We start from the raw sequence: 121896 nt of genomic DNA on the forward strand, positions 1-121896 counted from the left end.
ACAACAGGACCAGCTTCTTACCTATCACTCAGAGGAATAACATTCTGTATACAGTAGTTTCTGCAATGAAGAAATAAAGGATAATAATCAAAGGGGTGTCATTCCTTTGAAGAACGTGATGTGTAAAGCATTTTCTATATGAATTTACAACTGAACAATACTGCTTACTCTTACCAACAGCTACAAAACACTTGAGTTATTAGACAAAGCATAAACAAAGAGGAGCAGTTATTATATGCAATCTGGCCTAAATAGCTAGTCTTACCTGCAACAGATTCACAACAGCTGAGACCCTGAGCAATATTTAAGGAATGGTAGCATTTTGCATGGTGCAAACTATCCAGAAAATGAATAACATGACAATTTAAAGTAAGTACGAAGGCTTAGGATAATGTTTCAAGATGTATGTCCTATCTCCATGGGTATGCATGTTTTCACAAATTTAAAATACTAATTACGGAAAATACAGTCACACAAGCTACGAATTCAAAGTGTTCTCAAGCAGGGCTCTCCCCTGAGCAAAGTGAGCGTGCCTTCACATACGTGACTCCACATTATACAGTACTATTCAAACCATACCTTTTATATTCTGCTTTGCTCAGTGTGAGTGTACATAACTCAGATCAGAGGATTCTTAAAGTCTGTCATAGATACTTGTCACAGGTGCAACGTTGTGTTGTTTGCTGGCAAGGTTTCCAGTTGCTTAAGGGATTTGAGTGGAGTACTTCACAATTGAAAAAGGTGTGCTGCTTTCTTTGATTTGGTATGCAAAGTCAGTCTTGTCTCGTCGCAGTTCTGTTAATGTGCAGCACCACAAAACAATGTCTGTCATCGCTTGAGGCGGACTCTGAAGTTATGTTCTCGGCACTTCTTTCTTTTTTGTGGTATCAGGTACAGTACAGTATATGATCTCTTTGAAACAAAGCTCTCTAACTGTTTTTGTATTTGATGCAAGGGTTCCATAGGACAACTAAAGATTATCAAGTTAGGAACTCATTTCATTTGAGATTTGTCAAATGCACCAGATAACGGCAAAACAGACTTTAATGGTTTAATTGAGCGTACAGCTATGGCCAGAAGTTTTGTATCACTTAGAATTTTAGGATTGAGATGTAATAAAAAAAAATAAACTATATGAACATAATTTATATCTTTTATTTAACATCATGTAATCAACGAAATTACAAAATGATATTGCAAAAATAATAGTAGTACAGTATTTCATGTTAGATTTCGAAATGTCACATTTTTCAAAATGTCAGTATATGGAAAACTACAAAGTTACGTTAACATACTGTAATGCAACACAGTATGTTAATGGAACATTATCCGCAGGCTTCATTTGACTTTATGTTAGTTAAGTGATGCAAAACTTTTGGCCACAGATGTGGTTCATCAACTCATAAGGTCCTGGTTGGAACAAAGGCTTGGATTAGAATGGTATAATACTCTATTCACACAACCTAAATACTGCACGATCATTATGTGTTGAAAACGTGTCTATGAATGACGAGAATGACAATGGCAGGGTTTAACATGTGATGGTCATGCATTATATAAGTAGTGTGGACAAGTGAGTAGCACTGAGTTAAAGACATTGATAAAGATGAATCATCAAAATTCCTGTTTCATTGTATTACTGAAATTAATTTTAATATATGATAGAGTGTTATTTGTAGTCATGGTATTATTTGGAATATAATATAAATCAATTATATAATTTCTAGGGTTTATTTTTGTACTTATTTCTGTGATTAATTTGTCATTTCCTGGCCAGAAATGTACAAATGTCCATAGTGAACACACACAACAAATCATTTCAAAATAGTTATTACAGAAGCCATGATTAAGGAAACCAGAAACATGTTTGTTACCTTTCAAATAGTCAAGCTTGTACTGACCATTAAACCATTCCCAAAATCTCCACCACCATTGAAAGCCTGCACAGTTTTCATGGTCAGTTATAAAATCAGCAGAACTGTGGCAGTGCATATTGTACATCAAACATTCTTGCCCATATCTGTTTTAAATGCATGGACTATCACCATAGCAACATGTCATCTCTCAAGGAGACAAGGCATTTCCCATATGTATGAAATGGCAGGATATTATAATTTTTTCTGTACTTACAAAATATAACGTGGGTATTCTGAACCACTAAGACAGACGTATTTATTAAGCAGTGATTTGTCCAATGATGCCACCATTGTAATAGAACTGAAAATGGAAACCCAGACTGGAAAAAAAAAATCTTCAGGCAGCAGTTTTGACTTGGCAATGTCAAACTGTGAGGACTTTTTCAGTAAACTGATAATGCAGCTGGGTAATTTAAAAAACAAATACCTGGCAAACTGTCATGATTTAAGCAAAATAAGGAATCTACACTTCTTTAAGACCTTTTTTTTTATAATTTACTCAGGATAGTCCAGCTGAGATGGTGCATCTACTGTGCACAGTCATACCTGCCTATAAAGACCAGTCAACGGAGCACACAAAAAAGGTCTTCTGATTTAACATTGATCAAACTCATTTCTTTAGGCAACTAGCAAAGGACTTAGGGGTTGGTTTGATCAAACCATGTCCCACCAAGATTAGACACATCTGTATGTTAATAGAGCCCCAGGGAATCCTCTCGGATTGAAACAACCATCTATCTATGGAGGGAGATTCTCCGGTGCAGTAGAATGCTGTAATAAAATCCAGGGGTGATCTAAGCAGCCCCTTAGATATAAAATATGAAAATGATCAATTTTTACACAGAAACATCTTTCTCCTGAGCCAGGCTCTATCAAGACTACTCTGCTCTCACTGTTAGGCAACTCTGTCACAAGCCATATGTAAAATATTGTCTGTCAAAAGTGATTCTAAATTAAAACCAATTGCACTAAAGATGTTTATTATTTTGCCCTAATCTCCATTAGACACCCATCACATAACTCTGTCTTTTTTTTTCTCAAACATAATAAACCCTGGAAACTGATTACCATTCACCATAAAGTTACTCCCTTAGCTATTTAACATTTCAAGGTTAGACTGTCTGTCTTTTATGTGTAGTTCGCATTTCTAGATTGTGAGTACCTTTATAGTCTTTCAAGTTTGTTACGTGTCATGCCAAGCTTGCAGTAAAGAGCTTTTACTAAATCTTTACTAACAGAAACTTACACGAAGGTACTGCTGGTACCACTATGTTTAAAGTCATTCACAACTTCGTCACCTTTTAATAAGCCCTCATCTACAAGTTTCACAGGAAGTCACAGTGTCCAGTCTCTACCGTGACTCTAACTGACAAAAAGGTTTATTTACAGTGACCGAGAAGTGCAAAGTGTTAGCAAATCTACACAGAGATGGGGCTGCAGCCAGGTGACTGAAATGGGGAGGTGATATCAGAGAAAGAGGTGGTGACATCTAAAAAACTGCAGCCGCATCATAAAAAAGGCAGGCACACCGTTTTAGTGCCGGAAGTTAAATTCCTTTTTTCCTGGTGAATGTCGCTATATTTACATGTCAGTGACACTTACAATATTACCATTGCAGCAATATTTCTGTTTTATCTTAGTATTGTACCGATCTGTACTAAATGTTATGTGTTGTATCTTTTTGTCTATGTCCTGATTACCTCTGCATGTGAGTGAGTGAGTGCACCTGTGGGGTGGGGGGGAGCGTGATTGAGTCGTGACCACAGTGTGTTTGTGAATGTTGTCCAATCGTTTTGTGTTTGTGCCTTGTTCGGTTTGTGGGGTCCAATAACGTGTCTTGTTATGTCTCCATTGTATGTCTAAATGATGCATGTTTTCACAGGTCTTTGCTGTATAAAGGCGCAGTTTGCACGCTGCTGTGGGCTGTGTTGTTGTGTGCTGACTTTGCTGAATAAAGTGTGCTGTTTAGCAAACGAGATCTGGCTGCGGTTTTCTGGCTCCTTTGATGTTCTCTCAACTTTACATTGGTGATCAGAAGCGGGATAGGACTAAAGCGTTGAGTACGAAGAGAGGGAACCAGGGGAGACCTAACCGGAGCCAGCATGCCATTACTGCTTGAGTGGATGCTGGCAAAGGAACAGAGCATCTCCAGAGTGGTTGCGGGACTGGGTCACCTCGCTGAATGGAGAAGAGTAGCAGAGCTGGAGGAAGCACGGCGCCCCAAGGCAGAAAGGCAGGGCTCGTCCGGGCAGGGCAGTGGAGCCGGAGGGAGCGCGGCGCCCCAAGGCAGAATGGCAGGGTTCATCCAGGCAGGGCAGTGGAGCTGGAGGGAGCGCGGTGCCCCGAGGCAGAATGTCAGGGCTCGTCCCGGCAGGGCAGCGGAGCAGAAGGGAACACAGCATGCCAACGCAGAATGGCAGGGCCCATCTAGCCAGTGGGAGACAGCAGAGATGCACGGCACCTATCAAACTGACAGACAGTCGCAGTTACTTGTACTAAGTGTTATGTGTTGTATCATTTTGTGTCACTGTTTCGTGTTTTGTCTATGTCCTGAGTGAGTTAGTGAGTGAGTGCACCTGTGGGGAGAGGGGAGCGTGATTGAGTCGTGATCACAGTGTGTTTTGTGCCTTGTTCGATTTGTGGGGTCCAATAATGTGTCTTGTTATGTCTACATTGTATGTCTAAATGTTGCATAATTTCGCTGGGCTTTGCTTGTATTAAGATGCAGCTTGCACACTGCTGTGGGCTGAGTTGCTGTGTGCTGACCTTGCTGAATAAAGTGTGCTGTTTAGCGAATGAGATCTGACTGCGGTCATCTGGTTCCTTTGATTTTCACTCAACATTACAGTATAACTAATGAATATGGCCAGCGACCCGTTTAATGAAATAATAAAAGAGTTTGAGTAACACTGCAGTATAAAACAGAAATGTCTTTGTGTCTATTTTTAATATTTTCTTTGCAATTGGGTTTCGCTGGTATAAAACGTAATTTCCAGCAGACACTTTCTAAACGATGCGCCTGCTGTTTTCTAAATGATACGCCTGGCTTTTCCTCTGATGTGGCAGTAGTTTTTTAGATGTCACCACCCCTTTCTCTGATGTTACCACCCCATTTCAGTCCCCAGGTTGCAGCCACGTCTTTGTGTAGATTTGCTATCTCTTAGCTCTTCTCAGCCACCGTATTTATTTGTTAGATTTCTCTTAAATTGAGTTAGCATTCTTACGGAAGTGTTGGTTTCAAACAAGATATCAAGTCTCCTCCAGCAATCACAAGTCGGAATTGTGCTCATTAATGTTGTACATTTACTTTGGTGATGCCTTATTCACTCATAACTCAGTAGTTATATATTGTCCTCTTAATGTTCTTTTTCCCTCAAGATGTATTTTTCTTTTCCTAAAAGGAGCAAAGGAGGTGTTTAAAAACTCTGTTAGGTAGCTTTGAAGTACAGCAATTAAAGAACGCATGACTGTATTGCACTGTATATTTAGCTGCATTCTCACTCATTTGGCAGAAACTGATCTATTTCTTACCTCGCTTAGCATTTAATATGACCCCCCATTCTATTGTCATTCAGTGGCTTTTTGTCTTTTAACCATTGCTTGAAAGCCAGAGAGCTGCTCCAGGAGGCTAAGCTTGTTGTAGATTATACCATGTTAAGTCCCAGCAATGTCTCTTTATTACAGCTGAGGAAAAAAAAAAAAAGTTTCATGAGTTTAACCATTTGTTTGGTTACGTAGAGTAACCAAGCATGATTTTTCCTTTTGAAAACCTTCTGTCAAAGAGATAAAAACAAAAGAAGAAATAGTCCTCATATTTATTTTTAAATCAGTTCTCTTTTTGAGAATAGAGTTTTTCTAAGAACTTGAGACTCGATTTGTCTTCATGTTGAAATCCCCAGGATTTACTCATTTTCTCCCTTGATACCACTGTAGCAATAGAGGCTCAACCCTGCCTAACATCAAACAGCTGTCTGTGGGTTACTGTGTAGAGCTGAGAGAAAATTAGGATGTGTCATAGTGTGATGTTAACAAATGTAATTCCCACAGCTAGCGAGAGTCAATGTCTTTGCTAGAAACCTGGATTTAGGGGTCAGTTGGATGAACTTATACACACAGCTGGAATGTATTTGAGCATTTACGATCATTAGGGAATAGAGGGATTATTTATAAAATATAGAAATGCAAGGTAATTCCCCAGCATTGTAAAATGCTCCAATAAAAATCAATCTGGGGTTTAGCAGTGTGGAGTAGTGGTTAGGGCTCTGGACTCTTGACCGGAGGGTCGTGGGTTCAATCCCTGGTGGGGACACTGCTGCTGTACCCTTGAGCAAGGTACTTTACCTAGATTGCTCCAGTAAAAACCCAACTGTATAAATGGGTAATTGTATGTAAAAATAATGTGATATCTTGTAACAATTGTAAGTCGCCCTGGATAAGGGCGTCAGCTAAGAAATAAATAATAATAATAATAATAATAATAATAATATCCTTGCAGGTATACTGTAGGTTGAACTCCTTGGACTCAGGTAGCAGACTCCCAAAAGTTTTGAAAGACTGGTTATTATTTTTACTGCAATATATTAGAAAACAAACTATCCCTTTTAAAATAAATCTTTTTCAAAGCTATGTTACACAGAAATTGAATTAAAAAAAGCTTGATTCATCAGTTAACTTTCTTATAATAAAGATAAAACATTGATTGAACTTGTGTTTTTCAGAAACTTTCAAACTAAACACTTTCACACAGATACGTATTCTTAGCCATGGCACACAAAGAGATCAATTTTAATGATCTATTTAGATCAATTGCCTAGGCCTTGTTGTGTCTCATTGTTGGCCTCTTTTGCTTAAGGCTTTGCTAGGTTCTGTCAAAATGTTGTTCTCTCCGTGTTAAACAGGCTCCATCGGCCTGCAGATTTTCACCTGGTCTGTGGCTGCAGGACTAGCCTAAAAATAATTTGTCTTTCTTGCAGATGCTGTTCTATTCTACAACTTCTTACAGTTAACAAGCACAATTTTTGTGGTTTTGGTGGTGGCCTGAATCTATCAGAACAGATGAAACTGGCTTACAGCCTGTGCCAACCTTACCTTTGGGCAGTGATGTACAGCTGAATGGCTTCATACGTCTTTGCTAATCCACTGAGCCACCCCAGCTCCAATCAATAGCCTTAAGAGGAACATTTTCAGGGAAAGAGAATTGTGAACACATTACTGCAGTAATACTGCTCTTTAACATACATCAGGCTTTGGCCATGAAGGTTTATGATAAGAAGCTGAGGCAGTTTTCTTTCTTTTTTTTTTTTTTTTTACTTCCCAGCTGTGCAACATTTTAAAGATATGCTGTAAACAAACACGTTTCTCAGTCTAACATTTTGTATACTACTGTACGTCATTGCATGTAAAATTCCTACTTTTTCTATATGTTTTTTTTTTTTTTTTTTATCTAGGGCAGGCAGGTGTAATTTGTTTTACTACAAAGGATTCACTACTGTTAAAACAAAGACACCCTTACACTTCTGAAGGTTGTGGAGATCTTAAAGTAAATTGGATATAAGTGAATTAATTGAAAGCAAACAGCTTTGAAACAGTTTATGCAGACCTACAGCTAAAGTAATTGAGGTCTGTGGACCGGCAATGCTGGCACAGATAAATAGGTCACTTAAGTTGTTTACTGCACTATCAGACATGATGCATGATAAAGCTAGCAGAAAAGGTCCTGCTCAAGCTTTATCTCCATAACAACCAAGAGAAGAACAACTATGTTGCACCTCTACAAAACAGGCTTGAACCACAGAGCAGTTGGAAGTAGAACAGCTAAATTAAACTGATGTCCAAATAACAAAGAGCTGAAAATGAGAGTGTGGTCTCTGACACTACAATTTAAAGGGAGAGGAAGTTTTACACACCCAAACCATCCAATAGGATCTGTGATAGTGATAGTATGAACAAGAATAAAGGCTAGCAAAGCTATTTGATAGGCCTAGATCTGTGTTCTGTGATACTGACACTCCAGAACATTATTTGGTGTATACAGTAGCTGTACTGATGAGGCTTATTGGTCCCTGCTTTTCTTAAATGAGGAAAGGATCAAAGGCCCTGATATACATTTACAAAAAAATCTGGCTATTTAATTAAACACTTAAGTGTCTCTAATTACACCGTAATTAAATAGTATTTTTACATGTTGTTACATTGTAATAATTGTGTTTACAGTGTTAGCAACTGCCTAAAATGTTAATTTTGTAATTAAACATCATTGTACTTTATCTAGAAAACAATAAGTATAATTACCATGTTAATATAGTATAATAAGTGTAATTTAGAGACATGTTACTCAAAAGCATTTTGATTCATTGAAAGCAAATGCATGTGATTCCCCTCAAAGCTGTATTACAAAACATATTTGCAAACACAATACTTGTTTGTCATTTCATTAAGAATGCAGTCTTTCTGATAAATGAGGCACAAACAAAACCACTCATATTCACAGTACAATTAGAGCTGTAGGTACACATAAACTTACACAGGCAAACACATATACACACTTACATTAAGGTCGTACAACTGATGAAATAGAAACTATGGAACCAAAAGGACTGTTGCAGGCAAGTAATAATCATTTTGGATCATTTCAATATGACAAAATAATACAAAAACATAAACTTATCAAGGAAATAATTAAATGTTACCTTAATGCAATTAGTTTGTCTGAATTCCAGGTCTGACTGTATTTATTATGAAAGCCAAGATTAGGATTAGTGGCCTAAGCGTGATTAGAAGGAGACTGTTATTGATTATTTTTGATCAGATGACTGGCAGGCAAAACAAATGCTTTGTCATGCCTCATTTGGTCTGTCAGTAGGCCTCAATGAGGACCACTGGTTTACAAATCTAGAAGCTGTGTAAGGCAAAGGGCTGCTAATTACAATAAAATGCAGGATGATTTATTAAATGGAATAGCCAGTCCATTTTAATCCTGGACTACAATTCTGACTCCACAGATGAACGGGAATTGACTTAAACCTTTTGTGCTCTATCTAAAGTTGTAGTCCCTGCTTTTAAATCTATTTCCAAATATTGTATTAGGTTGGCAAGTCTCTGAAGGTATACAGCACACCTCACTTTTATGGTGATCTATACTTAAGCGTCCACCAAAGATAAGGAATCAATGAAAACTAATCAAAACAAAAATAACATACATTTCCTGACATTGCTGTAAATTCAAAATTAGAGATATCTGCATGATCAAAACATTGACGCCATATATCAACAGTATGTACAGAATAGTACAGCAAAATAATTGGGAAAGAATAGTTTATTGAAAATGAGATTCGTGTTATTTAAGACTTAAATGTCATTAGGTTAGCAAAACTAGTGTTAGGATCTTGGTAAAGTATACTGTATTAAAATTACTGATTTACTGTATGTGGAATAACTTTTTGTATTCTCAAGATACATGAATGCAACTGTGACATAAGACGGGCGGATGTACAGACAGACGAAAAACCTTCCCACATTCTGGGACTCCCAATAACCTATGCTAAATAATGTTAATACCAAATTCTATCACAATTTATTTTAATAAACGTTTTTCCAGATATATGGAAACATGTAAAGTGTGACATCTGTATGTTTGTACAAATGTACGACTGCCTCCACTATATTCCTGTTGCAAGAGATTCCACACCCTGCGGGGGTACTGGCACTGAATAAGGAAAAGAAAATGTCTCTAACATTATATTACTAAATCTTAATCGTGGTGCTGTTAGTAATCATTTTTCAATATTAACTCTGTACTTCTTGCATATCGAGCACATTGTCATTTTGGTATTTATTTGGATTGCAACAGTTAAACAGCTCAGCAGGAACATATCACTGTTGGAATTTGTCTATATATGAAATGAAAGGTCAATTATAGCCTGAAGTCTTACAGAAATCAATGTGTCATCAACAATTAAAGGTTACATTACCACAGTGGAATGGCAATATAATAAATTTAGAGCCAATAAAGGAGACTTAAGGAGTGCTTAGGATAATCCACTCCGATACTTCTACAAATGCTTCATAAAGTCTTATTATTAAATGAAAGGTTGAGAACAAATTTGCATAATACTTTGCTCCTTTTTTTAATTACCCACAGCATTTTTATGGCCAAGGTTACAGGCATAGGTGGTCCTCCAAAGTGAATGACAATACCCAGCATTCAAAGTATATCCCACAACATTAAAGTCCTCATATACTGAGCATCAAAAGAAACTTATCACTATTATAACGTATTTATTTTCGAAAAAAAGGTATATACATGATGGACAATGACAAAATGTTTTTGGTTTCTTTTTAATCACTCGATCATTCATCCCTGACCATGACACGCATGAGTGACTATGACTGAAGCATATGCACTTAATCACCTAATTAGTGAGACAGTTGATTGGACACTGGATATGGAGTGATTTCAGCTGTTGAATTGCAAGCTTGAATAAAAGCAATAAAGAAAATCACAGAAAAAAAAACAATATGCCACATCTGTCAAGAGAGCAGCGCCTTCGTGCAATCGGCATGTTGGAGGCTGGACTAGGGCAGCATACTGTGGCTCGTCGTCTTGGGTGCTCACAGACAGCAATTTCAAACCTGGCGAGACAGTATAACCAGACACACTCTGTCAATGACAGGCCACAAACTGGACGACCAAGAGTCACAACACATGCCAGATCGACAGTTCATTTTGCAGCATCTTCGTGATATCAATTGTTAATCAGCACAATAAAAAGTCACTGCACCTGCTCAAAAACAGAGCTTGTCATTTTTCGATCACATCTAGTGAATTTTATCCAAATATAAGTGATATGTTTCTTTTGATGCTCAAATATAAGTGATATGTTTCTTTTGATGCTCAGTATATGTATACTCCATATGAAGAGGTGAACAAAGGATAACACTGACTGCACCTTTTGAAGCCCCTTTGTCTCACATGTGTCTCACATTACTCAAGAGCATGGCAGCCAAGATGGAACCCTTAGGCACACCTAGGGAGACATTCATTACAAAGGACCAGACACTCAGCATTACAAAGAGGAATATGTGGGACAAGTAAAAACCAAACCAAGCAGTCCCAGAAAGGTCAATGTAGGTTTTGAGGCATTCCACAAGGGTACAATCGTCAATGTTATGAAAGCTGACAGATGTAATGCACTGTGACACATCAGATGTAGAAACGTGGGCAAAAAAATTCCATCCTGGGTCGTATAGGAACAGAGATCATTCTAAATGGATTTTTAAAAAGATTTAGTAAATTGTATTAAACAGGGATTCATTCCTGGTAAAGCCTTTAAACAGTGGCCATTTTTCTTGCAACCATTTCAGACCTGTTTTACAGAGGTTGGTTAATATTTAAGCCATTTAAAACATTCCTGATTATAATCACCAGGCCCTGAAGATTTTTTATTTTTTTTTCTAATGCGACCTATCCAATTTTGACATGCTAAAGCCATTACAAAATATAATGGGTTTAACAACAAGAAAACATATTATGCCAAATGTAAATGAAAACAGGATTTCAAGGCAACAAAAGACATACTTTTTTCAGATATTGTGCTTTTGAGAAATAGGCTTCACAATTTATATATATATATATATATATATATATATATATATATATATATATATATATATATAATGTTTTTCGTTATGTGTCAGATAAAGAGCAATTTCTTTTTGTGATAGTGATATGAAACAAAGCAAGCATTTCCACAACATTTCAAAACAAAAAAGCTGTGATAGGCCGTGATAACTTAAAATAGAAAGCCACTCCACCCTGCTATTTCAGTCAATCAATCAATCAAATATATTTTGTATAGCGCCTTTCATTTATGCCAAGGCATCCCAAAGCACTTCAAATTACAAATAAACACACTGTGCAATAATGCAATATAATATCAAAAACATCAAAGTGAGAAGAAAAAATACTTATAAATAAATATTTGTCTGCCCTTTTGTATAAATAGTGTGGAGTAGTGGTTAGGGCTCTGGACTTTTGACCGGAGGGTCGTGGGTTCAATCCCCAGCGGGGGACACTGCTGTTGTACCCTTGAGCAAGGTACTTTACCTAGATTGCTCCAGTAAAAACCCAACTGTATAAATGGGTAATTGTATGTAAAAATAATGTGATATCTGTATAATGTAAAATAATGTATAATGTGATACCTTGTAACAATTGTAAGTCGCCCTGGATAAGGGCGTCTGCTAAGAAATAAATAATAAATAATATATATATATATATATGTATACACACAAATATGTGTGTGTGTGTGGCTCTCAAACACAATAAGAAATATACAGCTTTATGCCTTATTCTTTCCTTAAATAGCTGCAATGGAATTAAGAATAATTAGGAATATCTTCAGTGAAATAAGTTGAGCAAAAACAAATAACCACCTTGAATCATGATTGGCCTTTTAGCTACAGGAATAGCCCATGAGCATGTGGTGAAATTGTAAATGACATAATATGACCTTGCACGCTTGGGTGACAATGCATCTTCCGCATCTGCCTAGCTCTGAAATCCTCAAAGAAAACAGTTTATGCCTCACTGAAATGATGCTTCCATTCATTTCAGCAATGCAGTATATGCAATAGAATTTCAGATGAGAAAGTTGCATCCCAAAAAATACAAGGGCAGGACTTATTAAAACAGACTTTGGGAGTGCTTTTCAATTGTGGAGTTACACAGGCACAGCTGTCTCTGTATATGATTTAAACCATGCGATATTTATTCAACAAGAAGACAAATGTACAACAGATTTTCAGTAATTAAAAACAAACTTCCCAACAAGGGTATTATACAATGAAATGCCCTATAGCTGTGAAAATGAAGCATGACGTCTGTGCTCTAGAGAGCTGCCCTTTCATCTCATGTCCAGGGAGATTAAGTTGTGATCCTGTACACATGGATTGGCTGGTTCAGCACCCCGGAGAGCGGCTATAAGGAACACTTGCTTGTGCAGTTTCAGCATCACTGGCTAGAAATCCTAGTGAATAGACTAAATAGAGCGCTCTTAAAAAGATATGCCTGTGCCACATGCAGCTTGCATGTGGAATGTGAAAAAAACAACAGAAACAACCTCCACATTAAACAGACCAGAGGAAGGGCCATCCTGTCATAGTACTGAATATATAGAGAGAGAATGCATAGTGGCGCCCAGTGATATATCAGGTTTTCCTCCACAACTGAAGGAAAACTGAAGGAAATCTGTGGAAGAGCAACAAGAGCAAAGCTTATTTTTTATGAATCCTCATCACATCCCCAAGATGGAATGACAACATTAAACACTTCCGGGTCATTTGTTTTTATCATTTACTTTTGTTTGTGTGACGGATTGCTTTCATTTTTATTGCCCACAGTGAAGTTAAATTCACAGAAATTCAGGCACGGGTTTAAATCTTGTCAGGGGATGTCAGCTTGTCAGGACTAGGCAAAACATTCCGGTTCAGCAGGCATCTCAATGCACACCACATACACTAACCAGATAAAAAAAATACCTGTGGAAAAAAAGAAAAAGTGATTCATGCTGTTTTACAAAATAGCAGTAATCAATATAAATGGCAGCAATAATACATTAATACATTTTTTCAAATAGAACCCTGCATTTTGCTTGTGGACCAAATGAATTAGTAACACAGGACAGTAATGTGGGCAGTAACCCTTCAGGCTTTTGTGAGCCATGAAGCAGTATGTTCTTCTCTCGCACTCAGAGCTTCCAGATACAAACAAGAAATTACAGCACTACAGCATAACATTTCATGCAACATGTCCAGCTTTTGCAACGAATGAAAAAGGTACTGTTTTCTAGGAGGCTCACTATTGAACTGGTAATAAGTTATAAAAATATTAATATTTGTTATTGCACCATTAATGTGTAAGACTTTTATGTCATTTGATCAGGATTAAATCTGCATAAACAAAAGTATACTGTAACAAAAAGGTAAATTTTTCCATTGTCTGGATACTGTAATGATCCTTTACTAATTGGTTATTGTACCTTAAAGTAACGTATATAGTTTTTTTGTGCCCGTAACTGGGTTGTACTTTGTGGAATAGCCCTCAGTTGCGAGGAGGGTGGAGAGCTGTTTTGACATGCCTTGGATGTATCTGGAGTAACGTGGGTTAACGAGGGCTTAATAACAGAAGTGCTTGACTCTGTCTCATGTATGTTATGAAATTGAGCTGTGGAACTAGGCTATGAATGGTCTGAAGCAATTGACTACTACAAAAAGTGCTCTATGCTTGTACCCACATGGCTGGACTCTCTATACTGCCTTCTGGCCGAGATTAATATCAAACCAGCTGCCTAGCATTACAATAGCCTGCAAAAGAATAGGAAATGTTTCCCTTTACCTGGGTAACATGCACTTTTCTGTTGCCTTGGTAACATGTCCCATTAATTATTTGAGATAGATGTACCTTTTAAAAATGTATCTCAGGTCTGCCACCTTGTTCCCTTTGCATGATGATGTTTTAAGTAGGCTGAATCAAAAAACAGCGTTTTCTTAGAAGCTTTATAATGACTATCAATTTGCATCAGAGAATGCATGTAAACTTAATAAATACGTTTGTATTGTGACAAATCCTGGAATGCAGTACATTACTAAAAACAACTTAAAACTGCTAGCTCACAAACTTTCCTGTGCTATCTGTAAAATGATCGCGCAGTGTTCATTATACTCTGTTTATATGTATGAATGCTACTCTTCTACTATTCTCTGTTACATTGGGGCCGTCACCTGGATCTCATAGACCGGCTGCAGTCGATCGCCCAGGTTAAACGGTGGAATAGTGTAACGGCAGTGTTGTGTGATACACTGCCATTACGGGTGGGGTTCCCTGTTGGTGAGATAAGATACTCTTTTTTTGTGGTTAAGACGCTGGCTTGCAGTGCGTCGTCGGTTTATGCTACATAAGTATTAAACTTAGTACTTCTCTTTTACTGAACAATTCTCAAATGCACAGACCTTAAACGTAAAAAAATATATAGGGAAATATAGGTTTCTGATTACAATTACCATTCTTACAACCTTTCAGACAACTTGAGAAGTTTGAGAATAACTGCAAACAAATATACTGTGTCTGCAAATGCTGGAATATATTATTTTGTATTTCACATAAAAATAATATTGTTACGGGTCGAAGAAATATCACTACAAAACTTAGCTTTTAAACTAAACCATTTATCCTAGTCTATGTATTTAATTCAAGATCTGAATGTTATAAACAAGCTGTGGTGGATTAGCTCTTATTCAGCACTATCAGTTCGCAGCATTGTGGAAAGTACATACTTGTTATCAATAAAGACAGCTTTCTACTAGTTGAAGCTCTTTGACACAGGAGCAGATAAGAACTAATTCCCTCAGTTATCTGATAAACGTAATATATGTATATTGTGTAGGAATTCCAATCTGAATTCATCTGCTCCAACAGACCAATTGCACATCCTACTGATAAATGTATCCAAACCTCTGAGTTATTAAGAACATAAGAACATAAGAACATAAGAAAGGTTACAAACAAGAGGAGGCCATTCGGCCCATCTTGCTTGTTTGGTTGTTAGTAGCTTATTGATCCCAGAATCTCATCAAGCAGCTTCTTGAACATTCCTGGGGAGTTGGTTCCAGACTCTCACAATTCTCTGTGTAAAAAAGTGCCTCCTATTTTCTGTTTTGAATGCCCCTTTATCTAATCTCCATTTGTGACCCCTGGTCCTTGTTTCTTTTTTCAGGTCGAAAAAGTTGCCTGGGTCAAAATTGTCAATGCCTTTTAGAATTTTGAATGGTTGAATCAGATTGCTGCGTACTTCTTTCTTTCAAGACTGAATACATTAAATTCTTTTAGCCTGTCTGCATATGACATGCCTTTTAAACCTGGAATAATTCTGGTTGCTCTTCTTTGCACTCTTTCTAGTGCAGCAATATCCTTTTTGTAGCCAGGTGACCAGAACTGAACACGATATTCTAGATGAGGTCTTACTAATGCATTGTAAAGTTTTAACATCACTTCCCTTGACTTAAATTCAACACTTTTTACTATATATCCAAGCATTTTGTGGACCTTTTTTATAGCTTCCCCACATTGTCTAGATGAAGACATTTCTAAGTTAACATAAACTCCTAGATCGTTTTCATAGATTCCTTCTGCAATTTCAGTGTCTCCCACATTATATTTATAACAGACATTTTTATTGTCTGCGTGCAGTACCTTACACTTTTCTATATTAAATGTCATTTGCCATGTGTCTGCCCAGTTATGAATGCTGTCTAGATTATTTTGAATGACCTTTTTTGCTGCAACGATGTTTGCCACTCCTCTTATTTTTGTGTTGTCTGCAAATTTAACAAGTTTGCTTACTATAACAGAATCTAATGTAGATTAGGAAGATCAGAGGACCTAATACTGATTCCTGTGGTACACCACTGGTTACCTTGCTCCATTTTGAGGTTTCTTTCTGTTTTCTACATGTTAACCACTCCTGAATCCATGTGCATGCATGTACTTTGTTCAGTTTGAGATTTAATCTTTTATGCGGGACTTTGTCAAAAGCTTTCTGGAAATATAAATAAACCATGTCACATGCTTTACAATTATCCACTGTCGATGTTGCGTCCTCAAAAAAATCAAGCAGGTTAGTTAGACACAACCTCCCTTTCCTAAAACCATGCTGACTGTCTCCCAGGATACTGTTACCATATAGGTAATTTTCCATTTTCAATCTTAATTCCATAAGCTTACTTATATTAGAAGTCAGGCTTATTGGTCTGTAGTTACCTGGTTCGGTAACTACAGACCAATAAGCCATGAAAGCCAAAGCAGGGTCAATTTATCATGTCAAGCAGCATGACATCATTATAGATGTTTCAGAGATTTGCAACCTTTTTTTTTCTTTTTCTGAGAAACCAATTTCAGCATACAATAAATCTTTAACAACAATTATATGGTGCTATTTAGTGGAAGTTTAAGGTACTGTCAGTATAATTACTGGAGATAATTGGTTTCCTTTGCTGGTCACTGAGATAGGGACAGCAAAATTAGTTAATATCTGAAGACAAATCCTAGCCTTATCCTGAAAAAATACACCTGGAACACAAAGGACCAGGGCACTTGTGACTCGACATGTTTTCTTTCCTTTTCTCAAATCCTTTCCTCTACACTGTTGTACTGTATGTCCTCTCTGTTGGGGCTGGCTAAACTATGTTACCTTTGCTCTTTATTTGGGAAATGTCATTGGTATAAAAAATGTAGGTTTAGAACTAAAAGAATATGTAATTTATTTCACCATAGTACAGTTGCCTTGTGATATGGCATTTATTCAGGGTAAGATTCTTGATGGAGTCAGTGATGGGTGCTTTAACCTACTTATTGAACTCAGAATAAAATATATCTTCACATTCAAATAGAAGTACGCTATATACCTGAACTGCTGTTCTAGAAATCAATTACAGATTATACAATAATTAAAAGAAAGCTTTGATGTCATCAGGGCAGAACAAGATGAGGAGCTTATCTGCTTTCAACACAAAACACCACTGTGATGGTGCAGACAAATCTTCTGGAATGTTGCACAAAGCCGTACATAATGCCTTCTATGTTAACATATGAAGAAGCCTATGATTTCCTATTACATTTAAAATAATAATAATAATAATTAACAATAATCATGAATAAGCACACATTATAAAATATCGCCAATATGAGTAAGCATTGAGTGTATCCCGGATTTATAGTTTAGCTATTAATTCAAAAGTGAGGAACTGTGTTAGTTGTTATATAATTATATTGTGATTATTGGTACGCATTCTAAAGTGTGGTTATTATTTTCCCTTTTAGAAGCTGTTTTGAAGGGTAAGGAAATCCATGTTATATCTGTATCTAAACAACAGCCTCCACAGCTATCATCCTGGCACCTTTCATCAACTGTTCTGAAATTCTTCACAAAAAGAGGCATTTCTGAAATTCAGCAGTAAAAGAAACAAGGCAGTTTAAGACCACTGCTTTGCTTAAATAAAGCTCCAGATTTCAAGATTTAAAACCTGCAAGATCTGTCTCACTACATAGCAGCATCATATACTGTATGAATGTAAAATAACATAACTATCCCAGTAAATCAGCTCATCACTACTAACAAGGGAATGTTATAAACACTAAATACAAAGTGTAAATAAGACACACACACACACACGCATGCACACGTGCACACACACGTGTACACACGCACATGCACACGCACCTTTGTACACGAACTGTCCCAATACTTGAAGTGTTCATTCTTGCTTGGTTTTTGTTTTCAGCGTTTGTTCTTTTATAACATGACCCTTGTGACACAACACTGCAGCATATTTTGTGAAATGTGGTGGTGCATTTGTGATACAAAATCTTGGATCTTAAGTAAACTGGGCACTTTTTTAATATACCAGTAGCTGGAGAAGGCCATCAGTGACAAATTGTATTTGAAAACTCTCCTTGGACAAATTGGATCCCCCAGTGCCAAAGGTGATGTGCTTCTGCCCTTACCAGAGCAAAAACGCACTGCAACAGCCAGCACCCAGCTGGAGGTCCTGCTTTTTCAACCTAGTGAAGCAACGGCAGTCTGCCAGACAGGTCTTGATCTCATTACAAAGGGATCACCTCATACTCAAAGAAAGGACACTAAGCTGCATTCTGATGCTGGGCTTCTTCTTTTCTGTGCTCTTTGTAATCGATCAGCATGTGGACGGGTGAATTAAGCAATGAGGATGTTTGTGTAACAGGTCAGGGCAGTGCAGGGCAGTGTCATTAATTTCCCCGAACACACCCCAGCATTGTAATGGGCTTTTCTGCATGAAGCATCTACAGATGACTTTATTTTAGCACGCACCGTGAGGAGGTCAGGTAACGGTGTGCCCGGCCGCCACTAACAGAATATAACAGCACCATGCATTGTTGCATGAAAAGATATAAAGCGTCTTATGTTCAGAATGTGCATCACATTAGATACATAAAGCAGGAAATCATAACAACAATTGTTAATTGAGAAAGCATGATAAAACTACAAGAAACTATGTTTTTAATGAAGAAGAAAGAAGATGAAGATTGACCCAATTAATCAGTGTTGGACAGTATTGATATGGTGACCTGGCTCTGTAAGGGTTCACAATAGGACACATGCACAGTTACATTTTATTGAAGAGGTATGGAAGCTTGTAATAATAATAATAATAATAAGCTTGTAAGGAGCATCCTGTATTAGCTATTCATGCTGTGCACTGATTATTGGCTTGCAAAGCTAACTGCTCTATGGTTGGCTTATGTCATTGCTTAAAGGGATTACTTTAGTATAATATATAATTAAGCCCTATAAGTCCTAGCCCATACATAAATAAATACAAATGTTACATCAGAAAGTCATGAGTACTAGTTGTTCTATTACACTGAGCAATGATGACTTTCACAGTGCATTTTCTTAGAATTCTGAGTGTGTCCATTTTGAAATCCCTCCACTTACCAGCAAACAAAAACAAAAAACAACATAGAACCTTGGATATATACTTCCTGATACCAAAACCAGGTAAGAGTAGATACAGTGATAACAATTATTATTATTAGAAACGATTTAGGGGGCCTAGGCCCTTCATGAGGACCGGTGTAGATAATGCAGGTTGTAACATATGATTGACATTTAACTTGCTTGTTTGCCTCTGCTCAGAAATTGATCAGAAATGAAGAATACATTTCTCACAAAAGGTATAATATTAAGTGGAAATCCTCTGAAAATTGTTGCACAATTAGCAGGTTTCATGATGTTTCAGTGAGGACCCCGGGTTTACTCAATACAAATACCTCCTAAAAAAGGTTAGTGTGTTACATAAAAAAAAACACTGGCAAGTTCAAGACCTACTTGTCATTCACTACAGACCTTGTTGAGCTAATAGGCATCCTCCCTGTTGATAATTTAAAAAAAGGGAAAAACAGGATTGAAAAACATAAAGCGTCATAAAGTTGTGGCAATATCATACTCGACACTATATAGTGTTCAGGTAATGCTTGAAAGTCAGCCTTTTTCTGGAAAGAATAATGATGTTGGGCTTACAAAGGATACAGTTTTACAGCTTTCTGGAGCACATGTGGGTCTGAGAGATTGTGGTGTTGTCTGTCCTCTGTTCCTTGGTAACAGAACAATACTGAATGAACAGAAGTATTATTGTTTTGTTTTAAATTCCCATAAAACCATATCACATGGACATACATTAAACTCAAATTAAAAGCATAATTGTATTGGGTGCGGCTATGAAAAGCTGTACCAACAATCAAAGACAAATTAAGAATCTGCAGAATGTACCTGCATTTCACTATTAAGGTCAGAAGCATTATCTACATGTGATTAGGTTGCATTAAATTAAGAGGCTTTATTCAGGACTACTACTGACATATAGCCACTTCTAATATATAATAAGACTGTTGTTAAGGTAGTTCCAAATTACAGGGCAATCTCTTATGGTCTGCAATAACTCATAAGTAGCAGTGGAACCTACCAGTAGTTTTTTTTTTTTTTAAATCAAACAGTTTATATCTAATTAATTAATTAAAAAGATATATTATCAGTCATCTACTACCATTTACTACTGTATGTAAGTCTCATTTGTGCAGTTTTGAAAGAAACTTGTTAAACCAAACATTATGTTATGTGTGTATATATATATATATATATATATATATATATATATATATATATATATATATATATATATATATATATATATATATACACTATGTTATAGAGAGCTCTATTTGCATGTTTTACTTTCAGGTAGTCTTCTACCCCATGCCTTTAATAATGTATTTACGGTCAGTAACCAACCAACCAAATTTTCACCTTACGGAACCTCACACACCATAGGATGTATTCAGTTAATATAAATGGAGGATCTATTATCTATGATCTATTATCTACCACCATCCTTAAATCACTAAAGACCGTCCCCATTGATTTCAATATTTTTGAAATGCCAAAAATGCACTAAAGAGAGACACATGCACTGTTAGATGTTTGATTTTCATAACTGTAGTACAAATTGAAATTGTGTCAGTATTTCGATCTGCCACTGTTCAGATCAATTGAATAAACTCTCCTAAATTCATGTAATCTCATTTGTGATATGAAGTGCATCAACTAAATAATGTTCTCTGTTAATGGCATATTAGATAAGCTTCTCTGTGCCAAGTACCAACCAGAAATGCAGACTACTAAAACATATCAATTTACTGGGTGCATAGAACTCTCCAATTTCCTTCTTTTACCTCTGACGTTTATAGCAGCAAAACACTTCAGTGGTTAACAGTATTGTCAATACGTCCACAACAAACAACCTAAATAAAGGGTCCATCCTAAATAAAGGGTCCATCCAATTTAAGTCCGAACTGTATCACTCATTTTGTGCTTTGCCACGTCGTCATTGTTAAATATGTTCAACATACAGTAACTGCAAATATTAAAACACAATTAACATGCAACCTGCATCACAACATGTAATGACTTTTCTCATCATTAATCCATCAGGCCAGCTAGTTATAGTTGCCATCCTTCAGACCGAAAAACTTGATATTGTGACACAAGTGATTTTGCCGGGTGCTGTCTCAGCAGTTCTAGTGCTGCTTGTTTTAATTATGCGTTATAGTGGCATGCTGTCAGGCTCTAAGTATTGGTCCCCAATAAAAAACAAAGCATTTGTTAGGTGCAGCAACAATGAACATGTGCATTAAGTGCACAGATCTCCCTCTATACTTAAAGCTTGAATGTCTTGAATATCCTTTTGTTTTTTCATAGAATTTTATTTACTTTAATTTTGGGTATGCACCAGAATAATAAAGGAACCAATGATAATGTTGCAAATTCTAACACCAGTTTTGGATTTAAAAGCATTGGTTATTATCCCTTTAAGTACAAAAAATAAATAAATAAAGTAAGCCAGACTGCATATTGCCTTCAGAAGCATAGGCACGGTTGAATACATTAACATGCAAAGCCTTAGTACAGAGCCCTTTGTGACAAGGAGCTTATTTTTATGAAAAAAGCTTTATTATATTTAATCTGGAAATAAAAAATTATATAACCACTTTAATGGGCATAAAAAAGTAATAATAAAAAAGTAACAAAAACGTTATCTTTATTAAAACATTTTAATTTGATTATTTTAAGTGAGGCAACCCATTCTTATGCTTTAAATACTGTTCATTTTTGTAAGTTGTCTTAAGGAAGGAAATTGTGCTTGTTTTTGTTTTGTATGGTGGACATCTGTCACTTTGTATATGCTTCCTTCACATGTTGTATTGTGTAATTGTATGGTTTATGTATTCAATAAAAAAGCAGGCATTCACACTATGCAACTTCTGTTTTAACCCACAATGCTGTGTTATGAAATTTGCTCAATTCATTTAAAGAGTAGATACGTTGGCTAGTCTGACCCACACTGTAAGTTGGCAAACTTTTTTTTTTAATTATTAAATTAAATTAAATTAAATTAAATTAAATTAAATTAAATTAAATTAAATTGATATTAGCCATAATTTCCAATGCACTTTCACGTAAGCAGGAAATGCACCCTAATCATCAGACCGTCACTCTGATCACCTGATCAACTCGTGGGCAACATGGCTTCTATATCAGACTTCTTTGGGAGTTCCCTGATTCTTGGCTTCATTATGCTTTCTTTGCTACCCACGGCTGAAGCTTTTGATGGCGGGGACGCGGTTGCTCTCCTTCTCGGAATGACAATTTCCATCGTTGGATTTTGTGCCTGTCTGGGTTGGTATGCGCGGACAAGAAACGGACAGCTGTAAGAACTGATGTCTGCACTTGCAGCAGTACAGGCCTGTGTACCCGGAAATTAAGAATCTGTATTTTTCATGGAGATTCTGAAACATGTTTAAGAATTTGTATGTAAACGGCTTACATTTTAAAATCACAGTTACACTAAAGATGTAAACAAATTGAACATAACAATTACTACTAGTGAAGAGCTGCGTGAAACAAGACGACCGCGCAGTGGTGGTATGCAGCAAACTCGAAATCTGTGTTGCTTGATACTAGTGGAAAACTGTTCAACATCGCAGAGTTTGATTTGTAAAAGAAAAGGAAAAAATCAACTTTTCATTATGTTCGGACGTTTGCGGGACTATTGAGGTTCTTTCCTGAAGACCTGTCTCCAGTATCTGCGCAGAATGCACCATTCCATCGAGACTATGCGCAACCATTCCCTTTCACTCCAGCTTTGAAACGCTTTCTACATGTTGTTACTGAACTGTATTCCCAAATTGCAGTGTGAGCTGGTCTACGTTGTACTTGTTTGGGAGAATACAGTAACCTTAATTATTGTCAATAAGTCTGCCATAGGGAAAAAATAAAACCGTTTTGTGTACTGTATATTTTGCATAATGTAATGTGTCGTGCCTGTGTGGGGCACTGAAACTTATCCTGGTATTTATCACCTTTGTTCACACAGTAAACACATTATGTCCCTGTTGCAGACATTCAGCTGCTCTTTTAGTACTTTTTTTTTTTTTTTTAATTGTCATTTTTGCATAAACCCAAAAAGTTATGAAAGTACAATAATTGATGACCACATTCTTTAACTGTTTTGTGATCCAGCTGTAAAAATACAGTAATGAATATCGTCATATTTCTGAAAAATGATCCTAAACCTCCAAATACCAACCATGAGCAATACTGTTGCATACTAAATATACATTAAAAATAATTGTACATATTCATAAAAAACATCAGAAATTAAAAAAAAGTATGAAGAGGATTATTTAGATTTTCCTGGTTGCTATTTTTTTTTTTTTTTTTGTAGAGGTGTGGCCCAACTTTATACACCATTTGCTGTAAAAGCTGTCTCATATATATATATATATATATATATATATATATATATATATATATATAATTAAAGAAATCCTGGGATTGAAGCCCAATATGTTTTTCAAAGAATACCTTTTTATTTTTCAATTCCATTCAATTTGTACATTTAAATCCAATATACAATACTATAAATTTCTTCACATTAAACATAATTTGCCTCTCTTTATAGAACCAGCAATACAAATTATTTACCGACTCAGTCATTTAGCCTATTTTATAAGTCTCTCTTATAAAACTATGCCATATTATAAATGCAGTCAAGTCAACACTGTACTGTTGTACTGCATAAGGTTGTACTACTGTAGTTTCTGTGTCCGAAATATAAAATATTTAGTTGTACAGTAGTAGTTTTTTTGTACGAGTTCAGTGGACAACGTTGTGCAGGTGCAGCAAAACTGTTCATAATGCTATTATTGTTACAGCAACATGTATATGCTAGTTTTCTTTTCTTTCTGTGTAATTTGGGGGGGGGGGGGATTGCAATCAAATGGATGTATTCAAGGTTCATGTTGCTTCTTGCTCTCAGAAAGTAACAGATGTACTGTAATAAAATATTTTTCTTGCTGTCCAAGTTTGTTTTTTTATTGTCTGTTTGCTTTGCCCAATTTTAAATCAGGATATTCCCAGGAAACATAATTGCAAAATTACAATGCAGTACAGTGCATCTGCACCAACATTAAAATGTATGTAAAAGTAGGGCAGATTAATGTATTTCCACATTACCAGACAGTAATATACTCCTAATTATTATACTCCCTACCTGTGCACATTGGAAACTGACCTATTTGACGTGATTTGTTTTATTATTATTTAGCTCTCTTCCTCATCTTCCACGTTAAAATAAACAACTGGCATTTTAATTGGAATCCCATCAGGATATCAACATGGGAGAATTATGAAGCTCTGATATTCTCTTGTCTGGTGTAAAGAATAAAACAAAAACGTTTCTACATTTTTAGGGTCAATAGGTCAATATTAATATCAGTAGGCCAGTTTTTAAGTTGTTACTGTACAGTATTACTATTGTTGTTTATATCATGCAACTATAATGATGATAATACTATTGTACACTAATCGAAAACAAAGGAATAAACAATTACCTTGCAATTATTATTATTATTATTATTATTATTATTATTATTATTATTATTATTATTGCAATTATTATTATTATTGTTGTTATTATTATTAATGTTGTTTATGGTAAACATTCTTATCATTTTTAATGACAAAAAATAGATAATTTGGATGTGTAAGTGATAAAGATGTGCAAAAGAGAAACAACAAACAACCTGTAGGGTTTTTTTTCAGCATACATCGTGTCAGCAGGAATATTTATGTTTGGCAATTATTTAGAAAGCATACATTACAAATACGTAAATAAATACATACGAATATGTATGGACCTGCCAGCACATCAGAAGAAAGAACCGCGAGGATGTAGCACGTGCCTGGGTGTATAATTGATGAAGAAAATGTATTTATTGATGCTGCTCCCAGCGAGCAGATGTTGCCGGGAGAGACTGTGCTGCTGCAACAAGAGACAGGACGCGGCTTGGATCACCAATAGGATCAGTGCGCATGCTCTCGCTGTGCCACTTATAGTCACTGTGAAAAAAGAGAACAGGCAACAAAACCAAGCATTTTACAGCAAAGTGGCTCCTGCAATACAAATAACATCTGGGGAAACAAAGACAAAATCAACAGGTATGCTTTTAGTTTATTTCTTATCAATCGTATTTATTTTGTACGTTGTTACAATTTAGTATAGCTAGCAGTAAATATAATACTTGCAAAATGTACTGCTTTAATGGACGTTCTGGTAACAGTGTGAATGCAGTCCAACATTTACTGTCAGAAATATAAGAAACAGTCTGCATTATGACCCTATCTATCTATCTATCTATCTATCTATCTATCTATCTATCTATATATATATATATATATAATCAATTTGATTTGTATTCAAATGTAATTGTCAAAAAAAATACAGGTTACAAATTTGAAATTCTTCTATGTTTAAAATGTACAGTTTAAATTCGATGTAAAAATGTATATTAATTGTACCACTGGCAGCGTAATTAGCCTTTCCATACCATATTTTTTTAAATGTGGTTGATTACTCTTTTCTTTATGCTTCCATACCTCTGGGTGTGATACATCACTTTAAAAAAAATTTACGAAAATAAATAACAAAGGCTGTATTTAAGCATTGTTCAGTTTTATTTTTTTAAATTATCTGCAATTGTAAATATAAACAATTAACTAACAAAGCATGTTATATTACAAATCATGTATTAACGTACAGTAAGTAATTCAAGTCAACAGTTTAATCGACAAAAAATATTGATACTTAATGCTGTATGTATCCTCCATTAATTTTAAACAATGCATGAGCTCCGAGGCAGCTGCTGGCTTGATACATACATTCTGCAGGGTCTTTGGGTGTGATCAACAGCTATCTGCTGCATTTCAATAAAACATACTTCAAACGTATAATGTGGAGTGTAATTCTTCACCTAAGTCGTTTTGGCTTCATAAGAAATTAGCCTATTTTATATACAAATTCGTTCAATACTTCTTTTATGTAAAAATGAACACCATTCTTGTTAATGTAAGTGCTCAATCCAAAAATGTCTGTAGTTAATAAAATGCTTATCAAATTTGTAAAAAAAATCAAAAGAAAATGTAAAAAGATGAACAAAGGAGTTTTTTTTTCATTTTGTATTTTGGTGTATGTTTGTAATATTTGCAATCTGATATAAAACAATACCATTTTACCTACACATACTGTATACAGAACGATAAAGCAACTCGTTTAATACCTTAAAAGAAAACCTGATTGGTGGATAATATTTTTCAGGGGTTTGGTTGTGATGAAACAAAAGAACAAAGGATGGCTTAGAAGAACGACAGCTTCCAGTCCTGGATTGTATTTTAAAGCACATATGTGGATCTATCTCCTCCCTGTGAATCTAGATCATGATACTTGACTGAGGCTATCTTATTATCCATCCATCTATGGCGAACTATAGTCATGCGGGTGACCACAACATCTTGCAGAATCTTTCTCCTCTTACGACTTTTCTCAAACTGACTTCCCTTGGTTTCATCATTGGGGTTGGCATGGTTGGTAACCTCCTGATATCCATCTTATTGGTCAAAGACAAGACCTTGCACCGAGCTCCCTACTACTTTTTACTTGATCTTTGTGGTTCAGATATACTCAGATCCGCAATTTGTTTCCCGTTTGTGTTCACGTCAGTTAAAAATGGTTCGTCGTGGACATATGGAACACTTACATGTAAAGTGATTGCCTTCCTAGGAGTTTTATCTTGCTTTCATACTGCCTTTATGCTGTTTTGCATCAGTGTGACTCGATACCTGGCCATAGCCCATCACCGTTTCTATACGAAAAGGCTGACGTTTTGGACCTGCTTGGCTGTCATTTGTATGGTGTGGACTCTTTCCGTGGCTATGGCTTTTCCACCAGTCTTGGACGTGGGTACCTACTCCTTTATCAGGGAGGAAGACCAGTGCACTTTCCAACATCGCTCCTTCAGAGCCAACGACTCACTAGGATTTATGCTGCTTCTAGCCCTAATAATTCTCGCCACCCAGCTTGTCTACCTCAAGCTTATTTTTTTTGTCCATGATCGCAGGAAGATGAAACCAGTCCAGTTTGTACCAGCCATTAGCCAGAACTGGACTTTTCATGGTCCAGGGGCCAGTGGCCAGGCGGCTGCAAACTGGTTAGCTGGCTTTGGAAGAGGCCCTACTCCACCGACCCTGCTGGGAATAAGGCAAAACACCAATACAACAGGGAGAAGACGGCTCCTCATTTTGGATGAATTTAAAACTGAAAAAAGGATTAGCAGGATGTTCTATATTATGACGTTTTTTTTTCTTACCTTGTGGGGCCCCTATCTTGTAGCATGCTATTGGAGAGTGTTTGCCAGGGGGCCCGTGGTGCCAGGGGGGTACCTGACAGCCGCAGTCTGGATGAGTTTTGCCCAGGCTGGAGTCAATCCATTTATCTGCATTTTCTCCAACAGAGAGTTGAGGCGCTGTTTCAGCACAACACTCCTTTACTGCAGAAAATCCAGGTTACCTAGGGAACCCTACTGTGTCATATGAGGGCTTTGTTGATTGAGCTCTGGTTTGCCCTGTATTTGACAGCGTTCCCCCTCAACAGCCAAAAGTGTACTGTCGATCACTCACTTCAAAATATGATAGAAGGAGGGTGCAGTAAATGCGAGAATTCGCTGAACTGCACAAAATGAAGCGCCCTGGAGAAGGACAGTGTTTATGTTAACTTGTAAGTAAGCCACCAATGTGGAAGCTTGTTTAATAAAAAAAAGGCTTGAACATCTTTTTGTTGGATCTGTGAAGATAAAGTTTGAGGAGTTTGGAGTAAAAGCAGCAAATGGTTGCCTCCAGCAAGTCAATGAATATTGTTTGTTTTACATCTTAAAAAAAAAAAAAAAAAAAAGTTGCACTGAAAAAAAAGAAGATATCAAGACAAATATATGTTTAATAATTGCATTGTAAGGATATCTTTGGTTTACCTAAACAAAACAATATTTTATTTTACAACAGAGCTTTTGTTTCATTTGCTGTATTATTATAGTAAAGCCAGTGTTGGACTGCACCAACACAAGAGGCATTTGAATTAAATGTAAGTGTGTTCTTTTTATGGGGGGGTGGGGGGGGGGATATTGTGCTTTAAAGTTGTATTCAGACTTGTTGATTGGCATTTATTACTCATATTAATATCTCCCTACTGACTGACATGAAAAATGCAGAACTATGGGTTACAACTTAGCAAATCCCTTTTTTTCTGAGCAAGCCACCAGATAACAGTTGATAAGACACTCATCACTCTCAGTAGGCACAAATGTAAATTTTATCATTGTCTGATTCTTGTGGAGGCATTGTTTTCTTACAGTAAATGGATACTATCTGTTATCTAGTTAGGTTTAATTCTGAAAGGTGTGAAACATGTCCCTGGTGTATCTGAACCGACATAGTCAGTACACACAAATCGATGACCTCATTTTTGTAAAAGTCTCCCCACCTAAAACCATAAGGAGCTTATGTGAGTGTATTATATACTTTGGACATTTGTCACGTTGAGACCAGAGCCGCCTTATGAAATCTTGCACAATTTGTAAAATATGTATTGTATCAAAGGCACACTGTCTTGTTTATACTTTCTGCACATTTTCTCTACTAGTTGTTTTGAATTATTTATATTTTAACTTGTGAGAAATAAATATTTAGCATTATCATTTTTAGTATTTTAGAGGTACTATAGAAACAGTATAAGTCTGTGAGTTTCATTCTCAGAGATTCAGATATGTGCGTATATTTAAGTTTATGATTGCATTTGCCAAAAGTTACCTGTGTAATCTGTTGCTTAAATTTTGGAAATAAAATTTTACATTTTGCAAATATGTTTTTCATTTTTCTTCCTGCTCCAAAACACAATCTATGAAGCCTGTAAATACACAGATTTGAAAGATGTGTTATTTCCTGTCAGTCAGTGCCAGAAGTTTAAATGAATGACCGATGCAAAGTAAGATTGATAAATTGTATCATCTCCAGCACAAAGTTACGTAGTTCATCATAATTACCTGTCTGGTGGCATAGATCTGTTGTAATACATGTAAGTCACTTCCGTTTAAGGATACAGACATTGTAACAAAGGGATATGTGGATTATAGAATAAAACTGTTACTGTTTTGGACTTGTATTTTTTATGAAGGTAGGTGGTGTAGCAGTTTGCAGTTTACTTGCCTTTATACTTTTCCTCTCTGCATTGCTGTAATACTGAATTTCATTCATAATTTGGCGCTATCAGAAATAGTTAAGAAACAAAAATGCTACAGAGAATTAATAATTTGGATGAAAATGACAATGTAATTTTACAGTAACTAACTAAAGCTGACTTGTCCATAGAAGCAAGGAAACTGAAAGAAAGTTTTTTTTCCAGATTGAACGAAGACATGATCCTGTATTTCTTTGCTAACCATGGTAGTTTTGCTACATGTTGACTGTACATTGTACCTTTTTTTTCTTTTCAAACCCATTAAGAGCCTTAATGGGATACTTTACTTTTCCTCTAAATCAAAGCGCTGCACTAGGGAGCTGAATGAAAGATATGATCAGTTGGTAAGCCCTGTAGTGCAGTATATAGATTCCTGATTAGAAGTGTCTTAGTGACTTATTACATTGGCTTATTAATGAGAATGTATACAAATAGTTCCCTTAGTAAAGCTGCTTGAACAGCCAACTCACTGTTGACAAATTATTGCCAATGCATTCTTTGTATAGTTCTACTGGCAGGTGAAACATCAATCCAGCCTTGGTACCCCCTTCCAGCAATGCAGACCATTTCTTTCTTTTAGTTATTCATATGATACACCCTACATTTCTGTAGGCCAATCAACATCAACAAACCCAATAAAGGTGCCCCATCTTTTCCATAGAATGGTTTATTATGATATAACCTGAAAACCACCAATGTCCCTTAAAGGTTGTGTGTCAGCATGAAAATAGATATACATAAAAAGTGAATTGAAAAATTAAGTATTTAACTTCCCCTTTAAGTGAAGTGTACTGATTAACACTAGATGGCAGTGTGCTCTATATAGAAACAAAATTATTCAAATTAAAGCTAAACAATAACACTTTAAACTAAAACATTTTGATCAATATTGATCAACACGACAGCAAGCCCCCAAACAGTGCAATTTAGAACTTGGGATAAACACCTGCATGTGTATGAAATGGATCTCAGATATAAAATAGGGATATTTCTATATTCTTCTTTGTGGAGATGCTTTGCACCAAGCACTCATTTTTCAATTGAGAAAATTGCAATTGCATCTTTAAAATGGTTTTTAATGTTGTATAGAGTTGCTTTAACTATCTGAATACAGCTGGGAGCCTCCTCTGAATTTGATTAATGCTCTGCCCCTGTGCTCTGTGGAATAAACAGGGATAACATACATAATAATTGTGATTATTTATATAACAACATCCAAGGACATCATTGATCAAATAGCTGGGTCATAATGTACCAGAAATTGCATAAAGGGGAATTACCTGGTACAGGTTAATTATCGGAGACAGACTTTTTAATTATCACAACAAAGTCACTGCCACCTTGCTCCAGTAGCAAAGCCTGTACATTCTTTGCAGGTGCTTATATTGTGAGATATAAGATATATTGTAGCTTCCCTTTATAGTCCGTAGCCTGTTATGGAAAAAAAAAAAATACAGAAAATTCCTATTGTGTGGTAAGTACTGTACTGTGAGTACTGAAATGTTTTATTACATACAGGCATGTCCTTACATACATATGGATACACAATACGATACACAATAATAGTTATGTTAAGATGTACTGCTTGACAAATCTTACAAAAAGCTTTTTTTAAATGTATCACGTATATTGTACCACAGCTGAATATACATTTATTACATCTTAATAGGCATACTAAAATATGCAAAAATTATAGAGGTCGTAGTGAAACTCATAAAATAAGATAATGATCTGTCCCTTGAGGTCTGCATTAACAAAGTTTTACTTTAAGTATCATTGGTCTGGTTTATCTTTATTATAGATGACTAAACCTTGAATTATAAATTGATGAATAGAGGCCACTGGTCTACTGTAATGTAATAATGGACTGTGTGGCTATATATGAAAAACAATGACTATAGGTACTAAACTAGTTTAAAACTACTTTTCAACATTGCACAAGATTAATATATATATATATATATATATATATATATATATATATATATATATATATATATATATATATATATACAGAATGATTGGATCAGCCTATACTCCGGAGGGATAAGCCACAGCTGGATTTTCTTGGAGTATTTTACAGCACTGTGGAATCACCCTGAATCGATCAGATCAACCCCATAGGATCAGATCACAGAGCCCAGAAAGTAACGTGTTTTGTTTTACTAATGAGCAACAAGTGTCTGAAATATTTATGAGCTTTTAGGCATGTGTTATTTGACTAATTGTGTTTATGCTATATGTAAAGTTTACAACTTCATACAACTAATTTTAATGAATACATTTTTATTAGATTGCATTAAAAAAAAGTCTTATGTCTTGAACTTGTGTCTTGGGGATCTTTTTTTAATTATCAGACCCACTTTATTTATTTTTGTATTACATGACTGAAAATAAATAAAATCACCCCTGCTGAAATAACGTAAGCTAGATTGATACAGGTTTCAATATGTAGTTCCCCCACTATTCATATCATTAAAACATACCGCAATGGCAACAGAGCTGTTACTAATATTTTGGAAGAAAAGGTAATAAATCACAATCTCAATGTGCATAATGAATTAATAACCCTCATACTACATACTGACAGTATGTAGTACAAATAAATGTGTCTTTATACACACACACATACATTTTTTTATTTTATTTTAGTATTACTACATCTTCACAGTAGCTGTAAAACCCACTGCAATGCAGGTTTCCTGACGCAAAATTTTCCTTTTAGTTTTTATTCTGTTAGGTCACTTAATTGTCGCAACAGTAAAGTATCTGGCTGCTCTTGCTATTGCGGAGGGTACTGTAAAGAAAACGCATTTTACATTCTTCTGAAACTTGACTTCATTCTTTTAGCGTCCTCTGTACAGCGGTATGTTCCTTCTTTCCATTTCATGCATGAGTGTTTTGGTAAGCATGGACAAACAGTGTTGTAGTGCCATTTTCTAAGACAAAGCATCTGCAGGGTAAAAATAAAGTAGTAAACAATTTTACAGTATCAATTTATATATGTAAATCTACTTAAGCAATCCATGTAGGTATACATTGCCTTAGGACTTTATTAAGTCAATTATTCTGCTTTCAGTTGACCTTTTAATGGGATGTTTTTAAACTATTCGAGTTACTTTACTGTAAGGTAAGTAAGTGTACCAGTAGTACCCAAACTGGACAAACTACATACATATGTAGCATGTGTTCCTAACAACAGAGAACGTTATTCTTAAAATATCTTCAACAACTGTATATTCAATAGAAATGACCATATACACACAGATAACTATTTCAAATGATCTGCAATTTGTTATTCAAATGCATCCCTGGTATATGTTCTGCCATTCAGTCTCAGTCACAATGGGTAATACCCGACCTGACTTTGATACAGGACTGATAGCAGCTGCTTCCGTACCCAACACCATGCACATTCTCAAAAGTGAAGACTCTCTGGACCTTTTCTGGTGAAAAGACTTTGCTGAAATTTGCCATCCCCAATTTATAGACAATTCTTTGTGGTTTGGTCACATAACAGTTTATGGTGGCCCTCCACATTACAAATGGCAGGTGATTGTAATACTTTTTACCACATCTTTTTGAGAATAGTTAAGCAGTATAAAAATATTTCGGAAGCAATTTGCTATGTATGCTGGAAGGCCGCTTGGTGTTCATTATAAAATGGTAACAATGATATTAGAAAATGGGCCATGCCTTATATCATTATATTTAGCTCATGTCAGAGACAGAAGCATATGGATTACATTTTTCAAATTCATTAGTATTTTGGCATTGTTCCATATTTGGCTTTTGCTACCCACATTTGATCCTAACAAATTTCCTCTGCACAACTGTGCAAATCCTCTCTGGGTGAAAAAAAGGATGCCAGTCTGAATTAAATTACAAAATTGCTTCTCTTTACAGCTACATATTTCTTTATTTTTTCACTCTATTTTATATCAGATATAAAGTTAAACAAATGTTTATTACAGTGACTGTTTAAAAAGCATACCACAATCATAGTATGGATTTTGGTGTAATGTATAAACATGTGCATTTGTCAGAGCTACTACTGCTAAGGTTTATTATTTTGAACCCTTTACTTTTTTAAAGCCGTCACAAATGTTTCTGTTTTTTACAGGATTTGTAATTGTGGGATCAGTAATAAATTGTCACAATACTTACCTACACAGTCATGTGGGGAGGGAAAAAGGATCTCGGCCTACCACTAGTAAACAAAACTTGAATTTGACTGAAAACAATATATGCCTCAGTCAATAGTGCATTTTAGCTTGTTCCTCATAGGCCATGTTTACACTTGTCAAATGTAAACTGTGTTCATATCAATGATTTATCCCGTTGCTATAATTGTAAATGAATTCCTTTAATCTAGGTGATTCAACTCTTGCTCTTCAGGCACATCAGTGCCATTTCCGAAACAGATTGTGACAAGATGATCTGATCATGCACACATTTGGAAGCCTGTGTGTGGATGTTGCAGCATACTTTGTCATTTGTTTGGCAATGAGCCAGACCATTTTTTGAAAGCACAATAACATTTATCTAGGAAAGGGATAGAACTTTTTTTTCCTGTTTGTTTAAGTTTTTTAGTATCTGTGTCTCAGGTACTGTGTGAAGACTGATAATTAGGCAAACCATTTTATAGACAATTTAATTTGAAGCATTTTTTGTAATGGAAAACATCTTTAGAAGGGAAACATTTAATTCTCCTCCTTTTTAATTATTTTGTGTTCTTTATTTTGTTCTGTCTTTATAATCCAAAATCCAATTGTATTACTGTATGGCTCAGAAGCCATGTGTGCATTTCATTAATAATGGAATAAGCATCACTTGACGGTTATTTGCTAAAACATGGATGTCTTGTCTACATGTTAATTAATTAATAATAGTAGCTGTGTATGCTATTCTGGTATAAGAAAAGTCTTGCTTGTACTTTTAGTTATTGTAGCAAGTATTCTAAAATACAATCTGCAATACAAAACAAAATATGAAACAACGAAAATAGCTCCCAAACCCTTTGTCGTTAGATAAATAAAAATGAAAATGTATTTTATTTAATTTAAAAAAGGTATTAGATTGTTTACCTCTACATCACACAAGGGAATGCTGTGCACTTTTAGAACCTACCTTGGGGGAGTATGGGTGACACTCATCTCCATGTTGACCAAATGGGGTGCAGAGCCGGAGACCACGAATCCACAGGCTTCCAGCACAGCACCAGCCTCTAGAGCACTGAGCATCTTCTTCACACACCTTGAATGAAAGTGGTGCAGAGGCATAACAATCAATGGTACAATAAGCCTTGGCAGGAAATTAGTGGTGTGTTACTTAAGGGAATTTACCAGAGATTATGAACTACTTTGGTCAGTAATTATTGTCAAGGGCCTATTGTACTTACATAATTCAGTTTGTCATTCTGGTAACTCCCTGGTGCAGAGGGTGTTATCGGTATAATGAAATGTGTCAATTAATCTAGCAATTATATTTCCATAGCTTGGTATAAATAATTATGTACTGAGGTTACACAGGCTAAGGGGTGGTTTAATTTTTGTATTTTATATCATCAACTGAGTTCCATCTCTTCCTATGCTTAAATTATTGTGTGTGAGGATCTCATGATGAGAACTCTAAAAAGCTACCAGGAACTAAAGAAACAATAACCAAGTACTGTATTTTACAGAAATTAAGGTTGATAAAATTGTCCAGACTTTATTTCTCACTTTGGAAACTAGGTATCTTGCAAAAACACCATTAATCATCTCATGTGCAGTACCTGGTTGTTAAGTGTAATGGTTTTTAAATCTAATTATTCTTTTATACAGAGCACACAAGTTAACAAAGAAGTTAAGCACTGTGTACCTTATCCAGTTCAATCAATAAGGAACAAGGCTGCATATAGTTATAAAAACGTGTACTTATCTCAGTGAATGAATTGCCAAGGACATGATGTTCATATTACTTAATGGCATCGACTTTGGGACTACATACAGCAGTCCCACAATGCCTGTATGTGCATTAGCATCATTGAAGATATGTTGGGTCATGATTATTAACATCTTTGTGCAAAAATGCAGTTTGCAGTATGTATTGTTAAAGGAAAAACAACATTTGAATGTCACAAAACGAGTTACAATCAATTCAGGTTGATTTAACTATTCAATAGTTCATGACGTTTTATTTATTATACCATTCTTATATTTTGCATTGTAATTTAGTGTTATTATGTGTAATCATGGTAACACTTTAAAATAATAACTGCATAAAGAAATTACGGCCGAGTGCCACAGGAATAACACCTGAATATCTTATGCATGTCCTCTGAGTTCTAAAGTAACCCTGTTAGTTCAGCATGATTTAAAAATATTTAGGATCCCCTTTCCCTTCCATCCATTCCTTATGAATTCACTGTTTATTCTTCACTAATTCATACCCTCTTACTCACCCACCAGGGAATTGTGAGAAGTGTTAATTCATACATTAATGTATTCCTTATCAACATCATTTGGAATGAATACGGGTAATTTAATCCACATGAATGAACAGGGCGGAATTCAAAATGAATTACTTCAGAACTCAGAGGATGTGCATGATATTTAGGTGTTCTTCCTGTGGTGTTCAGTCAGAATTCATTATGAATCTGTGGCCATTACTTTAAAGTGTTACCGTAATCATAATGTTTTAAGCAATAGAACCCTGATTAGAAGTCATTACTGTCTGGTACACTGGGAAGACGCTACAGTACAGTAATACCTAATAATTAGGGTTTTATTCAGGACTAGAAACTAGTAAGCATCGCCTTTATTGTTATTTTAAACAAGCTTGCTTTTTAAAGATGTATTGACCTTTTCAATGTTACCCCAAGAAATGTAATATAATTATTTCCAAATGTGTAGTTTTAAACAAATTGAAATATTTGTTTTCTTTACCACCATTGTTATTATTTTAAAGAAACAGAAGTTTACAAGCATTTAATTAGTGCATGCAGATATCATAAAACAAGATTTAAAAAAAAGAAAGATTTGGTTTTGTAAGTTCATTTTCTGAAAACAAAACTAAAACTGGAAGTGTTATTTCTTTTCAAACCAGAAACCCAAACACCCCTTAATCCTGTAGAAAACCAAAGTCAACACAATCTGATTGGTATTTACTTACCCCAGTTATGACAGCCGTTCTTGCAACATAAACTGAAACTAGAATGCAGAAGACCAGGAGCTTTCTCATAATGCCGAAGATACAAACAAACCACTGCCTTTCAGAGGCATGAGAGACACCCCTCTGTCGCTTTATCTTTCTTGTTTAAAGATGGAAAGTGTGATAATCCATGACGCTGGTTCATATCTGTTGCATTGTCGTTAAAAATATTATTGTTGTACCATTGATCGACCACAGAGACTCTGATATGACAGATAAACACAGAGACAGTCATTTTATCAATAAATTTATCAGGGTTGAATGATTTTTTTCACTTATTTAATACAATTGATAACACAGCGGACTTTCAGCACAAGTTCCTTTTATCTGTACAAAGATTTCTTGTCATCCTTCTTGGACATTGCTGCTTTGCTCTGGCAGGCCTTACAGACATCACAAAGAACTGCAGCCCACCTTCATTCAGTCCTCCGCATTGGCTAATTTGGAATAGCCACTAACTGTACAACAGTTAAGTTTAGGATTGATTTACTGGTTTTGCTACAGGAAAACTAGCATGTGCCAACAAATCTTACCATGGTCTATGATTTATAGCACTTCTCAGTGAAGAAATCAACCCAAATCGCATACCATGTTTGCAACAACATTCTACATAAAACTGAAGCCTGCTGTACTGGCCTGCATTGATAGGGAGGTATAACAGGGATGGTTTTCCTCTTTGTGATTCTATGACACGCCCAGCAAGTCCAGACTTTTGCTTCGGTTCTGAGGGCAAAAAGAGACGACTGGCTTGACAGCAGGAATGGAGGTTGCCCATTGATCTTCTGTCATCCAGATTGGTAAATAGGTGATCTTGCAGCCATCGAATTAAGTAAAAAAACTTTTTAAATTTTTTTTTTTATAATAATAAAAGCTGCTTTAAAATGTGTTCTTTATGTGGCCACAGATAATTTGGAGATGAAAAAAGCTGCTTAAGTTTCTCAATGCGGCACAGCAAGCCACGTGTCGGGGGATACTGAAAAAGTAACACATCACAAGAAATAACTTGCTGAGATGATTGAGCTGCTACTGGGGGAAGTTTTGGCAAGCTGCTTGCTCTGATTTATAATGTAAGACTTACTAGCATACAGGAGTCTAATATGGTACCTAGCAGAGGCCATACTCAGTGGGTATCAAACACCACAACATGCACGTTGATGGCATGAACACGAGTCCTGTTGAGCAAATCAATTCCATGCATGGCGGGTGGGTTTAATGCCACATGTGTACACTGTTGCACCACTATAAAATGGGAAGTCCGCCAACTCAAAGAATTAGTGCTTCACCTCATTTTCTTCATGTTGTTCCCCAGTTCATTTGTGCCAGTTACATCACTCACAGATACTTGATAACTCATTGCTGATATGTAGCCAACACTCATTAGCAAATGCCTCGCAGAACAGAGATATAATCCTCACATACTGCATGTAATGGTTAGTCTTTTGGGTCACAATCTTGATGTTTTCTTTATGATATGGAATTGTATGAACAGTACATTAAAATGAGTCGCTAACATAACACAATTAAGGATACTTTTTTCTGTAATTATTGCAGTAATAATGATTCTTTAACCGCATTAGCCAATAAATGCATACATTGATTTTATTCATAAAACAGATTTTGAAAAATCATTATGTAATACTTTGTAAATAGGACCCCCTTTTTCACATTAATATAGAGTAGTTCTAAACCTTAAAGGAAAATGAAAATTCTTTGTAAATGTGTTTATGAAATGTACCTATATGCATACCCATGTCATTAATGCTTAGTGGCTGTGGCAAAGTGGTAATGACGTGCAGGTGAGTGCAGTGCAGAAGAATCACACAGACAGACGTTGGTACAGGTGCAAGGGTGTTTATTTATTTTTGTAAATGTCCAGAGCCTCAAGGCAAAACCTGTAAATGATAATAGTGCTGGAAGTGATACAGCGGCGTGTATCACTTCTAATTTATAATCCCGCGGGTTTGACCCGCAACCCCAAAGTCCCGTTCCGACACCCACACTAAACACGAACACAAAAGACAGTGCGTGATTCAAGTGCTAAAAGGTGCAAACACAAAGACAGTTGGTAGTGAAAGGTGAGTGGTGAAGTCCGGGTTTTTCGCTGGCCTGCGGCTGCAGCTCCGGATCGTGCTCAGTAATCCTCTGTGACAAATAACACACAAGACACACAGTGTTAATACACAGACACAGAACACTCACGGTTTCCTCACAGTACGGGCTCCTTCTCGGTTATTAAACTTAACCATATGCAAAGGAACCGATCACTCAAGCCATGCCCCCTATTTATACCCTCGCCCATGACCCCGAGGTTAACGAGCGCATCCGCTCCTCCAGTCCTCGGATGCCACGCCGCTTACCGTCTGGGTCACTGAGCTCGGGTGCCATGGCTCCGCCCCCTTCCGAACTGACCGACTTCCATCTACCCTACGGAATAAATTGTCGTGCCATTTCATTAAGGGTACTCTGTTCCTCGTATACCGTGCTCTCACAGGTCGAGAGGGAGATCTAACACTAAGACTCATTCGATCTCTGTCACATATCCCACCGCTCAGAGTGGAGCCGAAGGAACACTCGGCTAAACCTACCTTTCCCATTACTCCCCCCTCCCGGGAAAAATAATCCGCATTTTGGTGGTCTTTCCCTGCACGGTGTACCATATGGTACATGAAGGGCTGCAATGCCAGATACCACCGAGTTATCCGGGCATTGCTGTCCTTCATTGTGCTTAACCACTTGAGTGGGGCATGGTCAGTGACAAGATCAAATGAGTGTCCCAGCAGGTAGTATCTTAAAGAGTGAGTAGCCCATTTCATGGCCAAACACTCTTTTTCGACGACGGAGTAGTTGCGCTCCCGAGGGAGCATTTTTTTACTTATGTACAGAACAGGGTGTTCTACTCCGCCTACCATTTGAGACAGGACTGCACCCAAACCGACATCCGAAGCATCGGTGTGGAGGATGAATCTCTTAGTGAAGTCTGGAGTGATGAGAGCAGGGGCCTGGCAAAGTCTCTGCTTAACAGTATTAAACGCCCCCTGACATTCTTCTGACCATTTAATTAAATTTGGTGCGCTCTTTTTGGTGAGGTCAACTAAGGGATTAACCACTGTGGCATACTCGGGGATAAAGCGGCGGTAATAACCGGCTAACCCCAGTAGCGACCGCACCTGAGCCTTGGTTTTGGGGATTGCCGCGTCTACCAAGGCCTGGACCTTGGAGACAACGGGTTTCACCCTGCCATTCCCCATTACAAATCCCAAATATTGTGTTTCTCTTTTGGCAAACGCACATTTTCGCAAGTTAGCTGTCAGCCGGGCTGCCCTTAGAGACTGAAGGACGGCTGTGATCCTAGCCAAATGCTCTCGCCAGGTGGAGCTGTAAATGACCACATCATCAATATACGCTGCCGCATATTCACGATGTGGGTGTAAAACCTGGTCCATCAGTCTCTGGAAGGCAGCAGGCGCACCATGTAACCCAAACGGCATGGTTGTAAAATGAAACAGCCCCTCTGGTGTTGAAAATGCGGTTTTCTCTCTAGACCTACGAGTTAACGGGATCTGCCAATATCCTTTCGTCAGATCCAGAGTGGAGATGAACCTCGCCGTCCCCAGTCTATCTAGGAGTTCGTCGACCCGAGGCATGGGATACGCATCAAACTTGGCAATAGCGTTTACCTTGCGGAAATCAACGCAGAAGCGGTTGGTGCCGTCCTTTTTGGCCACTATCACAATTGGACTGCACCACTCGCTCCTGGAAGGCTCAATCACCCCAAGTTCGAGCATGTCCCATACCTCTTTGCGAACGCCACTCCGTCGACTTTCCGGGACCCGGTAAGGTCTCTCTCGCACTGTGACACCTGGGGGAGAGATAATGTCATATTCAGCGAGGTTAGTTCTACCGGGCGTGTTAGAAAAAACATCGCTAAATTCCTCAATTAACCTACGTAGTTCACGTTGCTGATCAGGAAGTAACTGTTCCCCCATCGAAATGTTCTTTGTGCTAGAGGGTTCTAGCTCGGGCCCTAAATCATCCTCTATATTGCCTGGGGCTATAAATAACACCTCTCTTGCCTGCCAGGGCTTTAATAAATTTATGTGATAAATTTCTTTTTTGTTACGGCGATCGGGCTGTTTAATTTCGTAATTCACCTTTCCTATAGCCCGAATCACCTCATATGGCCCTTGCCATTTAGCACATAGTTTGGATTCCGCTGAGGGAAGTAGCAGCATTACCTTGTCTCCAGGTCGAAAGGTTCGGATTAATGCATTTTGATTGTAATGCTGCTGTTGTCGATGCTGAGCCGATCTGAGATTGTCTTGGGCCAAACGACCGACCAAATCTAGGCGATCTCTCAGTAGGAGCACATGCTGCACTACATTTTTGGACGAGCCTTTGTGCTCCTCCCACCCCTCTCTCAACAGATCGAGGATGCCGCGAGGCTGTCGGCCGTACAAGAGCTCGAAGGGGGAGAACCCTGTCGAACTCTGCGGCACCTCTCTCACTGCAAAAAGGAGGTAGGGGAGAAGCGATGCCCAATGTTTTTGCTCCTGATTCACAAATCGTCTCAGCATCGCCTTTAGAGTCTGATTAAAACGTTCCACCAAACCGTCCGTCTGTGGATGGTAAACCGACGTTCTGATGGGACGTATTTTTAGTAATTTATATACCTGCTGTAGCGTGTTTGACAAGAAATTAGTTCCATGATCAGTCAATATCTCGTTGGGGATCCCTACTCTTGCCATAATCTGCACTAGTTCTTTGGCTATCGCAGCAGCACTAGTGGACCTCAATGGAACTGCCTCTGGGTATCGCGTTGCGTAATCTACCACCACTAATATATGCGTATACCCGGAGTCAGAAGGTAGCAAAGGGCCGACTATGTCCACTGCGATGCGTTCAAAGGGGGTGGAAATAATCGGCAGTGGGACCAAAGGGGCGGGGCGCACTCGACCCGGCGCTACTCTCTGGCAGTCTGGGCATGTGGCTACATATTTCGACACTTCTTTATAAACACCTGGCCAAAAGAATCGAGCCAATATCCGTTCCCTTGTCTTGTCAACTCCGAGGTGCCCCGCAAAAGGGATATCATGCGCCAGCCTCATGACCTCCAGCCGACAAGACGGGGGAACCAATAATTGTGTTACAGGATGTCCTGTGCCCGCGGCCAGGTTTACCCTATATAGTAATTGCCCCTTGATAATGAAGTGTGGAAATACTAGTGCCCCAGCGCCTTCAACATCCTTACCTTCAATGGACCGGACCTGTCCCCGAATGTGCACCAGTGATGGGTCATTGTCCTGCTCCCACACTAGGTTCACATTCGAGTGCCACATGTCCGGTATATTGAGCGGGGCGGGAGTAACATCTGCCCTTGATGGCCCAGTAACCTCGCCCTCTCGGTCACACTGCGTTCCGACCCCCTTTGACTGACGTTTTTCACCGTTATAACAGGCTCCCACCAGCCCCCAGCCTTGTCTCATTAACGCTCCCTCCCATTTCCGCAGCCTTCTCTCTTTGTTTGTTTTTTTCGGCCCGGAACAGGGAAGAGAACATTTCCGCTTGAAAGGGAAAAACATTACCAATTATTTCCCCTTCTACTTTTTCTGCCACATTTGCGTGTATGGCCGGGACTGCCCTTAATTTCAATAAATCTTTATAGTTGGGCCAGTCCCGACCCAGAATAATGGGATGTGGTAACCTTTCCGCTACCCCAACTACCAGGGAACGTTTCATCGGACCGACCGATAAATATGCTTTTACTGTGGGGTATGTTGCCGTGTCTCCATGGATACAGGAGATCGCCACCTGACCTTGTGGCTGCCACACCATACCGCCCAAGAGAGATGCTCTAATTAAGGTCTGACCACACCCTGTGTCCACTAATGCATGGGTCTTCACATTTCCAAAAATCACCTTAACAATACAAGGCCCCTCCCGACCATTTTTCCCTCGCTTACCCGCTTCAGATGCCAGATTACAGACGGCCACGTCACACTCCATCGCAGATGGGCATGACCTAGCCTGATGTCCCGGCTGGCGGCACCTAAAACAGGTAGGGGGAAAGGAGGGCACAGTATTAAATGGTCTGTCCCGCTGCTGGTATGGCAACGGGGCAGGGGCAGCACCTCTACCCCCGCTGGGGGCCAACCTTGGTCTCCATGAAGAGGAGGCAAGGTCGCCCATTGGGGTTGGTGCTCTTGGAGGTCGTTGAACCGGTCCTGGTGGTGGGGCTGATGGAGCAGAGAGAGGAGGTGGGGCTCGGCCGCTCCGTTGAGGTGGGGTGAGTAGCCCGGTCTGGGCGGATACCAGGGAGTCCTCGAAGTCCTCAGCGAGCTTGACTGCCTGTTCCAGGGTGTCGGGGTTGTGGCGCCGTATCCATCCTTGGGTCTCGGCGCCGACCACATGACAAAACTGCTCAATAACGATGGCCTCCCCCATCTGGGCAGTTGTTTTTAGCGCCGGGGTGAGCCAGTGTATCATGTGGTCACAGAGCTTCTGCGCGACCACCCTGGGGCGTACGTTCGGGGACCTCCTGTACTCCCTGAACCTCACTCGGTGCGTTTCCTGCGTAATATTCAGACGGCGGAGAATAGCCAGCTTTACCAGGTCATATTGAGCGGCGTCGTCATCCCCCATTGCCTGGTATGCTGCCTGCGCTTCCCCAATCAGGCAGGGTCCCAGCTGGCTTGCCCAGAACTGTCGGGGCCATGACGCGGTGGTAGCCAGCCGCTCAAATGCCACCAGGTATGCCTCTGGATCATCATCCGCCGTCATTTTATGCGTCCTGGCTTTGGGCGCTATGAAGCCGCGCTCCGCTGATGCTGTGGGAGGTATTGCCAGCCCGACCCTCTCGATCAGCGCGGTGTACCTCTCCTCTCTCCGTCTTTCCTCCCCCTCCCGTCTGCTGTCCAGCTGCTCCAGCAGCGCCGACAGTGTGGCGTAGTCCATCTCTTACTTCTGACGACCACGTGTGGCAAAGTGGTAATGACGTGCAGGTGAGTGCAGTGCAGAAGAATCACACAGACAGACGTTGGTACAGGTGCAAGGGTGTTTATTTATTTTTGTAAATGTCCAGAGCCTCAAGGCAAAACCTGTAAATGATAATAGTGCTGGAAGTGATACAGCGGCGTGTATCACTTCTAATTTATAATCCCGCGGGTTTGACCCGCAACCCCAAAGTCCCGTTCCGACACCCACACTAAACACGAACACAAAAGACAGTGCGTGATTCAAGTGCTAAAAGGTGCAAACACAAAGACAGTTGGTAGTGAAAGGTGAGTGGTGAAGTCCGGGTTTTTCGCTGGCCTGCGGCTGCAGCTCCGGATCGTGCTCAGTAATCCTCTGTGACAAATAACACACAAGACACACAGTGTTAATACACAGACACAGAACACTCACGGTTTCCTCACAGTACGGGCTCCTTCTCGGTTATTAAACTTAACCATATGCAAAGGAACCGATCACTCAAGCCATGCCCCCTATTTATACCCTCGCCCATGACCCCGAGGTTAACGAGCGCATCCGCTCCTCCAGTCCTCGGATGCCACGCCGCTTACCGTCTGGGTCACTGAGCTCGGGTGCCATGGCTCCGCCCCCTTCCGAACTGACCGACTTCCATCTACCCTACGGAATAAATTGTCGTGCCATTTCATTAAGGGTACTCTGTTCCTCGTATACCGTGCTCTCACAGGTCGAGAGGGAGATCTAACACTAAGACTCATTCGATCTCTGTCACAGTGGCTTACACATCCTCTAAAACTGTCCTAATAGTCTCAATCAGGAGAGGCCTTGGAAGAGATTGTGAAAACTACAGTAGTCATCCTATTTATTTAAATCTGTTAATATTGTCATTAATTGAAAATATTAACACATTGGCCTCTGCTACCACATATTTACATTTTTGATGAACAAAACCTGTACCAAGGTGATTGTGTTACAACGCAAGCTTCTCTGATATGAATAAAAGCTTTTTTTAAAGTAGCCAGCATGAGCAATTTATAGTATTCAGCACATTATCTCTTAATTTTCATATATAGAAATTACTTTATATACAAATAGTGGGGCACCTTGAAACTGAAAATTAACTTGACAAAAAATTCTGTTGTATTTCTTAAATTATGGATATCTCTAGACAGAAAAAGAGCATACTGCAATACAAACCTTTTTTTTCCAAGTCTAGTTACTCACTCAGACATGGCCTGGCTGCTGTCATTGGAAACAAATCTTCCAGAAACACAACTGTTAGCTGGCACTTCTCTGCCTTACTGTCATGGCTGGGTTTCAAAAAAGCAAAGAAAATATTAGCTCACTCTGCAACATAAACATACAGCTGGGATTCCTCTATCCAATATTATAAAACATGCCCATAAACAAATGAGTTAATAACAACAAAAAAGAAATCACAACTTTTAACATTAAAGGTTATTTTCCTTTTGCTTGTTTAAGATTCTCATTGAACTCAAGCAGCTGTTTTGGTTTGCTGAAGGTGAGAACTAAAGTGCTTTTGTGTCGTGTATCCATCCTAACTGTTTATTATAACTCCAATGGATAACTCCTACGGAACCCTTCAACTACAAGATGGTGCCTGTGAAGGCTCTGCCCAGCCAGGACTGTCATAAAGACCCAGAGTCCCTGGGGGGCCGGGACTTCGGGAGCAACAGCAGTAGGTTAGTTTAGGGGATGTTGATCCCAGCCAGTATAGAGGGTTTCGTAGTATAGTAGGTTCCTGGAGCAGGACGTCTCTTTTAGTGAGACTAGCGCTCACCTTGTGTGGCAAACTTATATTTTTAGCTTTGTTTTGTAGTGTTTTCTTATTTGCTGGTACCCTAGTGGCAGCACCTGTGTGTTATTAAATCTCCAACACCCAATGCTCTGTGTCTGACTCATTATTATTCACGACCCACGTATGTAACACTTGCCCCGTTACACCTACTCATAAAACAGGCTGTGTAAATAAGTTTAGTAAATAGGCCTCAACGTTAGACACTGTTGAAAAGCCAGTCCAATGATAATTTAATCTGACCTAAACTACAAGACGACCGAATAAATTGGAGCCTTAATAAAAAGGGAACAAAAATACAACCAGCATCTTATACCATTCTGCACACATATTTATTTGCTTATATAACATATTTAAACAGGAGAAAGTCATTGAGTTGAAGCCGTCTCATTTCCAAAAGTCCTTTGAGACTTTACAGCTTGAAGCATTAGAACAGAATCTAATGGGTACATTACACGCATTTCCACATCAATTAATAACACTAACAGAAGGCTCAAAAAGGTTTAAAAAAGAGATACAAGAGTGAAGTGCACGAGGCAGGTGGAACTCATAACCATTAAGAGGCATCATCTATTTGAAGTTAAACCGTGTCACTACACAGTGTGTTAGACATCCAGCCTCTTATTGCACTAAAACTGAATCATGTACAGTATCTACCAAGGGTAGTCATGGATTTCTTGGTTGAAATTTGGAAATTTATGGGACACATTTTGCGTGAAAACCTATTAAAAAACTACCGTTAGTTTTTTGTAAAACCTGGAAACAATTTGTACCCACAGTATGGAAACACTGAAAATAAATGGCCTTGCTCATGTGCAAGTCCTTGTAACAACTGTACACTTGCAAGGCAGACATCATCCCAGTAGAATAATGAGTTACTCTCCCTCAGCCTTGGTTGGCCAACCATGTCTAAAATAGGTGGGGAGAGTGACTCTTGCATGTGTACACTGCCAGCCAGCAGTGAACCAAGGTGAATTTGCACTCGAAATCTGCCTGCCGAGGCAGCCGCAATGGTTTGTTACCTGATCGTCTGAAGTGTGCTGGAATAGATGTGTTGAAGTTTAATGGTTCAAACTGCTTCCTGAGAAGTTTGCTGTCCCGTCCCAGGGTATGTGAGCAGGTGGTGTAGCAGAGCAGTCATGATCCGTACTGTACACAATGCATCACACAAAGCATACAATATTCAAGTCAAGATAAACAGTCCAGAGGATAACAAAAGCAACATAACCTCATATTAATAATTTAAAGAAACGTTACAAAAACAATAGACGTAAGTAGATGGATTGTATGTATAAACAATTGTGTTGGAGGCAGTGTGGTTAAAGTCCAGGGCTTGTAAGCAGAAGGTCACCAGTTCAAATCCCACATCTGCCACTGACTAACTGACTCACTGTGTGACCATCCTGCAGATGAGATGTTAAATCAATGTCCTATTGTAAATGACTGCATATAATGCATAGTTCACAGCCTACCTCTGTAAAGCGCTTTGGTCCACTACGAAATGTGCTATATAAAAATACATATATTATTATACTAATTAGAAAGCAGTAAAAAAACAAAACAAAAAAACAAATCCCAATCCACGTGTTAATACTTCCTGCTAAACATTATCATCTATAAAATGCACTTTTGAAAAGAACAAACAAATCTACTCTTTGCTGAAGCCTTAAACTTAATACTGGTGAAGTGGGGGAAAAAACAACTTAGAAACAACTTAATTTTAAATACACTGCGTGATGACTGCAACGTGTATAATGTGTGTGTGTGTGTGTGTACAGCAATAGGACGGAGGCACGAGCCTTGCATCAGACCTTTATGGTTTGTTAGTCAATTACGTGCTAAAGTCAAAACCCAATAACCCCTATAGTTCCACTTCCCTTAGATTGGTTATTTCCTCTGTCAGTCCTGCCCACGTCTCAGGGACAGGCAATCAGATTGCGTTTTGTTGGTTTGCTACCTTGTTTGCCGGAGACTAGGGGAGGAGCGGTTTCGAGTACTATGATGGATATTTGGGTTAGGGAGAGAGTTACCGAACCGGGACAGGGCCAAAATAAGAAACTGGAACAGGAAAAATTATCCGGAGTGGTGAAGAGTGTGCACAGGAAACTCCGCAAGAAATACAGAGAAGGTAATAGGGGAGTTTAAAATGGGGACTCGGCTTTGATTGAATGCAGGCCTCATCTAAGTAATTGCATGGTGTGTTTTGTTGTTAGCCGACCGGTTCTGCATTAACAAGATTGCAATTCCAATGAAATAGTATTGTCGATCTCTAAAGAGCAAAGGGAATTGGCACCTAGTAGTACTTTTTACTGTCACTTGCTCTGTTCTAGACCATTTGGACGCAGTGGTGTTTACTGCTACTCTATGAAATTCCCATACAGAAAATGATCAACAAAAACATTCTGTTGTGTGTTTGCAAACCTATCGTAATGTAATTGAAATGTATAGTAATTCATTTTTAAAAGCAGGAAAAAAAATCCCTGCATACAATCAGAAATTATTGTAATATTACACGATTCTGATCTATTTTAAATAATTTACACTGGACTACCTGATCAATTTTCTTCTAATCACACGAGTTTGATCTGAGAATACGTGAAGTGGAATCAGCCCCCTTGAATGATTGCACCGCTTAGTAATATTTATTGTGGCTTAGCTGTTGTCATTTCCAGAAACATACCGGCGGTTTTCTTCTGTAATGTGAAAACCAATTGAGTGTTGAATCATCTTGCAACAATACGTGCGAGGTCCACATAGTTTAATTAAAGTGGTAAAGAGACGCATTGTTGAAGTGGACAGACAGACAATGAGAACTTGCATTAACATTTTGAGAGGTTCAGATTGTCACATATGCTTTCAAAATTATGTAGATTGAAAAGAACACCCAACCTCCTAAGAGGGTTTCTGACCAGAATATCAAAATGCTGCTGCTCTAATCTAACAGTACAGGGAAATGTGAGTTTACCAGATGTTAATTTGCCATGAAGGTGGAGGTTCTGGATATAACCAGAATGTCTAAATTGGTGTATTTCAATTTGTTGAATTAACATGATATAAGTGTGCCCTCTGACAAGTATTGAAGTAATTGTGGTCAGACAGAAAGTGCTACAATATTTAGGCCTGTATGGGTCATGAGGCTAACAACATTTGTAGTCTACAAAAAATGTTGTAACATAAGTATTCAAAACTGAAGAGGTAAACAAATCCACAAGCAATAATAATTTGATATGGGACATTAAGCACCAGAATAACAAGTAGGCCTACCCGGTAACTGGAGTTTAGAGCCGAGGGAAGATATTTTTGAAGATCAGAAACATTTCCGCCTTCCATTTATTTTCAGTATGTTTTAGGATCACACTTCCACTGTAGAACCTCTACGTGACAGCAGTCATAGAGTATGCATTATTTATCACAAATTCCATGAGCGGAAATGCTTCGTGATCACATGAAACTATCAGCCAAAACTCATAACCTTCTGTATACAGCAAGACCACAACAATGTTTAGAAAGTTTAAGCAGCAGCAAGAGAAAATGGGAGGATAGAATAAGAGGCAAAGAAAGACAGCTTCAACATAAAAATACAAACTGACGCAAGCTAAAGAGGAAAACAGATTAGAACATAAAGCTAAAGAAATAACGAGGCATAGAGCAACTCTGTTTAAAGATTGTTCATAGACAGGAAAGTACAATTAAAACCCAGATGAATGGAAAGAAAAGACAACAAAGGGAAGGTAAGTTCATTCCATATTTAACTTAAGTAGGCCTTTGCTTGTATCTTTGGGTCGGATAGTTTCAGCTACATTGATCCACAGTGCTAGACTTGAAACATAACCTGTGTTTTTCACTTAAAGAACACAAACTGGTTCAAACACAGCACTGGAGAAATGATTAGTGGATCTTGCCTTGTGTATTCCACTTTGTGTTATTGAACACTGCATAATTTTACATCCTTGCATACACAAATTAATATAAATACTTTAAAACAGTACTATGCCCAAGTATAGTTCAGGAGAATTAAACAGCCTGTAGATTTAAAGTATTTTTGATTTGTGTTAATTTATTTACTTGATATTAGTGACAGTTAAAATGATCTTCCCATTTTTTTATGTAATCATTAGTCATTTTCAACAAAGAAAGTTGTTTTGTATTGTACTTTATATAAATTATTAAGCACATTTCTTTTGAGAATGCACATATCATGTACTGATAATTGCACTCTGGTTAACTGCATATAACTGTCAGGCTATAGTAACAAACTGTTTGCATCAATCTACAGTAGGGTGACCAGATACTGTACTGTCTGAAGGGTTAACACATTGTTGCTTTCAAAACTTTAAAACAAGATAAATACTGAAGTCTTAGTGGACAAAGATTTATCTTTTATAAAAGGAAAATCTGAAAATGGGGAACCGAATTCAAGAGCAACAACAAGCTGGCGCCACTGTGGTTGTGTAAACAGCTTGCTGGTAAATCATGTGGCTGTTTATCGAAAAACTTAATCTCTACATTCTACAGAAGGTCTTCCAACAGAATAGAACTATGTCCTGTCACATGATTCCAATGGGTCGACTTGCTATTTTATCTTGCCCCTAGTCCATTACAAGTTTTTATAACAAGCTGTGAGTGCTAACACATTAACACCATAATAAATTCAAAATGCCATCTTAAGTTAAATGGGTTTAGAGTGAGCCTATTTGAGACTTCGGCATTTTAATCAGGGGGGTGGGGGGACTACAGTTTTGCAAAGGACAGAGCAATCGGTTGACTCTTTGCATTTGATATTCCAGTATGTGTTTTGTAATTGGAACTTATTGGTAGTTTGCTATTTTATTCGGTCGAGAATAGCTGATAACTAGGGTCCTGTGAAATTCACGGGAGAATTAAAACAACAGAACTAACCTGCAGTTCAGTCCTAAACCTCCAGATGTCCGTATAGCCACTCCAGCTAAACTGATCGAAAGAATAATTAAGGAATCAACACATTAAATTCTGGATAATTAGAAAATACCCCCTAATTACAAGGGACAATTAGTGCCATTCTAGAAATGGATGTTTTTAAAAAAAAAAAAAAAAAAAAAAAAAAGCTTACCTCGAACCTTGCTACTTGCTGGTCTGTTCAACCCATTAAGTACCAAATTAATTTACATTCAACCTCGGTTAACTCGAGTGGTGGATAACTCGACACCTTCGCTTAATTCGACAGACAGTCTTGGTCCCGGATTTTCTCCATATAAAATATGTGCATCGTGCCTTCATTTTTTACCACGCTTTACTCGTAACTCAACATTTATTACCGGTACCGAAGGGATAAAAACTATTAGAAAGACTAGTGGATAACTCAACACTGTTGTTTCGCGTGACTGAACTCTACGTGACTGACCTCTGACTGGTAACAGATCGTTCATTCATTCATTCGTAACTACCAAGTGCAGCTTGTTACAGTGTCAGTTCATAATGAATGAGAAGCGAAAAATTAATTCTCGTTCAATTGGCTTTAAAGCTCAGGTTATTTGGGGTAACAAGTTTGTCAGCAGAACTTTTAAAGCGCATGTTTTTGCATGTAAACCAATCAACAATTTCTGTGTGAAACTAAGTTTTATTGTTTTTGTTCAGTGAGTTAATTCTGTAGAATGTACGTTTGTTAAACTTTTGCTGTTTAAGCTGTCAAATTAGACAGTACAAGCCAATGACTAAAATATAGTCAACAGTCTGTGCATAGTTTGTGGTTGGATTGTTTTAGTAAAAATAACGCAGTTATTTTATTAATTCTTATTTGAATCTAACTATACGAGTTGTACAGAGTTTGTACAATACTGTATACTGAAATTATAAAACAGATTGTTAGAATGCTGCATGCTGATTGGTCCATCAGTATTCCAAGCCGTCACAATATCCAGCTCAATGTCACGATTAGGAACTACTTAAGAACAAAGGCAAATCACTGCATCTGTGCTAACCACGTATCATTGCGCCACCAAAATCAAAGAAAACACCTGTCAAAATACCTCCTGTCATCAAGGTGTCTTTTCATATCTTGCAGTTTATATTAATTTGCACTACGAATCAGTTTGCTGTTTTAAACAAGACGTTGTTTTGGTATTTTATTTGTAGTACCAACCAGACAAAAATGTAACATTGACGTACTAGAAAAAAAAATCGAAATGAAATTAATACCACAAAACAAACACACTGGTCTGTTAACGCTTACGTGACTGGCTTTAAGAAAAACAAATACAATTTGACTTTAAATTACTTACTTAATAATCTTCATTCCAAGTTTGAGCTCTTGTGCTGTTTGGTATGCAACAACGTTACCTAGACTATGCAGGAAGACAAACACATCACAGATGTATAACTAAGCAAGGTTTTTTTGAATTATTTTAAGTCGGAAGAATGAACTGAAACACATCTAAGCAAGGTTTGTATAGTTATTTAAAGTCTTTATTAAGAAAAAAAAAAAATATATATATATATATATATATATGTTCATAGGGACTATTTTCTGTTGTGGAAGGTTATACCTCAAAATGTTAATAAATCTTTAGAAACTATACAGATTTCTCCTTTCTTTTTTTATAAAACATTTATAAATCTTTTATAAAAGCAATAAGGCTCGATTGCGTCTCGTGCTTAACAGTGCACCAAGAAGTGACAATATCCAGCACAACCCATGCCCTCTCGTGCCTTATTCACTGCAGTTCTTTCAACCGTTTTCATAAGGACATTTACCTAAAATTAAACTTGTAATACTGTAAACGTGTGAGTCCTGTTACTTATAATTATATGCATGTTAATGCCATGGCTCATGTGCACCCATGGTTAACTCGACACCTTGGATAAGTCAATACTAAATGGCATCCCCGTGGGGTGTCGTGTTAACTGAGGTTGGCTGTATTTGAAAAAATCAAAACACAAGCTGTATTTACGTAACATGACACATTCTAAATCAACGTTTCTTCACGGAAAATGAAATCCTGCATTTTGGCTACAGACTGCTGCATCCTATTTTGAGGAAAGTCAGGTTAGACATGCATGTAATTAGACCAGTAAAATTTCAAGCCAGCTACTGTATGAAGCTCAACACATAGAAAACTGAGCTTTATCATCACTGTGGGTTTGCATTTAGACTTGACACCTGCGGTTAACACAATTAGAGTAAGTTAAGTTTCATAAAAATATAGTTAAAGAGAGAATTAAAATAACAAGTAGATGCCAGTTAAAAATGCTTAAACAAATTACAAAGTAGCCTGTCTTCAAATGAGGACAATGGCACTTAATGGGTTATTACATGCATGAACCTGAACTGAGGCCAACCTGAAGAATTCTCCAGATGGGAGTTAAATTTGATGTCCTGCCATGAAAAGTGTTCAATGTTATTTACAAGTAGAAATGGCAATAATTGTATTTGTGATAACGACCAGATACATAGTACGCTTTAGATTAAATCTTAAAATAATATGTTGATCTCTTGATTACTCTTGAGCAGCCCTGCTGCTTCTGGTTTCTGTTGTAACTGTATGAGTCTAGATTACATGGATATTCTGAATAAATGTGCAGTGGTTCATTGAACAATCATTGTTGTGAAGAAAGGAAATTACATGTTGGTCATGCGGCCTCTATGCTCCCTTACCTGATTTCTTTTTGTTTGTAAAAAGAGGGATAAAAAAAAAATCTGTTAGGTTGAATAAGCGATGATTAAGAATTGAATGTTCGTCATGCACAAAATGAGGCTAACACAATGTGATAAGCCAGTCAAGTGCTTATTGTAGGGGGGATTTATTGCTGTTTTGCACATATTAAATAGCTTCTCCAGTATTGTGTGCAACTTTGAAGGTGTTAACATTCTGCAGAGTTCTCCTTCTGTCCTTTTAACCCTTAGTCTGTTTTATACGTCAGTCGTTTGACCATCACTCAGAGCAATTTCTAGTCTGTCTAATTGTGAGATTGTCGGGTGACCCAAGGGAGAGTGACTGCCAGAGTGGAATGCTTCTCAACTGTAGCTGTTCACATGGCTACTGTAGAAAGTCTCCCAGCAGTTGCAAGGCTAAAGTATGAACCAGCCTTTACAGTAAAACACTAGTTAAGAATGGAAATTAACAATTAGGCTGTCTGTGTAGTTATATAGTAAAACTGTGTTCTATAGGAAACATTCTTCAAGATTTCTTTTTTAAATCAAGAAACTACCAATCTCTTTTCTATGCATGTCCATTATGGTATGCATGCATTTAGATTTTTACCAAATGGTTTTTCAAAGCATTTCATTGTATAAGTATTGTATGTAAAATAATGTAATATCTGTATAATGTGAAATAATGTACAATGTGATATCTTGTAACAATTGTAAGTCGCCCTGGATAAGGGCGTCTGCTAAGAAATAAATAATAATAATAATAATAATAATAATAATAATAAGGTAAACAAAAATTCAAGCAGACTTTTTTAACCTTTTGTCCTTTAGACTTTAACATGACACTATTTAATTTCCTTACTTGGTTGCAAATCTCATATACAACATAGAAACGGACATTTTAATAAAATAAGAAAAAAGTTACCTTTTTTAATAATTATTTGCATTGAATTCTACAAATGCTGCAAATCTAAATGTCAAATTTAATGTGTTTTTGAAAAGGTCAGAGCTTATCTTGTAAAATTGTTCAGAACATTGTTTTTGTTAAGATTAAACATAAACCATAAAGAAATGGCTGGTATTGAGAAATTACCTTTTAAATTAACTGCAAATGCACTGTCTGCTTTATTATACTTGAAAGATACATTACGACGACTTTTTATTAGTATGTGAAGAAAGTGTGTTCATGCGTTTCTCTAGTCAAGGGTTATGAGCAAACGATGAGAAGACACACATTTTGACAAATGCCCACACTGATGGATGTTTGTTTACTTGACTTGAAATAAGTGATATTTCTGACACACTAAGTAACGGCTTGAATTAGACACTGAGTGACTGGCTGAATGCCATTCTAATGTGAATTCAGTGCCCGTTCTTTCTATTTATTGGTCATTGCAATTGCATCACCTACTGCAGGTAGCAGTAAGTGTGCAGTCTTGTTTTCTGTCTAGAGCTGAATCGGTCAGCCTTTGTTCTTTATTGAGCCCATAATGCTGCAAAATTAAATATAAAAATGAAGTTGCACTATTCTGGTATTCCCTCCTTTCCTCAAGTGCAGGGATGGAATGGAACAGTTTTATGTTTTACTGCGAGACATTTATGCAATGGGAATTCCCAACCACCCCCCCACCCCTGAAATATGACTTCTGAAAAATCGATTCTGGGGGAGTCTCCATTGGAGTTGCTGTTTTCTAAAAATGATTTGCAGTTCGTTGCCAACGGTAACACAAGTCCTTTGATCTTGTATCTCGAATTAGGCACCTATTAGACCAAAGAGATGGAACAACAACAAATTAAACCTCAACTCAGTGTTATCTAGGTCACAGAAAATGTTTAGATTACCACCGCCAGTAATAGTTTGATAATAATTTGTCTATTCAGCATGGCTGCCAAGATAAAAGAAAACAGACTTTGTATTGTCGGTGTAAGAGAGCTTTAAATCGTTTAAAGTAATTGACACTGACAAAATAATTCCAGAAATCTCGCTTATTTTTCACTTCCATTGACTATACAGGTCTCATGTACAGTTTTTAAAGAAACACATTTTATAGCATTTTTTTTTAAAAGGTGCTACTGTCCATTAGCTGAAAAAGTTTTCAATTGCCTTGCTTTGCCTTCCAGGAAGTCTGTCTTGGTAATTTCTCCCCAGCAGTGTCTTCTGGGTCAAAGTATGTCGAAGCAACTGGTTGGTTGACAGGAAAGAAGCCATTGTAAGGGTCGGGTTAAGTGCAGGAAGTGCAAGACAGTCTGAAAGTATGGCTTGCGAATAGAGATTTTTTTAATCTAGTGTAGTACCAGATGTCGTTTTAAAATTACAATAAATGTTTGCTAAATCATGTGTTTCTTTTAAAACTTCACATCTGAGGATGTGTGATTGTATAGATCTCCTAGTGCTTTCAGGAAGTAACCCTGGAACAGCACAGATGAATGCTGAAAACATTTGGCAAAGAGCCGTTCACACAAAAAAAAACAAAAAAAAAAAAACACTTGGGCTACACCCGCTGCTCATCTGCCAACAGATGCCATTTTGGAGTTGAATAAAATTAAGGCCCTGTGAAAATCGCAGAAATCTTCTTTAAAATTCACGGCAGTGTCACGGGTAAAGTATCGTATTTCGCTTAATGTGCACGGAAATATGTTATAAATTACATCTACAGATTATTATTATTATTATTATTTTTTTTAAATAGCAAATATACATATAAATGCACCGACATCAAATATAACATCAAAGTTTTTCAAGCACTTTACAATAGCTTGTGAAACGGTGTTGTAATTAACAGCCTGTAGGTAAAGTGTATCTGCAGGACAGCATTCAGTTCTAGTACGTCAGGTGCATGTTCACCATTTAGGTCTTGCAAAACAAATGCAATCTGTAACCCATACTGATCTTGGGCATCAGTCGACTCATCAGTGACCACTGACAAGCAACCAGACTGTTTTACCAGTTCCATAATCTCCTGCTGGTGATACTCTGCAATTTTAGGTAAGTATTTACGTCTCAGCTGGACTGATGAAGGAATCGCTCCATTATTTGTTACATTCTGTCTGAAGAATTTCCGTAACTTTTGTCCAGTTTTTCAAAAGGGATATTTGCGCAAACAAACGCCTCTGTCAAGTCAAAAGTCAATAAGTGCACTTTTGGAATATGGAAGTCGCCGTTTTTTGTTTCTTTGCAAGTAAAACAGTCGCAGTACTGCTCTGGATTTCCACCTTTCTCTTTCAATGAATATTTGCTGTCAACAGACTAGTTTCAGTAGTGATGTACATTAACGTTGCAGGACGTACAGAACAGCTTACCTCAATTGTTGTGTAAACTCCTGCTGGATACTGCTTTATGTGATCTGCTGCAGACACATTTTTAGCCTTTTTAGAGACATCCATTTTCTTGTTTACAGTGTGTAGTATTTTAATTTCCCACTTAGATTGCATATAGTGACATGACAGTCACTGCACAGCACTCTGTGCATGGCGAATATTACACGCAGGCACATAGCAGAGCTGTACAGTTTCGTTAATCTGATTTTTTTGTTTTGTATGAAATACAAATAATTATGAAATTATTTTTATTTCTTAAGAATATTGTATTTCCACGCAGCCTGTGAAATTGCGATTTTCACAGGGCCCTAAATATAATACCAGGATAAGGCTGGAGGTTGAACAGAAATGATTTACAAAATACCCCTTTAGTCCCAGTGCTAGAATTTCAAGAGTTTACATTCTATACTGCACGGAGAGTTTTTGGACATCGTTACATATTGTTTGAAACTAAGTCAAGTCCTTTCCCTAGATTCTTCTGTCTGACATAATCTAGACTGATTAACCGGAATTGAGTCTCCTCATTTAACAGTTTAGCTCCCTATTGATTTCCTTTTCCTTTTTCTTAGATCATTCTTTGCTGTCTTTTCTTGATGGCCTTCTGTTCTGGCAGTTGCTCAGCTTGCTTTCCTTCACTCTATTCGCTGGGCTAATTTTAGTGTAATTCAGATTACCGGAAGAAAGGAATAATCAATAACCCTTCTGGTCCTGGAAGAAAATTGGAATAAAGATCTTATTAGGACTACAAACTGACAAATAATGTGTCCATATAGAACTGTTCTATTCTGGTGTAAAACAGTTTGGTTCAGCTCTGCTGCTCAGAGTTTGTGTCTGACCCTAAAGCAATTACATTTTACACTTTGCAGTAATCTTTGAATTTAAGTGAAAACAACAACTTGCCATTAGTTTCTTCTTAAAAGCAGCCTTTGGGCTTGTACTACTGTTTTGGTAGATGTACAGCTATGTCCAGGCATTACAGGTGAAGTTTAGACAGTTACTTACATATGGTTTATTATATACTGGTGTTTTATGTCAACCAGCTGGTCCCTCTTAGCCACTTTTCTGATGAAAAAAAGAAGACGAACATCATAGCAAACTTGGGTCATTCATTGTTGTTCCCCTCATGTTGGTAAATGGGGTCAAAGGTCATTGAAATGAGACTTTGTGCATGCTTCAGGATGTTCTCACCATGTGATACACATCTTGACCTGCACATGGACCTATCCTAGAACCCTTTTCCCAAGTCTACACTCTCAACACAGTGGACCAGTTAACCTGTCCAGGTCTTGGTATGCACCTGTATCTTTTTTTTTGGCATAAAACACTGAAGCCATTTAATTACTTACTGTAGTGAGCCTAGTATAATTTCTGTAGTGAGCCTAGTATAATTTAAGACTCCCTGCACACCCCAGGTAACATTGAAGGCTTGCATGAAAATGGCTGCAATGACTCAAACTGCTGTACAATGCAATTGCATTGTTTCCAGATAGGGTTGTTAAGTATTAAGTGTACTCGCTGTATACCGTATGATGTAGTCAACATATTAAAGGTGAAGGGAACAAGACATTATCTGTTCTGTATGTTTGTAAAGATATGGAACCTGTTTTTATAGATTTCTATTCTTGTCTAACGTCATCTCTTAGTAGAATAGGTTATGAAAAGGGGATGTACACACTATGGTTTGTAATGCTTTGCTTTTCTGCCAATACTAATTTCTACACTCTTGTTTGTAATTTGCTGTTTACAATTTAATTGTTGTTGGCATCTTAAGTTACCTTTACTATGCTCTGATCATTTTTAGTGAGGTCCTGGTGAAGTGACTACAGCACCAGAAAAAATAGTACAAATGCAGAAAAACTAATTTGAACATCAATCTGAAATGTTGGCCGGGTAGCGAAAACACGATGACATCATGTAGTCTAGTGCCGTGGATAGAAAGTGACTCGTAGGGTCACCTCCCTCCAAAAAGACAAAGTCGCCAAACCATGACTGGAAAAATGAAGATGATGAATGATTAACGTAACAACTGCAGTGGTGCAATGCCACCTACCCCCAAAAACAGGAAAAGGGTGAATGAAAAGTAAGCAGCTGAAACACGGGCCCGCCCCCAGCACATGAAATGCACTGAGGTAGAACCCGGCCTGCCACGCACCCTGCAAAAACTAAATACGAACCGCTCTGCACTAAGGTGAGGATAACCACCCCTATTCGCTGGTAGGAGGAAACCTTATGGAATCCATTGCTGAAGGTAGCCCTTAAGATGTCCTTCTCCCTGTTTGGCCTTGCCGTGTGTGACTGAGAGGCGAAAGAAAAAAGAAGCAACATGAATGCTACCCGCACAGTGTTTTTATGGCGCTTGGATATGATGTGTTGATTAGTGGGCAGATTCTCCTTGTAGAAATACAATGACATTTTCCATTCTGGGGTTTAAATGAAACACATGACATGGCATGGCAAATATGTCAAAAAAGAAAGGTTTCTTCTAATCACTCTTAACATCTGTTCCTGAGTACACCCTGCCCCTGCGTTTATTTTGTATTATTATTATTATTATTATTATTATTATTATTATTATTGTCTAAATGTACTGTTTTGTGTTTTTGATCAAGGTTTTGTTATTGTTTTACAGCATGGATGGGGTTAATTTCCCATACAACTAAACTTGTGCGTAATATGGCCATCTCCAAATGAATCAAGTAATTACCAATTGGGAGATGGCCACATATATAAAAGTGAAACAGCTGCTCCTAGAGGGTTGATGAGAGTTTTGGAGAAAGGAGACAGAGACAGTACGATAAATAACTGAAAACAATTGCTACTCATGCTGGTGTAAAGCCAGTACTTGTGGACTTGTTGTGTCTGTTTATTTTAGCCACTGTGTCGTTTTGTTTGTTTACTAGTCTTTTGTTTGTGTACAACTATTTTATTTTCATAAATAAAAAGCGAGCGTGTTTGCGACTCACCCCATTGTACCTTGCCTGTGTGTCATCATCTTGGTCTGTGATGTCACCACTAGATCATCGTGTCACATGACATATTAAATGCCAGCGAAGGACATTGGAAGCCAGTCACTGAAGCCCCATTCAGCTGTGTAAAACGCCAAGGTGGATAATCAAATACTTTCTTTGCATGCCTATACACATGTAGTAGAGTATACAGTTGGAGTTTTAAATCTGAATCACATCCACTCAAGAATTAATTTTTTACATAATGCATAATCGTGCTTCTGGGGCAAAGACGTTTTTTTTTCTTACCCAGTTTGATTTTAAGACAGTATGATGTTTGTATCTTATGGCCTCTGGGGATATTCTCAGTATTGCACAACATTGAATCTAGTACTGCAGTAGACGATTGAAAAACACTACACAGAAGTGGCTTTGTAACAGTCATGAGTCGAGAAAATGTGGTTTCTGATATAATACAAAAACAAGAAAACATGCTGCAGTGTTAAGTGGGTGTATGCAAAAGGACAGAAATCAACAGAGCGCTTTATATTAACCAGATGTGACACGTACAGTCATGTAGAAAAAATAGCAGGCTGGAAGAAAGAACAAATAGCGGACAGCAGGGAGAAATGGAAATGCTTCTTCTTTTTTATACTCTTCCAAAGGAAAAGAGCTCAAATGGGACACTAAATTACCATCAATGGGATATTCTGGAGTAACACGGGTTTGCTTCATGCTTAGTGTTTTAATGAGTTATGTACTGTATGATAACGCTATGATGAACAACAATTAATATTAGCTGCCAGCTGAATACATCAGTTATGACATTAGTAATGTCTTTTATTCAGTGTATTCATTGTTCTGTGTTGCTGCAGCTTACACTAGGACCTCACAATAAATGAGACTGTCTTGAAAAGCCCTCAAATATATAATATATATATATATATATATATATATATATATATATATATATATATATATAATTAAATGGGGAAGGCATGTCCTTGTTTTAATTTGAGATGTCAGGGCATTTGCCATTGCAATTGAATAGAAATGGTACTTAATCCACATACCTGTAATTCATTAGGCTTAAAACTTTTTTTTTTTTTTTTATTAAATTATGTACATGTTAATATGTATTTGCTGTATGATTATCAGAAGTATTACATTAGCCAATATAAAAGTCAGTTGCTTTTTGCTTTATCTTATCAATGAGCAAGAAAATATGCTGTTGACTGCACTTTGTCCAGATTTAATTGGAAAATGTGGTCTACATGTTGCCCTTTTAAAGCAAAAAGGAATATGATGGTGTTTGCTTAATTTCCTATTTAGATAACGTCTACAGAAGGTTTGATCTGCTTGGCTGTGGTTTAGATTCTGCTTCAGTTTCTTACTGCTTATTGAACTTTTAAATCCACAAACCAGTACTATTGTGTGTGGGTTTTTATTTTGTTTTGTTTTATCTGAAGTTAATGGAAGTGGGAAATGGTTGGGTTTGTTCTGCGGGTAGTGGTGTTGGGAATCTCTTCAGTTGATATTGACAGGATTTGTTTGTAGCTGGAGATGCAATCTGACATGTTGCTGTCTTCAGAATCCATTGCAGAACAGAGATGAGCACAGGTTATTACAGGTCATGCCATCTGGCTGCACTTGCATTTTTACATTTGTCTGTCTTTACTGCTTTTTTTTTTTTCTTCTAGTGGGCGACTTTGATAAGATCTGGCGTGAACACTGCGAGGATGAAGAGACACTCAGTGAATATGCAGTTGCCATGAAGAACCTAGCAGACAACCACTGGGCGAAGACATGCGAGGGCGAGGGACGCATTGAATGGTGTCGTAGGTGAGCATAAACGGAACACACGATAGAAACCAAAATGGGATTGAGGTAATCTTGTAAACTAAGCAAACAACTCGCACCGTATTTGGTTTTTTTGTATCTAGGGAAAAATACAGAGAAAAAAATAATTGATTCATTCTGTTATTCCCTTAATGATTATTTTAGGGAAATGTCTACAGTACCAGTTTTTGTTCATAAAATGTAATGTTGTTTTGTGTTGTACAAGTTCAACATGTGTTATGTTTTATTCATTTTTACCAGTAACTTGGATTTTCGTATAGATCCTGTTAGATTATGGGTGTGGTGCTTCTCAGTTCCCTTTGTTTTGTTTGAAAGCCCTGGGTCTTTTCCATCAGTGATCTGATTATTTAAAGGGGTTCTACAGTTTAGATCTCCTAAGAGACATGGGAACATTGTTTTGGATACTGGTTAGCTGGAGGAATCTTGCTGTATGAAACTGTTTTACAAAACATATACTATTATATACCAAACTTCATTCTTCAGTTGAACATGCTAGACTGTGTTATAAACATGATGGCATCAGGTCTTTCTCCTATCTTCTGAAATTGTCAGAATGGGGTTTCCCCTATGCCATCGATGACACATTGATGAGAGACTCGTCCTGTGGGGACACGCTTCCCACAGGTACCCCCTATATCGAGAAAATAGTAATAATAATAATAATGTTACTACCAAGTTTCATGACAGTTGGACAAGTGGTTCTCCAGACACAAGTACAAATGTAAATGTAACATACAGATGCATGGATGTACATGGACACCCCAGTATACCTCCAAAATCTGTATGGTGAATAGTGTTAATACCAAGTTTCATGACAACTGGAGAATCAGTTCTCCAGATATACAGTATGCAAAACTAAGTCCAGCTTATCCCAATAACTCAAACTCCCAGAAGCAGCTCACGTTTGTTGGCTGTGTTCCTTCAAAGGGAAGTGCATTATGGGGAACAAATGCTAAGAAAACTTTATTATTTAAGAGCAAGCAAGACAGATAAAAACAAGCAAGTTCAATGCTGTCACTGCTCCCCTCTAGTGAATGTGTTCACATTGTATTACATTGCAGGCATTTTGTCATTTTCAAGTAAAAATACAATGAACAGTATTATGTTACTGGGTAGATGCTGTAGCTGCACAAGGTTCCAAATAGGGCACAAGGGAACTTAATCAATTCAATGAATTTTTAATAGAGGCTTGCAGAATAAAAGCCATGGCGATCAGTAATAGATTAATAGATTTAATGGTTGCTTCTCTAATGATGATAATGTAGAAATGAATACACCTACTACAGTTAATTATACTAAATATGTGAGTTGGAAAAGGATTCAGCCAGACAATGTTGTGCAGCCATAAATCAAAACATGCAAAGTTAAGAAAGAGCGGCCTTACCCCCCCAAAAACACGATTTGAGTGCATCATTTTGTCAGCATGGTGTGTGCAAAAAAATAAAATAAAAAGTTATAAACTCATTGTGAAATTATATTAAAATATTCAAATGTAGCAGTACTTGGATGAATCGGTTGCTGTTGTTTCTTATTAATTAAACATTTGTTTTTAAGTGCACAGATCAGCAACTCCTCAGCAGAACAAAATGCATGAAATAGTTTTGTACCATCAATAAAATAATCACCTTTCCAAGAATTCAGGCTCCTCGGGCAGCAGAGAGGGATTCAAAACAGATACAAGAATGTGTAAATAATGTATAACTAAGGCTGTAAGAAAATCGCGGGCCGTGAATTCTTATAGTTGCCTTAACTTTTAATGTGACTACAATGTTTCTATTATTTATATGTAATTTCATTGCAAAATAATGCTGAAAAATAAACTGAAACAGAAAAGGAAATGTCACTCTAGTGGGGGATTGGTATGCCTTGTCATCCTCTCTAGCCAATCAGTGATCGTCTTTCCCGTTGCTATGGTTAGCAACGGGAAAGAAGACTGTGGGCCGTGATGCAAGTACTGTACTGTGCTTACATTCTTGCTGTTAAATTTTGTGACTGAAGGTTTATTGCCGTCTTGCAAATACTGTAGTGGCTGTTCAATTTTGTGAGTGAGCTTTTACTGTTATGCAAGTACTGTATGTTATGCGTCATTGTTAGCTGCAACTCTTCACTTGTAATGAAACACTGTGTAAAACGTTTTATTTCAAATGGTGATAAAGAGGGAGTCTTAAGAACTTATGTCCTGGTTATCTATTTGTATGTTTTTTTCGTATTGTTTTTGAACAAATTAACAAAAATCCATCTTGAAAGCAAGTACAGTGTATATATACGTGTTTTTATATTTATGACCGTGCCGAAACCACAACTTTAATGCACAGAGGCCACAACTTCTTGATAAATAAATCACTGTTTTCTTACAGCCTATACATAACTGTGCTTTCCAGAACCAGAATGCAGCTTTCTGAATTGTCTGTTCTACTGTATCTAGTTTGCCCTATATTCAGCCCAAGCTACCCAGTGATGTCAAATTTAGTGGATTCTGCCCGAGGCTGCCGCTTACTCCCATTGAAAACAGTGGTGGTGTTTTACCTTTTTTCGTTGTGTTTAAGGTTTCTAGAATATCCTTTGCAAGGCTATACAAGGCTATACAAGGCTATATATATATATATATATATATATATATATATATATATATATATATATATATATATATATATATATATATAATAGAATGAATATATATATATATATATATATATATATATATATATATATATATATATAATATTATAACATCACTTTAAATACAGCTCCAACTTGGATAAACCAGTGCTACATGGTTCTTTTAAATTTCTGACACACTGAACACTTCCTGTGGCGGAGTGTCCCACCCCTATATATATATATATATATATATATATATATATATATATATATATATATATATATATAATGTGCGCTATTTTATTATTATTTATCGTCTTGTTGTTTGCGGCACAGATGTAAAGCCGTCGCCATTATTTGTTATTATTTTGGATTATTAAAACCTTGTGAGGATGCGTGACAGATCAGCTACTGATTATTTAACTCGCTGACAGTCATCCTTATTAAACTCGTGCAGACTATGGCCGAGGGGTAATAGGATAATTAATTTAATAGCTAGTTAATATAAAAGCCTGCAGCTGTCTGCGCTCAGGAGGAGAGTGTCACAGGCGAGACGTGATTTGTGAAGTAAGAGAAAAACAATTGCTATATACCAATATACTTGTTTATTAACTTTAAGTATATAAAAGTGCATCATTATTATTATTATTATTATTATTATTATTATTATTATTATTATTATTATTATTATTATTATTATTATGTTGTTGTTGTTAAGCACTACATAATCACCATCTTCATTATTAATATTATTATTAAAATCTGTGTTATGTGCAGGTCACCACTTACCTATTATTATTATTATTATTATTATTATTATTATTATTATTATTATTATTATTTACTTTTATTTAGTTTTTCCTTTTAAAACAGTCTGGTGAACTTGACAGAAAATGCTTTATAAATATGGCTCATAATCTTCAAAACTATGTATGAGCTTGGTAATGTTGGGTCACATAGAATACAAACGTATTGCTGCCTTTGTTTTACAACTTATAGAATAGTAGGACCTCGATAATATTTTTGTTTGTTTGGTGAATCTCCACAAAACTTTGCTTTATGCGTATGTAAAGTTCTTGTCACGGATTTGTCCCAAAGAACAATTTAGCGAACAAAATCATAAAAACAAACAAAACAAACAAACCAAAAGAAATAAAAAGGTAATCGATAAACAGATATATGCAGTGTAATTGTCTCTTGTTTCTGCTGTGTGTATTTTAAAAGTGGTACAGAGTTTGTTTCTCACTGTCAGTAAAACAAATGGGAAGTTCTGTGCCAAAAAAATAAGCTCTGACTCAGCAAGTCGTATTCTCTAATGTAATTTAGCTAATTCTTTAAAATGCTGTAGTCGGAATGGTAAAAGTGGTCTTTCTGTCTTCTCAGCAGAGAGCTTAATACTCTCAGAGCTACTGTCTGTTTTTACAAAGTTATGTTATTCTGTACCAGTTCTGTTGACTGACCCTTTCTAAGTGATTGGGGGTATCATGCTTTAAAATACCTTGTTCAAGGTGCTGAAAAGAAAGAAAGCAATTAATCAAACCGGTGCTGGAGAACAAGCTTCATCACAGACACAGTGAAAGATTGATGACCGGTTTAGTGTGCTGCCATACTTTTTAGCCGTTTACTGAACTACAGATCTTTTTAATTATTCACAGTATTAAAGTGAACACTTGCACTAGTTAAACAGCATTTTGTGAACATTGTGAAATATAACAGACATGTAAAAGTGAAATTTTGTGATGAAATGTACATCTTTTCCAGTTATAGGCCAATTTGTCATTTTTTATATTTTTGATTTCTGTGTGTTGCTTTCCTAGATTATTAATGAATTAATTCAACAAACACCATTCTGTTCAACCTTCTTCTTAACTAGCATTGTATTAAAGTGTTTAAAATGTAAAACTATAGGTGGTGACGTGCTAATTGGTTCTGTTGCTGTCTGAAATCTTTTATTGCAGCCAATTTCCATTATAGAGAGAACACTGCATATTTTTCTGTAAACCTTTCATTCTTTCTCACTTTTCATATATTCTCACAGATTATGTCAAACGTGTACAGTAATATCAGAGAAGAACTAGATATAGTTCCCAACACACACACACACACACACATATATATATATAATGTGTGTGTATCTCTCAGATATAGCAATGGTTTGGTACTGTATGCAATAGATTTACTTATAAGTGAAGATGACTATATAATGGGAGTGGCAAATCCATTCCCGTCAGGCCTTGCCACATGTGTGGTAAAAGGTGTACCGAACCATTCTGTTTAATTTATTCAACACATACTTTTTTTACCATCGAGATTGAATATCTTTTTGCAATTTGTCCATACATAATTAAATAAATCAAACCATTTTAAACATGCAATTCCAATCATCTGTTCTGAGCATATCTAATAGAAATTTACAAACAGACTTCCTTTTAGCTTAAAATATAATTAGCTTCTTTCTTGTCTTTTTTTTCAGCATTTGCCAAGAGTACTTTCTAGATGGTGGAATGAAGAGAATGCTTGAGAAGGATGAAAAAAGTGCGCGCCTTGCTATTAATATGACCAGTACAACGCTGCATCTGAATCAGAATAATGCACCACAGACGTAAGTTCAAACTACTGGAAAAATATCCCGTCTTTGTGTGTGCACATGTTTGTAATATAATAGACGTATCTTGTGTGTTTTCAATGTAGTGAGCTCAGTGGTTGCTGGTCCAATGAAGGAGATTATATATATATATATATATATATATATATATATATATATATATATATATATATATATATATATATATATATAAATACATTTCTGAAAGACTGTAGTACTGTAGTACTGTGGGTTTCATTTTTAGGAACCAGTAAAAGGCAAAGTAAACCAACAGGGATTTCCAGAGAGTCACATGTGTCAAATTGAATTTGTGTCTGAAAGCAGAGTCTTTATCACAAATATTGAACACCAGATGGGCTTTAATTAAATTGCCCAAGGAATGGATGTGAATTTATAAAAGACAGACAATTGTAAATTTGGTTCTGTAAGCAAAAAAAATACATCTTTGAATGTGAACGTATTTGTTGATTAGCCACTTATGACAACTGGCTGACTCAAAGCTGTGCCCAGGAACTGTTGTGGTAAAATGGGAACCTAATTGCCGACAAAATAAACAAATGCTAAATAAACAAATAATAAATAATAATAATAATTAGGCTATATTAAGTAAGTTTCAAGTTAAAATCCATTTAATTTCATTAAATTTACTCTTAGAAAATGACTGCACTGATTATTTTATTGCAAAAGTCTTTTTTTTTTTCCAAACTCATGTAACTGATGAATTCACATGTTTTATTGTGTTAAAACGATTGTGCGAAGGTGGCAGGATAATACTGAAACTTCCAGTTCTTGACTTCCCTCAAACTTGCCAGTTCCAGCATCCCTGAAGTCAATCAACAATAAGATTAGTGGGAAGCTGCTGGGAAGTTCAGCGAAGTACATAATATGCAAATTGGGTTGTGCTTGGGAATGAAGAACAGCCATTTGCTGTGCATGTTTTTTCCGAACCACTTCCCACATAAACTGAGGCTGCTATGCATTCAATTTGCAGTAGTAAAAGCAGAATACAGTACATTTTACCAGCCAAACCGGTTTGCTAAGCTACTTGGACAAACTTTAGTTAATCTACTTGGTGTTCCCTAAAAATGTCCCCCTATGTAACTACAAAATAGTTGGACAATTAAGTGGCATGATGTGTCGCACATTATAAAAATCTGTCTTGGAAGATGGCTGCTGTGCTGATCAGTCTCCATGCAGGCTTGGGTAATGGTTCATGACTATGAAAATCTATCCTGCAGAGCATGCTGTTCTGATCGATACAGCTTGCTCGCTACCTGTATATATTGTTTGGGTTATTGTGCATATTGATTGATTGCATTTTAGATTTTAAAACCCTCTGCAGTCATTGTCGTCTTCTGTAAGTCTTGGCAGATGACTCTGATTACACAGAGGCCAATCAGCATTTGCCTCGTGTGACATATACTATTTTTTAACAATGCATAGATTTTTTTAAAAGTTGAATTCGTTTTTATTTCTAAACTCACTTAACAATCTAGGTAAATATTATAACATGGCTTTTATGTAGCAACGAAAACTGACCAAATGAAACATTGCATTTTTACTGTCAGATAGAAGTTTTGATCTTGACATATACATTTTAAATACTTCACTGGTTAACTTTAATTGGGGAAATGGCATAACCCTGTTTGTGTTGGTGGCCATTTAAAACAATAGAAATGTCCATTTATCATAGTTGTACTCGCGCTATTTGCTCAGTTTATTTTTAAGTTTGTTTTTCAGAAAGCGAAATCCATAAAAAAAGGTCCTTGCAAAACACTATTTTAGTGAGTTTGTTTTTCAGGATTAGGTTGCAGAAATGTCAATGCAGCTTAAATAATTACTTTGGAAACCATGATCCTGCGAGTCTGTGTGGTGTCTGTTTTTTTATTTATTTATTTACTTATTTATTTATTTATTTATTTATTTATTTATTCCTTCCCCTGTGTAATCTGGTAGGTTAACTTAGGTCAGCTTGTGCTAGTGTGTGTGTGTGTGTGTGTACCTGCAGCATAATAATATCCCTAGGAACCCTTCTGCATTGAGAGTGTGTCCTGAATTTGAACAAACATTGGCAGATGTGTGTGGGCAGTTCAAAGCAGCATCGTCATTGCTCATGCTCTGTGGTGTCTTCTGTCGAGACATTTGTTTTCCGGAAACAATGCTTTCCTTTGGCCCTGTCCACACTATGCCTTTAAACCGCATTAGTTGCATTTAAGCCGGCTTAAAAGTGCTAAATACGGTTTGCATCCACACTACGCAGCATTTAATACCGTACTCGAGGAGGTAGTCTCGAGTCCGGTTCTAAATTAGATCGCATCAGGTAGTGCGGTTTATCAGAAGTGTGGATGCTGTAATACCAAACTACATGTTTTGTGTATCCTCCAATATCCCAAAATGCTTTGTGGTATGTTTGGCGAAATACTCAGCGCAGGGCGTCTGCTAAGAAATAAATAAAAAAAATAAATAATAATAATAATAATAATAAAATTAATTACAAAAACACAGCGTTAAATTAGGCGACTGCAAAAATGAAATGCGAGTTAAAAGTAGGATCGGGGATGAACAAATTACGTAATTTGTCAGCTCTGTTTGAAATAAAATTAAGAGGACCAGAATTCGGCTCAGGCAAGATATGAAGGTAAAAACAAAGATTGTTTTGAAATTAACAGCTTTTTCTGAGTTTTTCTGTGTGTGTGTTCGGATTTACTTTTTCCACAATACTTGTTATATTTCATTTATCGTTGCTCTGTGTTTTCAGTTTTCATACTAATGATAGCATCTCTTTTTTGTTGATGTAGACATTGCAGAAGTGAAGAGATGAATAACTGTAGCTGCACATATGGGACCAGCCTTGCAGGAGGTGGCAGCCCGCTGGAGGCTATTGAGCCGTCATGGTAGGGGGAACTATAATTGCTTCCAAAGAAATGTGAAATACAGTGCAAATGAAATCTTTCACCACATTGTGGATGACCTGTCAAAATAGCTTTGTTAGTCATTGTCAGTGATCTCAGGATCCATTTGCTTACCTTAATTGTCGTCGTCTTGTTCTTTGTGTTTACTTAAATGCAGATTATTTGTGCAGGTATTTGTTTTTCTAAAACATAATATATTAAAAAATGTGGTTGCTTCTTGCTGCTTAATTGCTTTGTGTTTTGTAGGTCAGGTTTACTCTTTGGTTTAGATATAATCCAACCATAAGACATAAAGCACAGGAAGTGATTAAGAACCAGGAATACATTCCTTCTTGCACATTCCACTATGATGTGTAGGGTTGGACGATAATGACATTTTTAATTCTAGATTATCTTAAAAAATCCACAATACTGATTATTTTGCGACTTTCTCCCAGGTTAGTAGAAGCCTCTCTCATGCATTTTCTTCTTTCTCTGTGTGCTTTTCGTTTATTGACTTTTTTTAAATAAAGCCATTCCACTGTTTACACCCACAATACAGGAGCAAGCTGCATTACACAGAGAGAGAGAGAAAAAAAACAAAAAAAAACCTCTCGGAGCAGTGGTGCTGATCCTTTTAAGCTTTAAATGTCAGAAACACGACTGTTGATGATAATACAGTTGTTGATAATTGTTCTGCAGAATAAACAGTGAACACTAAACACATTATCGATAATATCCCAATAATCTATTGTTCCAGCCCTAGTCCTGAAGTTGACCTTTCCTACAGCTAGCATTATTCTTTACTTTTGAGTTATCCTTTTCAGACTGAAATGATCTGGAAGATTCTGAATTTAATTTAACCACATGAATATGTTGTGCATCATTTGGATTGAATTCACAGCAGTTAACACCATAGTCATTTTTCATCTTGCTGGAAATTATCTCATTTTGGGGCATTTGAAATTATTTAAAACCTCATAACCCTTGTTTTCCTAAATGAAGATCGGGTAGTTATTTAGTGCTAATCCAGTTGCTGCTGTTTTGAAGCAGCCTTAAAAAAAAAGAGACTCTGGATATTTTAAATAACTTTTAAATTTGAATTTGTTTACGAGGAATTTTATGACATTTTGAAATTATGGAGGAAAAGCTTTTGAATATAAATCGCATCATTAATTTAAAATAGGAAACCAGAAAGATCAATTAGGGACTGTCATCTCCGCGCTGCCACTCCCTTTTCGGTTACTTGAAATCCGCTTTTTGCATAGATATTTAATAAACATATTTCATCTTTGTTCATGGGGTGGTTTTTTTTTTTGTTTGTTTTTTTGTTAACTTAACCGACAGTGTCCAGTGATCATGGAATTTGTAATCTTTAAGTGTGATTTCACCCAAAATCCAGGGGGATTAACCCTTTTTCATGAAATATTGAAAAAAAAATGTAATTGCTCTATATGGGGGAAAAATGTCATCCTCATATGAGGTTGTCACGCATTTGCGTCTTACATATGTCCCCATATAAAGACTAGGAGAGGTTTTTTTTTAATCTGTCCCCTTAAATAAAAGGGTTAAGCAATAAATGTATTAATCCAATGAACATACAGTACAACTTAAAGGATATAATAACGACAACCCCAGACGTGTTCCATTTGACCAGCAGTTCAATTCATGGGTTTCCCAACGGAACACTTTTGCCACTTTCCATGTTCAGCATGGGAACTTTCAATAGAGAAACAGCTCATTTGGTGCCACCTATGGGATTCTTTCCCCATGTTGCCATTATTGTATTGCAAATATAAGTGGCAAGTTATAAGCGTTACATTCACATGATCCATACAGTTGACACAATGACATGTTAAAGTGGCGTGTTTACTTTGTAATCAACCAGTTACTGATTTTGGAGATGTACACAGGCTTGAAGGGGCACCTTGTTAATTTATTTTGGGTGTAAACATGGTAAATATACAATACATATGAATTTGTTCCTTATGTGTTATTCTATTTTATCTTCAATTAAGAATTTGTTTAAGAACAGGAAAGGTACTTTTGAAGAATGATGTCCATCTCAGTTCAGTTTTACTCCATGCTTTAACATAATACCATTAGCATTTTAGCACTCTTGTAAGATGCAGGTTTTAAGTGTAATTAAAAGATAAATAATTTCTTAAGTACCCAAGCATCTGCTGTAGATCTTATTGTATGGTAACTATAAGGTTTGTATTTGCAGGGTTATTACTGCCTTATCCATAACTATAAAATATGTTGTATGTAGTAATACTGAATATTAATCCCCATAGCCTTGGGCAGTTCTTTTACATGTAATTAGATGTTTGTTTCAAAATGAAACTGTAATTGTATATTTTTTATATGTCCCAATCAGAGAATAGACTGGTCATTTTAAACAGTCTGGCATGACTGTACTGTAGAAAGTGATGAGCTATTTTATCTAGTTTTCCAGAGTGGTGCACAGCTCCTCATGACTCAGCATCAATTTGAAAAAGGTTAATTTGATTAGGCAGAACAAAAGCATAACTTAACAATTTAATGTTCTGTGTTTTGCGACATCCTGCTCAAGGAAAGATATTTAAAGAGCGTCAAGCAGAGTTGAATTATTGTGAGTTATCTGCAACGCCGTATTTACTGTCCCCAAATATTTCAAGAAAAATGGGATTTTGTAGCATTGTAAGATATATATATATATATATATATATATATATATATATATATATATATATATATATATATATATATATATATATATATATATATATATATAGAATGAATCAGTGGTTGGAAATTCTGGCCTGTGACTGGTTAAAACCTCATCATAGGAGCAAAAATAGTTTGAGCTGTTGCCCTAACATCCTTACACCACTGGGTGATTGGTTCACATCACTGTCATTCCCGCCCCTTTTAAAAGATATGCACTTCTCCCCTGCACTCCTCACAACAAGAGAAAATGGCTGAATTTGAAAAAACACTGCTGAATAGTGATTCTGTGACTTAAAATGAATTACAAAACATACTACAAATGAAAGATGCTCCAAACACTAAAATGGTGATTAAAATGTCACTGTTTTCTGACTTTCTGAAATTCAGCTCGATGATGTAAACAAATATGACGGCCAGTATGTAAACTGGATTATGCAGCAGTCAGCAAGCCGTATGGAGAGCTGGATATATATACAACCTTGCCTCGCTTATTTTGTTGACTGATTCATATATTAACCACTTCAACTCCAGATGTAAAAATGAAACCCCTTCCCAGGTACCAGATTTTGAAAATAATGTTTTCAAACCTGTAATTGCTATATGTTAACATATGATGAATAAAACACAAATAAATGACTTAAATTGTGTTTTTCATTATAGAGATAAAACCTTTTTTTTTTAACAATGAAAACAAAAACTCTGCTAATAACAATAATAATCAGTAATTATCAAATAAAAATCAAACAACATCAAAACGTGTGCCATTATCGACTTGCTCTGTGCCATTTATTAAAATGTTCAATACAACAGAACCCAGGGTTGCTTTCTCAACCACTGCACATTTTTCTTGTGTCTCTTCTTTTCGTTTTCGTAGCAGACCCTGTACCTTTTTTACGGTGTCTGCTTCGCTTGTGTTGGAGGGATAGTCACAAATGCGTGTACACAGCTACTTTGCGCAGGCATTGTGATGGATCTGGCTGCCGCATTGCCTGCACCCAGTGCTGTGTTTTGATAGTATTTCGTCACAGTACTGCCATTTCAAACCAAACAGCTTCCCGTTTGCAGCTGGCTTACCTGTAAAGTAGCTGCATGCTCTTCTGTTTGTACAGGTTGTACTGTTCTTGGCTCCACATCCTCTTCATCATCATCGCTGAGTGATAAGTTAGTATCACTGTCGCTGGTATCGAAATCCTCTGAACCAACTTCACTCCCGTTGCTCATTATAGAAAGACCACGTACGTTGCCATGTTTAGCTTTCGCTAAAAACTATATAAACTGTAACTAAACAAGTAAAACTAATAATAAATAAAAAAATAATAATTTAAAACGCTATATATATACTTTTAAAAGCTAAATGGCTTCCTGCAATATATCTCAGCCTTCTAAAAGCCCACAGCTAGACTGGAATCGCTACATGATACGCAATTGGATACAAATGTCACCTGACCCTCCCCCAACTTTCATTGCACATTCCACAGTACTAGCACTGCCTTAGGGAATGAAACCTGAAACGCTAGACTGAGAAACCGATCATAGAATAGAATGTGAAACTTGACGTACGCACGTACGGCATGGTACTGTAAGTTGGTTTTCATTTGACGTACGTCATGGTGTTGAAGTGGTTAAATATGTACTGCAGACTCAGCCATAGTGTTACCTCCAGCCTACGGCTTCGGGCATTATAGTCCTGTTGATAAGTCTTCCCTTGGGTCAATACAAGTGAAGGACAGAGGTACATTGAATAGGCAAATGCTGTATTGGTTCTTACGAATAGTGTGTCAGTAGTGATTTTGTGATATTAAACTCCGTGGGTAAACCTGCCATATCTGAAATGTACAAAATCATTGAATGTGACTTTTTTTCTTTAAATTACATTAGAGCTAAAACAGCTTCCATGGCACACAATGCCAAACTGTTTTGCACCATAAAACAGGTGCATGTCTAAGAAAGGATCTTGCAATAAAACAAAGTGATTTCTGGCTTTGTGAATTGTGCACTGTATATATGGAGCACAGTAACAGTTTTACAGCTGTGTTTAATGGCTGTTACTGCAGTAAGATTGATCAGGCAGATTTTTTTGCTTCTAGGCTTCTGGACCATAATGTAATAAGAGCCACTGGTTGGCTGTGTCTGTACCTGCTGAAATGGTGAGTTATGGTCAGTGATGAATTTTCTTGACGTGGCAGCATTTTTCACTTTTGATCTTCAAAGCATTAAAGTGGGCTTCAGTTACTGTGCGTTTCAGCATCTGCTGAAGATCAGACTTCCAGAATACAAGTAGATTAATGGGTATAACCATACTGTATGTTTATCATTATTTACATTTTTCCAAACGGTACAATTATAATGAGCTACAAGAATTTGAAAGTGCAGTTGACAGCAGAGAAAAGAGCATATTGCATGGTGGCAGTGTGGAGCTCTGAGAGGTCAGTTCTGCAAGCTCTACTGAAATGCAACTGTTAGTGTTTTCGTCATGAACTGTATCAGGAGAAAAGGGGGGGGGGGATAATGTCAAAGAAAGGATACTGTAAAACAAAAAAAAAAACTTTCAAGTATGTCAGCGAAGCGACATATTTAACCATGTACCCTCTAAAAAAAAAATAATAATAATTTAAAACTTGTTTGCATGTATAAACTATATTCATAATTAGATGTCAAATGTGACTTGTCAAATGTGCATAAAGGGACAGATCTATCAAGGTCTTTATATTCAAATGCAATCAACTTCATTTTTCATAATGCAAATCAAACTGCAAATATTACAAAATAACATTGGTTGTTCTTCAGTTGATTATTTCAAAAAATTGTGCAAACTGCACCTGCAGTGTTTACGCAGGGGTTATCAAATTAACATGCAAACCAATTAGAACAATCGGATTAGGATTTCACGTGGAAAAATAAAATGCAGGTTGAAACTTTTTCTGACGCCAAGACAAGTAGGAGTGGGTCGAAGCTATGTTTTAAAGCAGTATTTACTATAACTGATAGAATATTTGATGGTTTTTGCAGTTTGCGTTTGCTAATCTGTTCATGCAAACTATCTCCAATTCCTGGAGCAGTTCAAATCTAAAAATAAAAAACAAACACACATAACACAGTGTCCTTTTTTTGTTATAGTTTTGGCAAACTTCCCATCAAGGACACATGTAAGCCCATGTGTTTGCTATTATCTCACTTGACAGGTTGCTGAAGCACTGACACATGCTTTTGTTTCATCCCACGTCGACTGCTGTAAAGCTATTTTAGCAGCTCTGCCACACTCGCACCTCTGCTCACTTCAGCTGTGACAGAAATCAGATGCCAGATTAGAGAATACATCTTTGAAAATATGAGCACATTACTCAGTGAGCAAATCCCCTGTTTTGGTCAATATGCCAGTCTGTAAATGTTGTAAATGTTTTTGTTTGGGTTTTTTAAACTCTGAAATTTTATTACAAAAGGTACCTGGGATGCAAATTATGTTTTAATCCTCTAAAATGTACTTAAACTCATTTAATAGTTTAGCCTTTCCAACTGTTTGGGCTTATTTATTTTAATTCTACAGTAGTCTCTGGCTAAGAAAACACCCATCGGGAAGCAAGTGTTTTCTAAGACTTAGCCATTTATGTACCGCCAAGTACATAAATAAATAAATATGTATTACATGTCATGACACATGTGCATCAGCATATGAAATGAACTGAATAAGTAAAAGAAAAACAATAGGCAAGTGTATGTTAATAAACTATAATAATAAGGTAAGACAAACTAACATTAATAAACTAACTGTCAAACTAAATTAACACAGCACCCCTACACAAGACATGCACATTATTTAACAGAATGGTGAAGCAACTCACCAGAACGCGAAACGCCAAATTGCTCGGCGACTTGTGTCTGATTCAGGTTTTTTTCAAGAGCTTGAACAATTTTTTGTAGCAAGAGTAACAGCTGTGTATTTTACCATTTGTTTCCATGCCATTTTGTAGCGATGAGGTGCACTCGTGGAAATTGGAATACAAAACAAGTCCATGATATGACGGCGATTCTGGAAAGAGTGAATCAACAGACAAGTCACTTTTGAAAAGACTGAATATACCATTGTAATTTAAGTTTGAGTTATCAGGTTACAAAACAGTACTGTATCCGTTGTGAATGAATCGCTATCAGTGCAGAGAAGGTGTTCTACTAAATGAAGTTCCTTTATCTGGAGCTTTACAATGGGAAAAATCTGTTTCACCATAAGGGTGAGAAAGACTTGGTGTCTACAACTATTTAGTGTGAAATACTATTTTTGTGTGAAATAGCGTTGTATTAGTGTAGGTATTTGCTTTCTTTTTATTTTGCCTTTGCAACTATTTGAGCCTGGGTTTTTTTAACAGTAGTTTATAAGCGGTGTGAAATCGCGTAGCCGACCCGCATGACACCAGGTCCTGACCCAGGTAGGTTCCAACCCGGGTAGAGCATGCCAGTGTGAAAGAGGCTTAAACCTACAAAGATTGCACTTCTGAGCAGACTTTATCTGAAAATGATGAAGTGTAGCAAAAAAATTCCAGATCAATCTTTTTCTTTCTGTACGCTTGAACAAATTTAGCATTTATAGATAAACTGCTGGCATTTAAATGAAGATGGATGAGCTTGTCACCCATGTAATAAGCATCTTCTTTAGTTTAATAGTATGTTGATGGATACAGATGAACAATATAAATCTTTCAGGCCTGTGGCACAAGGATCCATGCTGGTCCCTATATATATACTGTACAACCTGCTGTAAACATGTGTTCTGTTTCCAGTGCTGACAGTATTCAAAACAAATCTGTACGATAGAATCACAGGCTTGTAGAAAATAAGTCTGTTGATTTACTTGTTTTATAGCTTATCATTTGTGTACTAAATGCTTTATTTCTGAAGGGAGTTAGTTTTAGAAATGACCATGGCAACTGTGAGTTAGTAAGTGGAAAATCTTACTACAAAATTACTGTTTCACAATAGGACCGAAATTCCAGCTGCACCCCCCTAGAGGTAATTTTCATTTCATTTCAGAAACACAGCTTTTAGAAGTGGTTTAAAGAGGACATTTCTGCTTGAATAGACAGTAGGCATGGTATAAAATGATCCCAGCAGAAACAACATCAACACCAATCCTGGGACACTATCACCCTTCATTTAAATGTGCTTTATTTTGCTCTTATCTGCCCCCTATTTTACTGCATTTAATCCTGTACTTCAGAATACTGTAATATGCCAAGTGTTTAACCTGTAGTATTTTGTATTTAATCATATCCTGATGTAACTATCACTATTTAATCATATCCTGATGTAACTATCACTATTATCTGCTGTATTATTGAATTGTGTTTTGTAACACTTGTACTTTGCTTGAACAAAAGTTATTGTATCTCTTGCTCTTATTGTATTACTTGTATTGTAACACTTGAAATGTATTTGCTTACGATTGTAAGTCGCCCTGGATAAGGGCGTCTGCTAAGAAATAAATAAAAATAAATAATAATGAAATTGAACTTTTAGATGTTCCTCAAACACACACACAGACACACAAATATAAATTTGAAGTAGTAAAACTTGTAGAAATTATATTTTATATAATTTTGTGTCTGTGTATGTGTGTTGGAAAGGTAACCAGACAAACAAGTAGCTAATGCGCAGCGTAATTCAGGATGTGTGCGTCAACACGTGAATTCATTTCTCTTGTTAAATGTTTTTATCTTCATGGCAACGCATGAAGCTCTCCTCACGATATTCCGAGTCGTCTTTTTTTACTTAGTAAGCAGACACGGACATTTAAATATCCTCTCCCCAAAATTACTATGAATTGAGTAATCTTCATTGGTACGGCTGATTTTTTTTTTTCCTAAATCAGGACTGCATAGCAACGCATTTCCTGAAAAGTACGGCAAACAGGTCGTGAGGAAAACCGTCCTGACTTATGCATGTCAACGCCGCCAATGTGAGTGATCGAACAAACTAAAACCACTCGGATTTAATTTGCAGTTATTTGTCTTGTCATTTTATTTATCCATTTGATATACAATCATTTTGACTTCACTTCCTTAAATTCGACAATCAAATACATCTCCCATTGGTGGCTCTTAAGGTATGGCTAAGGAAGGTATGGTCCTGCTGTAAAAATGATGTCTGAGCTCAGAGTGAAAGGAAATATCACATCCAGGCAGCTTTTATAATGACTTAATACCGCAGTTAATTTCCAGTTGATTGGGGTTCAGTTGAATAGATGAGGAAAAGGCAGCTTTTCTTGTTGTGAAATTAATTTTTAATAACATATTAAAGGGAATATAACAGAAAAAACAGGTATTCCCTCAGCCCTAATATAAAATATCCATTTGGGACAGTTCAATGTTGTAACATGATGGCACTCAAAAAGCAACTCTTATGTTTTCTACATCCTGCTATTCTTTTAAAGGATCATGGCTGAAAATATACAACCCATTGCAAAATGACTGGCGGAGCACAACAAAGCGTTGCCTGATCGCGTATGATTTGTATTGTATAAAGTCTTCATGACGCATATTAGGTATTGATCCATCCTGCTTTGATGTGATAGAACTATAAAGTCTATAATGGTTTTCTTATATATAGGAGTCTTTAGAGTGTGTGGTCTTTTGTGCTTTTGTGGACGAGATTATTTATCTCCAGATACAGTTAAACTAAATAAGAAATATAAAGTTGAGGAAACCTGATATAGGCTTTGTCAGCACAAAGGAGTTTGTATAAATTCTACTGTAGTTTAAACAAATACTATACCCAGTGGCGGTTATAACCAGCCTATAATTTGATGTAGGTTAGGAATAACTATAGTCTAAGACGCAGTTTTCTAATCATTTTAGCTAAAAGATTGTTGCAGATGACCAAAACACTAATGCAAAAACACATCAAATGTAAACACTTCAGACTCTAACCTCAAAATAGGCTTTTAAAAACTAAAAAGCCGATTTAATTAGTAGCAAAGAAGTGGAAAAAGTGCTGATTTAATTTTAACTTAATTTTCTGTCAAACTGTACAATTCTGCCTATTTCTAAGAGACCCCAATATTACGATGTGTTCAATAACTTGTGCAAAGAGAAGCAAATTATGATAACGATAGCTCGACATTAATTTAGAGCTGTGACAGGGATGAATGTCACTGACATGCCTAATCTTATTGTTCAAAAGTGGTTCACATTTTTTCAAATTCAGATATAATTGAACATAAGATTCCTTTTCATTTGAAATGAAGCAGAAAAAAAGTAATTTACTTGCTGAGAAATGTATGTCTCTGCAGCCTTTGGATCTCCTTTACAATTGCTCTGACTCTTATGAGTGGTGATTATGATTCCTAGCAACGATTTGATTTAATCCTTGTGTGTATGAAATGCATTGCCATAAGAAAACCAAATAACCCTTTCATAGTGAATAGCACTGCAGTCTGTGTTTACTAAATTATGTGTTTGCTTTATGCCCTGTAAACCATTATTCATTCTGCTATAAATATAAAATCAAAAAACATCAGGCATAATAGAAATAATGGCTCAGTTTTCATTGTTACTGACTAAAATAATTGTTTTTCCCAGGTACTGTAGGTATATACTGTAGACTTTTTGTCTCTGCTATTATAGTGTACTTGTTTACAGAACAGCTTGGCCTTTTTTTATTACTGTTTGTGACTGAGCACCGAGTTAGATCACTTGGCACGTTTGTTGTCTGTGAGACAAAAAACATTTTGTAAACTCTAAATTTTTTGAAAATGGAACATTTTTGTCTTATATTCTGTTACTTCAAAACATGGAAAGTGGGTGAAGTGAAAGTGGCAGTTGTTCTGTTTACATAGTGATGTTCAGTGTAGTGGAGATAAACACTCCATTTATAATTGTGAAAGGAGGATTATGTCATCGGTCTCTGGCAACCAATCCAACACAATTCAATTTATTGTCATCACTGATCTGAATCACTTCATACTTGGTACATGTAACTCACATTAAATAAAGGTATGGTTCAGATGCTAAACCATTATCAACACTGCAGTGCTACAAATCTTGATATGTAAAAAGAAAAAGAAAAAAAAACATTCAGTAAAGTGCAGAAAAAACAGAGGGCATTTAAAAAAATGGAAAACCAGATTTACAACATAAATGAACCTAATATAATGCCTCTCATCTTTTGGAAACATAAAAGTACATGTGGTTTCCATAGTGATGTGTCAACATTTTATTTATTTATTTATTTATTTATTTATTTCGCTTTGTGCCTGCAGGTACATCTCAATAGTGCAGAGAGACCTAAGTAGACCATACTCTGTAATAAACAATACAACAATTATACATCCAAGCAATATCAATACAAACACATGTATACACACACTCACACATACATAAAATACACAAATATATTAAAATATATTAAAATATACCAATATTTATATTGAATACATTACAACTAAACCAAGTTTAATAAATATAACATCATAGTAATTCTGAATCACATCTAGTTTTACTACAGGCTGTATTTTAAAGCAAAGAGGCCAACTATTTAAACCTGATTTGTTTTTCTATGTATATGTTTCAGCTGGCTAAAATGTATAATTGTGGACAAAAAGAAAATGTGTATATGTTCTGTAAATTCCTAATGAAAGCAAGTTGTTAGCGGTCTTTAGCTTGGCACCCGAGTGCGGAGTACAGCTGCAGTGCATTCACATTTAGAAGCTTTCAAGTGCTGGACCTCTGTTTCAGCTCTTTGGTCAGAACTACGACAGTGCAAGATTTTTCCTGCTTGACTGGCAGCAGTAAGTACAGCGACAGAGTTGTACGCATGCCACACATTACAGTTTTACCAAAATATCTGGAGAATACTTACCCAGTTGTGATGAACCTTTTTAAATTCTTCATCCAAAGATTGTTTCATTTCATGGGCTTGCATAAGTATGCAACATCAGTTGCTAAAGAAAGTGTGCATGCCCATTATGCTTTTGAAGGGATGCTGAATTATTTAGACAGTGGGGTGAATATTCAAGATAGAATTAAGGAATAATTCATCATTGCAGTGCCACATTGTTGTAACCTCTTTCCATACCAATGATACAAACCACAGACTTTGAGAGACATTACTGCCTTTATTGTCGGTAAACAAATGTTTTCTATGATTCTTTTAGTCAAGATCCATTACCAGAGCTAACCATTTCACAGGTTTAATCACTGGCCATATCAATGATCCAGACCTAGCACTTCATATTGCTCTAGGGTTGCATAAACACTTCAGTCCAAATGATCCTCTGATCCAATATGGGTGCCAAAATGAATTTTTGTACTGTCAAGCAAGGAGTTTGAGTCACATGTATAAGTTTGTGCTTCAGCACCAGGTAGTATACTGTAACTACTGAACTGTAATTTGTAAATAAATTGCAGAATTGCATGCAAGTGCCTGACAGATCTTTGGCGAATGATGCTGCAGCAGCAGTCTGTCATTATTGAACCGGCATCTGTTCTTGTGAGTTATGGGCATACTGCAGCTTGTGCACATCTCTGTTATCCTTAATGGTAGAGAGGAAGTGCTAAGAGTGATTTATATTAACCCCTACGTGGTTGCTAAGTCAGGATACAAAAGTGTAACTTTTTGTCATCAATTATGAATCCATCTCAATTGTGAGACCTTGTGTGTTGAGCTGTATTTGGTCTCTTTCTCTCTTTCTCTCTGCTTCATTGTATTCATGTTTGGCAGTTGATTCCATTAGCAGCAAAGCCTTTGGAGTTTGTGCGTTACGCAGTTTTCAGCATCCCTAGCTGGTATAATTTATCTAGCATTTCACTTTACTGTGACGTATTTCATTCCCATCCTGTTTCTATTCATTATGAAGCCCTAACAGTGCACTTCTAGTGTAACCACACAAGTCCCTGGTGGCAATAAATGACATTTTCCACTCTACAAAGCACAGTGTCGTGCAGCCAAGACTATTTACTGTAATCATTCAGGATTGTTAATGGCTATTGTAGGAATCTTGTAGAACAAGGTTGTCATGGTGACAGTTCACATACACATTTCTGTGTGCTGCAGTGCAATTTATCCTTCAATTAACAGCTCTTGGTTCATTAGTAACCTTTTGTAAGCTTTTTGTTGTGTGTGTGTGTTTTTTTTTTTTTTTTAAATATGATATGACATTTGGCTATTCATTTGTACAGATTGTGGTCTTTTTATGACAGCTATAATTGGATTGCATACAATTTCAGTGAAAGAAAAAAGCTTAGTACCTTTTAAAAATTATCATTCTTCCCAAAGGATTTGTTTTTAGCCTCTCTATATATATATATATATAGATAGATATATATAGATAGATATATATAGATATATAGATAGATAGATAGATAGATAGATAGATAGATAGATAGATAGATACAGCTCTGGAAAAAATTAAGAGACCACTGCAAAATTATCAGTTTCTCTGGTTTTACTATTTATAGGTATGTGTTTGGGTAAAATGAACATTTTTGTTTTATTCTATAAACTATGACAACATTTCTTCCAAATTCCAAATAAAAATATTGTCATTTAGAGCATTTATTTGCAGAAAATGACAACTGGTCAAAATAACAAAAAAGATGCAGTGTTGTCAGACCTCGAATAATGCAAAGAAAATAAGTTCATATTCAATTTTAAACAACACAATACTAATGTTTTAACTTAATCAATATTTGGTGGAATAACCCTGATTTTCAAGCACAGCTTTCATGCGTCTTGGCATGCTCTCCACCAGTCGTTCACATTGATGTTGGGTGACTTTGATGTCACTCCTGGCGCAAAAATTCAAGTAACTCGGCTTTGTTTGATGGCTTGTGACCATCCATCTTCCTCTTGATCACATTCCAGAGGTTTTCAATGGGGTTCAGGTCTGGAGATTGGGCTGGCCATGACAGGGTCTTGATCTGGTGGTCCTCCATCCACACCTTGATTGACCTGGCTGTGTGGCATGGAGCATTGTCCTGCTGGAAAAACCAATCGTCAGAGTTGGGGAACATTGTCAGAGCAGAAGGAAGCAAGTTTTCTTCCAGGACAACCTTGTACTTGGCTTGATTCATGCGTCCTTCACAAAGACAAATCTGCCCGATTCCAGCCTTGCTGAAGCACCCCCAGATCATCACCGATCCTCCACCACATTTCACAGTGGGTGCGAGACACTGTGGCTTGTAGGCCTCTCCAGGTCTCCGTCTAACCATTAGACGACCAGGTGTTGGGCAAAGCTGAAAATTGGACTCATCTGGGGGTGCTTCAGCAAGTCTGGAATCGGGCAGATTTGTCTTTGTGAAGGACGCATGAATCAAGCCAAGTACAAGGTTGTCCTGGAAGAAAACTTGCTTCCTTCTGCTCTGACAATGTTCCCCAACTCTGACGATTGGTTTTTCCAGCAGGACAATGCTCCATGCCACACAGCCAGGTCAATCAAGGTGTGGATGGAGGACCACCAGATCAAGACCCTGTCATGGCCAGCCCAATCTCCAGACCTGAACCCCATTGAAAACCTCTGGAATGTGATCAAGAGGAAGATGGATGGTCACAAGCCATCAAACAAAGCCGAGCTGCTTGAATTTTTTGCGCCAGGAGTGGCATAAAGTCACCCAACATCAATGTGAACGACTGGTGGAGAGCATGCCAAGACGCATGAAAGCTGTGCTTGAAAATCAGGGTTATTCCACCAAATATTGATTTCTGAACTCTTCCTAAGTTAAAACATTAGTATTGTGTTGTTTAAAAATGAATATGAACTTATTTTCTTTGCAATATTCGAGGTCTGACAACACTGCATCTTTTTTGTTATTTTGACCAGTTGTCATTTTCTGCAAATAAATGCTCTAAATGACAATATTTTTATTTGGAATTTGGGAGAAATGTTGTCAGTAGTTTATAGAATAAAACAAAAATGTTCATTTTACCCAAACACATACCTATAAATAGTAAAACCAGAGAAACTGATCATTTTGCAGTGGTCTCTTAATTTTTTCCAGAGCTGTAATATATATATATATATATATATATATATATATATATATATATATATATATATATATATAATATATTAATAAGTGTATTATTTTTTAATCATGTTAACCTTTTGTGTACATAAAAAAATAAAATACATTTCACCCCTTTCACACACAAATGCCGCTACTGAGCCGTCTCAGATGTTTAAAAGATTATTTAAAATACCCATTCATTCACAGAGTACGCAATTGCGCAATCTATGCTGGTATAATACCAGCAATGCCCTGCTGAACAGTAAGAACAGCTCTCTTCAGCTTTGTCACGTACTGAAGCACTTGGATAGTTTTAGTCATCTGCTTTTTTTTGTTTGTGTGTTGCTTGCTGTTGGTTTGTTCCCTTGTGCATGTGCTGAAAAGATTGGTAATTATCCTGTTTTTCTACCTCATTGATAATAGGACTCAGAGTACTTTAGAAGTCTCTCTCAGCATACATTACTGTGGACATCTGTGGAAAAATAATGTAGGAAATGTACATCTTCTTTGGAACAATGCAACAGTTCGGTGATTTGAGTAACTCTACAGAATTATTTTTCTTTGTGATTCTTCAGAACTAAATATAATAAAGTAAACTAAACTATAATAAAGTTGAGACAATAGTTTATCATGTCATCCCTTATAACAGTGCATCATGAACCGAACCTAGCATTTCTCTAACAAGTTTGCCTTCAATCAATACTGTAATTGTAGCTCTGAAAATATGCAGTTGTAGTTGGGGAGGGGGGGAATAAAGTGTCTTGCTATTATCTTGCTATTGACTCTTGACTCTTAACACCATACAAGATATCACAATGACAGGTCTGTGATGCTCTTAGACGACCAGGAATGCACACATGCTGTGCTGAATGAATCAATGTATCTACCCTTCTCAGACAAGTGCGGTGTAATCTGTTGAAACCCATTCCTGATGACTTCTTGCACTATAAAGCGTTTTTTCAGGAAAGCCTTTAGAGAGGGGTAACTGTTATCTAGCTTTAAATCCCTTTTCTTTATAGTTCTTGTTATTTTAGGCATACCTGTGAAGGGAGCTTACATGTATTTGACAAGTCACCAGCACTACAACTGCTACTGTAATATTTCAGACTTCATATTTGGTATTATGGAAAGTCCTCTGGGAAGTTGTAACCGTGCACTTCCCTTTGACCTGTGACCCATGATGGCGGTCATATTGTGGGCATGTGAAATTTTGCTCCAAACCAGAAATAAAGGGCTTAGGTCGGCCAAGCTGTCCTCGGCTCACCGCGCACCAGCGACCCCTGTAGTCTGGCCGGGCGCCTGCGAGCTTGCCTGTAAGCTGCCCAGAGCTGCGCTGTAGCTCTGAGGTGGCTGCATGGTGGGTCTTCAGTGTGAAAAGAAGCAGTCGGCTGATGGCACGCGCTTCGGAGGACAGAGTGTGTTCATCTTCGCCACTCCTGAGTTAGCGCGGGGAATTGGGAGAAAAATTATTTTAAAAAAAAAATAAATTGCTGAATACTAAATTAAAAAAACAAAAAAACGTGTATTAGGGGACAATAAGCATTGTTTAATTAGCATGTCATGGATTAACCTCCGAAATTAATGTATGTATACAGTAGGATTTAAAATCTTTGGAATACATGAGTCATTATGACCAATTAAAAAGCCTTTTGTTAGCCAGCTGTCTAGGATGAATAACATGCCGGCTATCTGAGCTAGGAATTTGACTGTCAAACAGTAACATTTTTAATTTCTTCAAAACATTTGATTTATGAAGATCATAGACATCTGTCTCATAATATTTTAATTACCCTTCTATAGCAAGACCATAATCTTGATTACAGGACTACATCTGCCTGGGATATTAATATTCATGAAAGGGGAAAAGATAAAAATCCACTCCAAACCAAATACAAATAGAACAGCAGCTGGTGTGTGGGGTATGACAAGGCTGTAACGCAAGCAAGGTTTTTAGATGATTCAGTAATTGTGGATTAATGTAATGCAGTAACCCAGTGGTTCTCAAACTTTTTTGTTCATGGACCACCTGAAATTTTATATATATACCACCAAATTAAATGGCTAATTTCAGCAGAAATTGATTTATGTGAATTAATAATCTGTGAAGTTACAATACACCCATGAGGTACCAGCACAGTCGGAGCTACGAATCTGTAATCTTTATTTATAAAACAGAATGTTTGGACGCTGATTGGCTGTTGAGGATTTGTTTACCCTGCAGTTAAATAGTACACTGCATGGCGGAACTTATTTTTGCTGATGCACAGTTCAGTTAATTTATCAATACACAACATATTAAACTCACAATAAATATACACATTGTTGTAAGAGGTCTTTTAAAGTTTTAAAAAATGAGTGAAATTCATTTAGTCACATTTGATCTTTTCAGAGGCATGATAGTAGACAAATGGCTAGAATTACAAGTAGCAAAACCTCAGTTAAAAAAAAAAAAAAAAAGCAAGACACAAAGATTTAACAAGTCAACACTGTCGGGATTGTGCGTTGTGTTGCATTAACACACATACGGCTTTGTTGGTTGAACCCAACTACAGCTGAACGTTAATGCATCACAACACATGCCCTGACAAGTGCTGTCCCTTACTTTACAAGCTTCTGTGGTGAGTGCACATGAGCGCAACACACAAACTGTAAAGAATACATTTTAGACACTCAAACTGTATATGACTGAGAGTTTAAACCCTTTTGAAGATATTCTCCATGTATGCATTTTCTTCCTGCTTCTGTAGCTGAGTTTTTAAGGTCTCAAATTTTGGGTTTACAATGGGATCTATAAACTACGCTGCTGCTTCCTTTCTGTAAATTATGTAACCTTTCCACGGACCACCTGAAGGGAGCCGGCAGACCAGCAGTGGTCCACGGACCACCAATTGAGAACCGCTGCTGTAACCAATACTTTTACTTTCCCTTTCTGTAACCCAAAGAGAAATTCACCTAAAATAATAGTCACTTACTTTTAGTTAAATTTAAATACACCCTATATATATATATATTAGTCACTCTTGGTGTTTTTTTACTTTCTTAAAATATGACTTTAATATCAGTCGGTGTCACAACATAGCTTACAGTTACTGTAAGCTATCTGCTACCCGTTTGAAAATTCACAATTAGACCGTACAACTGTCGTGTCGCATTATACACTGCATTGCAGTTATCAGACATCTCTGATTTGGTGAAATACCTAAAAGGTGATTGCAGTTTGTTATGACACTGTTGTGTACTGCAACATCAAATGTATTATTCTTGAACTTTGTCAGTTCGGTTTATAAAATTGCAGGATCAAAATCCAGACACACCTTTTTTTCTGTTAAACAAAGCTTGGTAAATAGTCCTTTCTGGCAGCTTTACAACAAGAGAGGGAATGCGTAGAGGAACCCATCCAAGACGTGGTTTATTTGTAATCTCTGCTGCCTGCAATGAAATGCTCCTGGCATTTCATTACGGCAATGATGTGAACAAATCATAATCCCTCACAAACAGTTGATAAATTAATCAGATTTCTTTTTATAGGTGCATGTTCAGAAGAATGATCGGGGGGGAAAAAAGGTATCCACATATGTAAAATGCAGCTTCCTCCATGTTTTGTTATCATTGCTGTCATGGTTAAATATTAATAGTTGGGCTGCAGAAGCATTCCATAAATGCAATTAAATATTTTATGAATTTTCAACATGTACGCATTCTTTGGAAATGTCAGTAGTTGACATTAGTTATTTTTGTACTTTATAATATCTGTTGTAAAGTTATTGTATATTATATTACTCTTGATTCCTTAATTTGTTGTTATTATTATTATTATTATTATTATTATTATCATTATTATCATTATTATTATTATTTTTTTTTTTTTACAGCAGGGTCTGTAAACATTGTTCAGATTTTTTGTCCACTTCTGTCTTCCAGGTTGGCTCATCTATCAGGAAAAATTCGTTTGTTGGATGTTGGCAGCTGCTTCAACCCATTTTTGAAGTTTGATGAATTCCTAACTGTCGGTATTGACATTGTGCCTGCAGTTCAGGTATGTGGTTCTCACAGGATTCCTTAATGTCAATTAAGAAGAAAAAAAAAACAAACAAGATTTTAGTCTTCTCCTAGAACATTTCATGCTTCGTGAAATTGAGAAGGAGAAATCTAACAGATTTTGATACTCATTCCCTAAACACTCAGCAGTCAATAATAACTGTATTTCTTTTTTGAAGTGCAGGTTTGATTTGTTTCTAATGACACAGTGCTTTTGTTTAATCATTTATTAAGTAATTTTAACTTCAACATTTGTATTGATGTTTTAACTTGTTGCGTATTTGTTTTTGATTTTTTGATTGTTCTTCGTGATCAATTGCCAGTAAAAACTGGTAATGGATCACAAATTAAATTTATATGCATCTGCATGTGCTGCTACAACTGTTTAAATAACGTTCCTGTAATTCCTTTTCATTGGTAATATCCTGACAATGTTTTACACTTATAACTTTAAAGTCTGTTTCAAAGCTCTTTTCAAAATAGTGTTTAAGATGTGTCCTCTGAATCACTGCAGAAAGAGCGATACAATGTTTTGTAAAAAAAAAAAAAAAAAAAAAAAACACACATAATTAAGGGTACCCGAATGGCTTACCAGGTAAAATCACTGCTGCACAGTGTGCTGGGTGAGTCGTACAACGAGAGATCGCAAGTTCGAATCCTTGTTGTGCGAGGCAGCTGGTCTTTATAAATAAATAAATAAATAAATAAATAAATAACCAGAAGTGCTCTGGCTTTTCTGTTCCGTCCCACATGATGGATCATTATTGCTGTGTTACCTGTTCGACAATGTGGGCAATAATCCTTACACTGTCAATGCACTAGAGCGGACATTTGGGTTAATATATTTGGTATATTGTTATAGATGTCCGATGTAGGAAAAATGCATCGGGCAACTGTAATGCTATTGGAGCTTTGTCATGTGCACCTGGTCTGAGATCACGTGTCTCTCTGTGTGTGTGTGTGTGTGTGTGTGTGTCTATATATATATATATATATATATATATATATATATATATATATATATATATATATATATATATATATATATATATATAATTACAGACACACATTTATCAAGCCAATTGCATCCCATAGCTAAAATGTAAAACACTGAAATGTTGGCGAACTGTTGCAATATATGAAGTATGTATTGTTAGTGGAATTTGATAGTCGTGCCAAAAACATTTGCAGTAATCTCTCCTGTGAAAATATAACTTCCAAAAAAGATATATGCTTCCATTTGTTACCTTACAGGAAACGGGACAGTCTCAGTTGGTCGTTTTCCCAGGCAGATAACCCCCTAAACTAGATAAATGGCATCATTTTGAGATCTTGTGGGGCAGTCATTTTGTGGTGTCTTTTGAAAAGATAAATTGTCTGCTGAGTTTCAAATGGCAGAGCAGATGCTCAGTCTTGTTACCTCTGTGATCTATGGGGATTGTTGGCAATCAGTACTGTGCCTGTGGAGTTTAAATACAATGTGCACCTACCTAAATTTATAATATTACGAGAGTGACTATCCAAATTTTAGCCCTAAAAACACACTCAGTCATTTTAAACATTGCTCAACATGTTACAGATGTAGTGACTTTTAAACACAATGAAGCTCAGGTTCAGGACAAAAAAATGACATCCCATGGGAAATGTTTAAGTAGCATTCTCAGACTTGCTTGGACTGAAATGTCCTTTTGAAATAGTGTCTTAAAGGGCTGCCCTGACACCGCAGAGGTTTCTGTGATACAAATAAGGCTGCTGAAAGCATACCCAGTCCCCAGCCGTTAGGCTACATGTTGGTAGCAAGCCACTCTTCTCACTGCACCATGAAGTTTTTTTGGCAGCTGTATTTATTAACAGATGTTGACTTGCTGAATTCAGACAGACACAGTAAGAGAGCCTTGAATTCAGTTCATCAGGAAGATTGGAAATCCAGTCACTCACATAGAAAGTAAAAAGCAAATGTGGGTTTTCAATGTCAAGGACTACAGTAGCCTATAGTATTCCAAACTGAGATCTTGAAGTGAGAATGTAATTGCACAGTACTTCATAATTCTAATGTGGGTAGCTTTTTTGAAACGTGAATTTGCAACCAATTCTGTGTCCATTTTTACCAATGGCCCCTTTGAGGAGGGACATTGCAGTCTGAGTCAGGCAGCTGTAGAGAGAATTTCTAGTCTGATGCACCATCTAAATGCAAATGATCTGAAGTCACACGGTTACATTTATCTGCCTACATATTGCAGATGAAGTAGCCCCAGCTTTATAACTTTGAGGCTGGTATACTGTCACTGCAGCTCAATTAATGTTGACTCCTCAAATTCTTAGAGGTTTTCAGTGCCAGGAGTTCAAATCACGGTGACTGATACACTGATACCCTGAAGTATCTCATCAATTCTATGTGCTAAATAAACCCACAGGCATATTCAAAACACCAGGAAGCCTTGAAGAATTGTGTGAACATTGATTTCAATCTAATCTAGACTATAGTGGTCTACAAGAATGAATGTATATTATAAGGGTGCCACTGCTGTGTGGGGGGAAAAGTGTAGCAGGCGACTGTGAAAATGTGTAATTCTGCTGCTTCTAATGTTATCTCAATGACTGAAGCCTTCCTCGAGACAATTGCTGTCCAAGCAGTGAATGCAATAACTAATATAATTGCAAGTACTGACCGTCTATGGAGCAATGTTTGTTGCCCCAGCACATTGTGGCCTTGTTTCTCATACTGTAGCTGTGCAGTGTATGCTATTTCCAAAATTAATTTCACAATGCATCTGTACAAAGTTCTACTATAGTCTCTATTCCACTCTGTTGTGAACACCTGTGTTTAGGCTGGCAAAAAAGAAAAAGAGCAGACAGGTTATACTATTTTGGTCACAAGAAAAATATAAAGTTGAAAACCATATAGAGCAACCAAGTAAAATGCACAGAGACCTCACACAGGATATATAGAGAAGTGAAAATGTGTGTTGTGGTTGGAATCATGGCACAGTCTTCCAACGTGATGCACGAGGAGCTTTTTCAATGTGAATGTCTCGCCCAACATTGTAACTGTCTTGAGAAACATCCAATTGAGATTAAACTTTGAAGAGGCATAAGGTTTTGAGGGTTTTCAAATCTGGAATGTTGACTTGCTTTGGCTTCTGTTCTGACTTCTAATATACCGAGCATCAAAAGAAATGTATCTCTATTATAACACATTTATTTTCGACATTGACAAAATGTTTTTGGTTTCTTTTTAATCAGTCGATCATTCATCCTTGACCATGACACACTTGAGTGACTATTAGTTAGTGAGACAGTTGATTGGACACTGGATATGGAGTGATTTCAGCTGTTGAATTGCAAGCTTGTATAAAAGCAATAAAGAAAATCACAGAAAAAAAACAATATGCCACATCTGTCAAGAGAGCTGCACCTTGGAGGCTGGACTAGGGCAGCGTACTGTGGCTCGCCATCTTGGGTGCTCACAGCCAGCAATTTCAAACCTGGCGAGACGGTACAACCAGACACACTCTGTCAATGATAGGCCACGAACTGGGAGACCAAGAGTCACAACACCTGCCCAAGATTGACGGATCATTTTGCAGCATTAGCACAAAAGTCATTGCACCTGCTCTAAAACAGAGTTTGTCATTTTTCGATCACATCTAGTGAATTTTATCCAAATATAAGTGATACATTTCTTTTGATGCTCAAATATACGTGATACGTTTCTTTTGATGCTCAAATATAAGTGATACATTTCTTTTGATGCTCAAATATAAGTGATAAGTTTCATTTGATGCGCAGTATAGCTTGATCTTATGAAAGCTATATCTTTAGAACGCCATGCCCAAGGATTAAACTTTGCAGAAACATTTGTTACAAAGTGTTTCTTGTACATACTGTGGATGTAGGTCATGCTGATCTAAAGACATTGAAAAACAATTCTAGTTGAAAGCAATGGGTTACTCATGTTCTTGACAATGGAAATAGCCTTAGACTTTCAGGTTTCCAGTTTGTCTTCAGCCAACATTCTTTATATAAATCGAATTTCTGTTTGGAATAAGACGATTTTTTTTTTTTTTTTGTCGTCATTAAATCTTCGAGGGGATTGAGACTGAAGCTGTAAATCATTATATCATTATGTCATTCAGCTAGATCTGCATAAAGACCACATTTGCTGCTTGCAAGTGTCGTACTGAAAAAGCTAGAACTGCAGTTTCTTTAACAATGATAAATCCCATCAATTAAGGTCAGTCAACAAGAGGCTTAACATCTCCACTAAACCACTCATTGCAGTAATCATAACACCAGGTGATACAACATGTTCTTCAATGGAAAGCTACAGCAATGTGCACAGAACAAATGTCATGATAATGTACCCACTGCATTCACATGTACCAATGTAAGTTTGACACACACAGACAGATGCCTTCATATACTCCCAGATTCTTAAATATGCCCAGACCAAGCTCCATTACAATTGAATTAGAGCTTCTCTCGATATATGTAAAAACTTAGTGTGACATATGCCAGAAATCCCTTTCTGTGAAATTGACAGCAGTTTTATATTGTAATTCTATGCAAACCGTGTAGGAGGGAGGGAGAGGGAAAGGGAAAGGGAGAGAGGCTTTTTTGACTTTTGATTTTACTTTATTTTCATATAATTAAACAAAACACGCAATAAATCAAAAAACACAAACCCCCCTTTGACAAAACCCCCTTACCCATACACACGAATCAACTTCGGTCCTTACATTTTTTAGAAATCAAAACTAAGTTGCTCTCCATCTATTTCACACAAAACATCATTAATATACCACACCTCCTCAAAACACTCCAGATCATGCATCAGTTTATAGTAACTGTAATCCAACTGAACTCTGCATTTCACCAGCATGTTAAAGTCATAACATTCTCATCCCCCTTCCCCTGCACTTTTATTTTTCCTACTTTTGTACATAGCCAGTTTAGCCTGGCCTAGCAGGAAATTCGCTAGTTGGTCAATGTTTTTTTTTTTTTTTTTCTCTTATACCTTAAATAAAAACTGTGGTGTTAAAAATCAGGTTAAGACCAGTGAACAGATGAGCTAAAAGACTAAAAATAGGTTATAACCGGGAGCACGTACTAAAACAATGAAACACGGTCTCTCTCTGAGCACAGGGAATCAGCTACGGCAGGGTTAAGAACACTAATAAAAGAATTAACAACAATGATAGTGTGTAAAACCCTCCACTGCAGATCGCCAGCTCTCTTATTGGGGGGGGGGGGGCTTATACAGGCTGTTCCAGGCAGGCTCTCCAGGGAGTGCCGTAAGCTGGGTCTGATGCTGTACCTGCTCACAAACTTTGTACAGAGCTTTGCCCTCCATATTGGCTAGGAGCCTCCCACTCAGTTCATCAGATTCCAGTAGAGGCCCTGGGGTGGTATTCTAGCCTTCAGCATGCTGCTGTAGAAAAGAGGCAGTATTGACAGATCTATCCCACTACTATTTATCAGGAACAAAGTTTTATCTAGCTGTAGCGCCCCTGCTTTACGAAGCAGGGCGCAGGCCAGTGTTCTCCATGGCAGTGAAGGAGGACCATACAGCAACCTCTGGACTGACTGTAATCAGAAAGCAGGCACGTGACTGGTGATGTCAATCAGGCACTGGCCCCCTATCTCTCGGGGCCGGTGTATCACCCGTCTCCTCAGCCAGTGAAGCCCGTCCCAGAAGAAATCCAGGATGACCTTCTGTACTTTTCCCAGCAGACCTTGCGGCGGCTCCATGCACACCAGCCAGTGCCACAGTGTGGAAGCCACCAATTTGTTGGCCACCAGCACTCTTCCCCTGTACGATATTTGTGGCAACAGCCATCGCCACCTACCCAGCCGCCCTTTCACTTCATCCAACACCTCCTCCCAGTTCCTCCTCTCACTGACCTCATCCCCCAGGTGCACTTAAATCCTCCCCTGCTCCAAACGAGCCCAGCCGGCAGTGCTGGGGGTCCACAGCACCCCCACTGCCCCAGCAGCAGGGCACAGCTCTTGTTCCTGTTCACCTTAGCCGAAGATATTGTCTGAGTCTGCAAGGGTGATGAGAGAGAGTCTTACTTCCTTTTAAACAAGAAAACCATCAACATTTCATTGAATCTGGTTATATAACTCTGAGTCATTCTGCGATTACTTTTTTTTTTTTTTTTCTTTTGATTGGTGTCTGTTATATTCATGAAGTTTAACTACAGTGACTGTTTTGCATTAATTCTGCTTTTTCTTATTTTAAACAAAACTCAAACCTCAACCTGGTACTGGTAGTTTGTTTTATTTGTTATTTTATCCTATGATGGAAAACCTGTCATGATGATAAACTATTTAACAAGTGCAGTATGTTTTGGACTTGTGAACATAATGCATTTATTTTGATGTATAACAATTGGACAATATTCAAGCTTTCAAAGTGTTTTTTTTTTTTTTTTTTTATCAAAGCCACATCAAACAGCATAGTAATAATAATTATACATAATTTCAAAAACAAATGTATCCATACAAAAATAGAACATACTCAATTTATTTAAACATTACTTAAAATACAAACTTACTACAGAAACAAATACTTATGTGCTGGCCTGTTGGGTTCATGTACATTTACATTTTGAGAAACAATGCCTTTCAGGTGAATGTGTAAACAAATGTAATCAATCCTGTGATGTTCTAGGACTCCTGTAATGTTTCAATATATGCATTGGTACAGTGCCTGGTTCTACTTACTGTATGTTTCAGAAAACCATCATTGACTTTTGTAAGAGTGCTGGTTTCCCCCCCGTCAACTTAAAATTAAGGGTAAATAGCACAGACTGAAAGTTTGAATCTGAAGTTTTTGGTCCTTTTTCTTTTTCGGGTAAAATCCCATTTTAATTTGACCGATTTTTATCTTGGTAAATGCAAGCAATTTTTATTTTTATTTCCCAACAGTTTAGCATTCCTCAAACATGCTGCCAAGTACTAAATGAGTAAAATAAATGCATTAGTAGAGTATAATGAAGTGTCTTGTCTCTAGATACCTGACAAATTGAACCACTTTAAGCATAAGGATCTTTTAAAAGTCTCATTCTGTGGGCTTTTCACACATTTATTTTTGATGAACCTTTGGGTAAAAGTTTGCCTTTTGTAACGCCTGAAAAATCTCTGCAGAACAGACACTGCATGCAGCATATTTTTTTCTCATCTTTCTAAAATTGAAAAAGCTTCATAACTAAGTACGTTTATAACTAAGGAATCTATTTTTAGCATAATTGTAGACAGCTATTTTCTGGTTTCATTCTAGGTTTTAAATTATTAAGGCAAAAGGATTATATTTTAAGTGTGTGCTTTACAAAGAACTGGTGTTTTACAGTGATTAAAACCTGACCGACATATTTCATGTAAAAGCTACTAGAACCAAACTCAGGAAGTATTTATAGAACATGCCCAACACCCCCCCCCCCCCCCCCCCCCAGTTAACTACCATTATGATGAAGTGCTCAATTCTTCTTTCTTTTTTCTCCACAGAGTGTGTACAAATGTGACTTCCTTAACCTTCAGTTGCAGCAGCCTCTCCAGCTAGCACAAGATGCCGTGGATGCCTTCCTCAGGCAACTAAAAAACCCCATCGACGCCCTCCCTGGAGAGCTCTTGAATGTAGTGGTGTTCTCTCTCCTGCTTTCCTATTTCCCTTCCCCCTATCAGCGCTGGATCTGCTGCAAGAAAGCACATGAACTCCTAGCTCTGAACGGCCTGCTTCTCATAATCACACCCGATTCCTCTCACCAGAACAGGCACGCAATGATGATGAAGAGCTGGAAGATTGCAATAGAGTCACTGGGCTTCAAGAGGTACAAGTATGTGAAATTCTCTCACATGCATCTAATTGCTTTTAGGAAAGTCTCCTTAAAGACTACCAGTGATCTTGTCAGCAGGAACTACCCGGAGATGCTCTATATCCCCCAGGATTTTAATAACGCGGACGAGGAAGAATACTCAGACGTAGCGGTTCAAGTGCGATCGGATCTCGAGGATGACCAGATGGCTTACAATTTTATGGAACTCCCCGACGCACCTTATGACTCGGACTCTGGAGATAGCCAGACAAGCTCGATACCTGTCCAGGAGCTGGAAGACCCCATCTTACTGCAAAGCTAATCCACTTCAAAACACAAATGCCTTTATTGTCTGTACTGCTATGTTGCCAATATAAGTCTGCTGTATTACCATGCTCTCGGTGTGTAACAACAACAAAGAAAATGCTGTTTGCACAGAAAAAAAAGAAACAAGTTTACAGAAATTGGCTCTTTTTTCTACATCTGTCATGAAAAGAAAAGAGAAATATATCTCTGTAGCAGGTGGGGGGCGGGGGGGGGGCATTTATTAAAATTAGAGTTTTGTAACCAAATGCCCTCAGGATGCAATATAAATGTTATCCTTTCTGCTCATTTCATTATCTGCGTTCTTACAGGTGAATCATCAAAACCAATGTTTAGTTGTTAGTGATACTGGTTTTGATGCCATAGGCAGATGCAAGTTCAATTTCGTTAACATTTAATGCCAAAAGAATATTGCAACCTGGGGACATAAGTGTATAATTCGATGATCTTGGCCCCAAGATATTGTTTGTGAAAAAGATGTTTGAAACAAAACAGAACCTTATGAAAGAAGTTTTGCTTGCGGCCTAGAGTCAGACTGTAATTTGCACCACTTCTGTGTGTAAATGTGTAGTTAGTCCGATTTATAGTTCTTTGTTACATTTTCTTGACGAACAATTTGGTCTCTTCACTTTTGAACGAACTGGTGTTGGCCCTTTCTAAAGGCAAATGCCATTTTAACTGAGCAACTTTTGGCTGCTAGCACTGGGAACTATTTTTGTTGGAGTAGTTTCTTAAATAAATTAATGTAACATTTTAAGCTTTACAGGCACCTGCAGAGGTGCTTAGCAGATTTTAATTGTATTAATGTGATTGCTGTACAGTATAAGTTTCCTGGTACTCGTAATGCAAACCATTCAGAATGTGATTCCTCTCCACTGTAGCTACTAGCCAGTTTGCACTTTTTTAAAGTATTGATTTACTGAGCCCTCGAAAATCGCATTTAAAAAAAAAAATGCTTATAAAATACCACATTTTAATGTAAGATTTTTTTTTTTTTTTAAATAGTTCTGCACACTTTCAATATGAAACAGTTTGGAAATACAGATTGTTTCAAACAGCTCTTTGATGTATCTACCAAAAGTTATTTGGGACAAAAGTAATTTTGAAATGCCTCAGTGTGGAGCGATCCATGTGTTGTACTTCTTGAAAATGATTTACCTCATAATGAGGTTTTGCACTAATACCCTTTGGTCTCAGATATAGCTACTTTTTTGCTTTAAGTGTATTTCTGCTATAGCTTGCTGTGACCTAAAAAGTACTGTAATTTACAATTGTGGCGAGAGTTTGGTTGTAGTTCCAAATAACACTAGTATTTTAGCTTGTAATATGTTACTCTTGTTTATTCATTTCATATCCGTGGCTGGTCGAACTTCCTGTTCGATGTTCATTCATGGCACTTTATTTGGTATTAAAATGAACTCTCGTGTGTCAAAACCTTTAACTAGCATTATTATAATAGGTACATTTTTAATAAAAAAAAAAAATACAAAGTTGATTCCTATTGGTAATATGATGTTGCAGTGAATTAGTGCACAGAGGTGTTTACCTTATACAGCACATTAGTCTTGCCCCTCAGGTTACAGATACAAGGTGCACTATGAGCAGAGTCCACAGTAAAGTATACCCCCAATCCCCTCATTCTACAACAAAAGTCTTTCTTTAAGGTGCCGCCTTACCTTTGCAGAAGGTTGCCCCCGTCGAGAACGAAGATTTGCTGTTAATGCAGCACATATTGCACAATGTGATGCCAGTATGCACTACAACTGGCTTGCCAAATAAGTTGTGAATCTCACTAGGCTATGTTTCTTAAATAATTCGAGTGGAATTGGTCTCTTAGGTTATTCATAACTAACTTTTAGAGGACAGTTCACTTAATGACCCCATTTTAATGGGGGTTAATGTTTTAAAAATACATATTTTAAGGACCAGTCATTTTTTTATATTATGGTTACTTCGGGAGCAAAGGGGTTGAACAAAGCAAGCTTTTCCTTTTCCTTCATAGAAACCATGCTGAGTGAAGTATTTTGGAATCGCATTAGAGACATTGCTTTTATCAGGACAAGCACTCTCATATTTTCCGGTAAAATGCTTTGTAAGCTCAATATTTCAATACCTCTCAAAATACTTTACAGAAGATGTTTTACTATGGAGGTAAAGGATTCCTGATATTGTGGAAAATCTAAAAGATATAGCTTTTGGTAAACAATGGATATTGGATATAATATTTTATGAAGACAATTTGGTATATATACCGTTGTTTGTTTTTCATTGTATTACAATATCTCTGTGCATGACTTAATTCACTTTCTTTGTATAAGATATCTATTTTGATTACCACAGGGCACAAAAGTGCTTGTATTGTTCAATGTTTTTTTCTTTATATACATGAATGTGAATGCCATCCTGCTGTGTGGTTTATTGTCTCTGATAACTATCTTTGTTTGGAAACCGAAACGAGTATAAGCAATAAAAAGGTAAAGCCTGTTCTTTCATGCTGTATCTACTTATTTGCTAGATGGGTCAAGAAGCAAGGTGGTTATTATTTTCCATTGCCTTACTCAGGTTTTGAATTACTCAGTTGTGAGAGAGAGAGACAGAGACACACTTTACTTTATTCCCATTGTTGAATACTACTTTTAAAAAAATGGGATTTAGAAAATGATGCATGATGTTGGCCTCTGGGAGAGTCAGAGAGTATGTGTCAATTGTGTTACATGGTAGCGTTTATCATTGAATAAAAGAATAGTATTAAAGGTTTCACATGAGATACAGTAACTGGCCCATCCCCACCCACCACCACATGCTAGACAAATATAGTTAAAAAAAGGATATGCAAATGCAGGTATACGTTTACATTTTGTAACAGAATAGTAAAATAAAAAGTGATCATTAAAATTAGACAAAACACTGTAGCAGATTGATCAAGCACTTCACTTCCAAAGTGCAGTTTTCACCATTTTTGTGAAAGGAAAATCTGTGAATGTCACAAAACAAAACCAATATCAAGTGGACTTAAAGGCGTTCCCTGTTTTTGTTTCCTCTTAGCATTTACAATTAATGGCAGTTTTATCATTTCACAAAAAAGGAAATAGTGAAAGTTGCTCTTAACAAGCACTTGGTACACAAGACCATGTTAATGTTTTAAAAAACACCATTATTTCCACCTGCCAATTGTCTTATTTCTGTTATTGGTTCTATATGTGCCAGTATGATTACAGCTGCAGCTGTGTGTACACCAAAAGGGGAATTTTAATGTAGGTCAGGTGAAATAAGTTTTGGGCCTCAACTTTGGAAATCCTGACCGAATGCTGCCTGCGGTCAATGTATCCGTTCAGGACCGAGGTGCATTTGGAAGCTGGTTTAGCCCCCGGTACCTTGCTTGGATGTAACCAGTGTCGATGTTCCCTTACCTTCCAGGTGCTCTTCACAGTATTTCGAATCTGCTTTTTATTTTTAAATCTTACCTTCTAGCATAATGTGACCATTTCTTCTTCAGTTGCAAGACAGTGTTGGGGGTTATTTTCGAAACTTTGTAAAATGAGTCACAGAGGTATAAATCTGTTTTTCTTTTAGACTTTACATGCATGATATTCTTTGCTTAAGTGAGTTTTTTATTTTTATTTTTTTATTTTTTAGCAATTAGATTAGCAATTAACGTAACTAGCTTGTTTAGTTCCGGGGATTTATTTACTTATATTTACTCAACATAAGTTACCAAGCTTTTAAAATAAACCCCCTAAATAGAGGTCATTTTTATGTTTATCCAGCAGGTTTATATCAAATAACCAACATAAAAACACAAAACAAAAAAAGAAAAAAACATGGAATGGACAACAAATACCATCAAGAAATCACAATAACTACCAAGGTATGGACAGAAAAAAAAAAAAACAACTAAGGAGAGGGTTTGTGGAATAGATGGTACTGCTGCCAATGCTGGTGACATGGTATGTGTTTTGGTGTATAGGACAATGGGCTATAGCCCAGTCTGGACTGTATACCGGTACTTCTGAAATTAAAATGATGAAACCCTCTCAAAATGAAAGTGTTATGTTTGTATATTTTCATATCTTGATTTAAAGTTTTTTTTTTGTTTTTGTTTTAAACAGTAATAATGTTAATATAGCTAAAATGAAACTTTTTTAAAACCCTCGTTAAGCACACTTTTAAGTGGCACTGCATCGTTTGAGAAGTTAACCCAAATTCTACCTGCCATAAAATCAATGGATTCATCCTGAATATTCAACACCAGTGGCAGGGACGTCAGAGACGTCAGAACTAACTGACCAGCAAGTACAATGAACAGTTGTGGCTTAGCAAGTGGTTAATAAATATGCAACATTACTTTGCTCAGACTGTTTATAGACAGAAAAATGCATCTATTATATTAACTGTAAAACTTGGTTTTAAATGTGCTGCTTGTGCCTTTATAATCTGTGACAGTTCTGATAAGAAATACCTTTGTTGTACTGTATTTATGTAACTCCTGCTATATATATGTATATATATATATATATATATATATATATGTGTGTGTGTGTATAAAACGAATGATAGTAACTGTAACTATTTGATTCTGGCGTGTTATTTTGTGTTAGCGAGACGCTCCATTGAACTATGACCAGCGGCGCATATGTAACGTAACTCGAAAAATACTTGTTTGGACTCTTGTACACAATTATATTACACACTTTCTACCACACCGGAACACGAACATCACATTACTTATTCATATTTATAGCTTTACTTTAGCCTGTGAAATACTGTTGTGTGTTGGTATTCCTAATTCAAATTAAATGGTGTTTATGACTGAATTTTTATTATTATTATTATTATTATTATTATTATTATTATTATTATTAATAAACATTTGTTTTTATTTATTGCTGTTAACTAGATTTTATCGTAGGTTTTTCTGCGATCAAAAACCTTATTCTCTTCCCTAGTAAAATTTAAAGACATGCGTTTCTAAATCGATTTAGACGCCATAACTTAAAGCTGTAACCTGCGGATACGATTGGCGTTAAATAGGATGTTCTAACTAATGTTAGGATAGGATGAGTCACTTAGGACTCAGGAAATGCTTTTGCAATTACAAGTTTGTAAAAATCATATCCTAGCCATGAAAGATAAGATAGGAAAGCAAGTTAGGAAATTGTTCTGTAATATGGCCCCAGGTTATTCTATATCCTGTGCCAGTAGTGGTATTCCAACTATGCGCAGTGTTATTTTCTGCAGTAGCTTCGTCCTCGCCTGAGTAGTTTGAACCAAGCTGCTTACAGTACTTTGACACGGTGCAAACATGGCGTTTGTAGCAGTGAAACTTTTTAAACTGTGATATCACATGAAATTAAATGAGGAAGTTTAAACAATCTCTTTGGAATTATTAATTATATATATAAATATTAAAACGTCACAACAGGCATTTTGTGTTCAAGCTTTGTTGTTGAAAGTCATTGAAAAAAGGTACGTACGTTATAGTAAACCTGACCATTTCATTCTGAACAGGAAATCCATTCTACTCGTAAAATAAAAATTGTTTTTTGGTCATGTTATGATATATTTTTTATAACACCAATATAATGTATAGGTAAACTGTCCATGTATTCATTGGCGTACTTATCGTGATTGATTTATTTTGATATTTAATACAAGTGTAATCTGTGCTGGTCTTTAAACAGTATCTGTTGCGTTTCAGATGTGTTTGCATTTACCAAAAAGTGAATTCCTAATTAATTTATTTTTAAAATGATATTTGTTTTTCACTTTAAATCTTAGAATGTGAGGCAAATCGGGAAGTGAAAGTGGCAATGCATTTTCAGTTTGGTGTCACTTTAAGGACCTTTTTATTGTTTTCAAAGTAATACATGTTATCCCTGTAAAGAGGGAGTGTCCGCATGATGCAGTATAAGACAAACTTTATTTACGTATAAAATCCCAGCATTGACCAGCACTGGTTTGTCCTGCTCATACAGTAGCTGGTAGCACAATACAACTGGGCATGCCGGTTCAAGGAGAAAATAACAGTAAAGCCAAATTCTATGATGTATTGTACACGCCTAAATCAATTTGTAAATATGTTAAACTGTGAATTTGAACCAAACGTGCAATAAACTAAAAATCACCATATATATATATATATATATATATATATATATATATATATATATATATATATATATATATATATATATTTTAATGGAAAACCTTTGGGGGGGAAAAAATAACTAAACTGATCGGAATCTAAAATTGACTAATAAATTAAAACAGTTTGCTTGGTTAAAGTGTTCAGTATTAACCATTTAAATAAATTCCCTAACAAATGTATTCAGTTGTCAATCTAGTTGTGTTAATTTGTTATAAGAAGTTCTATGTACGCTACATTTAGTAGTATGGCCACCCCCTTTTATAGACCACAATTGTTGATCCCTTGACTGTACTTAATAGCAAGGTTTCACTGAATTTATGTAGTTAGAACTTGTTAGATTTGCACTACACAAATTAATACGTTTAACCACATCAGTAGCAGTAATAATTAAAAAAAAAAAAACACCACCTATCAATTTACTGCAATAAAATAAAGTAAATATCCATGTAGCAGGAAAGTTAACATATTATAAAATAAAAAATGTTAGACTAAGCTATTGGAAATGACTCCCTTAATTTCTTAATACTGTTTTGTTTTTCTTTTTCTGTAGCTCAATTGTGAAAGGCTGAAAACAGAAGAATTACTTTTTCAGCATTCTTGAGCTTCACATATTCTGGATGAACCTTCCGTGGACATCATTTCTAAGAGGAGTCTGTTTATATATTAAAGTACATGTGTAGATCTTTACGTTACTGTGTCAGTCACTGTCTCTACGCAACAATGACTCGACTGGAAGAGGCAAATAAAGATGTCAGCATGCATTCCTCAGTGCGCTATCTTGGCTGCCTAGCCAGTTTAAATTTGATGGTGGCCTTATGCATGGGCCTTTATGTAAGATGGGAGAAGACAGCAGATACCATAATATTAGTCATCTTTATCTTGGGACTGTTTGTTCTAGGCATCGCCAGCATATTGTATTACTACTTCTCCATGGAGGCAGCAAGTTTGAGTCTCTCCCATTTGTGGTTTGGATTTCTTCTTGGGCTGCTGTGTTTCTTAAATAATCCCTCCTTCAAAAGTGATGTAAAGGAGGAAGCCACCAAGTACCTTCTGCTGACCAGTATCATCATCAGGACGTTGTGGGCTCTGGTAGAGAGGGTTTGCGGTTGTGTCCGCTATCGGCCAGCCCTTCTGACCTCTGCAGAGTTTTTGGAACTTGTTGGCTTTGCAATTGCCAGCACTGCCATGCTGCTGGAGAAGTCCATGAGTATCATCCTTCTGGTAGCCTCTTTGGCCATGCTGATTATTGACCTGCGGATGAAGTCTTTCCTAGCAGTTCCAAACTTAGTTACTTTTACTGTGCTTTCCTCCATCTTGTTTTTCCCCAGCTTAAATATTCCCACCAACCCTTTTGCCCTTGCATGCTTCTTTAGCCGTCTGATCTGTGACCCGCTACTTGACGTCTACTTTAGTGGGCTTTCTGTCACTGAGCGGTGGCTGCCATTTCTGAACCGCGGCCGTCTGTGCAGGAGGCTCTCCATTCTTCCACTGGGACTTGTTGAGATCATCTTCTTCATCCTGGCTGCCTTTAAACTAGGGGATTTGCATCTGTGGTATTTTGTGATCCCCGGGTTCTCAATTTTCGGGATCTTTTGGTTGGTCTGCCATGTTATTTTCATCATAACAGTCTGGGGTTTCCACAGCAAATTAAATGACTGTCATAATGTCTACTACACACAACGTACTGACAGCAGAAACCTGGACAGGGTTATGGCCTCCAAAGGAATGCGACACTTCTGTTTGATCTCGGAACGGCTGGTGTTTTTCAGTCTCTTATCAACAGCAATTCTGGGTGCAGTATCCTGGCAGGTAGGACTTGGATAATAGTAAAAATGCTTAGAATGATTTAGACCTGTTTAAATGTTGAAATTATTTATATTTTAAGCAAGTTAAAAGGGGGAAGATACTTGAGGTTGTGAAAGCGATGGTCGCACACGTCAGCGTTTTCCACTAGGAAAAACTGCTGCCAGTCACAGATGAGGTGGGATTTGAAGCGGGAACCTCCTGGTTACAAGCCCCTTTCTTTAGCCACTGGACCACACAGCCTCCTATATTACTACACTATACACTTCTATTTGTTACAAAAAGTCCAGAGTTTCCAAATCTTGTTTTTGGCTAGCATTTTCATCTCTAGATTCTAATTATGCACATGACAAACATCCAAAAAGATGAAAAAGGACAAAAAGACACTGTAGGCTCTCGCACAGACTGTCAGTAGCACCATAGGAGAGAAGCCTTTAGGTCTACTCATACATACAGTACCTAATGTTTTATTTATGTCTTTTGTGGCATACAGTACTTTCATTGTCTAATTTGTGTTCATGAGCAACCCACAGTCTTCTCTCCAAAAGTTCCTGCAGCATGTTGAAAACAGAGATAGATGTTTTATTCAGGAAAATGTAATACAGATGAACCCGCTTTATATCATGATTTTCTGTGCAGGGATAATTCGTGATATAAAGTGGGTCATGATATAAATTGGGTTTCACATTTGCCTATGACAACATTATGAGTGTGGGAAAAAAGAAAGAAAACAAACTGAATTATTATTATTATTATTATTATTATTATTATTATTATTATTATTATTATTATTATTATTATTATTGTTGTTATTATTATTATTTGTTTATTTAGCAGACACCTTTATCCAAGTCGACTTACAGAGACTAGGGTGTGTGAACTGTGCATCAGCTGCACCGTCACTTACAACAACATCTTGCCTGAAAGACGAAGCATAAGGAGGTTAAGTGACTTGCTCAGGATCACACAGTGAACTGAGGACCTCCTGGTTACAAGCCCTTTTCTTTAACCACTGGATCACACAGCCTGCTCCAGAGTTAAATTAAAGAGCAGTGTTTTAATACTGTACAAATGCATATAGTTTACTACAGGACGGATATGTTTTGTATCATTAACTGGAACGAAACAGTTTGTGTCATTATCTAAAAAAAGGCATGAATTGTCGACTGATGAGAGCTATCAATTAGGCATTGCACTTGGTGTTTTTTGTGTGTGTGCATTTGTATAAGACTGTTAAAATCTGGTGACGTTGGTGTTTTGTAACTGAACTGTATCCCATTAAGACCGCCCACGGAGCATTTGACCGGCTGCTTAAAATGTGAGTTTATCAGCCGAGATGATTATTGGTTGTTAGTTGCGTTGGAAACTAATTATATCATGTGGTTACTTAGTAAAGCCCGGCCACGCAGCATTTGACAGGCTGCATAAAACGTGACAATAAGCAAGTTTGTGAGATGATATTATCAAGGTTCTCCCCAAGCCGTTTCCAATCCTCCCGTCTTGCGGATGCTACTGTGCCTTTAATGATAAGGATTGATTGCGCTGCTAGCAGACTAGATCAGCTGTCCTTACAAAGGTAACACGAAGTTCTCCTGTCAGGACACTGCACTACTAAAACAATGAATAATCCTCTCCCTACACCGAAACCCTAACCTTAAGGTTAGTATCCTATACTGCAGTCATTACACATCTAAAGTAGCTCATGTTTGGCGGTGAATAAGTATTTTTGTTACTTTAAAAAAAAGGTGACCGGAGGTGCTGACTTCCTCAGTTGTCCTGACAGGAACATTGCGTGGTACCTTTGTAAGCACTCTGCACTAGATCACTTGCACGCACTGGTTGAAAAAAAAAAACAAACTTGGAACCACACGACAGCTGTGTTGCTGTGTTATGTCTTGACACTACATTTAACCAATCAGAGAGTTGAAGTGGTGGGTTTTCCAAACAGTATGATAGTAAGCGAGGTGATATAAAACGGGTTCATCTGTATTGTCATTATTTCTTAATGTCAAAGCATTTTAGATTTCTTTAAGTTTGCAGTTCCATATTTGCAAGATGATTTATCTTCCTACCACTAAACAATTTAAATAGCTTGTTAAACATATCTTGAACCAAGAGATATGCAAAACTATTAAAGTAGCTTACATAAAGCTTGACTTAGAACCCCACTATCTCTCTTGCCAACTTACACTGGCCATAGTGTGGAAAATGATTCAAAATGTACAGGTAATTGCAGCGTGTTATTTAGGTAATGAATAGGATACTGTGTATGGAGGAGTTTATGTAGTCTGGCTGCTTTCACTTGATCATTTTAGTAATAGCCAATTTATCAAAAAGGTAGTTAATATTATATCTCTATTATTTAGTATATGGATTGGGGTCAGTCTTGGTCTCATTGTATGTTATATATATATATATATATATATATATATATATATATATATATATATATATATATATATATATATATATAAAACATACAATGAGGGCTATCCACAAAATATTACTATCTTGTGTGTATTATTTGGAAGCTTCAGTAGGGACACTCGACCTAAAACCGTTTTTATTGGGGGCGGGGCGGGGCGGGGCGGGGGGGGGGGGGGGGGCTTTTCATGGGCCTGAGGCCTACCCAGAAAATATGGTTGCGTGCAGAAACTTAGCAATATTTATCAAACAATGCATGCTTTGATAAAACAAAAACAAAAATTAAATACAAAAAAGGCTTTGCCATACTGGTAAACCTTAAGGAAAGCAAATATCCACAACTAAATTGAGTGAAAGGTCATGTTGTTAAAAAGAGTTTGTGTCATTTGCTACCCCTCATACAGTACAGTTAACCACAAATATACCAGTGTACCTTATTGAACAGTGGGGTTAAAGCTCAGGGTAATACAAAACAGATATAGTAAGAATGGATTTGCTGTGTGTTTTCATAGTTATCTTAACTGTTCTTTATGTTGTTTAGACTGGTATCATTTTCTGTTTAAGTCGTGACATCCTGGTGAGAAGTTAAAGCCTCCATCGAGATCTCACAATCATCTCTGACCTGGAAGTAGTAGTAGTGTAATACTTAACCCCAGCAGCACTCTTATATCAGTAAGAAATACAACAAACAACAAGTGTGCTATTCAGCCTATGCTATAATGGTATAGGCTGCTTTGTGCACTGCCACTGCTCCTATGTTGTTTGATAAGATGTGAGCACAGGCTCCATTATAAATAGTTTTTTAGAAGAACATAACACATCAACTAATTTTACTACTTAAGATATTCAGCTGTATAAAATTACAGTAATTAGACCTGCCACTGGTGGGGATTTAATTAAATGAAACAAAGTCTTGTTTATGTTGAAATGCAATTTGAAATGCAGAGTGTGAATTAATTAAATATTAAATGGTGTATACTGTATCATTTCCAGCATGATTTTTTGAATGATTCTGTTACATATTCTTCCAGTACTGTACATGGAAAGTTTAGAGATTGCAGTCTGTCTTGCACACATACAGTGCTTTGCAGACAAACACTGCATGTTCACTGACTGCCTGAACCTCCCAGATAATGGACTGATACAAGTGACTAAGCATCTGCATCAAATAACACTGCTCACAAAATGAAAGTTTGATGAGCTAATGGCTATAAAGTACTGTTTTCACAGAATGTTAATAAAACTACATGGCCATGTGTTAAAATATATGCATAGTCATTGTAATTGTGCAGTACTGTTGGCACTGCCTGATCATGATACTGATAATCAGGATTTCTGCTTAAACGGGATACAACACTGGGAGACGGTTTTTCCCAATGCTATTATGTTTAATTGGGATACAGTATTTTCAAATGATGAACAGAGATCGCTTTTTAGAAGAAGACTGATCGCGTAGCACAGTGCAGTGATTGTATGATTACGCTGTGACTTGCGTAAATTGCGTAAACCACGTGGGACTCCTGAAGGAGGAGGAGTCTCCTGTGGTTTCTCAGGCTGCTGTTGCAAAGAAAGTTGCTGTGTCAACATCGCAGGTGCCTCACCTGGTGATAAGATGGGATTTCATTCTTTTTCATTTCATGCAGAAATAAAAAACAGCGATTCATTTTGTTTAGGAATAAAAATAAACATTGAATCGTATTTTAAATTATGTATTTAACATTTAATCATAATCTTGATGTGATTTCATTGTTTTTCTTTTCATGATGAAACAAAGTGTCACTAAGGTCATATCAACTGCGTCTCGTTTATTTGGGACAGCCGCTTATTCAGGATATTTTTCCTTCTCCCGAGGCGTTCCCATAAAGCGGCGCCGAATGTACAAACACCTGATTGGCTAATAGGGAACGACTTTTCTCCAAAGGAAAGAAGGGAGGGTAGGCATGCACAAAATTGGATTAGAATGAGATTTTCTCATATTCTCACAAATATTGTTGATCAGTGTTTTGGTATTATTATTATTACATTTCTTAGCAGACGCCCTTATCCAGGGCGACTTACAATTGTTACAAGATATCACATTATGTTTACATACAATTACCCATTTATACAGCTGAGTTTTTACTGGAGCAATCTAGGTAAAGTACCTTGCTCAAGGGTACAACAGCAGTGTCCCCCGCCCCCGCCCCCGGGATTGAACCCACGACCCTCCGGTCAGGAGTCCAGAGCCCTAACCACTACTCTGCAGTGCTGTGTTATGGGTGCAATACAGTGCTTTTATCATCTTTTTAATTTTTTATTACAGCCTACCAATGGAATCTTTATGAGTGTGTTTTTGGTGGTCCTGCCTTTGGAGTCGCTGACTCATGGTCTGTTCCATGAACTGGGAAACTGTTTGGTAGGAACCTGTGTGGGATACGCGGTTGTAATCCCCACCAACTACTGCAGGTAATAAATTCCTTTAATGCAAATTACTCATTCGATAGAGACATATTTTGTAATGGACAACAGCATTTGAGAAGTAATATCATCAGGATGAATCAAGAAACTGAATTTAGGTGTCTCCAAATGCTTTTCAGGGGCCGGCAAAACATGGAAAATACTTTAAAACTGCTACATTTTACAGTTTGGAAATAGATAAACAAACTATATGGCTGCCTCATAAGTGGAAGCAGTAGAGAATACAGTTGCTAATATTTCATTTGAAGATGACTGTACTTACTTTAATAATGTTATGAATCTGGGGCTCCCAAGTGGCGCATCCAGTAAAGGCACTCTGCCCAGAGTGCAGGATGCGCCCTATAGCTTGGAGATCGCTGGATCAATTCCAAGCTATGCCACTGCTGACCATGGATGGGGTGTTCCCAGGGGGCGACGCACAATTGGCCAAGTGCTGACCGGGCGGGGAAGGGGTTTGGTTGGCTGGAGAATGCTTGGCTCACTGCACACCAGTGACCCCTGTGATTGGCCGGTCACCTGCAGGCCTGTCTGTATGCAATTCAGAACTGCGTGGTCCTCCGATGCTGAGATGGCTGCACGGCAGGCTTGTAAAGCGAAAAATAGCGGATGGCTGACACTTGTTTCATAACATGTTATGTTGTGTCACGGGCCACTTTTTATTTATACTGCATCTACTTTTTCTAATTAATAATGATGAATTGGTGTCTGACAGCATATTTGTGGGAGGGTAGTGGGTGGAGCTTTAGGGAAGGACCAGAAATGACAGCACACAGGAGCCGGAAGTGTCGTTTAGTCCTTGGAGCCCTGTACCATTGATGGTACAGGCAGGATTTTATTTTAACAAACAAAAATAGAACAGTCCAGTATTCCAGAAAATAAACAAGAAAACCACCTGGAATACCAGCGATGGTAAACTCAGGTTTCAAATATAAAGAATAAACAAAAACGTCCCGTTACACACAACAATAAAGGAAGCACTCTGTGCTCCTGCAGTGGGTTTCCTCTCACCGCCTCCTGGCCCCCTTCCACGGATTACTGGCTTGTCCTGGGTTTCTTCCACTGCGGCAATCCACCAAAGTCCCTTAAGTTTCAAGCTTCTGCGAATTACAGCAGTTTGATAAAACAAAACAACAACAAAGCACAGCACGTGTTTTCAGTTCAGGACAGGGGGCCGAATGGCAAAACCATACTGCTTAAATACTGCCAAGTCCCACCCCTGCAATCAGCACGCTGCCTCACGTCAGCCAATCGATGAGAACAGCACAGCTGATTGCAATGATGGGACCTGACGGCCGCATGGTCCCACCTTGGGCCAAGATGGCCGCCTGACCCGGAACTTCCTGTATGGTCAGGGTTCAGCCTCCTGACCCAATCACGGTCAACCCTACACAGCGCTGCCGGTGGTCGGGAGGGCGAATTACAACAGGGACTCCTTTCAATCCTGTCACACATCCCCCCCCTCAGAGTGGAGCCGTAGGCACACTCGGCCAACCCTAACTCCCCTAAATGACCCCCCTCCCTTGAAAAAAAATCAGCATTTTGATGCTCCTTACCCGAACGATGTTTAACAGTGAAGTTAAAGGGTTGCAGCGCCAGACTCCACCGAGTAATCCGGGCGTTCGTGTCCCTCATCGTGTTTAGCCACTTAAGAGGAGCGTGATCTGTGACAAGAGTGAAGGACCGCCCCAGGAGATAATATCGAAGAGAGTTTGTGGCCCATTTAATGGCCAGGCACTCCTTCTCAATAACTGAGTAGTTGCGCTCCCTTTGAGCCATTTTCCTGCTAATGTATAGCACGGGGTGTTCTACCCCATCGATCTCCTGGGACAAGACGGCCCCCAGACCGACATCCGAGGCGTCTGTCTGGAGGATGAATTCCCTGTCGAAATCTGGTGAAACTAGTGCAGGGGCTTGGCAAAGTATCCGCTTTATCGTGTCAAACGCTTCCTGACACTCATCTGACCATTTTACAGTGTTTGGGGCGCTCTTCTTAGTGAGGTCAATCAAGGGGCTAACAATGGTGGAAAACTCTGGGATAAAACGGCGATAATAGCCTGCCAGCCCCAAAAGTGACCTCACTTGAGCCTTGGTTCGTGGGACCGGAGTGTCCACCAAGGCCTGGACCTTGGAAGCCACTGGTTTCACCCGACCATTACCCATGCTAAAGCCAAGATATTGGGTCTCTTGTTTGCCAAACGCGCATTTGCCTAGGTTGACTGTTAGCCCCGCCTCCCTCAAAGACTGCAGGACAGCCGCCAATCTATCAAGGTGCTCCTTCCAGGTAGAGCTAAAAATAACAACGTCATCAATATATGCTGCCGCATACTGATGATGGGGACGTAACACCTTGTCCATCAGTCTCTGGAAGGTAGCTGGGGCCCCATGCAAACCGAAGGGCATGGTCTTGAAATGAAACAAGCCATCCGGGGTAGCAAATGCGGTTTTCTCCTTGGAACTGGGTGTTAACGGGATCTGCCAATATCCCTTTGTCAGGTCCAGAGTGGACAAGAACCTCGCCTTACCCAGTCTGTCGAGGAGCTCATCCACTCGAGGCATGGGGTACGCATCGAACTTAGAGATAGCGTTCACCTTTCTAAAGTCCACACAGAAACGAGTGGAGCCATCCTTCTTAGGTACCATTACCACAGGACTACACCACTCACTCTGGGAAGGCTGCACTACTCCCAGCTCGAGCATACTGGCCACTTCCCGGCGCATTACACCCCGCCGACTTTCCGGGATCCGGTAAGGCCTCTGACGCACCCGAACACCTGGCGGAGTAATAATGGCATGTTCAATAATGTCAGTTCTACCGGGCAACTCAGAAAAAACATCACTGAATTCCTCAATTAATTGACCCAGCTCCTGTTTCTGACGGGGAAGTAACTGTTCCCCCATCGAAATTTTAGCTGTTTGACCAGATGGCCCTGCCTCAGGACCGAAATCCTCCTCGGGGCTATCATTAGCAACAAACAGGGCTTCTCTGTCTCTCCAGGGTTTTAACAAATTTACATGATAAATTTGGAGTGGTTTTCGATGGTCGGGCTGCCTGATTTCATAATTCACTCTCCCTATAGCCCGAACCACCTCATAAGGCCCCTGCCACTTGGCAAACAACTTAGATTCGGCTGTGGGAAGGAGCAGCAGTACCTTATCTCCAGGTCGAAAAGTCCGAATTCGTGCTTTTTGATTGTACTGCTGCTGCTGCTGATGCTGAGCATTGCGCAGGTTCTCTTGAGCCAAACGACCGACTAATTCTAAGCGATCTCTTAGCAGTAGTATGTATTTGACTACATTTTTAGAAGTAGAGGTTTGGTCCTCCCACCCTTCTCGCACGAGATCGAGAATGCCTCGGGGTTGTCTCCCATATAGCAGCTCAAACGGGGAGAACCCTGTTGAACTCTGTGGCACCTCTCTCACTGCAAACATCAGGAAGGGGAGGAGTTTTGCCCAATGTTTTTGTTCCTGGTTCACAAATCGCCTCAGCATTTGCTTCAGGGTCTGATTAAACCTTTCCACCAGGCCATCTGTCTGCGGATGGTACACAGAGGTCCTGATGGGACGGATTTTCAAAATTTTGTATACTTCTTTGAGGGTATCGGACATGAAGTTGGTTCCCTGATCCGTCAGAATCTCTTTGGGCACCCCTACTCTAGCAATGATCTCAACTAGTTCTTTAGCAATGGCGACGGCACTAGTGGAGCGCAGTGGCACCGCCTCTGGATATCGCGTAGCATAATCCACCACTACTAGAATGTGCGTATATCCAGAGTCGGCGGGATGCACTGGGCCCACTATGTCCATGGCTATGCGATCGAAGGGAGTACAAACCAGGGGCAGTGGGACCAGCGGGGCCGGGCGAACCCGCCCCGGCGCTACTCTCTGGCAATCGGGACACTCCGCTACATATTTCCTCACATCCACGTGGAGTCCCATCCAATAAAACCGGGCCAGTATTCGTTCCAAGGTCTTTTCCCGCCCCAGGTGGCCAGAAAAGGGAATATCATGTGCCAACCGCATGACCTCCCGGCGGAAAGACCTAGGAACCAATAATTGGGTTACAGGCTGTCCTGTGCCCGGGGCTTGGGATACCCTATACAGCAAATGCCCCATCACGATGAAGTGAGGAAATGTGAGCGGCCCGCAGCCTTCAACTTCCTTCCCCTCGACAGACCGAACCCGCCCCCGGATGTGCACCAGAGTGGGGTCGTTACTTTGCTCCCACTCTAGGTCCACACCCCGGTCCCAGAATTGCGGTATGCCGAGCGGGGCCACAGTAGCTTCTGCTCTAGGGATCTCAGTAACCCGCTCCTGCTGGTCACACTGGACACCCACCCCCTTCTGTGTTCGTTTGACAGGCAAAGCAGACTCTCCCACCAATCCCCAGCCTTGCCTCATTAATGCCCCCTCAAGTTTCTCGGCCCTCCGCTCTCTTTTAGTTTTATGGGGCCGGAACCTGGAAGTAAATATGTCGGCCTGCAAGGGGAAGATCTGGCCAATTGGATCCCCCATTGCGACCACCTTTTCTACAATAGGTGGCCGAGCCGCATTGACCTTAACTTTTGTATAGTAAGGCCAATCTCGACCCAAAATTACTGGGTATGGCACCTTTTTAGCGACGGCCACGACTACGTGGCACGTCCGACTTTCCACAGTCATTCTAACTTTAGTGGTAGGATACGCCTTGGTTTCTCCATGAATACACGAGATGGTCACAGACCCCTGTGGCCGCCAGGGCGTACCCTCCAAGAGAGCAGACCGAATTATAGTGTGACTACACCCTGAGTCCACTAATGCGTGGGTACTCATATTACCAACAACTACATTAATAATGCAAGGCCCCTCCCGACCCCTTCCCCTGTACTCACCACCCTCTGCGTCCGGACATCGCAAGGCCACGTCACACTCCATTGCGGCAGGACAGAATCTCGCGATGTGTCCCACCTCATGGCACCGGAAGCAGGTAGGGGAAGGCAACGCTGTGGGAGACGGCTGCTTGTCCCTTGGTCCACCACTGGGGGGGGGGGGTCCAGGGATTCTCTCTGGCCCAGCTGGGAGCTAACCTCGGTCTCCACTTTGGAGTCGAGGCGCTCAAAGGGACGGGGAAAACTGAAGGCCTCGCTGCAGTCCTTGGGTGCGCTGGTAAAGGGCGATGCTTCACTGGGACTGCTGGGGCTGGACTGGGGTCCACCCGAAGCAGTGAATCCTCGAAAGCCTCCGCCAGTTCGACGGCCTTGTCCATCGTCTCGGGACTGTGGCGAGCGACCCAGGCTCGAGTCTCCGGTTCCAACACCTCCAGGAACTGGTCGACCCCCACAGACTCCATGATTTGTTGGGTGGTCCGTTCAGTGGGACGCAGCCAGCGGGTCAGATGGTCCCAGAGTTGCTGGGCCGCAATGCGGGGCCGGGTTCCCTCTGGACGCTTGTAGGTCCGGAAACGCCGGCAATGCGTTTCCGGAGTGATATTGAGGCGTTGGAGGATAGCTGCCTTCACCTGGGGATAATCCTCCGCTGCCACATTGCTCAGGGCCCGGTATGCTGCCTGCGCCTCACCAGTCAGACAGGGGGCGAGTTGTGCCGCCCAACATCTGGCTGGCCACCCTGACACTGTAGCCACCCGCTCAAATGTGGTCAGGAAGGCCTCCGGGTCATCTTCTGAGGTCATCTTTTGCAGCCGGATTTTGGGCGTCGGCTGCGCTGGTCCAGCTGCTGCGGCCGGGACCTGGGCTTGGGCCTGGGCCTGGGCCACTACCAGGTTCTGAATGGCCAGACACATGGCCGCCATCTTGTCAGTCATCGCGGTCAGATGGGCTGAACGCTCAGCATCCCTCTGAGCATCCCGTTCTTCCCGACGCCGCTCTACACCGTCACGGTGTCTCTCCTGATCCTCCAAGACGGCTTGCAGGGTGTGCCGGTCCATGCTCATCCCACTCCTGACACCACCTTGTGGGAGGGTAGTGGGTGGAGCTTTAGGGAAGGACCAGAAATGACAGCACACAGGAGCCGGAAGTGTCGTTTAGTCCTTGGAGCCCTGTACCATTAATGGTACAGGCAGGATTTTATTTTAACAAACAAAAATAGAACAGTCCAGTATTCCAGAAAATAAACAAGAAAACCACCTGGAATACCAGCGATGGTAAACTCAGGTTTCAAATAAAAAGAATAAACAAAAACGTCCCGTTACACACAACAATAAAGGAAGCACTGGGTTTCTCTGTGCTCCTGCAGTGGGTTTCCTCTCACCGCCTCCTGGCCCCCTTCCACGGATTACTGGCTTGTCCTGGGTTTCTTCCACTGCGGCAATCCACCAAAGTCCCTTAAGTTTCAAGCTTCTGCGAATTACAGCAGTTTGATAAAACAAAACAACAACAAAGCACAGCACGTGTTTTCAGTTCAGGACAGGGGGCCGAATGGCAAAACCATACTGCTTAAATACTGCCAAGTCCCACCCCTGCAATCAGCACGCTGCCTCACGTCAGCCAATCGATGAGAACAGCACAGCTGATTGCAATGATGGGACCTGACGGCCGCATGGTCCCACCTTGGGCCAAGATGGCCGCCTGACCCGGAACTTCCTGTATGGTCAGGGTTCAGCCTCCTGACCCAATCACGGTCAACCCTACACAGCGCTGCCGGTGGTCGGGAGGGCGAATTACAACAGGGACTCCTTTCAATCCTGTCACAATATTACATCACAAAAGATTGTAAAAAATAATTAAATAGGAGACAGTAGGTGATAATATATATATATATATATATATGTATATGTCTGTCCTAATAATGCTTTTAGATTAAAGTTGTTTTCTGTTTGAGTAGAGACATTCTCACAGTAACAGTAACAAAATCTAGTCTTAACTTGTTTGCACCTGTATGTCTGCCTGTATGTCAAACTTTACATGTCAGTCGTGGTGATACACTTTTTCATGTTACTGATGGCTCTAATTTTGGGAAACAAGGCTGTGCCTGGTGCTGAACTGTAAAATTAGATATGATTTAATTACTTAGAGGTGTAAATCAGATTTGATAATATGACCCAAGTGAATGGGTCTAGCCAGTGGTGAACACACAGCTTCTTCAGCTTGAGGTAATTGGTTCAGTTCCTGTTTGGGATTCAGTCAACCTAGACAGAATAAAAATGAGTGCACTGTGGCAACCGGGCAGGTAAATCCTCCTTGGCTTGGACCTAATCACCACAGGGACCAGGTGAATTGCTGTGTAGCCCCATATCTTCTGCTGGAGGACCACCAGGAGTGAATTGTGAAAGTGTTTAATAGACAGATAACACACGTGACACTTTTTCTTTCTCCTTATACTGTAGCCCTGATGGCCAGACAACACTTCTTCCGCCTGAGCATGTGCAGGAGTTGAATCTCCGGTCGACTGGCATGCTGAGCAGTATTCAGAGGTTTTTTGCCTACCACATGATTGAGACCTATGGCTGTGACTACTCTACCAGTGGTTTGTCTTCCGATACCCTCCAGACCAAGCTCAAGTCGTTTCTTGAACTGCGGACCGCAGACGGCCCCCGACATGACACCTATGTTATATATTACAGTGGTCATTCTCACAGCTCTGGCGAGTGGGCTCTTGCAGGTAACGGCATAATTCCACCCTCTTTTCAAGAGGGGTTATATAGATTTGCAGCTTGTCTATGGGTACATTTGATAGAAGACAACTGTGTGTTAGAAGAGGTTGAGTGGTATAGCACTACAGCACACTGAGATACTGTGTTCATAATATTTATTCAGATTAATCAAAAAGCTTTCAAAAAATGTAATTTTGGTAGCCTTTTGATATTTATGTGTACATTTGCTTAATTAGCACAACATTGACAGTATCAGAATCTACGGATATTTTGGAGGCACTACATCTGTCTGAATGTATATGTATATTTTTACATATACAGTATCTAGAGACCAACAAATCCAGCCCATCATGGAAATTGTCATTTTTCCATTTTGTTTTTTCATTTAAAAAACAAAAAAAGTTCAAAATTTGGCTCAAGTGCACATTTCTGTATGAACTTGGCTTTCAGACTAGAATGAGGGGAAACCATTTTAATCCTTGCGAAGGAGATTGCGTGCCGTGATGTTTGATCATGGTGCTGCAATAAAAAAAAAAATGTAAAAAGTTTCCTTGTTAATTTGTCTTGCATCTGTCGTGGCTGTGTATACAAAGAGGGATCTGGAGACTCAAGGTAAACCTGCAGGACGGTTCCGGTATGACAGATTTAAAGTGGTGATGATGCTTGGTGACAGATGGAGCAGACTGTGAACAGCTTCTGTAATCCATCCCCTCTCGCTGCCTCAAAAGAGGATTAAAAAAAGACGGCAGCCGCAGAGTGCTTGCTTGCAGCTGTTAATGGCAAAGCAATGAGCATTAAGAGAATTCAGCCCTGCAACAATACTGTAGTTACATTTCTAACATTTTTCATCACAATATCCTTGGGGTACATTTACAGTAGATACATCCTCAGTGATGCAGTATCTCTGTGTTCGAGGTTTCACAAAACAAGGGGAATCAGAGTGGTGAATGAGGAATTGTAGACCATGCATACAATATGAGAATCTAAACTGCTAGAGGTTTAGATTCAGTGATTTTTTTTTTTAAACTTCATGAATAAAGATGGTGCAGATTATTTCACATTGGGGGACACTTTGTGAATCCTGACTGGTTTATTTTGGGTAATAGAAAAAACACCACTGAGTAGCCCATATTCCCAGTAACTGCATTACAAATCACACACTCGTTTAACAGAGACTTCAGATGACTGGCAGCAGCACTTTGGTAATTAAAAAGGCTAATGAATGTAATATTCCTGAAACATCATTTTGATTAATTTTTATGCTGTTTACATAACTAACCAAAAAAGTAGTAAATGTTACTTTGAGTATAGTTGATTACCGTTTTACATCAAATGAGCACAAACAGTACAAACAAGTTTAATCAAAATTACAATTTAGGAGCACCGGCCGAAACAAATACATGTCTTGGCTACATAGAGGTACGTTGTTTCTTTGAACTCTTTTAAAGGTATCAAGACAGTAAGTTTCAGTTGGTCTTAAAGTTTGTTCCAAGACCATGGAGCTAGAAAACGGAATGCCTTTTTTCCAAATTCTGTACGTACTTTCGGAACTGAAGAACTTAGAACAGACTGTGGTAGTAGATACTCTATAAATAATATGTGGTAAGCAATAAAGTACTCAAGATCAGTTGTTTTCTAGTTTGTTCTAAACAGTAAACCGTATTTATGTCTATAAAAATAACCCAATTTCAGTTTTGGTTTTTGTGAGAGCATATCGATATGTGTTGCATAATTCAAATTCCTATCTAACCATACTCCCAGATATTTGAAGTTATTTACTAGTTTAATGAGGGACCCTTCCAGTCTTCATTTTAAAGTTTGACATACCGAGATATTTATAAAAATTAGGGATGGGCAACGATATGAAAATTGTTTATCGATAGCGATAATATCAAAGTCTTGCAAAACACAGAAAAATGTAATAACACATTGCAATATCAAACATATATACATATACAGATGTTAACAGATATTTACCTATGAAAAGCAATAACTTACTTTAACTTAGTGGTACTTTGCTTCACAATATCCATGGAGAAAACAAGACCTTGTTTTATTGTTTTACTATTCCATCATCAGTCACCTCAAAACCGAAATATTTTTATACTTCACTGCACACAGACTTTCTACCCAATCTGAAAGTAATTGACTCTTCAGCTGCTGCGTGTAAAAGCTGATTCATGACACCTCTAAAAGTATTAGGTACAGTGTTATGCTGAATTTTGTATTATTTTGAAATGTGTTTTGATGTTTTAAAAGTACATCTCATTTGTAATACCAAAAGTTCACTTTTTAAAAATACATTAATAATAGCACAGGTAATGAACTGCTGACCCATGCGCATATCTCAAAACAATGCAAAACGGATGGCCAATTGTATTTAATGCAGCATGCAAATAGCATTTGGTACCTAAACGCCAATCAATGGAATAAAATTGTTAAATAATACTTTAGTGTGTGGTGTTTGCCTGCGAGAGTGACAATGATTGGTATGCATAAGGTTTGTGGTATCTTAATATAAAATAAACTTGTTTATACTGCGTTTGTAGCAGTATTAGCAATACAAAGTATGTCTCTGTGAGCGTGCATGAATTTTCGCGATATGGAAATTATTATCGATATTAGCAAAATATCGATATTGGTGCCCACCCCGAATAAAAATCATTGCTTTTATTTTTTTGGAGTTTAAGTCAAGTATAAACCCCAACAGAATTGCTGAATGGTATTGAATGCTTCCTCCAAGTTTTTATTAACCTGGTCAAGCAAAGAACCATTGGAGCACAATACAGTATCATGTGCATACAAATTGAATTCAGGGTTTTCAATAATAATGCCCAGGTTGTTAATGTAAAGTGCAAACAAGACTGGTCTGAGTATCCCAGAGTAACCATTTTCGCTATACTAGATGCTATTGCTACCTAAATCCTGGTTACAATCAACATTTTGTTGTATCCTAATTGATTTTTGTTAAACTCCATTCATTTTCCCTCCGTTAAGATCACAGTGTTGCTGGTGTTGGTAATAATAATCTTGACTTACTCACAACTTTCCTTTCAGGAGGAGAAACTTTGCAACTTGAAAGTATCCTTGACTGGTGGACGGAGAAGAATGGCACTTTCTGCTCACGGCTGATAATTGTATTGGACACTGAAAATGCCCTTCCTTGGGTTAAAGACGTGAAGAAGGTTTGTGACCTCTTTGTTGCAGTCCAGGGTGCAGGAATGGCCAAAGTTGTAAATGTTGAGGAAGCAGATCCACCACAGCTGGGTGACTTTACTGCAGAATGGGTGGAGTATAACTGTAACCCAGACAACAACATCAGGTGGGCTGAAAAAGGCCGGACTATAACCCCAGTGTATGGTGTATCTAAACGCTGGAGTGACTATACACTCCATTTGCCAACAGGAAATGATGTTGCAAAGCACTGGATGACAAACTTCCCCCATGTTACCTATCCCCTTGTTCACCTGGCTAACTGGTGCGGTGGAATGCAAATCTTCTGGGCCTGTACTTTCTGTTTCCGATGTTTCAGGAGGCTAAAACTGAGTTGGTTCCCTCCAACTGTGCTAGACACAGGAGCAGGATTTAAATTGGTTAAATCATAAAAAACTACTTTTTTTTTTTTTTTTTTTTTTTTTTTTGCACTTATGGTACAGATTTTATTTTATTTTATTTTGTATATTTTTATTTTATTTTTTTCAATCTAGAGGATTTTTCCACCTGGGTGAAGTTTTGCTTTTACTTTGTGTAAATGTAAATGGAAAAGTGTGGAAACTAAAGATGAACTGTTACTGTAACTTAAGTAACCTATGCTTTTAATATAATGTTCAAGATGTCCTTTCTAGCAGCTGACCTTTGACTTAATTGTACAGCTGTGTGTTCTGATCCAGCTCTGTTTTGCCCAGCTATGAAATAGTTATCACATCACATTGAGTTAGGAGTGGTGCTCGATTTGAAAAGAAAATATTCTCACTGTACATATGTCCGCATTCATACAGATAGAGACTGGGAAGGTGGATTTGGCACAAAAAATAAGTGTAAACAAAAATATACAACACCCAGCGTAAATGCTTTATTAGGAATTTTTGTGTGGTGTTGAACAAAAACTGTTGGGACTGATTTGATCTCTAATGTTGCATTGCTATATGCTGTACTACACAAGAAACCACATAAGAAAATGTATTTTGCATGCATTGACCCTCAGCGAATTAATGCAATGGCAAATCTTCCCTACAAAGATCATTGATCTCGACTACTAAACATGCTCATAAATTATTCACACAAATGTAACACTAATCCATTTTCAAAGATTACACTTTTATGGAAGTTATGCTTTTTGATAGAAAATGTTTAACGGTTAGCAAAAAATAACAATTATTGTTTCTTTGAAAGGACATCTTAAATGCAGCTAATTTACATTACAATATGACAGCTTTAAAAGAGGACTGCCACATGGTGCAGGGTTGGTGGAGAGGACAATACCCCTCAAAACTGACATTCTCTCACTTATTATACTGTATAGGTTAAAAGATGGTGATACATATTTTTGCTATGACTTCCAGACAACCTGCCTGCATGCACCACTGGCATGGGAAAGAGAGCCTTTTCTAAGGATGTTTTAGTTAAGAGTTGATTTTCCTAATCTAATAGTTACTGATTCTGTGAGTTTATTTATTGATACTGTTTGTGCGCGGGAAAATGTATCATTGTTACCCAAGAAAGATATTTTCCTACATAAAGCCATTTCCTACACTTTTGTCAATGTGTTTTTTGTTGTTTTTTTTCCCCTCAATTCTTCACCACAAAATTTCTTTCAAATATTGAGTCATTGAGTATATTCTTAATATCAGATTCTGACTTTTTTTTTTTTTCATAGTTTTTATTATTTTCTCCCCAATTTGAAATGCCCAATTATTTTTAGGCTCAGCTCACCGCTACCACCCCTGCGCTGACTCGGGAGGGGCGAAGATGAACACACGCTGTCCTCCGAAGCGTGTGCCGTCAGCTGCCCGCTTCTTTACACTCTGCAGACTCACCGTGCAGCCGCCTCAGAGCTACAGCGTCGGAGGACAACGCAGCTCTGAG

The 121896-nt window shown here is 37.8% G+C and overlaps 4 protein-coding genes across 4 annotated transcripts; 3 read left to right on the forward strand and 1 right to left on the reverse strand.

The window, feature by feature from the left end:
* The first annotated feature begins 25186 nt into the window (after positions 1-25186).
* On the forward strand, positions 25187-29313 carry LOC117415075 (probable G protein-coupled receptor 85). Its single transcript, XM_034025013.3, has 2 exons — positions 25187-25564; positions 26721-29313. The coding sequence occupies exon 2, from the start codon at positions 26879-26881 to the stop codon at positions 27992-27994; it is 1116 nt and encodes a 371-aa protein (XP_033880904.1). The 5' UTR covers positions 25187-25564; positions 26721-26878; the 3' UTR covers positions 27995-29313.
* A 2389-nt stretch (positions 29314-31702) lies between these two features.
* On the reverse strand, positions 31703-37080 carry LOC131737650 (prokineticin-1-like). The gene is made up of 3 exons (XM_059027893.1): positions 36843-37080; positions 34818-34943; positions 31703-32640 (listed from the first exon to the last, which is right to left on the reverse strand). Exons 1-3 carry the CDS (start codon positions 36909-36911, stop codon positions 32503-32505), a joined length of 333 nt encoding a protein of 110 aa, XP_058883876.1. The 5' UTR covers positions 36912-37080; the 3' UTR covers positions 31703-32502.
* A 10451-nt stretch (positions 37081-47531) lies between these two features.
* bmt2 (base methyltransferase of 25S rRNA 2 homolog) lies at positions 47532-98878 on the forward strand. Its single transcript, XM_034027068.3, has 6 exons — positions 47532-47791; positions 61254-61395; positions 66488-66616; positions 69418-69513; positions 88137-88251; positions 95763-98878. The coding sequence occupies exons 1-6, from the start codon at positions 47662-47664 to the stop codon at positions 96390-96392; spliced, it is 1242 nt and encodes a 413-aa protein (XP_033882959.3). The 5' UTR covers positions 47532-47661; the 3' UTR covers positions 96393-98878.
* A 2754-nt stretch (positions 98879-101632) lies between these two features.
* LOC117414852 (transmembrane protein 168-like) lies at positions 101633-121568 on the forward strand. The gene is made up of 5 exons (XM_034024678.3): positions 101633-101860; positions 103093-104351; positions 109072-109214; positions 116545-116819; positions 119869-121568. The coding sequence occupies exons 2-5, from the start codon at positions 103215-103217 to the stop codon at positions 120414-120416; spliced, it is 2103 nt and encodes a 700-aa protein (XP_033880569.3). The 5' UTR covers positions 101633-101860; positions 103093-103214; the 3' UTR covers positions 120417-121568.
* The last annotated feature ends 328 nt before the right edge of the window (positions 121569-121896 follow it).

This window comes from Acipenser ruthenus, chromosome 7 (genome assembly GCF_902713425.1).
Source record: "Acipenser ruthenus chromosome 7, fAciRut3.2 maternal haplotype, whole genome shotgun sequence".
Classification (NCBI taxonomy): Eukaryota; Metazoa; Chordata; class Actinopteri; order Acipenseriformes; family Acipenseridae; genus Acipenser; species Acipenser ruthenus.

Bases quoted from the DNA above. Each gene is read 5' to 3' on its own strand.
- bmt2 (XM_034027068.3), top strand. From the start codon at position 47,662: ATGATGGATATTTGGGTTAGGGAGAGAGTTACCGAACCGGGACAGGGC. The intron at 47,792-61,253 runs GTAATAGGGGAG...TTTTTCTTCTAG, and splicing joins CCGCAAGAAATACAGAGAAG to TGGGCGACTTTGATAAGATC. The intron at 88,252-95,762 runs GTATGTGGTTCT...TTTTCTCCACAG, and splicing joins ACATTGTGCCTGCAGTTCAG to AGTGTGTACAAATGTGACTT.
- LOC131737650 (XM_059027893.1), bottom strand. From the start codon at position 36,911: ATGAGAAAGCTCCTGGTCTTCTGCATTCTAGTTTCAGTTTATGTTGCA. The intron at 34,944-36,842 runs GTAAGTAAATAC...CTTTCATTCAAG, and splicing joins GAACGGCTGTCATAACTGGG to GTGTGTGAAGAAGATGCTCA. The intron at 32,641-34,817 runs GTAGGTTCTAAA...TTTACCCTGCAG, and splicing joins GTCACCCATACTCCCCCAAG to ATGCTTTGTCTTAGAAAATG.
- LOC117414852 (XM_034024678.3), top strand. From the start codon at position 103,215: ATGTGTAGATCTTTACGTTACTGTGTCAGTCACTGTCTCTACGCAACA. The intron at 109,215-116,544 runs GTAATAAATTCC...CTTATACTGTAG, and splicing joins ATCCCCACCAACTACTGCAG to CCCTGATGGCCAGACAACAC. The intron at 116,820-119,868 runs GTAACGGCATAA...CTTTCCTTTCAG, and splicing joins TGGCGAGTGGGCTCTTGCAG to GAGGAGAAACTTTGCAACTT.
- LOC117415075 (XM_034025013.3), top strand. From the start codon at position 26,879: ATGGCGAACTATAGTCATGCGGGTGACCACAACATCTTGCAGAATCTT.